Source organism: Ammospiza caudacuta, chromosome 11 (genome assembly GCF_027887145.1).
Source record: "Ammospiza caudacuta isolate bAmmCau1 chromosome 11, bAmmCau1.pri, whole genome shotgun sequence".
In the NCBI taxonomy this organism is placed as follows: Eukaryota; Metazoa; Chordata; class Aves; order Passeriformes; family Passerellidae; genus Ammospiza; species Ammospiza caudacuta.
Window position 1 is genome coordinate 23,734,196 of NC_080603.1, and position 103,944 is coordinate 23,838,139.

A 103,944-nucleotide genomic window follows, 5' to 3' on the forward strand; every position below is an offset into this window, starting at 1 on the left:
TGTGCTTTTCCCTCCCAGTTTGCCCCAGGGCTGTCTGCAGGCAGCATTCCATTCCGTCGGATCCCTGCTCCGAGGTGTTCCCCGCCGCAGTCGGTGCCGGGGTTAGGAGGGTGAACCCGCGGGCACAATCCACAATCCCCGGGCAGCCTGCACAAGCTGGCACGTCTGTGCCCCCCTGCGCCCGGGGCACCCGCACATCAATGGCAGCACTGACAGCGTCCCCGGGCTGTACAAGAGCCGCCTGTGCCCTGCCTGTGATGTCATGAGCACAAGTGTCCTGCCACCGCCCGCCGCCCGCCCTGGGGACATTGCACAGCGATGCGCGGCTGGCACAACAGAGCCGCCTTCAAGGCTGCTCGGGGTGAGAGGCAGATGCTCGGGCTGCTGCCCGTCCCCGGGCCAGGCAGGCAGAGGGTCCCCGTGGAGCACAGCCAGCCTCCCTCTGGCTCCTGTTAAATGCTCCAGCTTCCCACGTGGAGCAGGGGAGGTGGGAGCTGCAGCATCCTTGCCTGTGGCTGCATCACTCAGTTTGGTTTCTCCAGGTGAAGCAGACCAAGGAGAGTCCAAAATGCATTGACAGCCCTGTTTTCCCATTATTCATCATCCCAAAAAACTTGGTTGCTCAGACCCTTCTCCTCCTCCTGCTGCCTCTCCACTGGGGCTCTCCTCTTGCCCGTGTCTGAGCAGCAGCTATTCCTCTTTTCCTTCTCTCGGCTTACACAAATTGTTTGAACTGAGTTAACATCTCTGGGAACAGATGGGATTTTGTACCAGTGTAATTAAATTGCTACAGCCTCTGGTAAGGACAGAGTTAGATCTTGATCTTACACAGTTTTGATCAGAGCAATGACCCCAGATCAGACCCCTACTTTAGTTGAGAGCACTTTCAGCAGCATGAGGTCTCAACTTCGTGGTGCTCAGGGTCACCTCCACCACTTCAGGGGCTTTCTAATTCTTCCCAATATAAAGAAACCCACTAGTGGGTACAACTGGTACAAGCTGTTACTGGGAGCATTGAAAGAACCAAAGGAGAAGATAACAGACAGTCCCATAGAGGAAGATTACTCATATTTTAAATATTCTTCATTTAATGCCACAGCAGAGCAGTTTTTCATCTCGAACTGCTGTAAAAAAAAGAAAATCTTCAAAATCATTGGCAATCCCTGTCATGGAAAAACTGGCTGTGGAAACACACAGGAAGGAAGGAAAAAAAAAGTAGTCAGGGGTTGCAGGTACTCTGTTATTTATTGTACAGTATTTCACTGAAAGTACAAAGGCATCATCAGTACTCACCAGAATTGTATTGTAACAGGTACATTATACTGCATGTTAAAATGTGCTGCTTTAACAAGGCAAGACAGAACACAAATTTAGAGGAAGGAAGAAAGAAAGAGTTTAAAAAAATGTAAAAATACATTTTTTTTAGTAACTGATCTGTACAAAAGAAAAAAAAAAAAAAAAGAAACTGAACCAGAGGGCAGGGATTAGAGCCCCCAAAGTCATTTATAACTATTTAAAAAGGCACTGTTATCTACCATGTCATTAGGACCTTTGGGCTCTGTTTCCTTCATACTGATGACTGTGGGGGTGGGGGAAACACTGTTACTAAAATGATCAGATTCATATAAAAGTATTTACAGAGAAAGGCAGAAAAATCCCCTCCTCTTGTTCCAAAAGAGAAACATTTGCCCGGTGGGAGAGGACAGCCTTTCTCCCTATCCTCTCTCCCCAGCCGTGCCAGACCCGTGACCTTGAGTGGGGGAAATCAAACAGTGAGGATGGGGGAGAAGCTGTCAGAGTCCTCCTAACAATGGGAAAGTGTCTCTCTCTTTCTGTTTTATTGCTTTAAACTCTCCTTCAATCAGGGGAGCTAGAAGATAAACTAAAATCTGTAAACCCCACGCCACACCCCCAAACGATCCTGGCTGCAAGAAGAAGATGGGGCAGGCGGTCGGGACAAAATGGTGAGGACCAAGAGGTAGGGCTGGCTGGAGCTGTCTTTCTAGAGAAAGGGGCGGAAGAGACGGGGACAATAATGCTTCAAACTACCAGACATTTGTGCTGCTTTTCTAAATCTCCCCCTGGGAGCCTGACAGCGCGTCAGCAGAAGCAAACCCAGGGCGCACGAACCCACCAGCCAAAGCATCCGACGGCAGCCGTGGGGCGTCCCCGCGGTGTCTACACGTGAGCGCTCTTGGCGTGGGTGGGCGAGCTGGAGCCCGAGCCGTAGTAGAAGCGGTTCTCGCCGAAGGTCTGCGCGTCCCCCGAGCAGCAGACGATGACACAGCCGCCGAAGAGGCAGAGGGCAGAGCCGATCCAGCCCGTGTAGAGCGAGTAGCCGAAGCTCATGATGGTGGTCTCGCGGTGCGCGCACACCGGGAACCAGATGGTGGCCACCACGCCGCACATGGCTGGGGACAGGGGGGAAGGACAGCGTTAGGGTTCTGAGCTGGAGTGGGGGACGGGGGATAGAGAGGAAACCCATCCCTGCTCCCTTCCAGTCCCACAACAGGATCCAGAAGCAGCAGCATCAGGGCTAGGTGTAGGAGATCTCCAAGCAGGAGGCAACATGGGAGCTTCAGGAGTGAGAGATGGAGAGAGAACAGCCATCGCTCTCAGGCACCAGCAAGAAGGAAAAACAACTGCTGCCTGACACAATATAATGTATTTATTAGAAGGGAAACAGATTTGTTCCCTAGAAATATCTTTAGAGAGAAAAATGAGAGTTATCCTTGAAATGGATGTGCTGGAGAACTGCAGAATCAGGAATAGATTAGAAATTAGGAGGCCATGAAAACCATATGGATCAGCAAGAGAATAAAATCTGTGGATCAGTGTGAACTGGTTTAAATCCCTATCTCCACATGACTCACATGCTGTGTCCTCAGCCCATGTCCCTCCTCATCATTGCAGTGGCTCTACTGAGTGGTCACATAAACTTCACCAAAATCTCCCAGAACTCTAACACAGATTAGGGTTTATAAAATACAAGCAGAAAATGAGCAGGAACAAAATAAACAGCAGTTAGGCATTGATGGGGTTTTTTCATGGAAAGGGAAATGTCTCACAGCTCTGGAAAACAGATTCAACTTCCCTGTGGAAAATTTCTATCAAGCAATGGGGACAAACCCAGCAAGACTCTCCTGACATTTACTGAACTGAATAAAAATGGGACCTAAGGAGTCTGCAGAAGCGAAAATGGGATCCCACCTAGGGACTACAGCAGGTCAAAAAATTACTGCAGGCATCACCTTTTACTTGATATTCCATAGGGGGTTTTCCCACAAAAAGCCAGAGGCAGCTGCAGTGGTGCTGTGAGGTGGCATGTCAGGGAGACAGTCCCCACAGAGTCCCCACATGCACCGAGGGCAACAGGAGTTGATGGTGTTAATCACCTCCCAGGAGCAGGTCCTAAAACAATACTCCTTGATGGCCTGTACATCTGAGAAGAATTAATCTGTCAATATTTACTTGCCTCTGGGACAAGCTGTGCAGGACTCCATCCTTGTGGCTATCAGAGAATCAGAGCAAAACAATAACAGGACCATGGCAGTGTTACAGATTTCCACCGACCGTGTTAAAAGGTATCTGGAGGCAGTGTCAGAAAGTTAAAGTTGCAAGAGGGAAAAAGAAAGGGGTGAGAGTAAAAATAAAATTGTTTAGTTAAAGCAGAGAACAAACCGTAGCTCCTGGCCAGTACAGCAAAAAACCCATCCCCAAAGCTGCAGTTATTGTGAGAGAAAATATTTTCTTATGGGAAAGAGAAGAACATTTGAAGGATGCTTATAAAGCCAGAAATAATTTTGGGCCTCCTCAAAGGAAGGGCCCCGCAGCTTTGGAAGGAATTTTGGACAAGGCAGGGAGGGGAGAAGAGCATTTCTCCTGCGTGTGGAGTGGTCCTGCAAACAGCTCATGAACCTCCAAGGCTTTAAAACAAAAATGTATCAGTTGGGAATCCACAAAGCATTCTAATGGGCTCTGGGAACAAAGCTGCTTTGTTGTCCGAAAAAACACAATCATCTTTTCTTTCTCTGTCAGCAGTAAATATATATATATATATTTGTCTATAGACTATAAGAGCCTTATCTCTCCAGACCCTCCCCCACAAGACAGGACCAAGGAAAACACTTGCACTGGGGTGAGAAGAGCTCTCAGGGATGCTCACACAATGGCATCTCTTGTGCATGTGGCCCCACTACATGTAAAACCACCTTATTTTAATGCTGACAATAGCAGAAAGCTGTGAAACACAAGCCAAGGACTTTGCATGGGTTCACTTGACCTCTCTGTCCTCAGAGGCTGCCAGCTGCCAGTGACCCTGCTGCTGAGCAAGAGGAATGCCCTGGAACAGGACTGGGCTTCATGGCCCTGCATAGATTAGGTTGGGCTGTAAATCCTCTGAGGAGATGGGAAAAGGACAGTCAGCAATTGCAGTGTCTCTCTATGGGCTCAGATTTTATTCTGGTTGTACCACAGGGGAAGGCTGAAAAAAAACTGGTGATTTGACAAGAAACCCAAAGAGATTGGAAAAGGAGTTTTAGGGCAAGTTTCAAGTTCTAAAATGGCTGTCCACGTGGAAAAGATAGAAGTTGTTATCCGTTCTCTTGTGCTAATGTTGGGACACCCTCTGCCTCTCTCTAAACAAGAAATCCTCAGACTCTAGAGCTGCCGTAGCCAATATAATCCAGCAGAAAAATAAAAGAAGATCTGCAAAGAGAAGGAATATTTTATATTAGAGCAACCAATTTAGCTGGGAAAACAGGCCTGTTTTGGTGTGGAAATCCTGCCTGCATTTTGCAGCTGGAGTAGGCAATCTTGTAAAAGCCACTGCCTCTACCTAAAAAATCCTCTCAGCACTGCATGGCATGAATGTCCTTGCTCCATCAGATTGCTGTGAATCCACAGGGATACATCCCAGCTCCCAGTGTTTCCAAGTGTTTTTTAACTGTGGATTTGCAGTAGCTCAGTCTGCTGAGCTGAAACCCTCAATACTCAACATCAGAGATGTGTTGGAGTCAGAAGGACGTGCACAGAGACAAGAAGCACAGAAGGTGCTTGGGGAGCTGGGAGAGAGGGAACAGGATTGTTCTAACTCAAGGGACAGTGAGTCCCTGCCAAATTCCTTAACAGTAAGTTAAAGGCTTTTTGCAGAGGAAAGAATAATTTTATTTCACATCTAAATTTAACTATTCCGAATTGCTGACTCAAAGTCACACGGATTTCTCTTTCAAAGCATTTAGTTGAAAAAAATAGATACTATATTTTTTCTGTGTTCAAGGCAATCTTTTTATCTATGGTTTCACAAGTAAGCCTCATGCAGTCTTCAGAAACTCATTAACATCCTTTATTTAGTACACAATGGCTTCTTTTGTAGTAGCAATTCCCACTAACATATATTTAATCTATTTTCCAATGTCTGACTCCTTCTCCTCCACTGGGAAAAGCCCCCTTGGTTACCAGCAAGGGGTGCTCCAAATTAGTATCAACAACATGAGCTGGGCCAGGGTTTTTCCATCAACACCAACGTGTGAAATGTTTTCATAGCAGCTCAGAGCAAGCCTCTGCTGACGGTTGTTTTCAGCCATAAATCAATTCTCTCAGTCAGATAGGATCAAACAAAGCCATAAACACATCAGCAGCAGGATAGCAGGGCGTGCACACAGGTTGCACTCTGGCAGCCTGTGATTATCAGTGGACAGAAAAATCAATGGAATATCTGAGCCCATTGTTTTCCTGGCAACTTTTCAGCTTTTTATATATATATTTTTTTTCTTTTTGGCTTTGAGCTTTGTTTCAATCCCCGTTTTCCCTTATACCAAATCTCAGTGACAAACTGACATCCCTTCCCTGAGCAGCAAGTAAATTTTGCTTTGGGGCCAACTTCCCTGTTTGCATCCCCACTCCCTATTTCTGCTGCATTAGGGAGTGTTTTGGGGACCATTTTCTTTTAACCAGAGCTCTGGGTGTTGCTCTCCCCTAAGAGGAAAAGTCTGGAGCCTGTGAGGTTGTGGAAACCATGAGTGAGAGTTCAGTGGCTGGAGGGTGAATAAAAACAGTCCCGGGCATGTTAGTTCTAGAATATAATGGATTTTAACTCAACATTGTATCTTTCAGAGCCTGATCCATGCTTGTTAAATGTTCTGGAATGGTGACACCTCATCTTGCAGCAAACAGATCATTAATCAGCTTAAATAATGTCAAAGTCCTAAGCTCTGTACATGATTCTTCTTCCAAAGGGACTGTCTTGCTGATGAGCCTGGAAAAAAATGGGCTTTGTAAATATAAATGTGGGTTGGTTTGCTCTTTCTTTTTTTTTAGAAAAAGTAACCTAGAAGCAAAAGAAGCTTATTTATTCTTCATTTGTGATCTGACAAAAAGAGCATTATTGTAATTGTGACTAAAACATTGTGACCAGGCTGCTGATCCCAGCCCAGACCATTCAGGGCATCAGTGACACCAGTAAATCATTCACCTGTAGGTGCTTCAGAGCTCACAGGGATGAAAATCAATAAGACGTGGTCCAAATCTGACCCAAAGATCATTTGTCTGCCAATGTCTCCATGACACAAATGTGAGAGATGTGATCTCTCACACTTCCTTTCCTCACACGATCTACCTAGTTGGAAAACTGTGTTCTGAGGCAAAGGGCAGCCTGGTTTATGGAGCACCACAACTCCCCATTACCCCCTCACATCTGCTCTCCTCCCTGGTGTCCCACTGCAGCATGACTGGGGTGGGATTGTGGCACATCAGACACCAGACCCTGGTGGGACACTGCAGCATAAAGGATTTCACTTGTTCTAACACAGTGATACCCAACACTGGTACTGCAATTTGTCATCCGTGAGCTGATCCTGTCATCCTTCTGCCCTTTGGGATTTTTAGGGACAGTCCTCCTGCCTCCACACCGGCAGCCACGCAAGCAGGGATGACCTGCAGCACAGCTCTCCTCGACTGGAACCAAAATCTTGTGGCTTTTGTGGCAAAGTGCAGCTCTGCTGGGCAGGGCAAATCTACCAGAGAAGACTACTCTGGCACTAAAATTTCATTCACAGGCAGAAAACCTCCACCTTCTCCTTCACTTCCCCAAGCCCAAATAAATGACTCAAGGTTCCAGGGCAGGGATGAAGATCACATTCCAACATGGCTGTTCATGATTGGGATGTCCTAGACCCGCCCTATAAAGCTGATGTTAGGACTTCTAGATGTGCTCTTAAACTCCACAGGCACCTATAGGGCCTCTTGGACTCAATCCCTCAGATTTGGGATGTATGAATTTGTGCTAACCCCAAGGTGATGGAGGAGGGCTGACCTGCATGGAAGAAACATCCAGAAGACAGCCCTTCTGAGTGTGCAGCTATATTCAGTGCCCACTTGAAAAAAAAGAAGGAGAAGAAGAAAGAAGACTGCATGATGTCAGTGCTGGCTGCCAGCGAGCAGCAGAGCCACACAAAGAGGTCACTTTGCCTCTCCCCTCCTCCTCTGCCACAGACGGGTGAAAACAAGGCCCTGCAGGCTGGTGCTGAGATGACGAGGCCTCAAGAACATGCAGGTGCTGCATGGGGGACAATGAGCTCCACAGTCTGTGCCGCTCAAAACAATCTCCTCCACAAGCACCAAGGACGGGAAGAAATTCCCAGGGGAGCTTGGAGGCCAAGGGGGAGGCTGGCCAGAGGGGGCTGGGAGGCACAGAGGGAATGCCAGTCCTCTCCCCGTGCCAGTGCCATCCCTCCTCCCATGTCTGTGCCACCTCCATGCTCTGTGCCACCACAGAGGGCATGCCAGTCCCATCTTCCCATGTCTGTGCCACCTCCACTTTCTGTGCCACCACAGAGGGAATGCCAGTCCTCTCCCCATGCCAGTGCCATCCCTCTTCCCATGTCTGTGCTACCTCCATGCTCCTTCCCCTGTGGAGGCCACAGCACCAGCCCCATTCAGTAAGCAATTCCCACATGCCTCAGCTTACTGTCCGTGGATTTCCAGGGAAAATTTGGAGGCTCTGCCTTCCCTATAAGTAGCTTGGAAGTTCAGACCTTTTCCCAAAAAATCACTTCCACAGTGAACCAGGATGATCCATTGCCTGCAGGCACTGCCAGTGTGCAATGGCCCTCAGGAGAAGTCGTGCCTGAGAACTCCATGAGGGAAGGACAGAGAGATCCAGAGGCAAAGACAGAGGGATTCACAGAGGCAAAGACAGAGGGATTCCCTCTAACCCTGCTTCATCCCTGCCTCCTCTCCTTGTCCTCCCACTCCTGTCCCTGCCTTTTGCCCACCCACAGGCTGCAGCCATGCTGGAGAGCTCCAGGCCCAGCCCAGCACAAACCCTCCCAGGAGAACACACCCCACCAGCCCACAGGGGACGGGCTGCAGCCCCTCAGCTTGGCAGGTGCCTTACCCAGGAGGATGATGAGGATCCCTCCCAGCTGGGAGCGCCGGTACTTGGCCGCCCCGGGCTCGTGGCCCATGCGGATGCAGGGCAGCACCGTGATCAGCAGGAAGATGGCAGGCAGGCCCAGGACGGAGGCCGCGATCATCAGCGCTCGACATGCTTGGACGTACCCTGCAGCAAGGCAAGGAGGAGGATTTTGTTATTTGGCACTAGAAAAGGAGACTTTGGAGGAAAGCTCCTGTTTGGTTAGAGCCCAAGACGTGCACGGAGTATGGGAAATGGGTTCATGCCTGAGTAAACAGTAAATGTTCACCAGGCACAGGGCAGTGAGGCTGCAGTGCAATGGGGAGTGCGTGGACATGGGATGTGCAGGCTCACAGTTTCCCAACAAACAAACAGCACTGCCTGGAAAACACAAGCTCTTCCCAGAGAGACACTGAGAAACCATGGAGCTGGAAAATACAGGAAGGGAAAGTAGCAGAAATTTCCTCTAGGAGGGAGTTTCCCTATATCTTTCCATGGTGACAGTTTGATTAAAGAACAAGATTTTAAAATCTTCCAAATAAAACAACAGTAATTTAAAGCCTCAAAGACTCTTCCGTCATTCAGAGGGCTGAATAGTTGTAGACACACTACGGACACTGAAGGTCCGTGGGATGCTGCCAGCAGCTGCCCCAAGGCAATGAGCACTGTTGACCTGGGAGGAGGAGGAGGAGGAAGAGGAGGGACACTCCTCACCCACAGCCATACCTCAGCATGGCACCCCAGGAGCTCACATTCCTCCCTTACCTGTCCCTGTGCACAAGGCAACTGAAAACAACAAGGACCAGGGGCTGTAGGGGTGCTGGGCAGGACCATGACCTTTCTGCCTCTGGGAGGGTCTATGTATCATAATATGTGATTTAAAAAATATTTATATACTATCTGTATATATAAATTTAAATATATATCATTTATATGTAATGTATATATACTATACAAAAATTGCATATGAGTAAGTTATACCAGGTCATTATTAGCATGCAAAATGAAAAAGGACAAATGCCAGGTTTGCCCCAGTGCTTGGTGACCTCCCCCAGTTTTCAGGACAGTCTCAGCAAGGGAGTGTGCTGGGTCTCTGTCCCTTCTTACTAGCAAAAAGAAGCTGTCAGATGTAGACAGGGAGTTCCAAGATGCTTCAACCAACACCAGCAAAGAGGGGCCTTGAGCACATCCACTGACTCACAGGTACAACCCCAGGAAAGAGGATTTTCCTGTTTCTGGAAATGCAGAACTTATGTATTTAACTGTGTGTATTGAAGATTTCCTTATTTTTTTTCAAGAGGAAACTTAAAAAAATTGTTACCTGAGGCATTCGGGGCATAAAAGCAGACCCTAAACAAAGGAGATGGCTGTACCCAGTGTAGATTCTGTGCAATCAATCCCAAGTAAATGAGAATAAAACCAATTCATTTTAAAGACTTGACTCAGACAAAGAAAGGCTCTAAATGTATTTCAGCTATTGGGCACACCAGGATAAATTTCCCTCTCATGTCAAGCCATGGGTCTCAAATAGGCTACAAGAAGAAACATCTTGGTTTGTGATTTGCTTCTGCTTGAGGGAAGCTTTGCTCTCTGCTACTGCAAGACCCATTCACTTATTTATTCAGTTGTATTCACTTATGTTTCTTTGGGGCAAAACCTTCCTCTATATTCTCTGCTGGATCAGATTTAACAACAGTAGCAGTAAGGAAGGCAAACTTACTAAAATAAAAGTACAGACAGAGAAGGGGAGAATGAGAGACTCAACATTCCTAAGCACTGTGCGCCACAGACCAAGCTCTGTAACAGAGAGAAATTCAGGAATTATCTTTTTAACCTCTTATAAAATTGTCTTCACAACAATTTAAACCAGTAAACAAGGAAACATGAAAGAAAATGACAAGGAATGGTCATTTCTGCCCTGTCAGCTTTGAGAGGCACCTTTGACATGATAGAGGAGTTGCAATCTAAAACACAGCGGAATGAAGTGCTACAGAGTGAACAGTGGTTGAAACTGGCAAGGCCACAAACCAAACTTACAAGGACCAGACCTCACAAGACTTTGGCAGGTTTAATTAGCCCAAAAGATGGATTAATGCTGATTAAACACCTTGCTTAATTTTTGCTTTTCATTAATCTAGATGAAAGTTACTACATCATTAAAAAATATCACATTAAATGTAGTTACATCCGTTTGCTGTGTGAAAGTTCTGTCTTGCCTCAGAATCTGTGGGAAGCACAAGACCATCAAGACTAATGATGATCTTCTGAAAGATTAAAAGCCATAGCAGCATTAATAATAGATGCTGAAAGATTCATTACACTCCAAACCACTTTAAGGAATCAAACCTTAACATTTGTAATAGTTCACCATCCCCTTGAAGTGCTCTATTACACCTCAGTGTGCTCTGTATGTTTTGCGGTGCAATCCAGAGACAAGATGTGAGAGGAGCAGTGAGATTTTACTAAGAGCAATGATTAAACAAACATTAACTGGATTTTAGCAGCCACAGAAAGCACGAGACCTGGCTACGATTAAAACAAGGTGTAAATCAATGAGAATCATGTTAAGAGCTATCATTTAACTTCTTTAGTATTTAATGGACCATCTCCTGTGCTGAGGAAGCTGGAGGAGGTTCCCCATCACCTGTGCTGCTCTAGGCAAGGCTTCAGCCCTCACTCGGGGTGGGAAGGGGAGGATGGCACACACTCACCCGGCAGTATGAGGATGTCCACGAGGGGCTTGCAGTGGTAGAGACCTGTTGCCATGACACAGTCTGCCCACAGCCCCTTGGATCCCAGCTCATCCATTTTCCTGCAGGTGGTGATGGTGTAGCCGCAGGTCACCACCCAGTCGTTGGTGGCCGTGGCCACAACCACCCCGATCCACCCCACGAAGCTGCAGACAAATCCGGCCAGGTGCAGGCAGGTGGCCACCATCTCCGTGCTGTGCTGGGGACAGTGACAGCACAGAACCCACGGGGGTCAGCGGAGCCGCCCGGCGAGGTCGCGGCTGCTGCAGCGGCAGGATGGGACGGGATGGGCAGGAGCAGGTCCCTGGTCGGGCTCTGCTGCAAACACCCGGCTGCCTCTGCCCAGCTCCCTCCCTGGGAGGGGTCAGAGCTGCCTCCAGCCCCACGGCGCAGGGGAGGAGCCAGGGGGGAGCCCCAACTTCTGCCAGAGCATCCGGAGCGTCCGTCCGAGGGGAAGGAGAATGTGCGGAGGAGGAGATGCACGATCGCACCCAAGCGTGCCTGAGAAACGAGCCGGAGGGGTTTGTTCAAATGCAAGATAACAGCCCGAATATTCGAAATTTAGCAGAGAGGGGAAAAAATTAAGGTAGTGTTTGCCAGCAAACTTTAATAGTCGCACTAGTACATCCTCATGGAAAAGTAAGGGGAGAAATGTGGTGGACAGAGTTACTCAAGAGGTGGAATTGATCACCTCATCAAAGCCACCAGCACAGCTACAGGAAAGGGACAAAACCAGTCCTGAGTCTTTCCTGATGTTTCCAGGAACTGTAAAAATATAAAAGACCCACCACTGCTTTCTCTGCTGTGCCTGGGCTTTCAGAACTATTAGCTAACTCTCACTGAGTATTAAATACATGTTTACCAGCACCACAGTCCCTTTTTGAATCCCCAAATTAAAACGAGCAGCTTTTAACTCAGACTTTTAGTCTGAGTAAATTGACTATATGAATTTTAGTGCATTTGATAAAACAGGAGCAGCCCGCTCCTGACATTTTATGTCAGAGGTGGAGAAACGTCACATCTTCCTGTTCTGCATCAGGGGAAACAGGGGGGCAGGACACTTTCCTAGTTATTCGCTCTGTATTTTCACAGCACATATGAATGTTCTCCCGTGCCAACACATCCCTGAGGATATTTCCTGGCTGTGTGTCCTCCTCCAGCGCTGCTGGTTTTGGGAAGGGAAGGTTGGAACCAGGCGGATGCTGCATGCCTGGAGAGACCACTAGTGGAGAGCTGTCTGCGGTGCACGGGCAGGAACGGGGACGAGAAAGTGACACAACAATGAATTCCATTCACTCCCAGAGCTGTCAGTGAGACAGAAATACGGGAAACGCCACTCCGAGTTTAAAGTGCTAGGAATGAAATATATCCTGCTCCTCACCCAAGGGTGCTTTTTGCCGTTCTTTAACAACTAAGAAGCAAAACATGAACAAGAGCATCCTATCATTTGTCACCTGCTCCTTAGATCCAAAATTCAAGGACATGAGGTCACAGTTTTCTGTCAAAGCTTCATATGAACACTGTAGCACTACCAGTATAGTTGAAAATTCTTTTTCAAGATAAGCTTTTCTAATAAATATAAATTTAATTGTTGTTTTCACATTTGTTTCATATTGTTGATTACTCCTTGGGTTTCTATACCTGGTTTATGGTATTTCTGTGAAGCCAAGCTGCCAGCTGGCCTTCCATGAAATTTCCTGATGTGATTCCACCTTCCTGCATGGCTTATCCTTCTACTGCACCCACCTCAGGTGGAGTGTGCTGTTACTGATATCCAAACACAAATTTATGTCATCTAGGGCTCCATTCTAGATGGATTTAATCTTCCCCTAAAAGATATTCCTTCTTATTTATTATTCAGGAGATAAACTTATAATCTCTTGGTTGTAAGCGGTGCTGTTCCACTTCTTGGACTGAGCAATTGCATTGGACGGACCATGTGTCACCTCCTGAATTCAAAGGGAGATGAGAGATTTCACCCCAAAGCTGAGGTTTGGAATCATTTTACACAGTGATAGTGCAGGCACATCCATCCTAATGCACAATATAAGTATTTTTAAAATGCTGCAAGGTATTCATTGGCATATACACCCTTCTGTAATTCAGTCTCCTACATTTTTGGTTTCCTTAACCACAAAACTTCTTAACCCCATGTTTTCCTTCACAAATGTATTTATCAAGAAGTGTGCAGGAGCAAGGAGTAAATCTGACACTTTGGTAACCAGCACTGCTCAACAGAACTCGAGCTGGTGCCCACAGGGCATGGTGTGAATTATTTCATTAATGTCAATAAAGACAGGAGCCATTTACCATTTTGTCAGTGTTATAAATCACACCACCAACAGTTAAGTGAATTTAAGTTCATACAAGGCAAGTGGACAATGATTTACAAGATCAATAAAAGAAGGAACAAGAATGACTTGCCAGCTATATGCCAAATAAACTTATACACTTTGGGCAATAGTCTCAAAAGCTGCCTTTTTAAAAGCAAGTGTTAAACAAGCATTTATTCCAGCAACAGTGTGAGCTCCCTAAAAATCAATCTTCATACCCTTCACTCCCAGAGCTTTTCCTTGATCTGCATTGTTCTCTCTGACAAAAGACAGGCGTTGCAATTAGTCACAGCTACCCAAGCTATCAACACCCAGGGCTTTCTCATCCAAATGACTCACCTTGAACTTTTCTTTACATTTTCAGCCTCATTGTTTCTTCCCTGTTTGGAAATACAGCGGTATACAAAAGCAATATGGGATGCAGAAATAAACAAGTTTAAGTGGTACAGTCAGTTCTTAATTTTGTCCTATACTGAAGGCTGAGCTCATCATTGTAATTTTCATCTTTATCCTGGTTCATACTGCCCTTCTCTCTCTTTATCTGTAAAATACAGGTTTGCAGTTATCTGAAACATCACCAGGATTTCCTATATGGGACAGCAGTTCCTTAATACAAGGATAAAGTAATTTTGCACTGATTTGAGGGGAAGAAAAAATACCAAAAGGTGTGTGAATGTGCCTTCTTATGCATCAAGAAAATCTTCTCAGTATGAATAAAATCCCCCAGAAAATCTCCAAAATATTTGTAGCAAAAGTTAAGGTAATATAATCACATGGTTTACAGAAATGAAGAGCTCCTGAGAGTCACTCACCATCAGCAGAAACTATTTTTTCAGCAAATAGAGTAAAATTCTCATTTCTGATTTTAACTTTGGATAATCTCAGCATTTGATCTGGCAATGTGTGTTTTTAATCTCATTTATTATTGAGCTATGGAAGAGAGTTGTGAACAACTCACACATTGCTTGAGCAGTCAAGCAGCAACAAAGCTGGGCACCAGAGAACTTGCCAAGTATGCAAGGAGTTCTATTTTCAGGTATAAATACCAAACTTATGCCAAGATACATAAAAAGCTTGGTGCCAATACTTTTACAGAATCTTAAGAGCTTTAGATAGTGGATCCATGGGGAGGGATGGCTTTGATCTTGTAGATTTTGTTTAAAATACCTTTTAGAGAACTGGGGACCTGCTGCAGGCTGTGGGAGCTCTAACAAGTTTTGGTGTAATCTGATTTTAATTTACTGTAATCAAAGCAAGGAAGGCTCTGTCCTTAGAAAAGCAGAGAGTTAAACACCTCAAAAGAGCCAAGTTTAGAAGTCAATGCTCAAAAATACAACAGAGACAAGTGTTCTGACATTACAGTTCTTTATTTGTTTTTGAGTCCACGATCTATACAGGTATTTACAAGGCATGGAAATGGATAACAGCACAAAATACAATTGAGGTATAAGCTAAGAGCACAGTATGTCATGTTTCAATAAATATAATTCAAAATTTGTAAACTAAGTGACCAGATAGATGCATCTTGTCTACTAAAACCATATAAAATATCTGTTCAATCTCACGTGAGGTAGAGGACAGTTTTGTGTGTCATGTGATGCAACCACAGCAACGCTGACAATAAGACTGTACATCATTGGCAAATATTAAAAATTGTTGAATGCACTGATCATTTTTCACAGGCTTTTCTATGGTTTCAGAATTGTCACTCAACCTGTTGCCTTGAGCTAACATGGACTCAGCTGTTTTGCAGCTACTTTCTGTCATTTGAGAGAATTATACTGGCATGTCAACAGCAATAAATACTTTAGAGAGTGAGGATGAAAACACAAAAAACATTCTGTCAATCACAGAAAGCAATGTGATGGCAACGAAATATTTCAGACCAACTTTTTATTATTTCCTAGAATTCGTTTAAATACAGTACAGCTGTGCTTTCCTTTAAGTGAGGTATCTCTTAGAAGAAAAAAAAATCAATTGATATTGTTACACTTAATTAATTTTCAAATAGCAAAATTTTATACCATGTTTGCTGTGCTTGATGAAGTGCTTAAAACTCATTTTTCAAGCATTTTCCAACTGAACCACTAACCCTGAAAAAACCAATTTGCTAAGTAATGGAGACACACTATAAAATCATCGTGCAATTCGTAAGCAATAACTGCTTTCACAAAAGCTAAAAAACAACTGCATTTTTTAAATAGATATATGCAGCAAATAGAAAATTCTACAAGCTTTCTGTAAAGAAAACCAATGAACACTCACACTACAAATGCAATGAGCAAAAAGAAAATTGAAATTTGCAGCTTTCTGCTGCTTACTATCAATGGCTTAAATAAAATTACCGGAATATTGCAAGCACAGGTTAATAGGTAGGAGAAATTATGTCTTTTGTAGACTTCACCATGTTATAGAAAACTCTGTTGTGTGGATTAATTACACGAATTAAGTGCAGAAAAAATACAAAGTTGTTATCTTTACTGACAATCAAAATATATACTCTACAAACAAGTGAATTCTAGGAAGCTGACCACGACAGCATTTCAAGGCCAACTTCCCAACTAATGCTAGGAAAGGTTTCCAAAAATTTCATAACACATTCTAGCTATCCCCTCCCCCAGTACAAAACAAGAATGTATGAATAAAACATTGTGACTTCTAAAATTCAGGCCAAGACTTCTTTCTTTTCAGGCCACCAGTAGCTTTATGCTCCCACCCAACTTTTCCTACATCACTAATTGCATTATGCCTTTACTATGTACAGATGGTTTTACATCTAAGCTATCAATATATTAAATATAGAATAAAATTAGTTTAAGAATGTGAAACATAACTACATTCATCTAAATACTCCAACTGAACGATATGCTTTACAAAAACTAAAACACAGACTTAACTAAGTTTGGAGATTTAGATAAAAATCTCTTTCATTGAGGGACACCTGGTTACACTGTAAGTGAGGTGTTTCCAGACTGCCAAAATTACAAGAGTTTTATGCTCTAAGCTCTCATATTTTATTTATTAAAGTATACAAAGCATGTTAAATTTCTCTGTTATAAAATATAGGAGCAAATTAGTTATTCACCCCCAATCCTACTTATTCCAAAAGGTGCACTAGGCAACTTCCATTTTGGTGTAGGTGTTTAAGAAAGCAACTTTCAAATTATAGACAATTTTAGGGCTTTGTTCTACAGGTTTCATGTCACAGCTACCTGGTAAAATTACTTCTTGCCTGAAAAGGTGAGCAAGCAATGACTGAAGGCAAACCAAACAATACATAAAATGAGCATGCTGTGACTAAAATTAAAGATCTAATGACTGATTTAGTCTCTACCATTAAGTGTGCACTTAAGTGAGGGCCCTCAAGTGTGCATTCCAAGTTCCTATGTCAGGCTGTAAAATGAACCATTCAACAGAATTAGGATAAGGTAGCAAAAAAAAGTCAACATATATTTTTTCTAAAACTTAAGAGCATTATTTACAATTTACTAGAAAACTATCTTTCAGAGACTGTGAGCACACAAAGGTCTATGGCACATTCATGTATACATTATTACTTAAAATCAGTATAAAATTAAGTCTACAGATATGAAAATTGTTTATGTTACGTCAAGAGCCTGAAAGTAGTATTGAAGAATTTTAAGAGGATTACAATAATTTAAAATGCATTCTAACCTTAGATTAACTAAGTGGAATATTTACAAAGCTACTTTTAAGGTCATTTTAATAAATGTTCCATTGGCTTTACCAGCCAGATGTTCAAAAATAATTAGGAGGGCCTTATCTGCAATTGGAACTGGTGAAACTTCCTATAGCTGCTGGAGCTCTTGCAACAGTGAAAATTTTGGTACAAAGGATGGCCCCCTTTTTATTGGTACCAAGGATGGCCCCTTTTTTATTGGTACCAAGGATGGCCACAGCATTTCCAGAGCCTCCAGCAGTGACCCAAGTGCTGGCTGAGGCACAGGAACCTGGGCTGCACCAGCCCTCCCTGGCCAAGGGGAACCTCTGAGCAGGACAAGAACACAGACAAGACCTGAATGGAAATGGAATATTCACTATCCTACTACTAGAATAATCCCAGCAGGGCTCCAAACATCCAACAGCTCAGCTAGAAATGCTGAGGTGCATCAGCTGTGAGAAGGAGCTGAGGTTTTACCCACACCCACCACCCCAGAAGCAGCACAAAGGGACTCTGTCCATCCTTCAGCAGCACCCAGGTGGGATTGCCCAGTTCCCAGCTCATCCAGCACAGGATCTGCCCATCCCACAGGGCAGCCTCAAGCTCTGCTCCCCAGCCATCAAAGCTCCAGCAATGCTCCTGCCTGCTCTCCCTGTGCCCACTGGTGGCTGGACAACAAAACATTCCTGGTGTTTTTAAAGCAATGGTGCACACACAACCAGAACCACTGAGTCAGCTCCTTTCCCTCCAAACCAAGCTGCAAAGACAGGCCGTTTCCTTTTTAATTTGTTTTTTTTTCTCTTTTTTTCTTTTTTTTTTTTTTTTTTTTGGTTTTCTTTCCAAAGGAAAAATTTGGAGATGGGAGCTGAAGAAGAGAAAAATATAATCCTGGTATTCTTTTCCAGCAGGGGGTGGAACTAGATGATCTTTAAGATCCCTTCCAACCCAAACCATTCTATGATTCTCAACACCGACAAAGAAAATTATTTCTTTTTATCTAACTTGCTTTACTTGTCAGTGTAAATATGACACAGAGCTCATAAACAAAAAATTATACAGTTTTTTAAAAAATCATTCTAATACTCCATGTCATTTAATTTACCACCTCATTTCTCATTCAATTTAAACATATGTGCAAGTTTATCTTTCTCTGTGATATTCAGTCTTGTTATATCACTAACAGAGAAACAAAAAAGGAGTTTTCAGTTTTAATAGTTGAGGGAAAAAAAAAAAATCAGTGTAGGCTTTTACTAGTGGTTTCATCCAAAATTAACTGAATTATTAAGAGAATATTAAACTTAAGTACCTCAAACCAGAAACTAAAAGTTAAAACTATATAGTGAAACACTAGAATTACTAAAATATTCCTATCACTGACATGACCAGCTGACATCTGCCAGCTGTATCCACTTTTTTGGAGAGAAGTGCAAAAAAGTTTTTCTTCATCCAACTTTAGCCATGCATTTAACCCACTAGGAACCAGACTTCAGAAGTACTCAGACATTATATATATACATAAAACAGTAATTCTGTACAATTACACATTTCCCATTTTATAGCTTAACAAACATGCTGTATTTTCTTAATTCATGGTAACCCTACCATGCCATTCAAATACAGAGACTATCAAAATGATTTTTCAAAGTGCCATACCTCAGAATTTTATATTTTAAGCTATGATCACAATGTCAGTTAAGGCCTGTTCTATGTGATGAAAGAAAAATCCGCAAGTTGGCAAGAAGCTCAAAATGTGAAGGCTTAGGGTACTGAAGAAATTAATACATATTCCTTTAAAAAAAATATTCTTTTTCTTGAAAGCATTAATATCTGAAAAACAGCGAAGTCAAGCTTTCTCAGTTTCTAAATGGAAAAGCCCCACCTTTAAGCCTTTTATTAATGTTTCTTTCATATGTCCTAGACAGAAAAAAACAGATGAAAACTTGTGAATTTTTAACTTCCCAAGATTCCACTGTAACTGCAATTTTTTTTTAATTCACAAACCCAAAACCAAACAAAAAAACAACCCCTAATGTTTTCCAGCAGAGCAAGCAAGTGCTGGCTCTAACACTCCTTAGACTGATAATGAGCTGTTAAACAGACAATACTGAAAAGATCAGCTGACTTCACACAATGAAATTATGGGAAAAACTCATGCTGGTAAATCACTTTTGATACTCAATCATCAATCAGTTGTGGCAATTTTGAGCTCTGTCTTACAGACAAAAAGCTGCCTTTACTTTCCTCAGTTCAAGAATATTTAATTCTCACTGAAACCCAAACTATTTAAGACCTTGAAGAATGGAGGATATTTTTAATGTACTTTTATAACTGGATGTGCAATTGATAGCAAAATAAAGATACCCACATATGTTTTAACAGACAATGTTAAAAGGTGTAGAGTCCTTAAGACTGCATTAGAAATAGACAGAAACTGGTCACTCTAAATCAAGAGTTTAGTATTTTTCATCGTTTGAGAAAAACACCAGTACAAATCAATGCAGATTTTCATTGGCTAGGAAAATCTAAAAATGTCTATCTCTACTTATTTATATCTATGTATATGTTCATCTGGACCTGTCTGGGAAATACAAATCCAGAGAGAACACTTTTTCTCAGCACAAAAAAATTGTTCACAATCATTAAAACCAAAACACCCTGTTTGAAGGACACAGTCATGCTTCCTCTTCCAATTTCTATTTTCCTTTGCCATTTTTGGAAGATTTCAGGATCTGCAGCTTCAACTCCTTTATCATCATCTCCAGCTTTTCCCGGGCCTCTCGTTCCTGTCTCAGTTCATCCTGGAGCTCTTGTCTGTCTGCCTCTGCATGATCCAACCTCTGCCTCAGCTCTGCCAGCTGGGAAACACAAGAGACACAGAGTAAATTTTAGCAATCATCAAAGAGTCACAGGTGGTCACTCTATGATCCAAGTATTTCAGCCAACCAGAATTATGCGGTTGACAAATTATCATTTACCTGCTACACCATTAGCAAACAATGTCCATGTGCAAAGTTGCATAAACCTCATACTGTAATTAAAAAGTGAGAAAATCTAATTGTTAAATGAAGATAAGTTGTAGCTATATGAACTGTCACACCAGACTGTCAATAACACACAGAATCTGTTGGGAAAAATTGTGATGTTTGCATTGGATGTGACACAAATTCCAGAACAAACTGCATTTTTTCATTTCCCAGGTCCATTTCCCTTACCTTATTTCAAAGCCTGAATGTGTTTCTAGAAGAAACAAAACCACCAACACTGTTTTCTGATATTCCTTAGTATAAATGAAATATTTAGAAAATCTTGAACATAACCATCTGTGTGTGTATGTGCTCAAATATAAACCTGAGTCCACACAAATGTTTTTGTGATATATTTTGTGTTTAGACACAGAAGTTAAGTATTCTTTTCCACTTTGTAATACAACAAGGCTCAAACTTGCTAGAACTCACCAAAATTATTTACAGTGACATCTGGAAACATCTTTTCAAGTGTGGGAAAGTTCCTTATTGCCTATAGTATACTGCCAGCAGTTAAAACAGTGAGGAGACTGGAAAGCAGCATTGATTCGTGGGGCTAAAAGACCATTCAATTTATTTATGACTTATTATAATTTAATTCCATCTAAATTTATTACAATTTAATTCCATCTAAAAACCCATCTGCCTTTATAATGATAGGTGTGCATCAGTACCTGATGTACATTATCACTAAGCATCCATCTCACTGAGAATTAGGAACACAACTCATTTGAAGGAAAGAGCAGGAACATACAGGGTATTAATGGTGTTCACAGAACGTACTGGGTGAAGGGATGGCTGTGCTGGCTTTAGAGAAACACCACATTTCATCCCCACTTCAATAATCAGAAATATTTCAGCAGTTTTTGGCCAACAACAGGCTGTTAATGCTCTAAGTGCTGACTGCACAAGTGCTGCAGTGAAGTGCTGCAGTGCAACAGTGCCCACTGCCTGCATGCTGCAACACGTCTGGCTTTGATTTCCAGCTCCCAGGAAAGGCTCCAGGACTGGTTATTCTGCCTTACCATGACTGACAGGGTGAAGCAAGTGTTTCAATAAAGAAGTCAAAAAAGGGGACAAGACAGTGCGTATTCAGACAGGTCCACAAAGGAGAAGAGACTTTTAAGCAAGCTGCAAATACCAAATTCTTAATTCTGTTTAATGTACAAGGATTCCTCCTAGTCCACAGTTCTCAGACAGGAAAGGCAGCCTGGGCAACTGCTTCAAGAACACATCAGATTAAGGCTTTTTAAAATGCTGTATCCACAGCTTGGGGAAGTTCTCTGTTCCCAAGACCTCTGTTTAACTCTGGTGCTTCTTGGAACCAGAATCTACAGCAAGATGTGATAAATGGAAAAAAAAGGTTGAAATTATACGTCATGAATAGATCCACCACAGAGGTAATAATAACAGAGTAAACTTTTACACAAGGAATGTATGTAGTTTTCAGATCTAACTTCAAAAGGAACACACAACCAACCTCCTTGGGGAACAATCCACATTTTCACCCTCCAAAGGGAGTGAGCTGCACAAGCCCTATGAAACATGCTGTACATGATGATCTCCATAAATTAGAACATGTTGTTACTTGCACTAACAGGGCTTGTACCAGATGTTTAGTAAATCAGGCCTTAGTCAGAGAGGATTATTTCTGGCAGCAAAGGCCAGGAATCAGTGGAGTGGGATGTCATGAAATTAAATTCATGAGAAGGATTTACGATCAGAGTCTCTGCCCTACTCACCAAAAATACCAAAACCTGTCTCTCAAGTAGTGCCTGTTTCTCAGTTTGAGTCAGTCTGAACAGGAAATATACACAGCTGTGAACAAAGGACCACAGAGCTTTACTGAGCTCAAGTTTTAGATTTTGCTCACTTTAAAAATGAGCTTGTTAAGATTAGTTTGCTGTGATACAGGGCAAAATTTAAAAAATTAATCATAACTACAGCTGATTTTTAAAAGGGGCATTCCAAGGTTCCCTTTGTCATTAACTATATTTTTACCCATTGGAATAACCTCCAACATAAAAAAGCTATAGTAAAAGCCAAAAGGAAAGTGAGAGGAAGAAATAGCTCCATAGGTTTTGACATATGAATCCAAAGGCTAGAATGAGAGACACCAATATGATTTTCATTTCCAAGAAAACTCTTGGCCAAATGTTTTGGCAGAGCCCAGAAGGGAATCATCAGATACTGCAGGAATTTCTACCACCAAGTAACATGAGGAGCAGCAAGGTATGCTGCAAATCTGACAAAAAGAAGGTTCAGAGGTTTGGATTTTTTTTTTAATATAAAATAATAATAATAATGTTTAAGTCTGTGTCACAGGCAAGCCCACATACATTAAAAACAGAATTTGTTTTAAATGAGGATGTAAGAGACCTCATGTTTAAGTTTAATGTTTCATCAATAATGTCATATGTTTCTGTAAATCACATTCTGCCTTGGTTTCAATCAAGGAACAGGAAAATAAATATTGCTGTCACTGACCTATTTTGGTATCTGTCTGTGGTGTCAGAACAAACAGAGAAAACGAAACCCTAAGGTGGCTGAACAACACCTTCACAATTTCCTGATACACCAAACATGTTTTGTTTGAAACAAACCTTCCCTTCTCACCTGTGCTGCATATTCAGCTTCTTTATCTTTTTCCAAATTGGAGTCACAGCTACATTTTTGCTTCATCACTTGGTCCAGTTTCTTCTCCAAGTCTCTCTGCTCAAAATAAAATTCTTCCATTCTTTGTGCATGCTCTGCTTGCAAACATTCGAGTTCTTTTTGTAAATTCTGCTGCTCTTCAGTCAGTTCCTTCATAGCTTTAGAATTGCTTAACATTTCCACTTCCTGTAAAGAAAGATCAAGATCACATACTCCTTCCTTCAAACACCAGAAAAGTAAACAAAATCAATTTAAAAGTGTTTCTGGAACCAATGAGGACAAAAAGACCATTTGTAACTACCAAGAACAACAGCCTGATAATGGTATTTATCTACTTATCAATGACAGCATGGAATTCTGTAACATGCATTCTAATTTTTAAGAAATTACTTTTACGTCCAAGTACATGGAGCTTTCAGAAACAAATTTACATTTCCAGCAGTGAACCTCAGGAAGCAGAAGCACTGATTCACTAGAATATACTTTGAAGATGCAAGAAGCGTAGCACCAGAAAACAAAATCAAGTGTTTGATTTCTTTGTCCACTGACATTTTGATATTTTTAAACTTGCATTTTTTTAAACTTATCTACAAGCTTTACCTCCAACAGCAGAACAACTTTGAAGTAGCAGCTCTAGGACCCTACCTGAGCTCCTAGATTCTGAGATTAACATTTAAATTAAAATAAATTAAAATATTAGGTCTGTTCCATGGATGCAAGAAGCAAAGACAGTATTTCACTGAATTCAGAAAACAGAAATGTCACAAATGAACACCAGCTTTTAAAATAATCCATTATTAAAGAAAAGACTAAAAATAAAATCCCTAAAAGCATGGCTTAGCACATGGGAATAGGAAAGTGGTATTCTTTTTTGTACAAGGCAGTGATAAGACCATTCCTAGAATACTGATATCTGCATCTTTAAAAACCTGAAAACTGAGAAATTTTAGAGGATACAGCAAAAGCAGGAACTGCTTGGACCCAGCAGCTGCAAACTGAAGAGGCACCACTTATTAGTGGGCTCAAAACTCATGAGCATAAGGCACACTGAAGATTTGGTGTCTGGATTTAAGCTGAGGGAAAGATGATCAGTGTGCTCTGGTGTTTCTAAATGATGCAATGTGTGATGGTGACAGAGGAGCCAGCCCACAGCCCACAGCAGCTCCCTGCTGCCCAGGGGAAATGCAGCCAGACTGCCACGGTACCATTTGGAGCTGCTGCTTCCTCCGCAAAATCGTGTTCAGCTTCTCCTGCTGCTTGATGTAGGTCTTCATGACTTCTTCCATGATCCTGCCCTTGTCATCCTCACAGCTGATGTCCTTCATGAGCGTGGGGGACAAGGTTCGTGCATCAGCACCTCCCTCAGCACGGCCAGGGTCCCTGGGGGGTTTGGAAGAAACGCGCTCGGACTTTGCACCTCTCACAGGACGAGCTGACACGGGAGGATCTACACGGGAGAAAACAGAGAACAATGATCACAGAAAGTTCAAATTCCAGAGTGAAACAAATGCAAAGAAAACTTAGATTACAAAAAGGTGGAGGGAATTTTTGGAAACCTGAAGTGACATCACAAAATTCTAGTTCGGTGTAAAGCTTTCCAAAATTCCGTGGTATAAAAATCAAAGCCCTCAATATAATTCTCACTACTCACCTAAACGTTTATTTGGCTGCTCCACCCCAGTTTTCAAGTCAATTTTTTCCTGTTCTTCAAGAGAAACCTCTGGATAGGAGGCAGCTTTTTTGTGCTTTCCACTACTGAGCTTCTTCTCTGAGTGCCCAGGTGAGGATTTATTAACTTCTGAAGCTTTTACTGATGTTTTTGCAACATCCTTATATTGAGATGCAAGAGACACATTCGGGGCAACCACTTTGTCACACATATAAAGGTAGTAACTGAAAAAACAGCAGAAGAGTAAAATTCAGAGGTAAGACAATAAAAGATGGCTGGTTGAGAGCAGGAAGTTTAATTTAACATGAGTTCAAACTGTGAAAGCATCAATGAAAAATAAGCATGTCCTTTTAAAATTCTTCCTATGCAAAAGGAAAGGCTAATGACCCACTTAATCTTTACTGAGTAGATTATCTAGATAAGGTTTTGAGGCTATCAAAAAGTAGATTTTTCAAAATGGCTTATTTTAAAAAAATTACAGTAAATCATATGAAGGCTTCATTTAAATGCAAAGAGTGAAATTAGGATGTCACTGAATCCAGACTCTCCAGCATTTTCATAATCCTTACATTATGAGGATGGGAGGTGATCAGTGAAGTGGGAATGGGAACCTCACTTAAGTAACAAAGCTGTGTTCTGACAGTCCTGGGGCACATTTGAGACCAATGCTGGACCTTCCTTCCCAGGTACACTGAGCTGCCCATTTGGATTTTCACAGCTCCTGGACTCCTGGGAGCAGCCCTGTGTCCCACCTTCCCCTCAGCCTAGTGCAGAGGGAAGGGAGCCCCAGGTGTGCTCAGGGCAGGGCCAAGATCACCAGTGTCACTGGAGCTCCAGTTGATGTCTTCAACACTTCCCTTTCTCCTGGCTCTGGAGGAAGGCACTGGCAGAAACAGAACATGAGGGCCCAGCACAGAATCTCCTCCACTCCCCTCTGCATGGGAACCAGTGTGATGTGTGTGCACCAAAAAGGGTCTGCCCTGACCCAAATTCAGGACCTGTGCATGGGAACTCCCCTCCACTCCCCTCTGCATGGGAACCAGTGTGATGTGTGTCTGCCCTGACCCAAATTCAGGACCTGTGCAACCACAGGGTGAGGGCAAGAGGAGTATCAAGAAAAACAATTTCCCTCACTGCTGCAGGTCACAAATTGGGTAAGGAGTCAAGGAAATGCACTTAATTTCTAAAACCAGGAAACCATCCCACAAACAATTCAGCTGCAACCCTTGTTCCACTGTGGGAGAAAGCCTTCAAACACCTCTTGTAAGTCTCTTCTGGAAGGAAATTAAGTGGTCCTCATGGTAAATAGGCCCTGTGCAGCTTTCCACATGCATGCATTGTATTACCACATGAAAGATCAAAAGTTACCTCTCTCATTTCTAGTAAGAAAGGGGAAATTTTAATTACATTTCAATTGTATTGCCTGCTGAAGAACACCCACAGGTCACAGCTTGAGTCTTATACCTAAAACCACTCATAAGCAGTTCATTAGTATTTATATTAAGAAGTGCATAAAAATTTAGGGTTAAATTATTCCTGTGTGATACCTGAAGAGTTTTCCTCATAGTTCAGATTGCAAATACATTTTTTTCAGTTTGAATTATACCTAAATAGCCAAAAGTATTTGAACACTTGACAGTGCTTACAGCTCTACATAGAAACTCAGTTACCTGGGGTGGAAAAAGGAAGGTGGTTGAGGATCAGTTTCTGCTTCTTGCTTTATAACTGGATACCACTGTGATAATTCCAGGTTCTGCTGTGGCTCTGCCTAAAGGAATTAAAATAAACTGGTAATCGAAACATGGATACAAGTTATTTACATGTTCGTAATCACTCCTCAGAGAAATGGCATTTACACCATTAATACAGGTACACCAGAGAAAGTGGGGCACTGGGAAATGGGGTGTCTTTGGCAAAGGTGCAGGGTGATGCAAGCCACAGAATTCTTTGATCTCAAATTTACCACTGTGGGCAAAAGAGCAATGAAATTAAAGAAAAACATCTTTACAGACCTATCTAAAAGCTCTGCTGAGTTTCCAAAACTCTACTAAACAAGCCTGGGAGAAACAGAAAGCAGAAACTAGGATTCCCAAAAGGTTGTAGGAGCCTTTTGTAATAATGTGTCTATATAAAGTAAGCAACTGCCAGATACTTTATTTCAAAATTAAATGGAACAGTGTACTGGTGTACCAGGGACAGAACTTTCTTCAGTCATCACAAATTTTTATTACACAAGTAGGCACAGCTGCTCCCAGTAGCATGAAAATGCCATTCCCTTTGCAGTAGCAAACAAAATTTACTCAGGTGCATCAGAATACATAATCTTAAAAACTTCTGTGTATTTGGCATTTGGAAAGCAATTCTTGTTCTGTGTGTCTTGAGAAATGTTTTTGGAACTACTCTTTACTTAAAATTCCTGGTGATACTGGTGCTCCCCTGCAAAGTTGCTCTTAATTTCAAGTGAAAGGTGTCTCACCATATATTTACAATATTCTCAGAGCTAAGAAATGGACTGACAATTTCACTGTACTAGAACAGCCTTGGGCCATGGGGTTTTGGGTAGGGTGTGGTTGGCTGAGCCCAGGCAGCTGCCAGGCACCCACAGAGCTGCTCCCTCAGCACCATCCCCAGGGCATGGAAGGGAAAAGAGCAAGAAAGCTCCTGGATGAAGATAAAGCTGGTTTAAGAGGTGAAGGAAAGAGAAAAACACAAGTGAAGCAAAGGGCATGGCTCAGTCCACCCTGGATGCCAAACTCTCTTTCTCCTCCTTTTATTGCAGTAGCCAGAACGTTGGCATGTTAGCCACAGTTTTAGCCACAAATCCAAAGCCCAGCACCACACAGGCTGCTACAAAATAAGTCAACACCATTCCAGCCAGACCCTGTACCTTCCACAAGCTGCTCAATTATAAAACAGCTCATAAAGTTAAATAATCCTGTATTGACACCTTTATGTAGCATTCTAATATCTCCACAACTTCTTATGTGCTACGCAATCAGAGAAGTTTGTATTTTCACACCCTGGAATAAACCTTTAGAGAACTTCATCCCTGGCAGTGCCACAGGTGTGAGCTGAGCCATGCTCTGCACAATCCAACAGCCCCAGCCCTGGCAGGGACCAAACCCCACCTGCCCCATCCTGGCCAGAGCTCCCACCCCAGGAAACTCAGCTCCCACAGTGAAACTGAAATTCAACCCCTGCAGTTCCTCAAATCACTTCCATAGACAGAAAGGAGGGAGGGAACAAGGAAGAGTTGTAAAGTCATAAAAAGGCTTTAAATAAAAAAGATTTGAATAATCTCTAGAAAAACGGCCTCACCCTGACACTTGCCAAGTTTTTTCTACTTACTCAGATCATTCCAATAATTTAAATAATCACATCTAATCTACTTATACTGCAGCTAGTATGCAGTGATCTGATTTTAGCTTCAGATCACATTTGTCCATATTTCAGGACTCACATTTTAATGTGCTTATATATTTACATCTGAAATTATCAGGTCATCTCTATTTCAAATTACTAGGTCAGATTTTTTTTTTACCTATTTCAAGTGGAAACTGAATTTACTGTCTACCCGTTAGGTGAATCTTGCAAATGAATTTCATAGCATGCAATCAAATTCTTTACTTAGGAAAGAAAATGAAATGTTACCATAAATAAATGAAGTCTTTTTCTAACAGGATTCTTCCCCTCACCATTCAGGTAAACGAAATAAGGCATCTATTTATATATATATATATATATGTGTCTATTTTATTACCCAACAATTTGTTTATTTTAGATGCTCTTAAATAATTCTATAAACACAATAAGTTGAATTTCTTCTACTCCAACTGTTAAAAAGGGTTACATGAAAAATTACTTATTTTTCTTAAAGGTTAGTTGGACAATGCCATTCTTTAAGGAAAAAAAAAAATATAAGTAAGTAATTATTTCAGTGTAATCATTAAGCCAGTAGTTTTAGCAGAGATTGGATTTATAAAACTGTGACCAGCTCAAGGAATCAGCCTGAGAAGGAAAGCAAAGTTTTAGTGCAGAGATGATGAGAAACTGTCGCAAAGTCAAAGGGAACAAGGATCTGTCAGAGCAGGAATCAGCAGACTCGGTGACAGCTGTTCCATGAAGAGCAGGTGGATGTTGCACTGCAGCCTAGAACTCCACAGAAAATTGTGACAATCAAGCACACAGCTTACAGCTTCACAAAGAACAGAAAGGAATTAATCTCAAGAGTACTTTGCTCTTAAAATATTGAAACAAAAGCGTATTTGCACTGTGAGGTGAATAAACTCAGAGGGAAATGCTAAGGAGAAAGGCAAAGCATGGCATCCAGGATGCTCCAAGGACTATGGGATTTAATTAATTCATTATTACTAGATGGGCAAAGACCTAGCCAAGGGCAACTGCTCTTCCTGGGTCCTCCAAGACAAGCACAAAGGATGTGTCAGCACTTCTGAGGACTGACTCAGCAAAGGCGTTGAGGAGGTGACAGAGCAGCAAACAGAACAGCCTGCAATAAACTCCCCTAGGAGTGCAAGGAAAGGGAACGTCTACGTGTTGTACCTGATACCTGAAATGAGGAAAAGAAGTGGTGGCTGCTCCATCCCTGGAGCTGCTCAAGGCCAGGCTGGATGGAGCTGTGAGCAATGTGGTCTGTGGAAGGTGTCCCTGTGCAGGCCAGGGGCGTGGGGTGAGATGAACTTTAAGGTCCCTTCTAACCTAAACCACTCTGTGATTCTCTGAAGCAGCCTAAGCTCTCCCAGGACAAGGAAAGGGAAACTGTACTCCAGCACTGCCTTCTTAAACGTTTTTACTCTTTTCTACTTCCCAGATGAATATCCACAGGACGAAAAAAACCTAAAACCTCCCTCACCACTGTACTGTGCTGAGGTTTTCACAGCTTCTGACTCTGTTTTCACACGTCTGCAACAGAAGACTGCAGAAAGTTTTACAATTTAATTTGTACCAGTTGAGTCCAAATTACTGCCACTGCTCATTTCAGCTGGGTTTTTTTCATCTTTGCAGTGAAACTGAAAGATCTCATTGTCTGAAATCTGCAGCTGTGGGAAGGAAAGCAGCATTTACAGGTGTGAACATGGAAGAGTATTTCCACTGCTGCATCCACCATGCTGTAGTTTCTTTCTTACACTGGCACTGCAAGAATAAAGACTGACATATCTTTATCAGTTGAAAAGCAAAGTCTCTTTGCTAGGAGACTGCATCTTCAAATAATTCAGCATGTGGAAGCCTGCCATACTGCAGACTTCCATGGGAATCTGCTGGTAAAATCTCTTCCTGCAGACTGGCACCACTGTGACAATACCTGTTACTACAGTCAGCCTTCCTGCAACACCAACTTTTCAGAGATTTGTGCAGAAAGGTGTCAGCTCATAGCACCCCTTTTTGGGCTCAACCATCTGCGCTGCTCCTGCTGCTATTTTGAAATCCACCACAAAACATCCAACAGGCAACATGGATTTATCAAACCAGCAGCCATCAAACAGACATAGACACACTGAATACACTGAAAAGAACTGTCATGGAGCAGAAACCATTAAAAGCCTATTAAAGTTTATACCCCAAAATTGTGTTTTCCATGAATGAGAACATCTATGATATTAATGTTTCTCTGCTGCTTGTCCTATTATTTAAAGTAGAAGCTCTCCAAGGGACAAATAAGCTCTGTATTTTGGAACCACAGCACAGACTTGCAGCAGTATTTTAGGAAAAAATAAGATGTCTATTATTAACTATTGTCAAGATACCGGCCCACAGCTCATTACTTGGGCTGCTTAAAACCCCCTCTTTTTGGCATATTTCACTGCACAAGTGGTTTAAACAGAAAGCTCTTGCTGAACAAGCAGGCTTTGGGCTTCTAAATAGCCATTTAGCAAAGCACCAATACCCTGCACACAAGTCATGAGATGGGTGGCCAGCAAGCCAGGTTGCCATCCAACCCACGTGTGCATGCTGGAGTACAAATAACAAATGAGGAATTCCTTTGTAACACTTGATTTTCAAGCTCCTTTCTGCTTTGCTCAGCTGCTGCAGCACACACTGTATAAAACCTACTCAAAGGTCAAATGGGAGAACAAGAATTTTCACAATAGCCTGAATTTTCCAGAGTCTGTACACCTTAGGACAGAACAAGAACCAACCAAGCCAATCCAGCTCGAATGGTTACTTGCAGCCCAAAGAGGAAAGAAATTACCACCCCTCTTATTGAGAAATGTTATTTCCATGGTGAAGCTCTCACAAATTTAACTTAGGCTTGATGTGACAAGTATTCCCACTTAGAAAAGCCAAGTAATGTGCTTCTAAAACAAGTACTTATGTGTGAGCAGAGAGAGATCTGGGAGTTTTACACCAGGTGAACTTACTTTGGACCGAGTCCTTTTCTGATTTTTCTCGCTGAATTTCTCCTTCATTTCCTCCAGGAGATGCTTCAGCTCTCTCTCCTCCGACGTGCCCAGGTATTTTTGGTTAATGTGCAGGTAGCAGTGCCACTTGGCCGACTCAAAGCCCCAGTGGCAGGTCCTCTTGTCCGGGGATCTGTGTGAATGCATCACGAAGGTCTGGGGCGAGAACATCCCGTAGCATTCCAAGCACTGGATACACGGGTCATCGGGGGCAAGGTAGAACTGAGGTGCAAACAGCCCCTGGCACTTGCCCAGGCATTCGTGCTCCACCTCGAAGGCACTGCCAGTCTCTTTCAGCTGGGCCAAGGTGTTCTTGCCAGGGAGGAAGCTGCCGCTTTGGGGGAAAGTGCGAGGGCGCAGTAAAGCGTTGCATAGTCTCTGGGCGTCTGTCAGCGTGATGAGCCCGCAGGACGGAGCGTTGAACGGAAGAATTCCCAAAACCTTCAGGATGTGAAGCTGGTCAGAAGTGCACCTGGAGCAGTAGATGTAGAGCTCGTCACACACCGTGTTGATCTGCTGCAAGGAGAAGTCTCGGAGAACCGAATTCAACACTTGAGGCAAGCAAAGTCTTTTTTCTCCTCCGACTTTGAAGCAAGAGATGGATTCCCCCTCCAGCAGGGTCTGTGTGAGTTCTGTGGAGCTGTCTGGAGGGATGAGCAGCGGCCCAGAGAGGACTTGTGGTGATGGGAGAGGCAGGAAGACAGTGGGTGACATACTTTCCTGGGAATACCGAGCTGAAAAAGCTGCAGGTCCACCCAGCGAGCTCTGGCTGCTTAGGTGGAACTGTGCCAACGTGTGCTTCAAACCTGGATTTAAACTCAAAGGCTCAGATAGTGAAGCACTGCTTGGCTTGTTGCTTTCCCCATCAGCCTCCACCGGAGTTTCATCATAGTCATCCAGGTTTTCCTTCTTTATTGTTGGCAATTTATTTATTACTACCTGTACTTTGTTATTTACATGCATTTCTGTCATTGCTTTTTTCAGTGGAGGACTCCCATCCTCTTGGATCCTGCTCCTTTTTTGGTCTGAGACCAGACCTAGAGGGAAGTTTATCTGTGGGCTTTCCATTGCTTAACACTGGGCTTTAATTAAGCCAGTCCTGAATGTGCATTTTCTTGCTTTTTCATATAAAAAATAGTTTTGTGATCTTGGATTACCTCAGGTACACCAAGCTGCACGCTCCTTTCATTAAAACATTACTTCTTCAGCATCCAACAGTAAAAACTGTAACCCATTTTGCATGTAATACCATAAAATTACTAATGGAGAGGTTACACTATATTCTTAGTTATTTGTTCAACTTTATAATATAAAAACCCCAATGTAATATGTATACAAAAGGTTTTCTTCATAGACCAGCCACTACTTTACACAGTAGTCTTGTCCAGCAATTTAGTAAAAAACGATGCACTGATGCGTGCTCATCCTCAATCGTTTTTTTTTCCTTTAAAAAATATACTGTCTTTTCAAATAAGTCTCTATTTAAATATTAAAATAGAAAAATGGGCTCAGTTAGAAGAATGTCAATCTTAACGAAACTGATCCAAAACGTAGTTTAAGTTGTGTGAAAATTTTATTCAGCACTTTCAGCTCCCAGAGATCAAACACAATCTTGAGGGCTTGCTTTATTGTGCTGCCAGCTTTATGATTTCACCACCACCACCGTGACAGCTACTATGGCAGTTCACAAATAAATCCTGAAATTAAAGGCTGATCCAGAGCGACGGCAAAAACGAAACGTCCCTAGAGAGTCACCTTTCGCACAGATGTCACTGGCGTGTGTCAGAATTTTCCCAGCCCAAGTTATTAGTAATAGAGGTGAGATCCAGGCCATGGGCTGAATGCATGCTGTGTGCTAGCACAGAGTTCTGCCCGTCCTTCCTGATAACCTGTGAAAGAGAGAGAGGCCATCACAAGCAATCCCAGAGTCTGCTCTGTACCTAAAGGGGCTTCAAGAGAGCTGGAGAGGGACTTCTGACAAGGGCAGAAGTGTGACAAGAGTCACAGGACAAGGGAGAATGGCTTTAAACGGAGAGAGGGAAGGTTTTGATTTGATACAAGGAAGAAATTATTCTCTGTGACAGCAGTGAGGCACTGGCACAGGTAGCCCAGGGAAGCTGCGGCTGCCCCATCCCTGGAAGGGTCCAAGGCCAGGTTGGACAGGGCTGGGAGCAGCCTGGGACAGTGGAAGGCGTCCCTGCCCATGGCGGGGGGGGGGTCGGAAGCAGATGAGCTTTAAAGGCCCCCCTGCACCCATCGGGGATTCCCTGCCAGAGGCAGGGTGCGCTCCCCGGTAACTCGCGGAACACCGGGACGAGCCCCGACCGACGGGCGACACCGGCGGGGGAGGGGGCGGTCCTGGAGCGGCTCTCCCGGCGTGCACGCCCCAAAGGACGGGCGCTCCGGCGAGCCGCGGGCCGGGCACCGGCCCCCGCATCCCGGGCACCGACCCCTGGCCCCGCAGCCCCTCCCGGGACGCCGCACGCCGCCGCTCCCTCCCGCGCCGTGACTCACCCCGGCCCCGCCGGCACCGCTCCGGGCACGGCTCAGCCCTTCCCCCTCCCGCCGCCGGGCTCGCCCCTCCGCCCTGCCCGGCTCCCCGCTGGCCCCGGCCGTACCGCGCCGCTCCGCCGCCCCCGTGTCCCTGCCCCCCTCCCATCGCCGGTACCCCGCTCCCCCTCTGCCCGCCGCCCCCGCGCCGCCTCTCCGCAGCCGCCGCTCCCTCCCATCCCATCCCATCCCAACCCATCCCCCGGCGGGCGCTCCCGCCCTTCCCCCCCGGCTCCGCCGCCCCGCTCCCCGCCGTTCGCAGTAAGTTCCCCGGCTGCTCACCCGGCGCCGCGGGGGCTCCGGCGGCCGCGGGGAGCGGAACAGGCGCCGCGCTCGCGCCGCCCACCCGTGACCTCACTGCGGAGACCGAGACGGCGGCGGCGGCGGCGCGCGGGCACGAACCCGCCGGCGGCGCGCGCCGGCCCCGCCCACTGTCTGGGGCAGCGGCGGGAGTGCCCGCCCGCCCCTCCCCCGCCCGCCGCCGCCTCAGCGCCGGGAAACCCGGCCCGGCCTCCCCCCCCGCCACTCCGCCGCCCGCGGGGAAAGAGCAGGAAGATAAATTAAAAATAAAATAAATAAATAGATATGTGTAATATACATTTAAAAGTGAATATATATGGAAAAGTGTTGTTTCTGCCCGGATTCCCCTCAGCCCGCCCGGTCAGAGCCTGCCCCGCGCCGCCCTGTCGCCGCTCCCCCGTCGGCGGCCGAGAGGGGCCGGCTGAGGGACGGGGACGGAGCGGCAGCTGGGGCGGGGGAAGGAGAGCGGCCATGGAAGAAGGGGAAAAGCCGGGCTGGAGGAGGGCCAGGCGCTGTCGGGGAGCTGTCGGGCGTGTCGCTCGCCTGAGGCGCAACGGCGGCGGCGGGCAGAGGCCGCCAGCCAGGGGCTCTCCGTGACTGTCCCTCAGTGACTGTCCCGCAGCGGGGCTCCCTCAAAGAGGATCCCTCGCTGACTGTCCCTCAAAGAAGGTCCCTCAGTGAGAGTCCTTGAGGGACTATCCCTCAAAGAGCGTTCCTCGGCAAGGGTCTCACGGTGACTGTCCCCACGAGGGTGGTCTGTGCTCTGGCACCCCACTGCTGGGGACAGGGAGACACGGGGAAGGCGGGACAGTGTGAGGGCGCCTGTCCCCGCAGCACTGTCACAGACTGCTCCCTCCAGCCACGGAGATGCTGAAGCGCAGGAGATGTTTTGGGAAGCGAAATGATCAAACCGCGGAGAGGCGGGGAAGATGCTCTTCAGGGACAGCTTAGTCGCTGTACAACTCGTTCATGTATTACAAGTTTCTTCTGCCTGCAAGAAGCCCAAAGCTTTTCAGTTTACATCTTCGTGAAGACAGCGCTTCAGTTGGGATTACGGCGCAATCCAATTTGCCGTTTCCTTTCATCCCACACAGTTACATATTTTGATGGGAGCACAAAAGCACAGCGCATGAAAATGGGGCGGTTGTACAAGCACCAGGCACCGCTTAGCACCGGCCAGCGCTGCCCTAAAGCCGTCCCAGGAGGATTATGGCAAAGCCGCACAACCCGCCTCGCTGCTGAGCTGCTGAGAGGCCTTTGGTGCTCTTTAATCCTTGATTTCGCACCTTTGATATGCTCAGGTTTCCTCTGGGCTGCCTCGCTGATGGAGAGGCCCTTGAGCATCACTGCAAAGCTGCTTCACGAGTCACCTCTTAACTCGTCACATCAGTTGCACTATCTGCAGCAATATCTACAATTTCTTTGGATCTGAGTGATCTTTAAGGCCTCTGCCAACCTCTTCCAAACCACCAAGGTTTTATAGAAAAGGAAACATTTTTGCAAAGAATACTAACACCCACTGCTTATTTATTAAGCAGATATAAGGGCTGCTTAAAAGCCACAATAATGTGGCAGAATTAAACAAGAATTCTAAATCCACCAGCTTTTGGAGCAGATTGTGAAAGATATGAACCTATGAGGGAATCGTCTAGACATTACAGACATTCCTGTCTGCTTCACCCTCTTGGACTTTATGACCTGATCAAAAAAAAAAAAAAAAAAGGCTTCAAATACCAATCAATGAAATGCACTATGTCATAATCCCTTTCAAATTTACTGAAGAAAATGTAACATCTAACATTGGAGCTGGACTGATGAATGTCTGTGAGGAAGGCAACATATGTAGGCAGATATTCCATCTTTTATTAGACCTCCTGGTGTCACGGAAGCTTAGGATTCAGTGGCATTGTTTAATTTGTTGGGTTTTTTTTTTTCAGGTTCTGCAGCAGAAATGTTCCATTTCAGGTTACAGATCCTGGTAACTATTGTGCTGTAATGATAGTGTTGCTATAGAGCTACAATAATCAGGCGATAGAAGACAAAGTTTGTAGGTAGAGAATTGTCTAAAAAAAGGTGTTAGCTCTGCCTACAACTTCTACTGTGGACTGTGAAAAGCAGTTCTGAAGACACTGCACAATTAAAACCTGAGTTACAGACCTTTGCAAGAGGTAATAAAGTGCACTAATAGCACAAGAGGAATATTGCTTTGATTAATAAAGTGTCTGAATTTTCAAGAAGTGCTGAGGCTCTGGGGAAGCTCACAAACTTCCCTGATACACAGTCCCTGAAGATACACAATTTAACTATAAACTATGCCCTGGAGAGCACAATTTAACTGTGAACAAAGATGTGCATTTTCTTCTCTGATGAGATTATATTATGCTTTTTAAAGAAAAAAAAAATCACTTTGGAAGTCATGTTTAATAGTAAGCTGTAACAGTTCAGACTCTTAGCTAATCTGTCATAGGAGGTTTCACTCTTGTAAAATAGATATCCTATTACAGGTTGTGTTTTAAGCACAAAAAGTTGATAGATTTTGGCAGACAGCACATCCTGCAGGACAAATCACAGTGGGGACAGTGCACAAAACACTTCAGCTCCTGAAGGACTTGAACTATTCCTCTGGTGTAAGGGGAGTATAAGCCCAGACACTTTACTCATCCTTACAAGTCCAATGTGGACACAAGAAATTCCTGGTTTTATGCCTGAAAAAAAAACCACCTCTCACAAAAGCTGCACAGATCTGGGATGTATATGCTGCTTTGCCTTCAATTATTGGTGATTAAATGGTAAGAGTCCACCTTTCAAGTATTCAGTCCAGATCCCTTTATTATAAGCAGAAAAAAAAATTAAAATAAACCCATGGGGGATCTCTCTGCAAAAAAATGCAAGATATGGTAAAATCTGTTTTTCCTCCAAGGGGCTCCAATGCCTACCTTCTCTCTTCCCAGGAAAACATCATTATTCTGTGGTCAGTTGCAGATCCCTCTGTTGCTACAACGCCTCACACCATCCCTGCTGAAGCCAGGACGCCTGCTTAGCACTTAGCAAGCGTATGTATAGATTACCCAAGCTATTAGCTTCCTCCATAGAGTGCCTCAGCATAAACAATTGCTCAGACTGAGGCAGGAGCAGCTGGGCACCCAAGTGAACAGAAGCAGGGAGCGTGCGTGGGGGGAGGTTAGCATGGAAGATATGCAGCCATCTGCAGCGCTCGCCAGCACTGCCGACGCACAGCCGTGCTAACAGGCAGGACAAAATCTCTTTGAAAAGAGACTGAAATACAGAAATTAAACCACTGCATCTGTGGCAGGGTATGAGCTAAGTGCCGTCACCCTCTGTGTCAGAAATGTGAGAATGCAGGGGAGGAGTTGAAGAAACAAAGAAATAAATCATGCAGAAGTAAGTGCAGCAGACGAGAGCGTTGCTCTGAACTCCAAATCCCAGCTCTGGCAGCTGAGATGACGTTGCACAAGTTCTAGCTGAAAGAGCCCTTGGATGAGCAGGCTAGAGTAGCATTTTGTGTTTTTCTTTAAGATTTCTGTCTCTGTGCAGAGGACTGATGCCTCCCTGCTTTTGTCTCATCACTGGTGTTGGAAGGAAAGACAGAACCTACAAGGATGGTATTTTTCCAAAGGACAAGATGAGCATGAGGCTGGGGAATGATGCTGGAGCAGAACCTGCATTCTCAGACATGTTTGGTAAATGCAGGGTGAGAAAGGCATTTCTTGGGTTGCTGTGCCTCATCCCAGTGCAATTTTCTACAAGAAATGAAAAGATTAGAACAAGGCTCCCATGGGATATGGATAGTTTAAAAGGGTCAGATGATGATCCCAAGAAAAGGCCAGCATTTCACATTATTTCTCTGAGATTTTTAACACACAGAGGTCTAATATAAATGTTTTATTTAAAGTAAAAAGTGTGCACAAATAAAGGGAATGATTACACAACAACGTTCAAGACCTATTCCACATAAAACAGGAAAATAGTAGTGACAATATTAACTAGCAGAGCACCCATAGGAATCCAACTCGTGTACAAAAAAGAGGTTACTCCACATAAATACATCATGCTTCTGATGCAGACACGTTCTCCAAAAAACAAAACCTACTGCACTGGAATGTTTACACCCAATGTCCCTTCTGAATGTTTATGATAGTTGCTGTATGCTTAACAATGAAAAATAACAGTTAATATCATGGCACTTTGGAGAAAATTAAAGTGTAAAAATGGATTTACTGTAATTTAAGATATTTGTCACTTTGCAACGTTCTTAATGGTTAGATATGTAAATAGAAAAAGGTTTTTTTTCTGTGACATTTAAAAAAAAGTTAACTTTTGCTTTACTCTTCTGTGATGAATGGCAGAAATGTCCTTCCTTACATGAAGCCATTTCCCTTAATACCTTGTAGGAAATTATGCCACTGTAGAGACAAGGCTTTTCTTGTTTGCCTTAAAGGATTCCCAGGTTTAATAACAGTTATGCCCTGATGTCTAACTGATCATGTGGGTACAGGAGTCAGAGGCTAAACAATCATCATTTTCAAACTGCATGTAGAGCAGTTCACTTGACCCCATTGGCTGCTCTTTAAAGGAAGGTTCACTCTGATATTTTACATTTGAAAAGATGCAACTTGAATTGAAGGAAACCTGATTTTTGCAGTGAGGCGGTTCAATGCTTCCCTGAAACTGAAGCCCCTCAAATCATTTCTCAGTTTTGGAAACTCAGCCCAATACTAAAGAGTTTCCTATTCACATTGCAAATAAAAACATGAACTAAATCTCATACCATGACACCAGTGTGGATTTGTGCAATCTCTCTGCTTGCAGCTGACATGGAAGTGAACAGACATACACCAGAAAACTTGTGCTATGAAATTAGTGTTGCCATACAAGGATTTTCACAGAAAGAAACTGGCCAAGCAAAAGTCTACTAAAAGCTTCAGGTAATGTTTGCCAACTTGTGCTTACAGATTCTCAGATCTGCTTTCAGTGACACTTATCTTCTCTTACAGAACACAGATTCCTTCCCTCAGTGTCTCTTAATCCCTTTTCCCCAAAATAATAATAAAAAAAAAAGTGATGCATTTGGCATTTCTTCAGCCCAACACATTCATAACTATTGCTTTAGCATTAAAAATAAGAATTATCTGTGCTGTATATTACACTGCTTACTAACATGAAATGTAAGAAACACACCTCTTAGTCTTAGTTCCACCCATTCTTTCAATTGCTTTCCTTGAGCCTGCCAAACATTTCAGCTTTGATTGTGAGTACAGATCACCATCTCTAAGGGCAGAAGTAAGGGAGTCATTGTGGACAGCACCTATTTTATTCTAGATATGCTTTTTCCACTGGCAAAGTGGAGCTCATTCTCAGAAGTGTGGCAGTAAGATAAAAAAGGAACCAATGCCTTTTCCAGGCTGTGGCTGTACCGTGTGCACTTCTGATGCAGTTAAGACAGCAAGTATAAAAGCAATAAATAGAATGAGGTTCAGTATTAGCTGCCCATTACTGCTGAATTACTCTGTACAGATTTTAGCTTCTCAAAGAGTTAACAGAATTCTTTCATTAAACTGACACTTGATGCCGTGTCCAACCCTTGCTGGAAGGGCCAGGCTAGGAAGGCACTCTCTGTATCAGGGTACAATTCCTAGTGTGAGTGCTGGAGCAAAGTCTGCCAATTCTGATATGGAGTTAATAGTCTCCTTCAGGGTAGGATCAATATTCCCCACGAAGGCAGCCAGTCTTGACCTATTCAGTGTAAATATCTGCTCTCCTTGCTGTCATTTCAGTCTGAAGGGCACAACTAAAGCTCTAAATTCTATGTCTAGAACAGGGAAATCAGATGTTCAGAGAGAAGAGATTTGGAACTACAGAAGTGATAACTTCTTACTCATCTTGCTGAAAAATCTGAAATCCTTGAGAGATAATTTATAACATCACCTGATGCAATTTGTTTTCTTTAAGCACTGAAAACTTTTCCTTGCACAGAACACTGTACTGGCAAATTATACAGTCAGACCCTTTGTTCAGTCAGGAGCCCCAGAGACCAACTCCTGTATTACAATTCAAATTTGGCAAAACTGTTAGAAAGTTCTAACATTTTAAATCCGGCAGCTGAAGGTTCAGCCTAACAACTGTCCTGGACAATAATCAATACAAAAAAAAAATTCACACTAGGTGGTGGCAAGGGCAGGATGTTGAGTTACTCATTTTATGCAAGTGCATCCAAATGGAGAGATGTTTATCCATGCAGAAACAAACGGAGTAACAATTGGCACAGTTCAGAAATGGAGAATTCAGACACATTCCTCAGCTGACATCAAAAGAGGATTTATGTATTCAAAGCCTTCAAATTCAGACTGGTCAATCTTCTTCACAATATCACTATTAGGATTAAAAAACAATCATTAGTTGAGCAAAATTAAAGAGATAACATTAACTGATAGTTTGACTTAAAATTTAAACTGTTCAGTGGACTGCAATTGAGAAAATTTCCTTTCCATCTTTTGTCCCTCTCTACCTTTACAGTTACCACTGGATTCTTTTAACCCCAATAATGGTACCAAAACACAAAACCCCTCAAAAGCAGTGACTGGGCTTCACTCATTAACTCACAAAGCAGTCTGCAAGGTTTGCAGTTTCAAAACTTGCCCTAAACAGTCAGTTTTGTAAGGACCTGAAAACATTAGGATGTGATTGATACTGCACCTGCATCAGCAACTTTTCTAAACATAATTTGTACAGTCTGCATTTAGAAAGGGATGAGGAAGGCAGTTGGATTGCATTTAACATACACTATTTATGTTTATTAACATAAATGTTGGTAACATTTAATATACACTGTTTATATTTACATACTATGCGAATGTTATATAAAACCCTATAAAAATTCCTAAAATCTGAACAGGAGCAGCTCAATCAAATTACAAAGGTCCTTCCCTCCCCATCCCAAATCAGGGCCTCTCAAGAGTAAGGAACCACAAATCCACTACCAAAATCAAGCACATTATCATGCATTTTATAAAGGCTTTTCAGCCAGGATAATCTCACCTGACTACTATCAATATAAAACACCCAAACAAGTTTTTAAAAAAAGCTTCTTTTCTTCTCTGAACTTCTTAAATTCCACATTACTTACTCATCATCTGGAGTGAGCTGCACTGGTTCATTGGTGAATTGGGAATCAAAGTTATCCAGACCAAATTCTCCAGATATATTTGGTTTAAATGGAGGCACCACTTGCTTTTGTTCCATCTAAGAATAAATGCACTTAGTCACACTGAGTTACAACATATTGAATTATTTTTAAACAAGGCTGGAAATTATATTAAGTTTATTTTTTATACTTTCTACAACCATTCTAATAATCTACTGCATTTACTGTGTGTAAAAGGGAAAAAAGATTGTGTATGGCAATTTTGGTACAATATAAATTAAGAGCTTAATGTTTTTGAGCTTAAGGTTCTCTCTTAGGCTCAAAACAACTTTGTCACTGTATGCAGAGATCCTCAGGCAAGGAGGGGCATTCACTTACCAGATCCCAGTCCACGTTGCGGAAGAAGGGATGGCCCTGGATATCTGCAAACCCTGTCTGAGGATGGCAGCCCAAGCGCTCCTTTGGATCCTGTGCAAGGAGAAAATAGTTCTAAATGAATGCCACAGCCTACACATGAATAAAATGCCAATGTTACAAATCTCATGAGAAATGAAACACCAGAGTTACAAGAAATGCTGAAGAACTAAATTAGCATCATTTATTTTGGAAACTGCTCAAATATACCCTTTGAAATAGGGAGGAATATATGCAAGCCCTTAACTGAATTTTATATAACTGACTATGCTGATTTTCTTAATTTTAATTCAGACATGTTAAACATTCCACAGGTTTTAGAGCAGGCTTGGTTAGATTACTATTGAATTTCATTCTTTCCCCCCACCTTCCCTTGCTCTTCCCTGAAGAGATTATGCCAGGAGATCACACTGGGGCAGTAACTGCAGCTCCTGGTAAATACTGTGGAAATAAGTTTATTTTAACAAGACAATTCCATTTCCAGGTACAAACATGCACACACTACCAGGGAACTGTAACAGTGTGCAGTGAATGGTGTGACTTCCTTAGAATAATTTATCCAAAACTGGTTTCTCCTGTATCTCTTTCTTCCCACACATGTAACAGTCACTAAAAGCCAGCAAGTGCTCAGACTCATCATCCACTACCACACGTGCACCTTCTGGCTCTCAGGCTAGAGAGCCCCCAGCAAGCAGTGAGCACATCCTGCCTCTGCATTTCCCTCCAGGAAGTCATCAGAAGCTGTCCAAGTTATTTGCTAAGCTGCTTCTCTCAGAACCAAACTAAATCTGGTAAATTTGTTCAATCCTCCAGGTTAAAAAAATCACTTGGAGCATTTCTATGCCTTTCACTTTGGCATTTACTCATAATCCCAGTTTGAGAACCAGGAGCTTCAGATTTTAAAAGAAGTTTCTAGAACAGGGCCCCCAGCCCCATTGAAATTCTGCTTTAGGCTCTCACCTTTTCTACCCTGTTTCTGTAGAAGGCAGATAAAGTACATCAGCTCTTACCTTGTTAAGGAAACTCTTTAGAACACCCGCTGCTTTCACAGAGAGGGATCGCGGAATTCGGATCTGTTTTTCCAAAATTACTGCAAGAAAACAAGATTCCATCAGCCTTTGCATCTTTGAAGTTAGTTTAAAGGCTAAGCAGAAGCAAAGCACTGAAGTGTCAGAACACTGATGGTACTTACCTTGGAAGAGATAATCCTCTGTGTTCTGGTCAGGGTTGTCAGAACTCCCGACGATGTCGAACGGCGACCGGCCCGCCATCATCTCAAACATCAGCACACCAAGGGCCCACCAGTCCACGCTGAAGCCTGGAATTCAAGAGAGAAAACACCACTGGAGATATTGCACAACAAAAATACCAACACCTTTGAGGGTAAAAACAGAGAAAAAAAAGTTAAAAATGTAAGTATTGCCAGTCTTTCCAATTAGCTGAATAAAAGAGAGATAAGGACTACAGCAGACATTACGTGGATCATTATGTACACAACAGGAGGAGATGCTCTGCAGAGGAAATGCAAAGAGGTTAAAGGTTGGTATTAAGCCCTTAACCAAGGTTTAGATAATATTTAAGCCTAGTCATTACTAACCAACAGTGCATTATCCATGGTGAGAGATAAGGCCAAGGAAGAACTGTGTGAGTCTTAATAGCAGCAAGTCAGTCATTGATGGAGCAAAGCATATCTCCCCTACTATTCACTGCTAAAGAAATCCCAGTAGCCAGGCTGGGGCTGATACAGTCTGGCTGGCCTAGAAAGCTTGTGATAAGCAGGAGTATCTGAAGCCAGCATGAAAGAAGTATTTGATTGAAATAAGATGGTAAATCAAAATAGGTAAAGGGACATCTACTATCTAGCCCTTTTTGCAATGAATTTGTATCTAATCTATCATTGCTGCCAAATGTAAAGCTCCAAAACCAAATACAATTCCAGACTGCAAGTATATCATTAGCAGAATCTAAAATAGTTATAAACAATAATAAATTTGGAAGACTCAAGCTATTCTTCAAGACTGTTCAAAAGAATTTAAAATGTGCAATTCAGAGTATCTCATTTGCTTTGTGTGATGTTTTGAAGGCTTTGTTTACTTTTTCAGACAGGATGTGGAAACAAGACTGATCATGTGTCTAATGGAGATTTTTACTTTCTACTGCTTAAACAACTCCAATAAGAAGAGATAAGGTGAAAGTTAGAAAGTAGCAACAAGAAATTCTATTTACCGTAATCCTCTCCCCGGAGAATTTCAGGTGCAATATAGTTTGGAGTCCCACAGAACGTGCTGGTTGTGTCACCAGGCCTCAGACCCTCCTTTAGGAAAAGATGGGGAGAAAATACTTTACAGTTAACTGAAGATCCAACATTCCTCTGCTAAGATCTTCACTTTGAATTAATAAAGTCTTGAATAACCAACATTATGGCAATTCCATGGCAAAATCAAAGCTGTGCTCCAGTGTCTTTGCAGTCACAGAAGTTTTCCCAGGGAACATGGGCAGTGCCACAGAATCCAAACAGGAGCAAGTGACTGATCATTTCAACCTCTTTTGAAATCACCTTATCCTGACTATTTCAGCCAACCCCTCCCAGACAAGTTGATCCAGGAGCTTTATGTAAGTGCAGCCTGTGCACTCTGGCATTTGCCTTTTCTCCACATGTGGAAGTGAAATGAATATACAGCTTGTGTGCACTGTGTACAAAGAGAGACCTTGACATTTCACTTTTAAAGGCTCCACATCTTTTAATTTATCACAATTCCTTAATTGTTGATTTTTCTGGTTAGCAAGAAACTAGATCTTACCTTGCACATGCCATAATCTGTGAGTTTAATATGCCCTTCAGAATCTAGGAGCACATTATCCAGTTTTAAATCCCTGTAGATTATCCCTCGCTCATGTAAATAGTTCAGTGCTAGACTGATTTCAGCAGAATAAAACCTAGTGTAGAAAGAAGTACTGATTAAGTAATCAAAACCCAAAAGCACAATAACAGTCTTGGTAGTATGATATTTTCTATACATAATCTCAATTTTTACACAGAGAAGTGGCAAATTGTTTGTAATCATACAAATGTTTCTATGCGCTCCAAAATTTGTCTTTAGTTAATAGTAATGTCTCCTGCAATCATCCCTTTTATCTCACCATCTGAGATTAAGCATATGCACCAAGAACTCAGCATTTGCCTGGACAGCTGGTAGTGGTTGTTGTACAAGAAACACATTGATATCATTAGATGTGAAAAAAAAAACCCACAAAACTGTTCTTCTAGAAAAAAAATAGCAGACTGAAGTCATACAGAATAATGCCAATGCAAACAGCATCTAAATGCTTCCTGTTACAGTTCCTTCTTGAAACAAAACCACGGTGGCTTGCAGCAGCAAAAGGAGGATGCAGTTTCACATTTCTTAAATCCTTAACATCTGGAGAGGATTTGCTGGCTCATCCCTTATAATCTCTGCACTGCTGCACTATGTCAGAAAACCACTGGTTTGATGCAAGAAATCTGGAATGAGACACACCTGGCATGTTCCTCTGGCAGCTTCCTCTGCCTCTGCATATGGAACATCAGATCTCCTCCATTGACATACTCTATAACAAAGAATAACCTGGAACACACAGGATTGTTACCAATGATTGTGTGCACAGCTAAAAGAGGTGGGAGATGTTACAGCTCTGCTACAGAACAATGCCCATTCCACTCCTCCCATCTCTGGCACCACAGCTGGTTTTACCATTTCCCCCTCCTCTGAATAAATTCCCAAGTTAAAAATCAAGTATACAAAGTTTCTCTAGATAATTCCTTCATTGCTAAAGGAATGTAATGTTCCCATATTCCTCATCCATTACAGGTACTGCTTGTCATTACTACACATGTGACTGACTGTATGGAGCCACATCAGTTTCTATTACTGTACAGAATAGAAAAATAATAATTTTCATCTCTATTACCTGGTTTTTCTTTTGAAAACTCACATTCTATTTTCTGAGTCTTGCTCACAGATTTGTCTTCAAAGAATCCAGGCAAGTTTGAGACAATTATTCCTTGGTTTTGGTACTTTTGATTTTCATCTCCTCAAGCCTTTTTTTCCTTCCATTCTACATTCTCTTCTATCACATATTCTCAATCCCTTTTTTCCTAATAGGTACACTTGTCTTCCTGCCCAGAATCCTTCCCAGCACATCTACCAGTACTTTACATTTTCCCCATCTGAAAACCTCAGATGCACATGGCTTTGGATCACAAAATACTACAAAGATTTACAAAACATTGACTTTCCTACCTAACACTTTATGTTGTAAATTTAGGCCTTTGAGGTGCCTGATAGAATGAAATGTTTTTAATAAGACTAATTTATTATTAATTTATGACCTTTACCTGCTTTCTGTCTGGAAGCAAGAGTGCAGTCCGACCAGAAAGGGATGATTTGAGGCCTGTTCAAAGACGTGTTTCTCTGTCTGAACCCAATCAATATCCTATTTTTTGAAGAAAAGTGACATTCAGAAAAGGATTATTGCACTACTTAGGTCAAGTATTAATGACAATTAGCACAAAGACATTCAAGGGCTTTGCTGTCCTTGTTTTACTTGCAAGAAATGAAATATTCTATAGTTCTGAAATGTGAAGCAATAGCTGATAACATACTTTTTATTTCCTGGATGTCCTCTACTCTTAGCCTCACTGTGTAAGCACCTTGGGAGTGAAACCACACTGACCTATAAAAGACAAACTGGTGCAGGGAAATGTAAAGTAGCACCAAGAAATGCAGAAGGAATCAATGGTAGACTGAGAAATAAATGCAGAAGCTCTTGGACAGCAAGCCACAGTCACTCCAATGTTTTCAGAGTAGTCTAAAGAAACCCAAGGCAAATCCTCAGCAACAAGAACTTTTTAGCAGTTTAACAGTGCAATTTCTGACATGTTTGCACTAATCACTGTGCAAAAATTGCTAGGATGGAGGTCTGATTTAACAAGTAATAAAATAACATGGTGAGATTTCTTTGTGCCAAAAACCCAGCCTTGAACATATGAAAATCAGACTCCACGTGGTGACCTGCCTTGTGAACCTCCTACAGAACAGTACAAGAAGCCACATGCAGAATTCTCACTGAGTGCTGCAGCCCAGACCTGGCTCCCTCCTCCTGGGGGACACTGGAGCTGTCTGGAAGAGTTGCCCAGCTGACTGAGAACACCTTGCCCACCTCATCATCGTTGACGAGCTCTTTCTTCACCACCTTCATGGCGTAAATGCGCTCGGTTTTCTTCAGCCGCACCAGCAGCACTTTGGCATAGCTGCCCCTTCCAATGACCCGCAGCAAATCAAAATCCTGCAGGCCCAGACTGGAGGAAGCTTTGCCACTTTCCCTAATGCTCATTGCCTGTGGATAAAGATGCATTGAAATGAGGAAGCAGCCTTGCCAGTGTCAGCAACTGCAAAAGTCAGCATTTCAAGCAACATTTCAAAATTAAAATAAACAAGTAATTCAATTAACACTTGTTATCTTAAGACTGTACTGTCCTGGAAAGGAATGTGCTGGGAAACAAAGGAGTCTTGGCAGATAAGAAACAAACCAAAATGGGAGAATTTAGAACACTTTCTCAATCAAAACACATCTCAACTCAACCTTATTTTATTTCAAAATAAAGCAGCATACAAGCCACAGATGGACATATCACAAAAGCAACCCAAATGTGCCCTCTGTGCTAATTTTCAGCTTGTGGCAAATTAAACTACTAAAATGTTGAAATTGAGACAAACGGGCTTTAAGATCCCTGAAGATCCTCATGGGTTCCTTCCAACTTCAGATACTCTGTGATTCTATGAACAGAGCTGGCTTGGATAAGATTTCTTACCTCCTTTTCTTCACCAACATGGTCCAGGCTCTCATGACTCGAAGGATTGTATGGTATCACTGAAGGGGCAAGAAAAATTTATTAGACTGATGCAACACAACAAGATTTTCCTCTTCCTTAAAATTTCCACAGTCAGAGAAAGAGTTTAAAAGCTTCGATTAGTCACAGAAACACAGTTTAAATGCTTCACTGCAAGTATTCAAAACGGATGGGTTGGCATTAGGACCATCACTCTGATTGCCACAAGAATAAACATGTTTGGTTTTGAGGTTTTTTGCCTGATCATGGCATTTGAAGTACTCAGCTTACTAAATGTAACTGACAGCATAAATTTTTCTTTGTTTAGTCAAGTTTCTGAAACTGGTAAGATAAGGAAAACTGAAATTAGTATATTTCTATCCTCCTTAGCATTAAGAAACAGTCTTATTTTTCTTATTCTATTAAAAAGTAAAGAAGCGTTGTAAAAATAATTTTACTTCTAAGTTTACTTTTCAGCAACTTATAGTAATTTAAAGAAAAACATTATTGATCTTACCTGTTTCTACATTATCTGAATGCACTGATGATGGATCCATAGGCATTATTGGCTCCTGCAAACATAAACAGGATTTTGTAATACACTGTCCAAGTGTCAGACACATTACTTTAGAATCAATAAATGAAATTAATGAGCCCTGAGGAATATAATCTAGCTACTTTTTAACTTGACTAGTCAACATAGTAACTGAAACAATAACAATGAAATAAAAAACTGCATTCTTTATTTTCCTTCTTTCCTGGAGGTCATGACATAGAAAAACTCAAGTCCTTCAGCAGCATATATATGAAAGAAGAATTATATCAAAAGAATTCCCAAAATATAGACTTTAAACTGTCTGCTTCGTTAAACCAGGAGCAGTAATAACCTCAGTTTTTCTTGGGACTTAAGAACTGAAATGACTGAATTTCTTAGGAGAAAAGTCAAAATTTCTGCTCTTCATATTCCTTTGCTGTAAATGAGAAATAATCCAATAATTTATCAGATATTTAGAGAATTTACTCCACCTATCCATTCTGAAGATGTAAAACATTGTGTACATATATACATGCTATGCAACATCCCTGTGAAGGATGGGATAATTGTCCCTTATATGAGACAAGGGAAATAATGTCAGACTTGCAGACTAGACTCCTGTCTTGCTAGAAGTTGCAACTTTGCTCGACGAACTCCAAACTTTCTTGCAAAAGTCATGGTAACCATAAAAATTATGTTTCAACTACTGTGATTATTTGCAGGCTACAGTTTGAAAACCAACAGTATAAAATGAGGAGAGGGGGTTATTTGCTTGATTGGCTGGTTGCTGCTTTTTTCAGACAATCGATCAGGTCAGTTTTACTTACTGGCTGTAGTGTGTGACGGCCACATTCAATGTTGACAAGTTTGTGACACTTCTTGTGCACGAGGAGTTTGCAGTTGATGCACTTGTAGCCCTGGCGCCCCAGGCCCCATATCCGGTCAGTGCAGATGGCACAGTGAGCTCTCTGCAAGCAGAAACCAACCAAGCTCAGTACAGAGCAAAACTGAATAAAACTGGCCAGCCACACGTGCATTAACCAAGCTCATCTCCTGTTTTCTCTGTAGTGAGTCCTTACAGAGGAAGGCAGGAGAGCAGAAGCTTCAACACCTTAAACAACCAGACAATGCGAACGGGAAGGTCACCACTCGCTGAAGGACATTCACAAAACAACTCCAAAGGTCCATGAAAACAGGGTGCCTATGGAGGCAAGAGTGGATTTAACTGATTTAACTGTGGTGCCTTGACAGCCTTTAACCCAGATGAGGTCAAAAAACAACAACAAAAAAGCTGAAGTTAGACATGAGGATGCTCAAGATGAAGTTTAGTGGAGACGATCTCAAGCTTTAAGCACACAATACACTGAGCTTAGAGAAGAAGGAAAGATTATTGAAGCTGTCAAGGGACCTGACTTCCTCAAACATTTTGGGTTTGGTTTTTGCTGTTGATGTTTTTAAACACAGCAGAGCCTTCTTGGTCCTCAGCTAATTATATTTGACCCTTGCTTCCTGAAAACATTCTGAATGGTTTGTTATTTTCAGTTGATTACATGGCACCAAAAACAGGCTGCCTGGAGAAGCATCTCAGCTTTCTCCTTTAAAAGTCATGAAAGACAAGTCTGTGCACCATAAGCAAGCTCAGACTATTTTCCTCCCAGAAGCTGAAAAACTGAATATCTACTTTTAGCCATCTAATACATTCCAGTTTGCCCTCTGGGAAGGTCTTAATGGAACACAGGAGCTTTGACATTATGCTTTCAGAGTATGTGTAAAGTGAATTGCAACCAATTTGTTTCATTTTTTTCTATTTCAATCCTGATGATTTAATATTGTTTAGGTTTCCTAAAGATACAGGATTACCAGAAGTGTATAGACAAACAACAAAAATGAGAATAAAGCTACCTGATAACTTTTCAAGGCAGTGGCATCACCATTATGAAAATAAGACATCCCTGTACCATGGCTTTAAGTACCCAGCAAGAGTCTCACCCTGTTAAATCGTTTGGCTTGGAAAGTGTGACCATTTGCACAATAGAGCTTTCGCCACCGGCGGGCGCCTCGGCGATAAATGGACTCTAAGAGGAAAAACACAGGATTATATCCAGACAAATACAAACACAGAGCTACAGCATCTTCTCCTGGAGGTTTCTGTGCACAGTAACTCGCAGAGTAAAGCTTCACTCCTGCTCCTTACAGAAACAGAGGAATGCTCCAAGTATCTTTTTCCTTTTTTTTTTTAAAGATTTGGAGAACGTTTGAAGTAAAACATCCTGATCAACTCAAAATTAACTCTGATTTTTCTGAAGTTAAAAGGAACAGTGAGTCAAAAGAAGGTAAATTATCCAACAATACAAGCACTTGTGTGCAAAGAATACACATACCTCAGCTCAACTTGGGGAGAAGCTGTGGGGAAGGGAAAGGAGGAAGGGAGGTGAATTGGGAGCATGCCCTGATTTATAAGATTGCTTGACAAATCCTCCAGTGTTTTAAATCCGCAGCTGCCACTAATAATTTTTATTTTTCTTTTTTTTAACTATTACTTTATTTTTCATTACTTGAGGCATGTCAGAAACCAAAACTGAAAACAGAGATATGAAAAACTGCACTGAGCTGTAAGTATCTTTCTGATTTAGTCTGCAACCTCATTTTTCAGATAACCAGCATTACCCATTCTGATCAAGTTTACTTTTAATGATGCACATGTACATTGGATTGGTCAGAGATTTGGATACCAAGCTGACAGATGCTTGTGTGCATAACAGATAACAGACACACCCTTTTTTATCAAACTTTAAGACTGGGGGGAAATAAGCTCTTTAATGTCTAAAACAGTTAACTCACTAGAGGTTTTTGGAGAATCCTCCTAATAGCACCCAAACATCAATTTCAAATTAATTAACCACAGATGTGTAAATAGTGACATGACAAGTGATTATCATTGGTTGCAAGCCTCTGCTCACAATTGTCAGCCAGGAATCTGGCAAATTCCCAAGACAGGAATAGGATAAAAAACTGTCATGAATGAAGAGGCAAAAGCAAGGAAAGCAGAGTAACATGGATAGTTAACAGGAATGTGAAATGCTTATTAACAATGATTCAGAAGTGAAAAACATTAAGTTTAGCAAGATTTCCTATTCCTTTTAAATATTTGACTTTTACAGATTTACATTATTAATATTCATAAGTGCAGGATGCCAAACCAAAGAACATCAAAATCTGCTAAGACAGGAAATCTGAACTGATTTTCTGTATTTCTTAGCTGAAATGTCTACTTACTATCTTCTCCTGGACAAGGCATGCCAGGCCTCTCTGGGACACAAGGAAACACTGCAAGAAAGACAATAACTTCTGATTAACTTTCGATTAGCTTTCATTTCAGACAGAAAATAAATATTTCTGGATGTTGTATTCTGTTCAATACAACACTCCTGAAATGCATTCAACCATCTAGAGAATAAAACTGACTGCACTTCAACAAAACCTTCTTTAAGAAGAGGTAAGCTGCAAACCACCACAAACCCCTTTTGCTGGGCATAGCAGTGACATATATGAGAAATACTCAAAAAGCAGAATAAATGAAGCTATTTCTTAATGACAGTAACTAGAAAAATAATGATTTTGGTTTTTCATGTGGCCAATCTTCACAGTTAGTCAAGATTTCTAAATACTATCAATGTTTTATATGACAGTGTCCTAACAGTTTCAGAGGATGCTAAATATGTAAGCATTTTTTTTCCTCCACTATTTATTTAGCTTCAGTAACACTACCCATCTTCTACAATTTATTCAGCTTCAGTAGCCATCAGAGAGAAGCAAAAATGTGGACAGATAGCCCTGGTGCCAGTTTAATCAGAAGCTTATCAAACACAAAAATTAATGGGGAAAGGGCAGATGAAAAATTTGATCTGCACAGAAGCAGTTAAATCTATCTACAAATTGATTATATTCTTCCCCTTTTAAAAACTCTCTGTGGGAAGCTGGAAAACTGTCATTTCCTTTCAAATGGGCTGATGATAAACTAGATATTTGGTACCTTTTTAAGAAAAGGAGCTGTTTGAGACCCTGTAGTAACACACCAACACTTCATAATGATGACTTTTCTGCTCTCATTTCTGATAAACCAAGATCGACCTTCTACTGATAAAAAGTTGCAAATAGCTAGAAAAATATTCTGGAGAAGCTGCCAAAATAGGCATATAGCCCTGAACAACAAAAATTGAGCAACTACACATTAAACAGGGGCATGATATTATTAAGTTTGAAACTGAAGTACTTAATTTTTGAAAAGTTGAACTTTTCATTAATCTGCCATCACAAATTGAGCTCATTAATTTTCTTCCCTAATAGAGATGCTGCTCTAAAGCACTTATTCATAATCAACTTCAGGATAATGTATAACTCTAATAAATAAATAAATTGTATTTATCACTGCTACCATTTGCTGCCAGTAAGGCTGAATGAATGAAGAAACAGAGGCTGGATTTCATGAATTAACTAACAGCAAAATACTTTTTTCTTCCTTAATTAAAAAAAGAAGAGCTAAAAGCACAGTGAATGGTCATCAGCATCCCTTGCCAGGATGGCCACAGGCCTGAGGGGAGAAGGGTGTGAAAGGCACAGAATGGAAGGTAAGAATTCCACTCATTCACAGGTACAAACACGAGCAGGAGGAAATTTCAGTAAATTTCACCTACCATGGATCAGAAGCTCTGAATCCTTGTTTAGTTCATACAACCTAAAGGCCTCTTCTAACTCCAGCTGAGAGGAAACAGTACATGGATCTCCTGTGGAAAGAAAATAGCACAAAACTCAACCCAGGCAGTTCCATACCATTCAATAGTTCACTCACAGTTGGTTCCAGGATAATCATGGTAGAAAAAATGCAATATTCTCAAATGTGGTAGTATTTATTCCTAACATTGTTCAAAGAGTATATCTGAAAATAGAGTCATATTGGGTTCTTTCAGGGAAAATAAAAACATGGGATATTCCCAAGAGGCAAGCAGATCATAACAACAAAACATCATTGCTACAAGCATGGTTACACATTACTTCAGTACAGGAGGTGCAGGCTGTATTCCAGCACCTAAGATTACCTTTTATTTCATGGATTTTTAATTAAAACTGAGTCAATCCTATTTTCACAGCTGCTTCAGCACTGCCAAGCCTTGCACCAGGAGCTGCAAAAGCAGTTAGAGCTCCAGTCTCACCTCAAACCTCAATGGAAACTTCTGACAAATAACATGATCTAAGTGCCCGTTTTTCTGATTTGTAACTACTACTTTCACACTCACACAACTATTTGAAATAAAATTCCTTAAAGAAAGGACTCAAGGCAAAAGAAAGGTGGGAGTTGGCTGGTTTTGTTTCTTATTTTTTTAATAAAACAACTGCAGTTTTGTTGACCATTTGTGATGGTGCAGACTAAATTAGATACCAAATCCTTGATGATAAAGTTTCTCAAACTTTTCTGTTTTCTTTGGTGCCAGATGCAGATTAGTAGCATTATTAAAAAATTAGCCCCCTAAAAGAATAAGCCTTTTTCCAAATAATACTGTAACTGAAACATTTTAAAAACAATGTTGAGTCTCAATCATCACTGCCCCAAAGAAAGAAAATACTTCTAGTTATTAGCTCAACTTTTTCCCCCCCTCTTCATCTACACAAGATGTTCTGTGCAAGAGCAAGAGATTTATCTCTGCTTGTCCTCCAGCATGAGCAGAAATTTATTTTTAGCCCAAATCCCATACAGCAAATCTGCCCTTCCATATTCCTAATTTTAAACAGAAATACTACTTTCCATGTCTTTAAATGGCAAACTGGCTATGGGTAACCAAACTGGAGGAAGGCAGAATCATTTCCATCCCAGCTAAGCTGGATCCAGTCTGGAAGTTTTACTGCTTTGAGTCCTCAGTCAATACCACAGTCAGAAAGTTCACAAGCAACAGACCATTAACTATTCTCTTTGTGTTTTATACTGCAAGGCATCCAAATTAATACAGCCACTGCTAAAGCTTTTCAGTGCAACCACACACCCAGCAGCAGGAGGTATTTCCACTCACCCCACAGAAGCTTTTCCAGAGAATTTGTTTTGTTTCTAATGGATCACAATGCATTTGTGCCAATGTGTCTTCCCCCAGAACAGGAAGGACACGGACCTGCTGGAGCCAGCCCAGAGGAGGTCACCCAGTTGATTACAGGGATGGAGGACTCAGCTATGAGGAGTGGCTGGGACAGCAGGGACTGCTCAGCCTGGAGCAGCTTTGGGGTGACCTAATTGTGGCCTTCCAGGACCTGAAGGAGCCAACAAGGAATGTGAAGAGAGAGACTGTCTACAAGGGATGGACTGACAGGACAGGGGGAATGGCTTCACGCCGACAGAGAGTGGGTTTAGATCCAATATTGGGAAAAAATTGTTCCCTGTGAGGGTGGGGAGGCCTCAAATGCCACAGGGTGCCCACCAAAGCTGTGGCTGTCCCATCTCTGAAGTGTCCAAGGCCAGACAGGATGGGGCTCTGGGCAGCCTGGGATTGTGGAAGGGGTCCCTGCTCATGGCAGGGAGTGGAACGAGATGATCTGTAACATCCTTCCAACCCAAACCATTCTGTGGTTCTGTGCATTCTATGCTATTGCAAAAAATATAAATAAGAAATGTAAATGGTCCATTTTCAGAGTTCTGTGTTTATTGTTTCCTACACATCAAAATCCTCCAGATGAGTCTTTGAAGCCACCAGTCATTTTCCACCAAACCACTTTCCCCTACAGCTGGACACCTGGACACCAGAGTGCCCACCCACAGCACAAACTGACACTGTGCAGTGGGAGGAGAAGGAACAATTGTATTTACTCAGACTCACTATGAGAATCAACAAACCAGTTTTTCTTCGTTTCCGACACCTGTGCAAACAGTTCTGTGTTTCCTTTTGGCAGAAGCAAAAGAGGGTCTCAAGAACAAGCAAACTCAGAACAGAAGGTTTACAGACATCTCTCTCAACAGGCTTGAGTGGTACAAATTTTGCAGCTAAAGACAGCTGGGATATATAGGAAAATATTTACTTTTGAGTTATATAGCGAGAAACAGACTGAAGACACACAAGGCCAACCCACAGGATGTTTCAGAAGGCAGAGTGAAGCTGAACTGACCATATATGGAAAAAATAGAAATTTGCCTAAAATTAAATCAAGTTTATTTTATTTTCCAGTTGTATCTGAAGATTTTGGAAATTACTCCACTCAAATTAAATCTTTGTGTGCCATTGCCTCTATGAAATCAGAGTAGCTACATGTGAAGCCCTCATCTTGCAAAGGCTTTTACTCTATGACAAATCAAAACCTCAGTGTCCAGGTAAATCCAGTTTGGTCAGGAAGGAGTGATGCCCCAGACCCCTTATCTTCTCTCAGACTATAAAAACCATGAGTAACAGTGTAACAAGTACCAGCCCACAGCACACATTTCCTCATGCTAACAGTGAACCTCAGGCTGGTGGAGAGGATGTGCTACAGGCATTTTCCAGTAAAGCAAAACAGGTTTCTAGAAAGAATATCAACTGAAAACACTATAGAGTGGTGCTGAGAGAAGAGGCAGGGAGCTTGGCAAGAAGCCATGTATTGTCCATGCAGGAATTATTCACAATAAAGACAGGAGGATTTGCTTTAAACACATTCCTAATTGGCAGATTAACTTTTTCTCCACTGACATTAAACTTTAAGTCAATGATTAAGCAAAAATGGATTGCTTGTGAAAATCAAATCCTACACATGAAAATAGTTCAGGAAAACCACAACCTTCCTTTTTTAAGTAAATCTATCTCTAATTAAGGAGCTGAAATTGAGACAGAACAAACTTTGGCTTCAAGTAAATTATTGAATCAGTACAAAATTTTCATTAAAAAAAAAAAAAATATATTTCCTGCTATGACTGACAGTGCAGATTCCTCCACTGCAGTGAGGAGTCCATTATCTTCCTGATGATAAAACAACACAGCCAGTATATTATAAAGTAAATGTTCAACTCCCAGTAGCTCTGCTGCACAGTTCAGTCATAAACACTGTTATTTTACTGTACTGCATCTGCCTGGCATAAATAACTTTGGAATGATGAGAAGAAAAATCCCCACCTGCTCAGACTCCCAAGACCACATAATCTTCAACACACCTGCCTATATGGCACCTCCAAAAATCAACTTTGCTCCACGTTCAGCTTTAGGCTGAATAAACTGGCAGCAGCCCAGTTTGAAACGGGAGGAAACAGTTCCATAAGCACCATTTATGCTGATGGCTGCATGCAAACACAACCACAGCCAACAAATCACTGCACACTGCAGCCTTTTATGTACTGCATCAGCTAAAATAACTCCACAGCAATCTCATCATTCAGAGGGCTCTTCCTTGTAGCTGTGGCTCAAAACCTATGTGTGGGATGAACTAATTCCACTGAGAAAACAGAACCTACAAATAACCTTCAAAAAAATTACTACTGTACACGGACAGCTCAATGGATGACATCTGTTAACAGGGAGAACAGACTCTGGACTTTTTTCATCCAAGGTAAACTTTAAGATCCATTATGTAAGCACTAAAGATGAGTTCTCAGTCAACTGCACTTGGATGAAAAGTTACCACACATCATTAGTAGTTGGAAGAAGTTTTATTATTAGCTCTATGTTAAGAGACTTTAGGTTGCTAAAGTAACAGGTGATAAAAACACTTGAGATATAATGGTTTTGGTTACACATACAACTCAACTATACATTAAATTATATCAATATTTTAGAAAAGGACTGCAATTTGTATAACTTAATGTCTGTTTAACTTTCAAAAATATAAGATATAAAGGGAATTTTCATCATTAGAAAGGAGTCCTTTCTCCTGTCTTCATAAGAAATCCTAACATTGAATTAACATTTTTGTAGTCACTGAGGTCTTGTTTGGTTTATAAAGACAGAGAGCAAGCTACACACTAAGTAGTGTGAAACAAATACCTCTTCATTAAGCTCTACTTTAGAAGACATTGGATAACTTATTTTTGGAGTCAGATTCTATGTTTTATTAGCTTATCCTATGAAGGCAGAGGGAAAGGAAAAGATGAACGGGACAGAAAAGCTGGGAAGCTGAGCAATGCATTGAGGAGCACTGACTTACCTTCCTCATCAATCCACTTCATGGTGAAAAGCTGCTCGTTGTCAAAGGAGCACATGTCCCGAACTTCACTGCACAGGCCCTCGAAGGAGATGGAAGGCTCAAAATAGGTTATCATGATGTCCCTGGGAAAGAGAAAAATGAACTTCAGAAACTATTCCACAAAACATAACACTGATCATCATCTCTAACACCTTCCATACACCACGAATATTAACTTAGAGCTGCATCCCTGATGAAGCTCCCTCCAAAAAATAAAGTACCTAAGTTCCCTTCTTATAGTAAAGTCAGGCTTCAAGTGATTTTTATTACTTGACATTTAATCCTCCAGGTATCTGCTTCAGAAAAACTCAGATTTTATGCCCACAAGTAACCATGAAGTGAGTTGCAGCAGACATTAACCACACAGAGAAATCAGATCTCTTACACCAGCGGAAACTCAAGAATTAAATGCTGCAAAAGTTTGAATAATGTTCAAAAGATATTTCTGGTTTTACTTCCTCTTTAACAGTTATTTAGTTATTAGTAGCAAAATGTAAAAACACATACATCAACTCCAACTAAATTTTGATTGTAGACACAGTGTAGATGTTATGAAAAATTAATGACAAATACTAAACAGATTTCCTAGCAGATCTGGGGGCATGTGCAAATATTCAAAGTGCCTTTAAAAAAAGAGGAGTGCGTCACACAATGAAGGGGAAGGCTGACAGAGAGCCATATAATTAGAATTGAAATGTGCTGCTTTACTGCTATGCAGAATGGGTATTTCTGTGATAAATAAAAGTGAGTTAACCTGGTTTTAGTATGTTAGCAAAAAATGCTGGCCCACTGCATTGGCTGGGCCTTAAAGGGGTACAGGTGACAGGGCTCAGACCCTTAACCAAAGGAGTTGGGACACAGTTAGAGGAGGGAGGAAGGCTGTTTACAACACACTCTTCAAACATAGCATAAAAGCTTCATGTTTGAACTACTAGATTAATCTTCCCATAAAAACCTCCCCCAGCTGGATTTGCTCTGGTGGGTGCCAGTGCCCAGGACTGCTTCGGGGAGCTAAAAAAAATTAATGAAACAACAGAGTTTTTACCAGGTCAGAAATGCCATCAAGGTTCCTACCAGACTGAAGTGTAGTATGCAGCAAGTTAAATATCTTTAAATCATCATGTGCATGGGCAGATTGAGATCAAGAAGGTGACTTAACATAAAATGCTGTGGTTATGGAACCGGAACAGTGCTCAGGAGGGGCAGAGAGCACACAAAAACCAAACTGCTTGCCTGAGGCTCCTCTGAGAGCAGCAGCAGGAATAAAATCAACTGGCAATTTCTAAGTACTGTGGAAGAACAGAGAGGCAGCTTCTGGATTTATAAGCATCATCAGTTGGGTTAGGTTTAGTTAGGGGACAGGCTCCAGGATATACAGCAGATGTGTGCCCAGGATAAACACAACATCTCTTCAATAATCTGAATAAAGCAGTCAAAAAGCTGCTATGTGATTTGGGAGAGGAATCCCTCCTGCTCTTTCCACGTGAGACAAAATGCAAAACAACAACTGGACCCTGGTATTTAGACACAGCACAGTCATTTACAGCAAATGGGGCTTTATTTGAAAGCCCCAGTCACATTCATCCAACCCAGCAAACTCTTTTCCAGACCCAAAGGTCTCCCTTTACATCTTTTACCAAAACACCAGCTGGGAGCCCAGTGCCAACCAGGTGGATCTGACAGGATCTGACAGTGTGTCACTGTCACAGACACAGCAGCCACCACACAGCAAGCCTGGATTAGCAGGCAAAGCCTTAACCTGTATTTCCTGTTTTTCTGGGAAGGAAATCAGGCACTGCTTAGTTAGCAGCTCCACTAAGTTTACCATCCCTTCCTTGAGTCGTATTTTAGCACAGATATATTCACTGTGGAATATGTTCTTAAACAAAAAAATTAGTTCTGAAGAGTGCTGAGAAGCCAAAGTATTTATATTTATATTCATATATATTTACATTTCGGGGCTTTCTGGTATTGAACTAGCCAGTAGAGTTTATTAATTGACTACTACTGCCAGAAAAGCACAAAGTTACAGACCACACGTTTTGAGATTAATCACTGATGCTTCAGCAAAAACTGAAGATTAAATTATATATATATTAGGAAAATCTGTTCAGCACATTTTCAAATATGATGATTCAAGCTCACTTAAAATAGACTTGTTTGTACGGCAGCAAAAAGGAAAAATCACAATGTTAAGATGTACTGAACAGCCTTGGAATCTCTTCATATCTCTAAAGTAAAAGCTAGTACCAAATGAAAAAAACAAAACCAAACTCTTACTCCTTGTTGGCACCTTTAAGTAGCACACCAGTTTTCCTTTAGAAAAAAAGAAGAGTTTAATTATTTCAGAATTTAAGCATGTTCTCTAAATTACTACTCTAATACCTCTAGCAGGATATGTATCAAAGAGTTACCAAATAATTTGGAATATCTCTTCTGCTACAGCAGACAGTAACCAGTCTTTCAGAGAACTCTAGCCAACAGCAACATTAAAAGAGAAAGATGATGTCAAGTACAAACAAGGTTCCACAAGCCATATCTACATAACACAGGAACTGAAAGGTTACAGGTCTCTCCACTGCTTTACTTTGCCATCTGAACTCCCCTGGTGACCCTGACACTGCTGCTGGCACAGGTCTCACTCCCACAATGGTTCTGCTCTCACACCTTGGTGTCCCCTCACTTCTTGCCCCCAACACAGCACTGGTGATGCCTTCCTTAGGAAAAAGCTGCATGCACTCAAGCCAAGAAGAAGCTATACTGTACTGAGAAAAAATTTTGCATTTTAAATTAAAGTTAGTTGGCCAAATGAAGGGACAGAGGAAAGTGAATGTGGACTATAGCCTGCTGACCTAAATTAAAGATACAAAATGTTTTCTTTTACTGAGATGTGGGGAAAGTGTTCTTATCAATAGGTCTTTCCTTGTGATGAAGATAAGGTTATACACTGTTTGGAATAAGCATGTTTGTCACAAAGTTATTCCAAGGTGAAATAAGATTTTTGTTTGTCCCCTCTTGGCACACATAGGAAATCAGAAGAAAATCTGATTCAAGCACACCTTTTGCACCACCACATCTGGAGGTGCCAATTAACTCTTACTATGGAAGCACCAGAGTTTTTACAATTTGTTTTAGCACTACTGTAATTGGTCCTAATCAGGGACCTGTGAGTAGGAAACATGCAAATATACAAGACAGAACTTGTCCTGAATTACTTTAACTGAATATGCTATCACTTCTATCTTTCATAAATATTAATAAAGATCATTTATTCATACCACTGGAAGACCTGAGTCAATATCCTGCAAATATCAGTATCAGTAAAACATAAATCTTAGATTTCATAAAACATAGGAAGACTGAGAAAAGGCAAATCGTAAATCTAAACACACTAGAGAACATATTTTAAATACATATAGAAGACCATATTTTCCACCTTTCCTGAGATCAAACAGCTTTCCTCAGAGTTTCTTTTACAAATCATCCAAGAGTTGTAATGTCCTGTAACAAAAAAAAAGAACCATCCCAAACCAGAACCAACAAAAACCCCCAAACCAATGGCAACAATTAAACACAATTCAATATCTGTACCTCATTTTTCACTCTGATCTTGAACTCCCCTGAGAGAACAACCCTGTAAGAACAGACACTACTGCTTTAGACTTTTCCACCTGCAGCCTCATATATCCCATATTATGTTTGGGGAAATGTACAGACACATTATACATGTTACCTACATATCCACACATGCATCACACACCTGGGCCAGTCATTAAGGCTTTGAAAAGGTCTAATTAGAGCTTCCCACAGGATTCCTGGGGAATTCTGCTGTGTCAGGGTCATTTCTGTACAGTGAGGGGCAGCCGCTGCCATTCACAGCCATTTAAAGTATTGCTTTCCCCTGTGCAAGTCTGTTTTTCTGGAAAAAATATATTGTCAAAAGGCTAAATAAATAAATATTGAAACAGCAAGAGGGGAAAATGAATTCACAGGCTTAATTCAAAGTTTTCTTAAAATGAATGCTCTTCTAAAAAGAACTTTATCATCAACAGACCACATAAGATGCTGTACTGAAAAACTGACCAAAAAAAGTGCCCAAGATAAAGAAAAATAAAAAGAAATTATGCAAGAATTCAAGTATCCTTAAGAAATTTATAGCCCTGGAAATCTTCATGGAGGTGCATTTTGATTTTACAATTAAAATGTATTTTTTCCTCACACTTTTTCCACTCATGTAACAAAAGTAATTAAGTAATTAAAATTAAGAAAATAAGCAGGTTTACCATGTATCATGAGAGGACTGTCAGGTGTGTTCTTCATTTGACCCAAATCAAGCTGAAGGCGAACAAAGCATTGGTATCTACCCCTTTTTATTAAAAATCTAACCTACATTACAGCCTACACAGCTAGAACCAGCATAAAATCTATGGCAGGCACTGAAAGAATACATGCTAGCAGATCTAATCGTGACAGAAAAATGGTTATTACAGCTGTTTGGTTTTTTAAATCAGCATGAATTCTACAGGATTCCTTGAGCACGAGCAGTGAATTATTCCTACCTGTTCCCTACTCCTACAAATACGTATGAATGATGTAACAACTTCTTGTACCGACCTGACAAAAAGCATCTCCAGCAAACGAGGTAAGACAAAAGGCAAACTTTGAACATCATCAGAGTGCTGAAATTGTTGTAATTACAGATGCTGATTAGTGCCACACACTCGGAGCTGCTATATTTTGGTATTGTATCAACAAAAATCACCTCTAGAGTAACAAAGTGAATTCCTAAAACCCCCCTCAGGAATCTCTATTACACACACTGCACAGATCACAGTAACTCTCTAAAATATGTAACAGTATTTTAAGAATTTTAAACAACCAATCCTATGTGGAAGATAAGCACAGTTTAACTGAGAGAAGGAAATACCTGGAAAAGCTCAGCTTAATGCCCTAATTCCCAAGTCTCTGGGAATTCCCCATCCCCTTATTCTCATGATCTGTGTTCATTTTTAGGAAAATTTCCTGTCCTATTTTAACATATTTCATGAATTTAAGATAAAGAATTAGCACTGCAAGGTTCAATGAAACAAAGGCTCTTCAAAGGGTCCTGTGTGAAGTCTTTGTCTTGGCTGAGCAAAGCAATTGGGCTCCTGGCCAGACCCAGCCGAGTTTTGGGGCCAGGCAAGTATCCCGACTATCAGATTCCCAAACGTTTCAAGAACAAATCTGCGCTTCTAAGTGGCTGGGTTGGGTAGGCTTGGTGGTTCTTTGTTTCTTTTTCTTTTTAAGCAGAAACTCTTTTTGGAAGATGAAAAGACCTTCACAGCCAGACTTTCCCAATAACTTCTACAACCCACTTAAATGCTTCCATTAAAAGGAAATTAGGAGAGATTAACGCTTCCTGATTAACACTGTTTCCCATTAATTCCTCGATCCAGCTCTGAGACAGTTTATTTGAAGAACGGGGGAAAAGCTGCCTTTGGTATGAGCATTCAGTTCTCAGTCTCAGAGTCATTTCAGGGTAAATGCAGGTAGAATGTTTGGCTTTGATATCAACTAGATAGTGCAAGTCTGAGAAGGGGCTTGAGACTTTCTGTTGTAAGAAAGTGGAGAGAATAATTTGCCTGCATGTCAAAATAAATCATGACTAAGGCATTCAGCTTGTTAGTTTGTTGGTATTCACAATGGTTAACCAACACCCTCTATGACTCAATGCCATTATTAAACTGATAACTGCATTAACAGATAAAAAGTCAATGGATAGACTCAAAAGAAACATTCCAGTGCCTGTGAAATTATTACCAGTGTCATGAGCCAGCATTCCTGCCCAACGGAGCAGATTCTTTTCCTCACTCTCACAACCCTGGGCTGCTTCCTCCCTGTGCTAAAGCAAGAATCCATGTGATTGCATGTGGAAATGATCAAGATTAAAACTGACCCAGCAGAAGAAAAATAAATGGTTTCCACCCAGAGGAGTTCCCGTTTTAGTTCACTGTCTGACCAAATGAACACCTCTACCAGCTAATAGCCAGGGGCATCTTTGCTTCCTTAAGAAAAAGTGGATTAAAGGGACTGTGAAACAAAGAGCTCCGAATTTCACATACTTTGACAGGGTCTCACATGTCCTTTAAAGCCACAGACTGGGCCAGTCTCTACACACTTCTGTCAAGAAAAGCCCCAAAGCAGACACAAGCCAGAAACCAAACACAGCAGCAAATACCAAATGCTCAGCATAGTTTCTATACCTCTCCTTAAAGTTACACAGCTAGAGATAGCACAGAGTAAATACTGAAAATTATTACACCTCTTCTTGTGCTTAACACACATAACTGGAAGGAAGCTATCAAGAGCGTCCTGTTCACACTTAATCCAAAAATGCAACCTACATTGTTTTCCGCTTAGATCACCTCCCCTCAAACTTAATGGCCCAATGAACTACGGGCAACCCTTGCACTGAAACTTATTAAGTCCTGTAACTGTTACTATTTAATAGCTGCCTGTGAATCCAAGACAGAACGTTTCTTTAGCTCTGTGTGTTATTGCTGGAGAACCACTGAATTAGGTAAAAAAAAATCATATTTTCATTTCACAGCCATCTAGTATTTTGGGGGTTTTTTTAAGAGCAGAAGTATAATTGACAGTAGATGCATCTGAGCTACCATTCATAAAGTCCCCTGGAAATCGCTCGGTCCCTGGCAAGCAGCCTAAGAACCCATGAAACAAGTTTTCATACAAACATCCTCTTCCTTTAGTCCTGAACATCACTTAACATAGAAAGACCAGGATGAAAGCTGGATCCCAAACATCCTGGTGTGGATTATGAAGGCATATGTACTTCTCAGCAGGCAGCCAAGACCTGGGGGCGAAGGGAAGCAGGGTGAGCAGGGCAGAGGCTGCTCCAGCAGCACATCCTTGCCCACCGGGACGGCCACCCCAGAGAAGGGAGGCTCCGACGTCCCCCCGAACCCTGACACCAGCCCTGCACTTGACACCCATTTCAGCACGGCCGGCTGGTCGTGGAGTGTTTTTCCTCCGCTCTTTCCCTCCTCCCCTACAAGTCAGGGCATAGCCAGGGCTTGAGCCAGGAGCACTCCCGGGTGCCCCGAACACCCGCGACGCCGCTTCGGACGCCGCTCTCCGCCCGGCCGTCCCCGGGGCTCAGCGCCCGCACTCACCCCTTGTAGTAGGCTTTCACCCGGACCTGGTGGGCGCTGTCCCCGCCGAGGCTGCCCCCGAGGCCGCCCGGAGCCGACATGGTGCTCCCGGCGCCGCCGTCCCGCTGTGTCGGCATCGCCGCCCAGGCGGGCCGGGGCAGCCGCAGGCTCGGAGCGGGGGAGCCGCAGGCTCGGAGCGGGCCGGGGCGGCGGCTGCGCGACCCCCGCGCCTCCAGCGCGCCCCGCCCGCGCCGGGCGGCACCACGCGCGGGGGCGGGAGGGGACCGCGCAGGAGCGACAGGGAGCGCGGAGCGGTGCGAGGCGGCGCGGAAGGGCAGCGCAGGATTTTCCCCGGCGGGGCGGAGCAGGCGTCCGGAGAGCGGCCGGGCGGCAGCTATGCCGCCCCGGGATGCGGCTGTCAGTCCCGTGCGTGTCCCCCTGCGCTCTAGATGGGCTCTCTCCTACGGGACTCCACACCTGTGGAGCGGGATGCTCCACGCCGCAACAGAGGGGGGGCAGCGGCGGCGGCGGCACCCAGGTAACCGGCAGCCCCGTAGCGGAGCCGCCGCAGCGGCCGCTCCCGGTCAGGCGGGTGCGAGGGCGCACGCAGGTCCCTCCGCTTCCGCCGCCGCGTTCGGAACCGGGGCAACACCGCGGTGTGTGTCACTCCCCCACCCATAGTTGGTACGGCCCAGCGCGAAGCATGGCGGGGCTGCGGGCGGCCGCGGCGCCGGCGCGGCGGGAGCGGAGCGGGATGCGGGCTGTGCGGTGCCTCTGCCGCGGGTGGCTGCCGTGATAGGGAGCCAAGGAGGAAAACTTGTTCTGCCCAAGTACCGATGGGGTTGATCCCCAGCAGCGTGGGCAGCAGGGGATTCTCCACCTCATACCGAGCACCTGCAGTGCTGGGGTCCTGCTTTGCGGTCTGTCCATCCACAGAAGAACGTGTTGCTGCTGGAGCGAGCCCAGAGGAGGCAAAGGAAAAGGTCCAAGAATCGGAGCTCCTCTGCTCTGGAGACAGGCTGAGAGGTTGTTCAGCCTAGAGACAGAAAGGCTCCAGGGAAACCTTGGAGCCCCCTCCAGTGCCTAAAGTTGTCTCCCAAGAGAGCCGGCGAGGGACTTGGACAAGGGCATGGAGTGACAGAACAAGAAAGAATGGCTTTAAATTTAAAGAGAGAACTGTTAGATTAGATATTAGGAACTAGGGGGTGAAGCAGGGTGGTTAACAAAAGGTATTTTATTAAAGCTGCAAATCATAAGCCACCTTATCACTGCAAGCAATCCTGGAGGACTTCCAAGAGTAATTCAAAATGGGTCATCATTCTCCCCACACCTTTATTTTTAAGCTATGAAAATTCTCATTTTCTCCTGCCGAATTCTAGAAAGAATATAGAAAGAAGGCATCCTCATTAGACCTGTGGAGTTGTCACTACTTGTCATGGGCATCTCACCTGTGCTCAGAGCAACTGTTTCTCCTGTCAATAGTTTAAGCTCATCTCTAATGCCTTGGCAGGTATTTGAGTTTTGTTGGACACTTGCTGAGTCTCTTTTTTTTGCAAAGAACTTACTATCCCAACTAGCTGTTAAGTATCTGTCAATTTTCCCCCCCTCCCTTTTTAGAACCAAAGAATCATTTAGGCTGGAAAAGACCTCCAAGATCACGGAGTTCCAACTTTTGATCAATCCCCACCTTGTCAACCAGAACGGAGCACTGAATGTCATGTCCAGTTATTCCTTGAACACCTTCAGGGATGGGGACTCCACCACATCTCTGTGTAGTCTCCATCAAATGGACTTCCATTCCAAATGGAATTCCAAAACTCCATTCTGGGATCCCCCAGTGTGGCCCCCACATCCCTGACCCTTCCATGGGGATCCCTCAGCCTGGCTTCTGTGGTGATAGCCTAAGAAATATCAGGATCATCAGGTCCAGCTTTTAACCCTCCACAGAACATCTCCAAGAGCCACACCATGTGCATGCATGCATTGTCCAGACACTTCTTAAACACTCTCAGGCATGGCAGGCACAGAGGATTTAGCTTGATGGCACCTCCCAAAGTCATCCAAATACAGGCTTTCTGTACTTACAGTACAGTAAAGACTTCTAGGTGTGTATGTATCAGGTGCTAAAACAACAAGGCATGATGCAAGAGAGACGAGAGATAATTAACTCATATTCATACTGTGCCTTGAGCTGGTGAGTGGCAGGAAGGATGGAAGGAAGCAAGCAAAGCCTCAGAAAAGAAGGAGATGCTCACACAGTGATTAGGATGGATGCACTGCTAACAGTGTCTGAGCAACAGCTGCTAAGTGTAGGAGACACTTGAAAGACGTTCCCTGTTTTGTTACGCAGGGAGGTCGATAGGTTATTTGGGCTGAAAACACCGCATATTTCAATTCCCCGGCCCCTCCGCGGGTCTCCCTCAGCGCCGGCCCCTCACGGGCGCCGCCAACATGGCGGCGGGTCCCGTCACGTGCGCGGCGGCGGCCGCGCCCCGCGCGCGCGCGGCACCTCCCCCGTGAGGGAGGCGAGAAAATGGCGGCGGCGGCGGCGCCTTGAGCGGCGCGTCCCAGGCGAGTGTCCCGGCGGGGAGCGCGGAGCGCGGGCAGCGGCAGCCGCGGGGCCCCGGCCGGGCCGCGGGGGCGGGGAACCTGCGCCCTGACCGCGCCCCGGCGCCGGGCCGGGCCGGCCCCTCCCGCCCGCCTGCCTCTGCTGTCCTGAGGGAGCGGTGGCGGGGCCGGGCTGGGCGAGGCGGGGGCTGAGGGTGGGTCAGCCCGGCCTGGGCGGGGGGCGGCCGGCGGGGGGCACCGGGGCCCCTCAGCGCGGGGCCGCTGCTCCGCATGCCGCGGGGTGTATTCCCACAGAGCGCACCTTCGTTATTATTATTATTTTATTATTATTTCGGAGCTCTCTGTCAAATACCGGAATACCTGTAGGGGTTAGGCTTGGTGGAAATTTTTATTTAATTTGGGTTTTTTGTGGTTTGTTCTCTTGGAGTTGCAGGGAGAGGTTGTGAATTGAAAAAAAAAAAAAAGAATAAACCATGTGGTTGTGGATGGTTGTGGTTGTGGATGTGGGTTGTCAGCGGGGTTTGTTATTACCATGACATTTACCGAAACTTTCCAAAACACGAGTAATGACATTCATGTGTCCGCTGTGAGGGTAGTTTGTTAATTGGCATAGGACAGTAGGTTTGTTTTTTTTTACTTCAGGTGGTTGCTTTGACTAAGAAAAATATAAAGAAACAAAACTTTGGAGTATCTACCTTATGCACAATGTAACTTGAAGTTATGTGGTATCTTGTATTGTTACTGCTTGAATAAATAAATATTGTCAATAGATTTTTCTGTTGTGCTTTGTATTTTGGACTCACTTAAATGTGTAGTGGTCGTTTCAAGTCAGTGTGTTTTCTAAAACTTACTTTGCATTATGGAGATTGTTTTAAGTTAACGTTGCTCAGGGAGCATCATTGCAAGATGTTCATCAGTAAACAAAATTAATTTTCTTACAAGTTAGCATCTGATGCCTGCATGAGGTGAGGTGTCAGAGGAGAGATGGAGATGCTGAGCAAAAATTTAGGAGCTCCTTACTATACATCCTTTTTTCATTGTACGTCCTTTGTGAGAACAACCTGAGCAATGACAATACTATTTTTCAAATAATTTTGAGCAAAAGGATTAACAGCTCTCGTGGAGTAAACTTGTGATGGAATAGTTATAAGTGGGATATGTTACATGTCTTGCTTATAAGACACCAAAAATGTGGCTGCGAATGAAGGAAATGAGACATCTAATGTTGTTTTAAGCTAATTTAACTGGTTGTATAACTCTGCAAAAACTAGCTAGACTAGTTGTAGGTTGTAAGTATTTTGAGGTGCTTTTAATGTCCATTGAAGGAGACAGAATTTCTTTTAAGATACTTTTCATTATGTGCAATTAATGCAAAGTGATTTAAGAAATGATGCTGTGTTTTTTGCAGTTGGAGTGGGAACCCAAATGTGTTAACTTCTGGCCTGCTGTAGGTGCACAAGTGGCATCAGTAATGCACAACAGACCTGCATTTTTAACAACAAATCATATTTTTTCTTCAATTCTAATAGCAAGCATCTCTGTGTTTAAAGCATCCTTGATTGCCACAAATTTTCTTTCATGGAAAGTCCATGCAAGTGTCCAACACAGGGGTAGGCAGGAGGTGTTTGGTGGCCGTGTGTGTGTTACAGTTTAGGTGTTGCAGGTCCCCAGGAGCTGCAGCACCATGTGCAGCCTCTGCTTGTAGAGCAGTTGTGTTTTGGGAGGTGAGGGTGGCAGCCTGGCAGTGCCCTGTTCCTCTTCCAGCTGTGTGAGTTGAAACTCCTGATTATATTCCCATTTGATGCAGCGCCCAATGGGCGGTTTGTTAAGAACTTGGCAAAGCTGCTTTTTTTTTTTCCTAGTACATTGCAGCTTTCTCTGGTTATTTCTCTGAGCCCCTCTTTATGGTAAGAAGGAAACATCTTCTCAACTCTCCCTTTTTTTTGGCATCCTTTGGAAAGCAATAAACAGCTACTCTGTGATTTCCTGTTAATTGTAATACAAAGACTGAAAAAGAAACTGCAGTAACACCCCCATAACATATATCGAGGTTTGTGATTCATTTCAGTTATAAAGATGACATTTTGTGCTCTGCAACAGAGGGAAGCTGCATAAGGCTGGGGAGGATCATTTGAGGTGCCTAAATAGGTGGTTTCTTCTTTGGTTCTTGCTATATTGTGTGAGGTGTTGCTTTAAAAGGATTTTTTCCTGTATCCTTTCCCTCTCTCCTCAAACAGAGCATTTCACTGGTGATTTTTGCCAAGAGCAGGTTTTGCTCAGTGTCCAGGGTCAGCCAGCACATCCATTCCTGGGCTGTGGGAGTGAGGGACGTGCTACTGGTTCTGTGCAGCTGGCTGGAAATCTTGGATGTATTCCTAAATTGGTTCTTTATTGCTACTTTTGATATATCTTAGATTATAACTACATCTCTCAAGAGATTGCATCAAGTAATAGCAAATGCTACAAACTAAGATTAGTTATTAAGAAATTCTTTACTATAGGATTGGCGAGGCCCTATGGAGGTTGTGGCTGCCCCATCTCTGCAAGTGTTCAAGGCCAGGTTGGATGGGGCTTGAAGCAACCTGGTTAATTGAAAGGTGACCCTGCCGTGGCAGGGGGTGGGACGAGATGGTCTGTGACTCTGTGAAACTTACCTTTTGGAAATAGTCCATTTTTCTGTCTCAGCAAAACATGTTTTTGCACTAAAATCGGCACGTTGTGGCCTTGCTTGTGAACCACTTGTGTGTCACCCCCGGCAGGCTGGACAGACGCTGCTCAGCTATGGAGAATGAACCCAGCACAACGACGTGTTCTGCACCCACCGCGACCGTCACCACCAGCGCCACCTCCCGCCCGCCGCTGCCGCAGATCTCCGTCTACAGCGGCTCCGACAGACATGCTGTGCAGGTACTGGGCCTGGGGCTGCCTCCTGTCCTGCGCACAGCTCTGGGCACTTCACAGGGCTGACTTGTCATTCCTTATTGCTGCCGTCCTTCTCCATAGCTGGCTTGCTGGTTTGCAGGAGATGTTTACTGGATCACTTAGGGATAGTTCAGGGTAGGCGTGTCTCCCAGATAAGGGAAGGGGAAATGCTGTGATAGAAAGTTTGGTTTGTTCACCATTTGCTGAGGGTGCAAATTACATAAACCTTTGCAAAATAAAGGTTTTTGTTTGACCAACTTTGATCCAAGATATCTGTGTGGGTAAGTCCTGCTTGGGATCCAGCCCCCTCTTGCTGTTCTTTAAATCAGGTCTCCTTGAACTCTGTGCAGTCCATTCTGTTGTGTTTGATAACTGGGTTTCTCACACACTAGTCTGATCTCTCAGAAAGCAGAACATGATGTAGGATGTGTTGACAAGCAGCTGAGAGGCTGGGAGGATGTGTTGGGGATGATGCTGTATTGTCAGGCTGTCCTTGAGAATGTGAATATGTTGATGTTGACAATACTCTGTGACTTGGTCAAGGACAGTGAGGGAGCAAGTTCAGTATGACATAATTGGTGTGAAAAAATTATTGGCTTTATTTCCTTGTAAGGATAAAGTTAAATATCATGTCAGCATGGTGAGTGCTTTGTAATTGTAATTAATTACCTACTGATTCATCACAGGTTATTCAGCAGGCCTTGCATCGTCCTCCTAGCTCAGCTGCTCAGTACCTCCAGCAGATGTATGCAGCCCAGCAGCAGCACCTAATGCTGCAGACTGCTGCTCTGCAGCAGCAGCACTTAAGCAGTACCCAATTTCAGAGTCTGGCAACTGTTCCACAGGTGAGAGTGAAGATTGCTGAAAAAGAATTGGGAATTGTCTAGAGCAGGGCTACAGTCATTGTCAAATGTTATAACAGCTTAAGTGCCTGAGCTTAATGCCTCATGATAATTCACTGTTATATTTTAATGATGTTATTATTTTAAATTGTATCATCCTCCAAACTGTTTGGAGGATTTTGTCCAGTGGTATAGATGCTCCAGTAGGCAACCATTCCATGCTTTATTGCATACATTATAATGCATCATGTAAATCATCAAGCAGTAATAAAATAAATATTAAAAATAGACTACTTCAATCTTCATCCAATGATTTTCTCTAAAAGTTGTTGGGGGAAGCAATGAATGACATTATATCTTAGTGAAATAAAAAATAATGAACATCTGGCATCTTAGTGTGTTTTGCCTCACATCTGGCTGCATTATATGTAATGGCAAAATTAAATTTTAACTCTGAGTGTGAAAATGTAGGAGGCAAATGACATTACATATCTGAAACACAGCTTTTTACATCAGTGATCACTGGAGGAGACCCATTTTGAATTAAATCAGATTTCCTTTGACCTCAGTTTGCCTTGGATTGAGAGTATGATCTTGCAGAGTGAGGTGGTTGTTAATGATTTTGCACAGGGAAATGCTAAATGGAGTTATGGACCTCAGGGATGTGGCTGTTTGGTGTCAGAGTTGGACTGACTCATTTTTGCTCCTGGCTTTTTCTTCTATACCTTTTTCATTCGATTGTGGTAATATGTTGATTTGTCTTTTTTTGTTGTGATGGATTTCTATGTGGATATACAGTTACTGAGACAGAGCAAAGAAAATCAGGTCGGGAAAGGCTGAGAAGTTTTGGTTCTGTTCATACAGAAACCTAAATCACTGTCCCTGTTACTCATCTGAAGGGCTGGAACAGCATCCTGTGACAGACACTTCATGTGCATACATAAGTTACCATTCCAGAATATGAGGCTGTTCTGTACAGCATTTATATATTTTAGAAGATTCTAATCACAATAAAATTATGATGTGAGTTTTAATAATGATAGTTTTTTATTATATTGCATTTTAAGTTCTGAGCACCATAGATTGTGAGGTGATCACTTCGCTCCATCATTAGCAGTTTGGCAGACTTTACCTCTGATCATTTTTCTTCAGGTCTTGATCTGAAAGAATTATATGCCTGAAATTTGGTAGGACTTCAAGGAACTTAGCACCTTGCAGGTAGCATTCCACAGTGCAGAGTGCACTCTATTCCCACTGAGTAAAGCATCACTGTTAACTCAGAGAAAGGTAAAGTTAGAGAGGGCTGTTTCTGATGGTTTGTGCAATAAAATGAACATCACTTAAACACTTTCTGATTTCACTATTTGACACATATTCTTGCTATTTAGGCAAGCCTGTCAGGTGGGAGGCAATGTACTTCCCCCACTGGGAGTGTCACTCAGCAGTCAAGCGTGTCGCAGACCTCGGTACGTAACTGCACCAAGCCCTCCCTCCGTTCCCAACCCTGCTTGGTTGTTCTATGGCTACAGGGAAAAGCAGAAAATATGAATAGCATTTCAGTTTGTATTGTTAAAGTTAATACTACAGACACAGGGAGCAGGGTGATGACTGTAGTCAGTGCTGGGTGCTGTATGTGATTGTTGGCAGCCAGTGTTGGCTTCCCAAGTGCCAGACCCCTCTTGATGCTCTGAGGGGCAGCTGCTCACTCCACAAGCACCAGTGGCTGTTCAAACTCCTGCAGAAATCACACCCTGAGCTCTCATCTCTTACATGATTCCTTACTGGATTTTCTACATTAGTTTCTTTATTGAGGGCACTACTGTAGGTGAAAATCATAACTATATATCAGGGATTCAATAGCACTAAATCTAAAGAATCCAAGTCAATGCTCATATATATTTATGATACTGATTAAATGTTTATAGTATTCATTCTTTTATTGATTATCATCTTTTATCATTCATCTTTTTTGCAGTTTCACTTCCCATATTCTAGGCATGTGCTCAGGTTTCAGTTGTGAGCAGCTCTGTGTTCAGGTCATGCTGTATTTCTTTAAGTTCCATTGTCAGACATGCACAGTATCTTCTATACAGTTTTGCAGCTGTCTGAAGTAGGATTTGTTAGTCCTGCAGACATCCTGCTTATTAATCACACCCTCAAGCTGTTCATGACTCCAGTGCATAGCTTCAGTGATTTAACTGTGTATTTTTTTAAGCTCTCATAGCTTGGCTTGGCTTACAGTTGTTAAAAGTAAAACCATTTATTCATTAAACTTTGGAGGTAAATTCTATTAAGATGTCTGATGTTAAACTAACAAAATAATTGGGCTGGGGTTTTTCAAGGAAATCTTTTAAGTAAGTGATGAAAAAGAGCTGGGCACTTAACTCTGTTAGACTGGTTAGAGAAAAAAAGAAAAAGCAAAGACACAAAAGCTTCTTTTTTAAGAAGATGCTAAGGAGTGGTTCTTGAGCATTTAATATGAAATTGGAAAAGGTTTTAGTCTTCAGTCATTTTTTAGTGTGCATATGTGAAATGAGGATTGAAAGTCCAAAAGTGGTGGCACAAAGAAGTGCCCTGATCAGGTTGCATAATAGAAGATACCAGTCCAAACAGTTAATATATACATTTAAAGATCTTAAATATTAAAGTTCAGGTGTTTTTCTTAAAATATTGAAATATCATTCTGCATATTCAGTAAATGTGTATTTCTATGAGACATATTTTTCAGACTTCCTATCATTGTTTATACTCATAACTGCTTATAATTAGTTACTGCAAAGTGGTTGTTTGCAGTTTAAGAATAAAAACATACAATCTTGCCAGAATCCAATTTTGTGATGATTAGCTCAATATATTTTTGTTATCTTCACAGTTCAGAGACTCCAACTGCCCCTGCCATTTTTATCAAGGGCTTTCTGGCTTTAGCCCATAGGATGATGGAATTTCCATGACAGCAGCAATATTTTTGTTTCCTTAGATTAACCTCTCCACCTCTCCTACACCTGCACAGATAATCAGCCGCTCCCAGACCTCCAACACCACCAGCAGCAGCATCACCCAACAGACGATGTTGCTGGGCAGCACCTCTCCCACCCTGAGTGCCAGCCAGGCTCAGATGTACCTACGAGCTCAGATGGTAAGTTTTGATTACAGTCCTTGCAAAGTTTGCCTTTGCTCTGTCCCTATTGGAAGATCTAAGCTCTCTTTCTTAAATATGGGAGATATTGGGCTGCTCTTTTGTCTTTTTTTTCCCCCACGAATTTGTAGTATTGAAGGGAAAGTCCTCTTATGTGCTTGTATGAAAGTTCATAGATGTGTTTATCTACCTCAAAGATGATTCTCAATATGAACAAATATATTATTATATTTGGTTTACATTATTCTCCTTTGTTTTCTTTGTTTCTATTCTCTATTATTTTCTTGGTTTACTAAAATTACCATGATAAATAGTTCTTTAAATAAATGAATCTAAAAGTAAAAAAGTAAATCTTAGAAGCTGTACATGAGTATGTGGAAGTATGTATCTCTTTAAGATCCTGCATTTCTTTCACAGATTTTTAAAATTTCAGTCTGTTACCATATATTTTTGTCTTGCTTAACAGCTTATTTTTACTCCTGCAACCACTGTGGCTGCTGTCCAGTCTGACATTCCTGTTGTCTCCTCATCCTCCTCATCTTCCTGTCAGTCTGCAGCTACTCAGGTGAGCTTGTCTAAACTGATTAAAGGTCTGCCCCATCAAGTGGGACAAAACTGAAAAGTAAGGAAATTTCGTGCTTTAATTTTTCTTGCTTTGCTTTCACCCCAGACCAGAGGGCAGATGAGCTGCTGGGGTGGCTCTGTCAAACTCCAGCTGGGTGACCTTCTCTGTGAAGGTGTGCTGAAGGATTTGTCCTCACTGGGGCAGGATGGCAGTAAATGCCTCCTGAATGCCAGTGAGGAAGAAAGCACGATTGTCTTGGGTTTGAATGTGCCCTGTGGTGGCACAGAGCAGTGAGAATGAAATGTAAACTGGCTCTTCATTACACAGGTTCTAACTGTTGAGTGCAGTATGTAATCTAAATAGGGAATGGTGATAATAATTAGTCCTCTTTTTCTTGTAAAAGCTTATGTTAATTAGTGCTACAAGGGCAGGCATTACCCTTGAAAATGAAATTTTAGCTCAGCACATAGCATTGGAAATCCAGGATCATTACATGCAGAATCTGGGTGTGGTAACAGCCTTCAGTGAAAATGATCTCTGACTGATGTACATTCCAGAAAGCAAACCTTTTGTTTCATGTTGCATTGGAGGTGTCTTGATGAGAAGGGAGGTTAATATTGGTTGGTTTGGAGGTTAATACAGAAACAAAGGTCTCAGTTTTGTTTAGCACACAGATAGCAAAGAAGACTCTGGTCCCACTGACCACCCAAGGCTCTGCTTTATGGTGGTGTCTGGAAGCTCACTCACAAACCACTGCACTTCTGCAGTGTCTGTAAAAATAAAATTGCCTTTACTTTAGATGCCTTGTGTCACTTACTTTGAAGGCACAATAAAAGAGAAAAATGAAAGTTTTAATTCAAATTAATTAACAATTTCCATTTCTTTTAAAAATTCAATGAGGGAAAAAAGACTTCTGTATTTATCACTGAAGTAATAAAGATCCCTATCCTCTAAATTTTATAGCTTTAAAGATACTTTGATATGCAGATTTTTAGCCTCTTATGATCACATGGGATGAGAAGCATTACAAAATGTAACTCTTCTTTTGCTGTTTTTGCCTGATATTTATCACAGCTATTTATAGAGTTTGGCTCTTTTCATGTTTTGCTCCTTTCCCAGGTTCAGAACTTGACGCTGCGCAGTCAGAAGCTGGGTGTGTTGTCAAGTTCCCAGAATGGGCCACCAAAGAGCAGCAGCCAAACCCAGTCTGTGTGCCCCAGCAAGGCTGGCAGCAGCTCCAAGGGCAGCTCAGACCCCCCAGAAAGCAGCAGGAAAGGAGAGAGCCCTGCTCCAGAGTGCCGCAGCACGCCCGCCACACGCACCTCCAGCATCCACCACCTCATTGCACCAGGTGGGGTCCGTGTGGAGCTGTGGGGAACCATGCTTCTGTCACACTTCAGTGTTCTCTAACATCTTATTGTAGATATTCCACATGAGCAGAGTTCAGATTTTATTAGTAAATTCACTTTGACGTTGCACAGGATTTTGATTAAGCAGAAGCAGTAACATTCTTAAATCACAATCCAAGCACAATATAGCAACTGCAATACCCTGTTGAGTCGCAGCACAAACATGATTCTCATTCTCTCTCATTCATTGTCAGGACATGCCATCCCACCTCTGGGCAGCAAAATGTGGGCTGAAACCACCTCAAGCCTCTTGCTCCCATCTAAATCCATTTTATTAGTGGTTTGTTTCATTTTTCTGTGTTGTCTGTGTCATGAGAATGTTCTTATATCAAGTATTTTTATAAACCCATAGGTAACAATGCTAAAATTTTAGTATTTTGTATCAAGATAAATCAAAATAACCTGTATTTGGTTAGAGAGGCACTACACTGCATGCAGCATATTTGCATCTCAGCTTTCTTATTTTGAACAAGTGATGGTAGTCTAGACAATTGGTCTGAATTCTGTGGAATGTAGCTTGGCTTAATGACAGCTTTTAGAGAAAGAGTGGGACTTGGAGGCAGACATTCTGGAGGTATTGAGCTCTATTGCACTCAGAACTCACATTGGTAAGAAAAAACCCCATAGTTAATAGCGGAACAAATCAAAAAACCTACATAAATGAGTTGTTTCCCAAGTGGATAAAACAAAGAAGAGGTTTGCATGTGGAGGAAAATGTGTGTGTGCTGTAAGAAATGGCTGGTGAGTCACTGGTTTGCTTAAAGGTGATGATTTCTCTGCAAGCTGCACTATTTTTAGGTTTGTACCTCTCAGTTGCTGTGTTCAAGTTCAGGCAAATGCTTTCAGTGGTTTAAATTTATACTAAACTCTTGGAATTTTATTTAGTCTCTTAGCATGGTATTATCTGAGGTTTCACTTAACAGTTATCAGCAAATCCTGTTGTGCTTATCATTTCTCTTCCAGTCTGTTTCAAAGCAAAGGTTAAATCCATTTAAAGTTGTGTGAAATTCTTAAATAAGGCTGGATCAGCAATAATCTTAGACCTAACAGCAAAAAGATAAATTTAGATACTTCTTTATAGAAAGTGTCTTTCTATATGTAAAAAGCATGGTCATATTCATTTGTTCATTGCTGCATTTTGCTTTTGAAATTGATATACTACCCTAATAAATTGTTATTGTGTTCTGTGTGCTGTCAAAGAAGATATTTTTAAACAAATATTGGAAGTATTAAAAATATTTTAAAGTGAGAGTTTTGGAGGTATTTTACAATATTTTCAGAACTTTAAGAAATAGATATTAATTTTAATAAATACTTTTTTCCCTTCCCTCACAGCTTCATATTCTCCATTGCAACCTCACTCTCTAGTAAAACATCAGCCGATCCCACTTCATTCACCACCTCCAAAGATCTCCCATCACCAGCTGATCCTGCAGCAGCAGCAGCAAGTGCAGCCGATTGCACTGCAGACTCCTCCGGGCCAGGAGCCGCCTCCATCCCAGCACTGCCTGCCCCTGCCCAGCCATGCGCCCAGCAGCGCCCCGTCCCACTGCTCCCCCATGCACATCCACCCTCCGCCGCTCACGCTCTCCCCTACCCCGTCCCAGTCAGCTCAGCAGTCAGTGGTGGTGTCCCCTCCGCCGTCGCACTCCCCGAGTCAGTCACCCACCATAATTATTCACCCTCAAGCCCTTATCCAGTCCCAGGCCAGCTCCCTGGTGCCCGCGGCTCTGCAGCCCGAGCCGGCCGCTCCCCCGGCGGCCGCCGCCAACCCCGCGCGGCCCTCGCAGCCGCTCAGCCTCCCGCAGCACCTGCCGCTGCCGCCCTCGCCCGCCGTGCACATCGGGGCCGTGGAGCCGCCCGGCTTGGTGTCCCCGGGCCAGCAGCTCGTGTCCTCCACGCCACACCAGCAGTATCCAGCCCTGCAATCCGCCCCCATCCCTCTGGCGGCTCCGCCTCAGCTCTCGGCATCCTCAACTCAGATTCAACCGCTGCCCCTGCAGTCTGTGCAGTCTTTACAAGTGCAGCCTGAAATTCTGTCCCAGGGCCAGGTTTTGGTTCAAAACACTTTGGTTTCTGAGGAGGAACTTCCTGCTGCAGAGGCTTTGGTCCAGCTGCCGTTTCAAACTCTTCCACCGCCACAGACCGTCGCAGTAAATCTGCAGGTGCAGCCGTCGGTTCCGATTGAAACTCCAGTGGTGAGTGGTAACATTGCATCCTTTATTCTTTCCCTGAGTCAGGCCCGTTGACTTCAAAGAGACCTAAATCAGGTGCTAGACAGGGGACAAGACACCTAATGATTACAGAACTGAGTTTTAAGAAAATCCTAGACATTTTCCTTCTGTTTCATGTTTTGGTTTGGGGTTTTTTTGTTGGCTTTTTTGTAATGGATCATCAGTCAAGAATATTAACCAGGAATCGTGAAAATGTAAATTTAAGATCTAAAATCTTGTTTCTTAATGAAATTACAATGTATTTGAAGTTTTAAAAAGTAAACATATGGCAATGCTTGCATAAAGAATTTTGGTAAATGTGACATGAGGACTGTAAACTTCTACCTCAATACAAATAGATTTTGATTAGGAGAACAATCTATACTAGGTGGGAGGTGCATATCAGGTTATTAAGATGATAGGTTTGTGGATTATTTATTTTGTACTAACATTGAAAATATCCTCTTTATAAAAGAATAGGGGAATTTTGATGCTGTTTTGGCAATTCCCATCACCACTATTTAATTTGGTCCAGTGTTTTTCTCAGATGCCTGCAGTTTGTAATTGAGAGTTTTGCCTTCAATCACTAGATTAAAATGATGTACAGGAAAATAAAATGTTATGCAAGTAAGGCTGGCATTTAAGATGGCATTGCTGAGCTTTAGTGGTAAAATGCTAAATGAGATTAAGATGAGCAAAAGAATCAGCAGCTCTTGTAGGCTTTTTTGAGGCTATCAACAGGTTAAGGAAGGAGGTGTGCTGTTCATTTTCGGTTTATTTTAAGAGGGTAATAATCTCAACTCTGTTATTTCATGCAGAAATTGGACAAAAGAGTAGAAGCCAGGTTTGCTTTTGACAGGGTGGTGTTTTACATTTTAATCTGCTGTCAGGAATTTATGTAAATTTATTTCAATACTTTTGAGGGAAAGACCTTAAAACCTCTTATAACCACTAATGCTTGATAGTCTTGGTGTACTCTTCTGAAATACTCAGCTTGATTACACTGCTGTGTAAGATAGAACAATTTGCAGACTTGTCATTAAACTTGCATTTTGCAGATGTATTTAAATAACATCAAACGTATGTGTAAATAAAAAGAACAGTAAACTGTACACATAAGGTATTGAAACAGGTTCTCTGCTCTGTTTGATTGGAGCTTCTTTATGTATTGCTGTTTGTAACAAAATAATTTTACTGGCATTGTGATGTCTTCAGAGTTCATTGTTTGGTATACATTTTGGGAACTAGTATTTTATTAGAAGACTAACATATTTGACCTGGTAATTGATTTTTAAAACTGTATTTATGCAACTCTTTTAAGGTGTTAAGATAGAATGGAAATCTCTCTAAAGCAATAGTTTGTTGGATGCAGATTTACCAAGTGGAGAATGTGTGTGAAGAGGAGATGCCCGAGGACTCAGATTGTGTCCACATGGCAAGAACACCTACACCACCCACCTTGTCCCCACCAGCCATCACCTTGGGCAATGGAGAGGCTCTCAATTCAGAAGATCCTTTGTCAGGTGAGGACAAATGCCAGGCTAAGATAGCTTTTGGTTTTGTGATTTGTGTGAGTAATTAATGGGCAACTATGTTTGTAGCTAGCAGGTACTGAGTAAAGGAAGATGTTTGCATGAGGAGGGTGTGTTTGTGGAATAGTCTGTTGAGATAAACCATCTTATTTTAAAAGTGGAATCTATGAAGCCTAGGGAAGAGCCTGTATTAGGGGTTATGGGTGCAGAGATGGGTCTTGGGGATTTATCACCTCTTACTTCCTGATTCTGAGCCAATGGTTGGACATAAGTGATAAAACATAACATATTTTGTTGTTTTTTGCAGAACATGGGGGACTGCCTTCAGTGACATCATCTGTCAGTGCCTCAGTAATTAAATCTCCATCTGATCCTTCCCATGCCTCTATTCCACCACCCCCTCTTTTGCTTCCAGCAGCAACGACAAGGAGCAACAGCACCTCCCTGCCCAATAGCATTCCCAGCCTAGAAAACAAACCTCCACAGGCCATTGTTAAACCCCAGATCCTGACCCACGTCATCGAGGGCTTTGTCATTCAGGAGGGGTTGGAGCCATTCCCTGTAAGTCTGAATTTGCTAGGAATTTTTTACTACTAATCTTTGAAATTTATACTCTTTGTAAGAATGATATTATTTGTGGCTGGTTGATATTTAGATCTGGAATTATGTTTCAGATGTTGGTTTTGCCTTCTCTCCACTGATTGGTGACTTGAGTAGTAGTAGGCTATGTCTGGAGTTAACTACAGAGAGTGGGTTTAGGCTACCACTTGGAAAACTTTTTTACATTTGTCTGCCTCCTAGATCCCTCTGTTTAAGTGATGCCTTAATTTGACCCTCAGAGCTGAATCTTAAAATTTTAAACTGCTACAATTTGTTGTTTTAAGCACTGGCAAGCTCTTAACTGGGCTAGGTGTAATTAGTGCAGTGTCTGGTAAGAAGTACTGTTGAAAATTTTAAATCACAAACTGGCAATTTAAAGCCCGTCTTTCTAATTTAATGTGTGTCTCATTTTCCCATTCCTTCGTTTCTGTAGGTATAATGTGTTTCTCCCTTTGTTAAATATAATTGCAAACTCTGCAGAGCAGGAGTGAGTCTTAATTTGTTTGAGAAATGAGCTTTGTTACGATATAATTACACTTCATTGATATGAGGTAGAAACTGATCATCTTCTACTGAGAAAATTGCAAACAAATATTGTTTGTAATAATTCACTCTTGTGAATAATGTTAATTACCCACAGTTGCTTTGCTTTTGTTGCACTAGGTCAGTCGTTCATCTTTGCTGGTAGAACAGCCTGCAGAGAAGAGATTGCTGGTGGAGGGTCAGATCATGAGTGTGGTGTGTGTTGAATCAGACTTGCAGAACACAAAACATGCAGACAACTCCTCAGACACAGAGATAGAAGATATGATTGCAGAAGGTTTGTAGTTTTTGTTTAAATGCTCTTTTCCCCCCTCCAGTTCTGTGTGCTATGAAATGGGAATCAAACAGTGGCCTGGCCCAGAGAAACCAAGTTATTCTGTGGACACACATTTTTGTATAAATTCATCTAAGATTTGAAAGTTCAGAATTTTTTTAGCCACCCTGGGTTTTCTTTCCCACAGCTTGTATCCTTATAGTATCAGAGCTGTTTTTGGTGATCTGCCTAAATTTAGTCTCAATGCAAGTCTTTCTTTCATTCTCTTAAAGATTTCTATTCCTTCTTCCAAATCAAAACTCTTTGCAGCAGTAATTTTGTCCATAATTTGTTTCATTAGATATTAATTCAAATTTCTTTTCAGTATGAGCACTATGCTGAGTCTCAGATTTCAGACAGCTTGTCTGTTTTGTGCAATTATCCAAACACTCATAGTTTTGGGTTTAGTTTTTGTTTAGCTCCTTGCAGCTGATGTTAGGTTTATGTAGAGAATTTGTAACTACTCATTAGATGAGCTGGTAGGTAACATCCAGCATAGAGACACATCCATGTACACATCACGTGAGTAGAGGAGATTTGCTGATAGTAAATCAGGGATGATTGTGTGTGTGGCAGAAATACCTTCTCAGTATTTCTAGCTCTTTGCTGCACTAGTGCTTTTTGTAGAGTAAGAAAAGGGCCATCTCATCAATAAGAGAAAATACTCTGTAACAATAAGCTGTAAATTAGCAGATGCAATAATCCTTTTCTTTGTTGTATGCAGCTTATCTTTTTCATAGATTGAACGTTACATATATACAAGATTCAATGTGTTCTTTGCTTTCACAAGTCCCTTTGGTTGTAGCAGCTGCTTCTTCAAAGAAAGTACTTTAAAAGGTTAATTCATTATGCTGTTACAGAGAGTTTGCATTTATACTGTGGAAGGCCTGATTCTCTTAATGAATTCTTTATGAAGCAATTCATGAGGAATGTTACCCTTCTATTTTAATTGCTTGCGATGTTTGAGGGCAGACCTGCTCATGGGTGGCTTGAAATTCAACAAAAAACTGATTAAGTTCATTGAATAACTTAATTGAGGGTTCATTAAGGTTTGGTTTGCTCAAGATCTTTTCTAGACAGAATGAAATCTATGACTTGCTTAGCTTTGCATAATTGTCTGTTAATCAAAGTACTTAATTGAATGTGTTAAATATTTGAAGATCTTTTGCCTGCTTGAGGGGAGAGATGTGAACATGATTTTGTGTCGTTGAAATTGACTTTATTCCTCATTCCTTCTTTAGAGGCACTGGATGAAATTGAAAATGATCTTCTGAAGTGTGAATTTTGTGGAAAAATGGGATATCCCAATAAGTTTCTGCGGTCAAAAAGATTCTGCTCCACATCCTGTGCCAAAAGGTAACTCTATGCAGTTATTGTTTATAATTATCTGGCTAATGGATTAATCTCTCCTGGTTAAGAGAGCAGGAATTCACAGTCAACATCTGAATGCAAAATCTTCCATTATAACAACTGGAAAGTTGATGTTTAATACCATAAGTTTTAGAAATGGGGAATAATTTCCCATTTCTTTTCACCACTTAGCTCTTCTTTGGCATCAGTGTGTCTGGACATGACCTTTCTCATATGTCTGCTATGTTCCCATTTAGGTAGTGGGAATATATATATATGTTTGATTTGGTATTTCTTGGGACACCACCAGCAAAATAATCTTAAAGAGATTTAGTCCTTTAATCTTAGCCTGGGATTTTTGCTTCTATCCTGCTTTGCCTGGGTATCAGCTAGGTAGAGAAAATGGAAAGAGAAAATACAATGTGATTTTAGCTTTTTAGTGGACATTTCTGAGCAGAACTGTACTATGTGATAAAATACAAAGGTATTTCTAAGAATGGGAAGGACAGACATCTTCCAGGGGTAATCTGGATGTACTTGATCCCACAATGAGATTAAGGTTTTGATGAAATGGCCTTTGAGATACCTTTCTCTTGTATTTCTGTGACAGCTGTTGTTGTAATTAAACAGCATTTCTACAACACTGTGATGTTATGGTAACTTGATTGAATTCAGTCCAAAAAACCACTAGTGCATTATTGAATATATCTTACTTCTTTAGGCACAGCCTTAGTTGTACTAAGAAATTTGGGCTGTTTCCATCAGACAAGACCAGTCGTTGGAATCGGAAGTCAGATAGCCAAAGTCTTGGGCGACGCGGGCGTCGGCCGAGCGGCCCTGAGGGGGCGTCACGAGATCATTTTCTTAGACAGGTCTGTGGAACATTTGCTTAAAACTATGGCACTGCTTTGGGAATTGCAAATAAAGCCTAATACTGGAGTTGCTGCGTTTTCCAGCTTCCAATTACTTATCCATCTGCAGAAGAAGATCTGGCTCCTCATGAAGACGCTGTTCCGACGGCCATGACCACGCGCCTGCGGAGGCAGAGTGAGAGGGAGCGGGAGCTGCGGGAGCTGAGGATGAGGAAAGCGCCAGAGAGCATCGACCTCTTACCTGTGGTGCAGACTGACCCCTCAGTGTGGACTGTCGATGAAGTCTGGGCCTTTATACATTCTCTGCCTGGTATGGAAGGGGCAATAACTTGTTCTCTTGTTTTAACAATGAAGTTCCTTGCTTTATAGCAGCGCTGTGATGAGGAGGTGGTGTGGTAACAACAGCAGTGTTAGCTGGTGATAGAGACTGGAATGTGATTTGTTTCCTCTTGCTTGTTCCTTCAGCACAAATCCCATGTTGATAGAACTAGTCCCACTTCTGCTGTTGCATCCCAGCTGATGGAGATTAGAGCTGTTCCTTCCTTCAGTCTGACTTCTCTCAAGAGGTCAGTAGAGAGATCAGACACGCTCCCTCTCTGTTACGCTGCTTTCTTCTCTTCCTTTCTCACTTCCTCCTTCTCTTTCTTCCTTCCTTGCTGCTTATTCAGTAGAAAAAGCAAGAGCAGTGTTCCTTCCCTTGATACAACTGAAAAGTTTGAAACACCTGACATGATACAAGTCATTAAAAAAGAATAAGCAAGTTTCTGCTATAAAGTTAAAATTTGTTTTGCAGCTTTGCTCAGAGGTCTTTTGCCTAGAAACTCAGCATACTGCTAGTCTCAGTTTGTTCTCAGAAAAAAAGAATATGGTTTTTTGCTTGTTCACAAACCTTTCCTTTAGATCAATATTCACCGTTACCTTTATGTCATCTTCAGGTTATTTGACATTTATCATTTCCTAACTCTCATAACCTTTAAAGCTTCACTCCCACCTTTTCCCAAGGATGCCATTTTATCTGATCAGACACTGTAATCCCTACAGATAACAAGGCAGATCTCCACAGTAGCAGTCATACCAGAACTTTTGTTGCTTACCCATTAAAACCCAGGCCATGTTTGTTTCTAGTTTTCTACTTTTTCTGGAATGCTATCCCATTTTTTGTGTATCCCATTAGACTATTAACCTGAAAGGAATATATCTTCACTGCTAAGTCATACACATGCATTATGACAGACAGTCTTTGTAGTAGGTCAGGCAAAGAATTGTGTAAGAGATGTTTAAAATTGGCAAAAGTCATCCTTGAAGTACCTTTCTTCTGATAGTTTATTGCAATCCAGTAACAATTCAGCTTCTGGGAGCCTGCAGTGATGGCTGTAGAAACAAGCAAAGCTCCTTAGGTTTGGGATATGGTCATTCCTGTTTCTGTACTTGAGCTGTGTTATGGAGTGTAGCTCTGTCACTGCTGTTTTCAGTTACTGTTTTTATGGATTCAAGACTCTGGTTAATTCAATAATTAATCCTAGGCTCTCAATAAATGGCAGTTCCTGTGCTAGAATAACTGAAGTGCTACATAAACACAATTCACTTTCAAGTATGAAACCAAAAATTTTATTCTTAAAATGTGTGTTCTGTTTTGAAACAATTACTTTTACAATATTTCAGCAGCTGCTGGATCTGGTTTCATTTTTTGGATTCTATAAACAAGGTGATCTTTGATTTTAAGCAAACTTATATTTATTTGTATGTAATAAAAGTTTATTGTAATTACTCATTCCTCTCCATATGAAGGCCTAGTTTCTCAAATACTTTTTTTAAAAAGAAGTTGTATAGATATTTAAAGTTATATTCACAACCTGCCAGAATTTTTGTTGCTATGTTGCTGCATTTGGGTTTTTGGGTAATTTTGGGGTTTATTCTTTTCAGTATATTCTCAAGTCGCTCTCTTGAAAAAATATTTTATCATATACTTCCAAGATTGATTAATGCAGGAAATAATACAGATGATTTCCATTATGGCATTTCATATTCTATATCTACTTGGTGCAGTCTGTGCAGACCATCTGCCATGCTGTAGGAGATGGTGATTTGTCACTTTTCCATAAACATTAGCAACATCTGTTTTCATTTACAGCTTTCTGCACAGTCTGTAGCTGAAATGAACTTGTGTCCTTGTCAGGCTTTTCTGAGTTCCTCTGGAGCCTTTTGGAGAAGTCAATGTCCAGGACACTTTTTTGCCCTGTTAGCTGCTTCTTCTGGGGGAGGAGACAGAACAACTTAAGCTGACAGAATTGTTCTCCTTTCTGTCTTCAGCTGCAAGATAAATGACCTTTCACAAGCTCTCCACCCTTTTCTTTTGGCCAAGTTATTGCACAACAAGCAATTGCAAAAGTGCTCGAGAATATACCCAGATGTGCTTGGATGTGGGAACTGCAATACCTTCAAATTCCATGCTCTGCTTTTCCAAAAATGACTTTGATACAAAATACTTGAGAAGTTGCACAGAAATTGCTTAAAGGAAAAAAGCTGGCAACAACAAACATCCAGTTTCCTATTCCAGTAGGACCAGTTTTTTTCCTGAATGTTTTGTTCCTAAATTTCTCCTGATCTCTCAGACTCTTTGTAAATGGTGTGGTCTGACAGTCACAATTGTTCAGGTCTCAAATCAGACATGCCATGATACTTTCCCAGAAATACTCAATACTTGACTTACAGATCTTTTATCTGTTGTCAGCACTTCAATGAGAAAACCTTTATGATGATGCCAGAGCTGATGTTACATGAGGTCTGTTTAACAGATCATTAAGGAAAAAATGTGCTTTATTCTTTGTGAAAAGCTAACTTTTTCCAGCCTTGAATGTTACAACCTTCACACAGTAATGATCCAAATGAATTAATTTTTGGATGTTGATATGTCCTTCCACATTTCCTTTCTGTTTGCTTTGTACACATTTGTAAATCCATCAGGAAATTAGGCTATCTATTCTTTATGGAATTTAAATCTGAACACACAAGAGAATATTAAATTAGTTGCTGTCATCTAGGTACAAAAGTTAATCACAGTAATTTCATATCTCTATAATAGTGTATTTTTAAAAGGGATAATGTAAAAATGCTGAAAAATAAGCTTCTTGAGGAATAATTGACATCAGGAATGGAAAGTGGAGCACAAATTCAAGTGTGTCTGAAAGGCTCTGAGACAGATGGAGAGACTGCTGAGTTGAGAACACAAATGTATTAAAAAACCCCATTAAAAACATGGCTGGGGGAAAGAAGCTTGAAATAAACAACTGACAATGGGTGCTCTCATGGACACTAGAAAACATTTATCCATCTAACAGAGCTGCCATAGAGCCAGGCATAACTGAGCCTGCTCAGCACATATCCAGAACATCTTTGGAGGAACCTTTATTTCCACGGTGTTCCTCAGTGGAAAGAGGCCCTCAGTTACTTGGGACAGTCCAACCTATGTAGAATCTTTTTTTTGTTGTTGTGATCTTCAGTAACCTGAAACTGGTATTTCATGTTGAGAAAAGAAGTTTAACTTGGGAAAAAAGATCCAACCAGTTTCAAGTTGCACTTGTGAAGTGAGTTACTGCTGTGTGTAGAATATTCACTCTGATAACTGATGATAAATATCTTCATGAGATGGTTGTGCCAAACCCCATACATCAAAACTTTGTTTCCTTAGCTCTGTGGTGTAACACACAGATGGAATTAACTCCTTTTGGAAATTGTAGCTATTTGGATGTTCTCACTGCAAAGAGCAGTATAATATAGTTCTCATTTATAGAATTAGATAACAGTATCTTTTTATTGCTGGAAAGAACCCACTTGAATTATGTTCCTGATTGCTATTTCAGTGCTGTTTTCCCAATCTCTTCCAATGATGAGAGGTTGTTCCTCTTAATCAAATGAAAATTCTGTCTTTGCTGGGACTTGAAATTCCCAATGAGTAGTTCTCCAGTAAATACAGTGTAATTAGAGGCTGTAGTAAAAATTATTTTCATGTTATATCAGAATTCCCATCATAATACTGAACTCATGCATGTAATTTAGGTTCAACAAGCTAAAGGGATGAGCACTGGAAAATGTGTTGCTGAAAAGCTCTGGTGTGGACATTGGATCTAAGAATGGGCATTTCTAAACCAGTAATCATATTTTTTATTGCCTTTAGGTTGTCAAGATATTGCAGATGAATTTAGAGCACAAGAAATTGATGGACAAGCTCTCCTTTTGTTGAAGGAGGATCACCTAATGAGTGCAATGAATATTAAGCTTGGACCTGCATTGAAAATCTGTGCACGTATCAATTCCTTGAAAGAATCCTAGGAGGTGAACAGGAAGGTTTAAACAAGAGTTTCTCAGTGACAGAACCAACAGTAATATGCCAACATCTTCACTGTGGCATGAGTGTTACTGTGATGTTTTGTTAAGTAGGTGGGACTCTCCCCACATAAAGACTTTAAAATGTTCCTTTGATTATACCAGGAGTCCTCTGTAGTTTTCAACAACTAATAAGTTTATGGTAAAGCCTGATTAATGCTTTGAGTTGAACTTTTTCATGGAAAAACATGAAGTGAAATATGCTGTGGTAGGTTAGATATTCCCCAACATGTACTTCATTTTATGAGTTATGATTAACACCCCAGTCCCCACCCCAATCTAGACACCATTTAAATCGTGTTGCTGTATTCTGAAAGATTTTTCCCACATACAGCAGTGTTTGGACTGAACTAACAGAAGTGTCCACAGGCCCTGTGGAAGCACTAGTACCAGTAAAATGCTATGCATTTAGTTGTGCTCTCTGAGTTTGTTTTAGTCTTGAGCAAATTGTTTGTAAGGGGTAGGTTGGCAGCTGGTTTTCCTCATGTAGGCTTACCCTCATCTCTGCCACTATAGTATTTTCTTGAAGTCTGTAAAATACTATAAACCATGTAGATATCTCATCAAAATCCTCATGATCAGGCTACTGACACTCCTGCCAGAGGTAACTGAAGCACATGTTACTTTACTCTTTGAATGCTGCTATGCACTAAGGGGGCATTAAGTGTTAGATTTGTAGTTTCACATGCTGCTAGTTAAGCTAGACCAGCAGTTCTCAAATGGGGGTTCAGAGTGGACCTTGAGGAAGAGTATGAGGTCTTGGGGTTCAGGTTCCCAAATGCCTGGGTGTGAGGGGCTGAAAACTGCAGCCAGGACCAGCTCATGTTGAGACAAGTTGCTTTAGAGAGTGGGGGTAGAGAAGGGACAGCATAACTCAGATGTTCTTTTTCTTGATACCTCTTCTAACATCTTTCCCTGTAGTGCATTCCCATTGCCTCACTGGAAGCTTCCAAGCACCTTTTCCTTGTCCAGTGGCCACTGTGAGCTGTGCTTGCAGTGCTCTGAGGAAGGAGCAGTGAGGCCCCCTCAGAGCTTGTGCAGGAGCAGCTGCTGCTGCCATGAGGGAGCCTGGAGCTGCAGCTCAGCAGGAGGAATGCCAGTGTTGGCAACTCTGGGAGAATGTCCTGGTTTAGTGCAAATTTGGGAGGACCAGGACAGAGAAATATCCTGCTTTGTCCCTCTGGCAGGAGATTTTGCCTTGGATGCTGCAGACCCAGGGGGTGGGATTTTAGTGTCCCCCTCCATCTTCCCTCTCTCCCACTCTGTGGAACAAATACATTTCCCCAGTTACTGATGCTCGTGGAAGCTGCCTGGGCTCTGAGGCAGCAGCACCTTCTTGGCCTTTGCCTCCCCCCAGCCTGTGCACAGATGTTCATGGATGTATTTTGTCCTTCTGTTCCCTCCCTTCTGCAGCTCCACTCCCCTTATGTACAGACCTGGATCCTTAAGCTCTTGTTTAGGGAAAGAAGGGTACGTGTGCTGATAGTCATTGTGTATATTTGAATTAAATATGTGTATGTGTCTGCAAATAATGTATTTTTTTGTATTTTATGCAAATTAATGCATAATATATGATTGTGTAGGGAGGTATTCAGGGGGCTGTAGAGTATTCCTGAAGAGAAGAGGAACTGACCTAAAGTTTGAGAACTGCTGCCCTAGATCAAAAGGAGTCAATGCACATACACTGGCTAAAAGGCAGGTTTGTGACAGACAGATTAATATGTATATTATTTAACTGATGACCTTAAAGAGTAAATTTGAAATACAGAAAAATCTGTGCTTCATTTTCCTTTAATTAGACTATTGCTTTGTTTCCACTAACAGATTTTCTACCATTACCTTCTGGAGATCAACATTAGAATCATTGTTCTTAATTACAGCTGTTTGAGCTTGCTAATAGCAGATGTTATTAATGTTTTTATTAACCACTGAAGCTGCAAGTTAGGACAACACTTTGCAGTTGCACGCTGGTTTGTGGTGAGAACCCCTACCCAAATGGCACCAAAGCTTTAGAGGATGAATTGATGCCTGGGTTTATTTTGGAGGGAAGTTGCTAAGCACTTTCTAATTTGTTTTTATTTTTTTCTATTTTCGGTTACTGTTGTAAAATAAACTTCTTAGTTGAAGTTCCAATGTTTGCTAATGTTCATTTGAAAGACATTCAAATAATGGAGACAGTGGGTTCCCATTTGTAGCATTTCTGTAAGATACACAGTGTAGCATATCTGTAACATATGTTCTAAAGGATATGTTCTGTTTTGATGAGCTAACTGAAGACTAAAGATATCTTAGATATTTATCCTTTGGCTTTTGTCTTAAAGTTTTATTATTTTTATACAGAAATCTCACTGGCTAATTTTTAATCTGTCTTCTGATTGTACTGTTCTTAGGCAATGTAAAAAGTAGGGATACATAAATGTGGTTTGATAATGGCTTAAAGTGTACTAGAAAATGTGGACTTAGGGGTCTTGTTTAGACCTGTGGTTAATCAGTGTTACATGCATGAGAATTTCATGGCTGCTTTAATTTTGCTTTATTAGACAGCTTTCAGGAGAGCTTCTGCAGCTAGTGTTTGTGTCCAGCTCAGCCAGAATCACTGCCAGGTGCCAGGAGCCCAGAGCAGACCCCAGTAAGGCACATCTGCTCCTGTTCATCTGGTATGTAACATTCCCTGTGGGTTTGGGAGAGCCACAGATAATGAGTTATGCTTCAAATATTTATAAGTGCAACAGCTTAGAGTGTGGGCCTTATGCATATTGAAAGTTTTTTTTCTTCTTCAGTGATTTTGGCAATTAACTGGAACTTAAAAGCAGACATAGCTATACCATCCTCTCCTGATAGAAGTGCACTTGTACAGGAGTGTTTGCCAATGTAGCTGTGTCAATAATTTTTTTTTTTAAATCACACTTGTGTGTGAAAGTAGGCTGAAAATTTTCCAAGTGCAGCTGAAGTCTACTTGGGAAGCTTATGAATTTTCTCCAAAAAGCAATATAATACTTAGAGTCCTCCAGAACCATTATATGTATTGGCCATTTGCTGTTCAGATAGGTGAGGTTTTCCCAGGCTTATACTGCCATTTCCCATGGCTTTCTCACATGTTAGTACCCTGTACCCTCTTGCAAAAGAAGAAGTATTAAAGATTGAAGTGTATTTTAACACTTGTTCCCACAGGATATGTCTACAAGAAATCTTTCTTATTCTCTTTATTTCCTGGGATTTTGCTTTCTGTATTCAGACTTGTGGTGTTGCAGGCTACCCCTCAGAGTAATGTTTGCAGTATTTCAGCTTCTGTAGGAATAGGTCAGAAGGGAGATACATTCCATGGCTTTTTCCCTTCCTTTTTCTCCACCTCTCTCCATCCTACCCTACTCCTTAATGCAAACTGCAGCATTAGCTCAGGGCAAGGCCCTTTTGCAGAGCACTGGGCTGAAGGTGTCTGTCAAGATTTCATCTGATAGAACAGAACTGTGACACTTGTCTCAGCTTCAGGGTTTGTTTAGGGTTTTAAAGAATGATCAGAAGGGGTGTGCAGCCTCCCTGATCCATCTGGCTTGTATCAGCATCCCTGCTTTGCAGCAGGAGCAGGGCACTCCCCTGAGGAGGCTTGGCTGCCTCCACTGACTCAAAGTGCCAGTTTTGGCTCACCGGGGAGAGTCTGAAGGGGTTTTAAACAGGCTGCATTATAAATCCATTCTTTACCCATTAACCCATCATTTTATTTTCCAGAAATTGAGTTCTTGATGGAGGGTAATGCCTTTGCTAGATTTTTGTCAATGAGACATTTCAAATACAAGATTTGAGTCCTGCAAGCATCCATTTCCTCATATTTTTCCTGTGAAAGCAGGCATTTACCCCCTGACTTCCACCTGTGCTTTGTCCAAAAAGGAATCCAGCCTTTTGGATAGAACAGATTGAATTCCTTTGTGACTGCAGATGTGGCAGGAACAGGAAAGGATTAAAGGGTGAAACCAACTGTTTGGGCAGATCTGTCATAGCTTTTGCATCATTTCTGTATCTTGAAGTGGAAGGAAATATTCAGGTACAAAACCACTGAAGTGTAATTGGAATGGAAGTTCAGTGTGAGACTGGGCTGGGTGTGCTGTGTCACTGCCTGGCATGGCAGCTACAACTGATGCCAGTTCCAGATGGATGTTCTCATTCTAATACCACAATATCGATGCAGAAACTTCCACCTCAAGAGCTCCACAGATTTCTTACACAGTGACAAATCTACAGCTCTGAGTGATCAAAGCATTCAGTGACAGCTGTGTTGAGTCCTGGTTTTGCAAATAATTAGACATCCCCATAATTTATAACATGAGTAGTTCTGATTGTGCTGAGACTGCTCATATTAATCTCAGCATGTATAAAGGCTTGCAGGGTTATTTTCTCACCAGTATTGTATAGAGATGTCCTGTTAGCATATCCTTAGAAATATATTTGTCATCATTAACCAGGTATTTCCTCATTGATTGTTCTAGGCTGCAGATAATGACTGTGCAAAACAATCAGTCTAGGGTAGTTTTTTAATATGCACCTGAATTAGTTTATTAGAGATGGAGAGAAGCTAATATTTTAGTATTTTGTTTTAAATACCCTGTTCCTATTCAATGCTGAGTTGAACAGGTATGAGCAGAGCTATCAAGGAATAATTTCACTGTAAGGTGTTAATTGCTCATAGTGAATTAATTTTCAAGTCACTCTTGCATAGCGAGCTGTAGTTTCAGACAGGAAATGCTGTAAGGAGAAAGAAATTTTAAATTCATTTAATGCTTAGTTCATTTAAGATGAGCCTAAATTAAATTAATTTTTTAAAAAGTTGCCTTTAGTCATGAGAGGTTATTTAGACCTGAAAGGTTCTGTGTAGTTACAAACCTGGATGGCTTTGCAAATGGTGACAATTGAAAAAGAGCCAGTAGTGACACTCCAGTGCAGCTGTGTGGGTTTTTCAGGAAGCTGTCCCTGGCCTGAGCTGATGGAGTCAGGGCCTGGGACCCAGACTGAGCACCAAGGCAGTGAGCACACAGTTCCTAATCCATGAGAATCAGCCTGGTTTGTTTTTACCATCTTCATCTCCTGGGAAATCTGACATTTCCTTCCCCACTTCTGAAAGTGGCATTTTGCTCTCCTGGGTGTCAGCTCTGGGGCTGGGGAGTTTTGTGTCCTGCCTTACCCCTGGCTCTCAAGGTCAGCACTTCACTTGTGCTCCATCCCAAGCTGCTGTGCATGTTTGTGTAACCCCTGCATTAAAACACACACCTGCTCATTCACTTGAAGGTTGCATAGTATTTTCTAATCTCTTACAGCAAAGTGGAAGGGAAAAAGCAAAGTTCAGAGATATGAATGTGCTGGTAATTGCAGGTATATGGAATAAGCTCATAGTCCAGCTTTTGTAGCCATGGATTTAACTTTTCTGAAGCACAGTTCTGGGAGCCAGTGTAATGAACAGATTTCAAGGTAATTTTTTTTACATTTCCAGCAAGTATTCCTGTTAAATTATCCAAATAACTCTGTAGAGTAAGGAGCTAGAAAAACAAGATTTTAAAGGATTTTTTTTTCCATCTAGAAGTCATTGTAACTTGAGCACAGTTGTGCATTTGTAGAATTGTGATGATAAACTCTGTTTAAGTGCAATACATAACACTGAAGGAGCATTTAATTGTGTTTATGAAGCACTGCTTGGGTACATGGGGTTGTTGACAGGCTTGTGGTGTTGCTGGGTAATAATCAGGGTATCTCTGCTGATTATGGGATTAGGCTTGAAGCACAAATGTCTGATTTGTGAGGTAGATCTGCTTTGTGAGTGAAGCCTGGGCAGCCTGTGGAGGGCTTGTAGTGTCCTCCACTACCCAGCCAGCATGCTTCCATCCTCTGGCAACTTCTGCAAATTCAATTTTGGAAAGAACAATGAGGGATTCTGCACACCCAACTTCCTTTCCAAGTAGTCTTTGTGTTATAGAATGCACAGGCCAGTACTGATGTGTGTAAAGATGAAGGGTTTTAGCATTGAGTGCCAAATACTCTGTTCAGAGTTGAAAACACATAGAATATCTCATTAAAATCAATGTTGACTTGTAAGAGATTCTTTAAATGAGAAAAGTACAGAAGTCTGCCATAAAGGGTTAACACTTTAGCTGCTGTTAGCATTAATATCCATACTGTAAGGTATTTGAATGGTGTAAAGCCATTAGCTGCTGGCACAGCACAAGAAGTGATGTACAGAGATGTAGCAGTGTTATCTGTAGTTCTTTTATTTCAGATATTTCCATGTTCCTGGCACAGCTTCTGTCCTCTCTGGCAGTGAAACTGTCACCCTGTTCTAGAGAGGGATGGTTCAGGCACCAGTGTTGGGACTGCCCAGAAGCACCAGGTTAAAAAAAATGCAGAGGAAAAGACACAACTGCTGGGAAGGCAGTAGGATGGAGATCACTGCACAGCTGGTGTCTCCCTCCATGAATGCCAGGGATAAAAGTGGGCTGGCAAACAGAGTTACCATAAATATGTTTTAAAACTGTCCCTTGGCAGGCTCAGGCACCATGGCTGGATGTTGCTGGAGACCTGCAGTGCCACTGTTGCCTCCTCAATGGAGGTGACAGCCTAAAAGTTGATGCTCTTTGGCACTTTTCCACAAAAAGTAAGAAAGAATAAATTTGACCAGTATTACAGCTAGTAACATCAATCCATTTATATTTGCTTTGGCTGCATGTTGCGGGTTCCCTGTAAAAAATGTTGAAAACTTCGAGTGGCTTGAGGAGCACTGAGCAGCTGCAGGAATTCTGGCACGTTAGGGCAGATGGGGTTGTGTAAACTTTAATTAGGCCTTGGGAAGCTGAACCACACTGATAAATAAAGCATGTCAGCAGCCTCACCCAACTGGTTGCAGTTCCAGTTCTGTGCATGTTAGGGATCCAGAAGGGTGAGACTTACCATGCAAAACACACCTGAAATGAACTTGAAAATAGCTTTTCCTTCATCTGGTGTTGAACGAACTTTAAAAGAGGAATTTCCCCCTGCCTGCTGAGTCTGTAGGAATTAGTTATTTCATGATTCTGAAATGCCTGGTGCATTCCTATAGTTGATGTATTTGCTGATTTTTAAATGGAATTGGGTTTTGTAAATATTGTGTCGGCCCCATTTCAGTGGGTGTCCAGTCTCTATAAAACCTGAAGAAATGCTGTGTCCAACCCTGTGTTTAGCCATGGTTTATCCTGTAGCGTCTCCAGCACTAACTAACAGCAATTACAGTTTGAGGGAGCAGGGAGAGACTGCTTAGGGCTGTTTTTCCAGGTAACATTGCATGTGTTTTCCTACTTTTAACATGGAAATAGAATTTCCTCCAAGTACATTTTCCAGCATAAAAAATGAAATAATTTGTGGTGCCAAACACTTCAAACTGTATTGCTAAGCATTGCCTCCTCTTATTGCACTAGTTTTAAAATTCAGTTTTTGATCATTTACTGTCCTTTTGATGGCCTTTTAACCAGGATTTCCCCCAAAACCATTTTCTACTGCTGAAAAATGCTTGTCTCCGTTTGATTACATCACAGAAATCTCAAAGAAATTTACCACAGCTTGTGGGTGAAAGAAGCACTATGTGGGGTGAAATAATAAATCAAAATAATCAGATTTGGTATGTTTCAGAAATCAAAAATTAATTTATGATCAAGATGTTATTGTGTATTCTTATGGAGTGAAATACTGGAATATTCTTTTATAAGAAAATTTAACCCATGTAGCATTAAATTCTGTAATTAAATCTATCTCTATTATTGATATATAATAAAATAAATTATTACCCAAAATTTAAATTTTACAATTGAAGAGCACACAATGAGCTATGTAAAAGTATGATCTTCACTTTGTGAATCATTTTTTAAGAAGCACTTTCCTATTACCAACTAGCATGTGAATGAATTTTAGATTCTCTCATTTATGATCTGTAAAAGTGACATTTCTTCAATCTGTCTGTTAATGGGTGAATCCATCCTACAAATGCTGAAACAAAGCACCTTATACTATGCTGCTTAAACTTGCTTGTAATTGCACCTTTTGTTATCTGCAGAGTTTTCTTAATGAGTATTCTTGTGTGAAATCATTGTTCCCTGGGGGTCTGGGGGACAGTTAACCAACCTACAGCATCATTTACTTAGTTTCTCTTTCAATACAACATTGTATTGTGAGTTTAGTGCTTCAGAAATAAATGCTAATTTCATTTGTCTGCTTTGGTTGTGTATCATTTATTTATCTTATCCAAAATCAAATCAAGTCCATTGTAAAACTCTAAGAATTTGAAAATTGAGAGTATTTTTTCTAGAAGCCTAATGCTTTCCCTGCTGAAGTAGTCCCACTTCATATTTAACTATTTTAAAGTATTTTTTGCTTCAAAATAAGCTATATTTTAATTTGAAACATTCTTTAACCTTGGGCATGCAGTTATGTATAGCAGCTAACCTTGATGCTTGTTGCTTTAATTATTTAATTATTAATATGTTAATGTATCTTAGAGGAGCAGCAGCAAAGAAACAATGAAACAGCACCTCTTCTGAGGCTGTGGAAGTTGCACATCTTGCACTGGTTTTGTACTATAAAAATTTCTATTCCTGTAGGAGTCATAACTTTAACTAAAACAAGTTATTTCTTGTTAAACAGACAGCAACCCTTACCTTCCATCCAGCTGGCAAAAATCCACATTTTAACAACAAAATACACTTCAAAAAGTCATTTGAACCTTAGGTCAGCATCTGTATGTAACTCCAGCCTTCAAGACGTTATTGCATTTTGTACTGTAAAACCTGAGATAATTCCATTTAAAGGAAGTGCAGAATTGTAGTCAGAAAAATGACTGAAAACTTGTCTTGTATAAACAGTGTCTTTTTAATCATGTAATTTGAAGTTGAATTCCCTGGCCTGGCAGTGCTTGCAGTGCAATATTCACTGGAGTATTGCTGGACACTGGGTGGAGAGAAGCTCTGGAGATGTTTCCTTGTGTTGTCTGCAAGGACCTGGCCCCCCAACAGCAGAGTTCTGCCTCTTTGCAGCCCTTTCAGCATCGTTAACAGATGACAATTACTGTGCCTGGCTTATCAGCTGCCTTTGTGCTTTCATTGTTGAACGGCATAAAGCAGAATTTCCAGCTGACAAAGGGGTCTGTGCTCCAGCCCTCCTCTGTCAGCTCCACATGGTGGCACCGGCACCAGTAGGCTGCTGCCAGGAGGAAGCTGTTGATGAAGCACAGCCAGGGCACGTTCATCTCCACGTAGGCTGGGATCTGCACACCCAGGAGCACAACCACCACCTGCAGAGCCACAAACGGTGCCCAAGTGCCAAGGAAACACAGGAGGAGCCTGCTCAGGAGCTGCCACTTACAGCAAGTGCTGTTGTTGTTGTGCGTGTAGGGGAACATGAGCACAGGCTGGCTGGACAAGGAGAGGAGCCTGGCAGACAGCAGCATGGTTGTCACCTCCTTCCAGCGAGCCAGGAGAGCCGTGCCCAGCAGCAGCACCATGGCCCACGACACCGAGGAGTTCTGCCAGCTGCCAGAGACAGGGCACTGGGAAGGGGAAACACTGTTCTGCATCTGCAGCTCTTCAGAGACAGCAGGAACGTGGAGAGTGCAAAAAAACCCAGCAATCCATATAACCACCACGGCAAATCCATAAAGCAACTTCCGAGCTCTTGTAGGGAGCTGGGATGTGTGGGAGACGGTGCTGTAATAATCCAGAGCAGCCAGCAGGTACACTGGGAAGGGCACAAGGCCGTAGGTCAGGGAGCAGATCTGGGTGAGGAGGCAGATGTGGTACTCCGTGAACCGCACGCCCCACAGTGCAAAGTCCTCAAAACAGAAAATGAAACACAGGCTCAGCAGCAGTGTGAAATCGAGAAGTGCCACTGAAACGCAGAAGTATCCCATAAAACTGACTTTCACAGGTTTTGCCTTAATTTGCAACATGAAGAAATCAAGGAAGACTTTTCCAAGCATAATCAGGACCAGCATGTAGCTGATTTCAAGACGTTGGCTGGTGTGGGTGTGGTGGTACTGACCAGAGCCATTTTCACAGAGCCTGGCAGCCATCCTCCAGTGGTGAAAACAGCAGAAATAAATGTCACAGGGCACAGTGCTTCATCTCTGAGAAGAAAAAAAACAACATTTGTAGAATTTTACTTCTGTGTAGCTCTACAAATTAGATCCATCATAGCAACTATCCAATTTGTCTGAATTTTTCAGTTTCCTGAATGAAGAGTAAAGAGCCTCGCTAACTCATCATTAAATTATCAACAACTGCCTAAATTTTGTTTTCTTTGAATTACATTACTGAGAGATCAACATAATTTACTTTGTAGCTAATGACCCAAGGAAAGGTTTAGGAAAAAAGGTTGACTATGTTCCTTTCCTTTCAAAGGCATGGAGAGGTCTTTCTGTCCAGCTGGCCAGAGGGATGGAGGTCTCAGAGCTCCTGCATATTCTGAAAAAATTACAGGACAGAAACTGGACAAGACACTACAGGAGATGCTGCAGCACAGCCTCATTATGCACAGTTCATTATGCTCATACAGTCTTTAGCAAATCAAGACTGCAGAAATATCTTGAAAAGCATCAAGAATCACCTCCTTTTTTTGGTGGAAGAATCCTGGAACTCGGAGGCAATCCAAAGCACAAGGGCTTCATTATTGAATTGGGCTTTTTTGTTCATCTCTAAGTACTACAATGACAGAGACCTCAGAGCAGCTGGTTTTCCCTTCAGACCTCCACAAGTTTCTTTATGATAACTCTTTTCCAAATATTAATTCCTAAGGAAAACGAACACAGGGTGGCTCTGTGTATGTCAGCAAGACAGCATGGACAGTTTAATCTGATTTCTTCTCTCTTTCCTTAAAGAAGCCGGGTGGTGTCTGTGCTCCCAGTGAGAGCAAAGAAGAGGTGAGGAGCCGAGGCAGCTGTAAAAAGGAACGGACTCGGGCTCTGTGTTAACAGCGAATTGTTTCCATTTAAGCAGACACCTTGTGTTAGTGCACGTTTGAGTTCGAGTGTCCTGAGAGCAGAGTTAGAGCAGCTACAAGTCCTTGGCAGCACAACCTGAGAAGCATCCATGGAGTTTGTTTACAAGCCTACCTGGGCTGGCCGCTTCACTCTTCATCTGCTCAAGTGCATCCTCTGAAACCTGATCTGTCTTTGCGGCACGGCTTAATTCCGGTGTTTTGTCTTCATGTGCTGGATGCTGCACTCGGGCACGCGGAGAGGAGGGAGCCTGCACGCAAACAGGGTCCCGATCAGTAAGACAATAATTAATACTACTAATACTAATACTAATAATAGTAAGGCGGCCTCACCTGTCCGGGGCCGTGCGGGCACAGCCCCATCCCGCGCACTGAGACCCCGCGGCTGCCGGCGCCGCCCGCTCCCCGTCCCGGCCGCTCCCGGCGGGGCTCCCGGCGGGTTCCTGCTCCGCTCCGGAGCCGCAGGCAGGGACGGAGGGAGGGAGGGAGGGAGGCGGCCCCGGGGGCTCCGAGGGGACTCTCGGGCTGTCCCCGCCCGGCCCCGGCCCCACCTGCGGCCGCCGCTCCGCGCTCCCGCCCGCGGGGCCGCCGCCTCCGCCCGCCCCAGCGCGGGCACCGGGCGGGAGCGGGGAGCGGCGGTGCGGGCTCGTGTGGGGAGAACGGGGCACAACACGGGTAACACGCAACATGTATAGCACATACAGCGCACGGAACTGGTGGCTGTGTACAGTTAGGACTGTTGCACGTACTGGAGTATAGTAAAATGTTTACAGCCGACAGAGGTATTGCAACTTCTGAGCACACAGTCCGCCCACAAGTATCTGAATAGTGATGCTTTCATAGTTGTTTTCTTCTTAGAGAAGAAAACAGAGCATATATAACATGTAACAGCTATTAAGAAAACATATAATACACTTAACATATAACACATGTAACACAACGTATAGCCCATATAAACATAACACATATAACACACATAGCACATGTAACACATAACATTTAGCATGCATAAATAGCACATATAACACACATAGCACATGTAACACATAGCTTTTAGCACACATAAATAACACATATAACACACATAGCACATGTAACACATAACATTTAGCATGCATAAATAGCACATATAACACACATAGCACATGTAACACATAGCTTTTAGCACACATAAATAACACATATAACACACATAGCACATGTAACACATAGCTTTTAGCACACATAAATAACACATATAACACACAGTGCATGTAACACATAGCATTTAGCACACATAAACATAAATAACTTACAACACACATACACATGTAACACTTAACATTTATTACACATAAATAACACATATAACACACAGAGCACATATGACACACAATACATATAACACAAAATATCATCCCTGGGGAGCAGTTCTGTGTGTTGTGTTTGATCCCCCAGCAATGGGAGCTGAAGCAGCCTCGTGGTGCCCCAGTGCTGAGAGCAGCACAGTGGCATGCCCAGACCCTTATAAAAGATAAATATTTTGGGTTCTAAATGTGTGATGTGTGTGGGAGAAAAGGTGATGGAGGGGCATGAGGGTGCTTCAGCAGGAGCCCTTGGGTCCCCCAGCATGGCAGGGAACACAGGATGCTCCCTCTGGGAAGCCCTGTGCCCACACGGTGGGGATTGTTTGATGTAGCTGTGTGTACAAAAGAATCAAGTGGCTGGCAGGATTTCCGAAAGCAACTAACTCTCCAGAATTAAATTCAGATGTAAGCTGTGATTTTTTCCCTCCTATATTTTTTCTTGCCCCTCTCCTCTCCCCTTCCATGGTCCATCTTAAGGTTTAAAGAACTTGAGGGGGAAAAAAGTTCTGCAGTTTGTTAGGTTTGGGGGTTTTTTATGGAAAAACAAGATGATCAGTACTCTGTAAAACTTGACAGCTTAAAGTAATCTTCAGCAGCGTTCTTGCTGACCCTAGTTGTTTATCCACACAGTGTTTATTAGGACTGTTGCACAAATTGGAGTATAATAAGAAAATGTTTACACCTGACAGAGGTATTGCAACTTCTGGGCACACAGTCCATCCACAAGTACCTGAACACTGATGCTTTCACAGTTGTTTTCTTCTTAGTTCTAACCCAGGGCAAAGCAATGAAAGTGATTTTCCCAGAGGGAGCAAAGGAACTGTTTGGATGTCTGGGTTTGTTTCTGTTCATGTCTCTCTTTCTGACTGCAGAAACTGCTGCACAGGCCTGTGTGAGGAGACACCTGGTTGTTGGGAAGGGGGAACCAGGAGGGGACAGGGACAGTTTAGACTATTTTTTCTGCTGATAAAAATTCTAATGAGTGTGTGATCTCCAGACTGTGTCAGCTCTGTGCTCAGTGAACCTTCTGGGGGAGTTCTGCCCACATTACATCCCTTTTCCCCTCCACCATCTTGTGCTTGCTAGAAAGTTTGCTTCTAACTCACTGATTACTCTTGTTTTCTGTTCCTGAGTGCTGTATCTCATCTTCCATCCCAGAGAAATGATGGTACAAGATGGGATATCCTGGAAATCAAATAGAGGGCTTGGTGCTGGCAGGTCCTTGCTAAATCAGGAGCTGCTCACTCCATGTTGGATAATGGCTGCCTCTTCCTTCACAGGAAAACTTGCAGGTACTTGACAAGCACCATGTGCTAAATGATGTCTTGAGCCACCCTGCTTGGTTGAAGAGGCTGCATTTCTCTCCATGAGCAGCAATAGAAAGCTTTAAGGAATTAGTTTATATTTGCATGGAGGCAGCTGTGTGTAAAAACAAGACAGGAGATTCCTCCTCAAGGACAGAGATACATGAAATAATACAGAGAATCTCTTCTAAAAGCTGTTGTGTGTTAAAAGCTCATGCAGTGGTTCTGTGTTGTGTGTTTAAGACATTTGCATCGAGGCTTCCTTCCTTCTTCAGGGCTGTTTCCTGCTGCTGGTTGCTCATATTTTGGGTTCTGTTGTTCAACTCAATGGAAACTTTCCTGTTTCCTGCTGGTCCTTCCCCTAGGGGAAAACAGCAAGAAAAAAGATCACCTCTAGTTTCAAATCTAACAATAATTTTCTGAAAGAAGCAGTGACTGAACAAACTGTCCTCCCTGAGCAGGTGTTGGGCTCTGCCCTGTCCTCCCTGCTGTGCTGGAGCTCAGCACTGCAGCCCCGTGGGTCACTGCAGCTCTATGGGTCACTGCAGCCCCGTGGGTCACTGCAGCTCTATGGGTCACTGCAGCCCCGTGGGTCACTGCAGCCCCGTGGGTCACTGCAGCTCTATGGGTCACTGCAGCTCTATGGGTCACTGCAGCCCCGTGGGTCACTGCAGCCCCATGGGTCACTGCAGCCCCGTGGGTCACTGCAGCTCTATGGGTCACTGCAGCTCTATGGGTCACTGCAGCTCTATGGGTCACTGCAGCCCCGTGGGTCACTGCAGCTCTATGCTGCAGCCCTATGGGTCACTGCAGCCCTATGGGTCACTGCAGCTCTATGGGTCACTGCAGCTCTATGGGTCACTGCAGCCCCATGGGTCACTGCAGGTCTATGCTGCAGCTCTATGGGTCACTGCAGCTCTATGGGTCACTGCAGCCCCGTGGGTCACTGCAGCCCTATGGGTCACTGCAGCCCCATGGGTCACTGCAGCTCTATGCTGCAGCCCTATGGGTCACTGCAGCCCCGTGGGTCTCTGAGGAAGAGCAGCAAGGACCAGCAGAGTCCCTGCATGTTGCTGCTGCCTGAAACAGGGCAGGAGGTTTCCTTCAGACAGGTGCAAATAATGAATTCAGCTCCTTTACAAGGAGGTGTGGGCTGTGCTTCCTGTGCAGTTTAAGCTCAGTCTTTACTTGCCCCCTGCTCTTCCTGTTTGAGATGTGCTGGGCTTTAGAAGTTCATGGTCACCAGCCCCTTTATTGTGTCGAGCAGAGGAGGAAGTTTAAACCTCACCTCTGTGCATTTCAAGCAGTTTATGTTGGCATCTCGGACACCTCAAGCCCTGTGGGCAAAGACAGGGAGATAAATGCATCTTTGTGCGTGTTGGTGTCACGTGTGGGGGAAGCTGCACACTGTGAACTCCTGCAGAGGTGGTGATGATGGTGATGATGGTGATGATGATGATGATGATGATGATGATGATGATGATGATTCCCACTCCCAGTGAGGGCTGGGGTGACTCTCTCTGGAGGAGCCTGGCCCCACAGCCAGGGGCAGTGGGCACTGGGATGTCCCTATGGAATGTTCTGGAGCACATTGTTTGTGGGGCGAGTGCCAGTCCAGCCTTGCCTGCCTGCTCCCCTTTGCCCTGGCTGTGCCTTTAACTGGGTGGGGCCCAGCTGAGCCTGTTTAGTGCCCTGGGAAGGTTTGTGCCTTGTCAGCACTGGATTAGCAACCCGAGTTTTGCAGGGGTTCTGGGGCTGCTGGTCCTGAAAGGCTGCATGGCTCAGAGAGACAGAGTCTATGAAATTTTTATAATTTTAATAGAATATTTTACTAATAGAATATGTAGCCAGTAAACTGTTTAATCAACTTTATTTTTAACAAACTTTACTTTTAAAGAGAAAAGTGTTTTACTGATGTCCCATTTGCAAGATGTTTTATTTTTCAAAACCTTTTAAAAGAACAGACAATATGTGGTGGATCTTCATTTCAATCACTTGAGGTGCTCATCTTAAAAGTAACAGGTTTGTTCTTAGGAAGATCTTGTTGAGGAACAAGAAACACGTTTCCATAGTCATTTTAATTTGAAGGCTTTTTAAAAACAGAATTCTAATTGTGCTTATTCAGAGAAAATCCAGAAAATGCAGTACAGAGCTGGTGTCAGCCCTGCTGGATTTTCAGGAGTGGTGTTTCCTTGGTTTGTGTCCCTGCTGTGTGCTGTCACTGCACAAAGTCTCTGCTTTCCTGCTGCTCATGATGTTACTGTGGTGTTGGTGGGTTTTTGTCTTTCTTTGACACAAATGTTTTTTCAAGGAACTGGGAAAAAGGTGCTAAAAGCAAGGCCCTAAAGACTACATTGCATGAACCAATAGTTTTAAAAAACCCAGTTTGTGGTTTACTGGTCACTGTAACACAAAACTAAAATTAAGACTGAAGCAAACGTGGAGTGCAGGGCGTGATCAAACTCTCTTTGTGTTGCTCACAAACACCAAAGCAGAGCTAAAAACCTTTTGTAACCTTTTAGTATATTAGTACTTCTTGGTAGACTTCAATTTTAAGCAAATTCTATTGTGACTCTTTCATTAAAAGGAAGCTAAAAAGGCAGAAATGTAATTTCAATCTCACCTTCAGTAGGAAGAATTCAAAACTCCATCTTCTGACTCCCTACAAACGGCCTAATTACTGGTTGAACACTCACAGGTCAGACAGAGAAAATAAGAATTTACTGTGAAGGCCAGTGAGAGTCACCTGGGGCTCTGCTCTGTGTTTTTATTGATTAGCAAAGATGAACTGCCAGATTCTCCCTCCTAAGCACCTCCATCCCTCACTAGATCCAGGCTCCAGGGGACTTCCAGGGATCACAAGCTGAGCCTTTTCTGTGTTTGCCTGTTGTACATGATGAGGATTAATGGTTGTTACCACCTGCAGAAAATCTTTGATCTTTATCT

General features: G+C 42.3%; 5 protein-coding genes across 6 annotated transcripts; 1 reads left to right on the forward strand and 4 right to left on the reverse strand.

Annotated features, from left to right (window-relative positions):
- Nucleotides 1-1,442: 1,442 nt before the first annotated feature.
- CLDN11 (claudin 11) lies at nucleotides 1,443-11,350 on the reverse strand. Its single transcript, XM_058812518.1, has 3 exons — nucleotides 11,125-11,350; nucleotides 8,396-8,560; nucleotides 1,443-2,411 (listed from the first exon to the last, which is right to left on the reverse strand). The coding sequence occupies exons 1-3, from the start codon at nucleotides 11,348-11,350 to the stop codon at nucleotides 2,179-2,181; spliced, it is 624 nt and encodes a 207-aa protein (XP_058668501.1). The 3' UTR covers nucleotides 1,443-2,178.
- A 6,606-nt stretch (nucleotides 11,351-17,956) lies between these two features.
- SKIL (SKI like proto-oncogene) lies at nucleotides 17,957-32,304 on the reverse strand. The gene is made up of 6 exons (XM_058812105.1): nucleotides 30,903-32,304; nucleotides 26,196-26,293; nucleotides 24,508-24,749; nucleotides 24,062-24,303; nucleotides 22,818-23,042; nucleotides 17,957-20,033 (listed from the first exon to the last, which is right to left on the reverse strand). Exons 1-6 carry the CDS (start codon nucleotides 32,007-32,009, stop codon nucleotides 19,872-19,874), a joined length of 2,076 nt encoding a protein of 691 aa, XP_058668088.1. The 5' UTR covers nucleotides 32,010-32,304; the 3' UTR covers nucleotides 17,957-19,871.
- Nucleotides 32,305-37,679: 5,375 nt separating this feature from the next.
- PRKCI (protein kinase C iota) lies at nucleotides 37,680-64,359 on the reverse strand. 2 transcript variants are annotated; one of them, XM_058812615.1, is made up of 18 exons: nucleotides 64,127-64,359; nucleotides 56,913-57,034; nucleotides 52,466-52,555; nucleotides 51,048-51,098; nucleotides 49,761-49,846; nucleotides 48,599-48,739; nucleotides 47,754-47,808; nucleotides 47,219-47,277; nucleotides 46,567-46,743; nucleotides 45,743-45,840; nucleotides 44,886-44,972; nucleotides 44,169-44,304; nucleotides 43,594-43,681; nucleotides 42,560-42,685; nucleotides 42,378-42,457; nucleotides 41,332-41,421; nucleotides 40,936-41,051; nucleotides 37,680-40,181 (listed from the first exon to the last, which is right to left on the reverse strand). In XM_058812615.1, the coding sequence occupies exons 1-18, from the start codon at nucleotides 64,240-64,242 to the stop codon at nucleotides 40,094-40,096; spliced, it is 1,806 nt and encodes a 601-aa protein (XP_058668598.1). In that variant the 5' UTR covers nucleotides 64,243-64,359; the 3' UTR covers nucleotides 37,680-40,093. The 2 variants fall into 2 exon arrangements, with proteins under 2 accessions (XP_058668598.1, XP_058668599.1); XM_058812616.1 differs by lacking the exon at nucleotides 49,761-49,846 and having other exon boundaries at nucleotides 64,127-64,147.
- A 5,092-nt stretch (nucleotides 64,360-69,451) lies between these two features.
- PHC3 (polyhomeotic homolog 3) lies at nucleotides 69,452-88,071 on the forward strand. The gene is made up of 14 exons (XM_058812223.1): nucleotides 69,452-69,580; nucleotides 70,282-70,440; nucleotides 71,826-71,903; nucleotides 73,415-73,573; nucleotides 74,040-74,138; nucleotides 75,258-75,489; nucleotides 76,883-77,745; nucleotides 79,133-79,283; nucleotides 79,600-79,853; nucleotides 80,556-80,712; nucleotides 81,990-82,104; nucleotides 82,820-82,970; nucleotides 83,055-83,280; nucleotides 87,145-88,071. Exons 1-14 carry the CDS (start codon nucleotides 69,455-69,457, stop codon nucleotides 87,297-87,299), a joined length of 2,925 nt encoding a protein of 974 aa, XP_058668206.1. The 5' UTR covers nucleotides 69,452-69,454; the 3' UTR covers nucleotides 87,300-88,071.
- A 7,707-nt stretch (nucleotides 88,072-95,778) lies between these two features.
- On the reverse strand, nucleotides 95,779-98,894 carry GPR160 (G protein-coupled receptor 160). The gene is made up of 3 exons (XM_058812553.1): nucleotides 98,682-98,894; nucleotides 98,464-98,599; nucleotides 95,779-97,479 (listed from the first exon to the last, which is right to left on the reverse strand). Exon 3 carries the CDS (start codon nucleotides 97,423-97,425, stop codon nucleotides 96,406-96,408), a length of 1,020 nt encoding a protein of 339 aa, XP_058668536.1. The 5' UTR covers nucleotides 97,426-97,479; nucleotides 98,464-98,599; nucleotides 98,682-98,894; the 3' UTR covers nucleotides 95,779-96,405.
- Between the last annotated feature and the right edge of the window lie 5,050 nt (nucleotides 98,895-103,944).

Excerpts from the sequence above, each read along its gene's own strand:
- CLDN11 (XM_058812518.1), bottom strand. The coding sequence starts at position 11,350 with ATGGTGGCCACCTGCCTGCACCTGGCCGGATTTGTCTGCAGCTTCGTG. Across the intron at positions 8,561-11,124 it reads GGACATCCTCATACTGCCGG|GGTACGTCCAAGCATGTCGA; the intron begins GTGAGTGTGTGC and ends GCCTTGCTGCAG. Across the intron at positions 2,412-8,395 it reads GATCCTCATCATCCTCCTGG|CCATGTGCGGCGTGGTGGCC; the intron begins GTAAGGCACCTG and ends CCCTGTCCCCAG.
- SKIL (XM_058812105.1), bottom strand. The coding sequence starts at position 32,009 with ATGGAAAGCCCACAGATAAACTTCCCTCTAGGTCTGGTCTCAGACCAA. Across the intron at positions 26,294-30,902 it reads AGAAAAGGACTCGGTCCAAA|GCAGAGCCACAGCAGAACCT; the intron begins GTAAGTTCACCT and ends TAATTCCTTTAG. Across the intron at positions 23,043-24,061 it reads GGAAGCAGCAGCTCCAAATG|GAAGTGGAAATGTTAAGCAA; the intron begins GTACCGTGGCAG and ends CTTTCTTTACAG.
- PRKCI (XM_058812615.1), bottom strand. The coding sequence starts at position 64,242 with ATGCCGACACAGCGGGACGGCGGCGCCGGGAGCACCATGTCGGCTCCG. Across the intron at positions 51,099-52,465 it reads TTCAGAGCTTCTGATCCATG|TGTTTCCTTGTGTCCCAGAG; the intron begins GTAGGTGAAATT and ends TCTTTCTTGCAG. Across the intron at positions 45,841-46,566 it reads AGCTCGTCAACGATGATGAG|GATATTGATTGGGTTCAGAC; the intron begins GTGGGCAAGGTG and ends TTCAAAAAATAG.
- PHC3 (XM_058812223.1), top strand. The coding sequence starts at position 69,455 with ATGGAGAATGAACCCAGCACAACGACGTGTTCTGCACCCACCGCGACC. Across the intron at positions 69,581-70,281 it reads CCGACAGACATGCTGTGCAG|GTTATTCAGCAGGCCTTGCA; the intron begins GTACTGGGCCTG and ends GATTCATCACAG. Across the intron at positions 79,284-79,599 it reads TTCAGAAGATCCTTTGTCAG|AACATGGGGGACTGCCTTCA; the intron begins GTGAGGACAAAT and ends TGTTTTTTGCAG.
- GPR160 (XM_058812553.1), bottom strand. The coding sequence starts at position 97,425 with ATGGCTGCCAGGCTCTGTGAAAATGGCTCTGGTCAGTACCACCACACC.